This window comes from Theropithecus gelada, chromosome 7b (assembly GCF_003255815.1).
Source record: "Theropithecus gelada isolate Dixy chromosome 7b, Tgel_1.0, whole genome shotgun sequence".
NCBI lineage: Eukaryota > Metazoa > Chordata > Mammalia > Primates > Cercopithecidae > Theropithecus > Theropithecus gelada.
The window spans coordinates 56,866,433-56,997,936 of NC_037675.1; the positions used below are offsets into that span (position 1 = coordinate 56,866,433).

A 131,504-nucleotide genomic window follows, 5' to 3' on the forward strand; every position below is an offset into this window, starting at 1 on the left:
CAATGTTGTAACATGATTCAGTTCTTCATTCCTTTTTATGGCTGAATAACATTCCATTTTATGGATCTACCACATTTTGCTTATTTATCAGTCAATGGACATGGTTGTTTCCATCATTTGTCGATTATAAATAATGCTATAACAAGCATTGGTGTACAAATATTTTGTTTGAGTCCCTGCTTTCAATTCTTTTTTGTCATTTTAAAATTGATTATTTTTTAATTTTTAATTTGTGTGGGTACATAGTAGGTGTATATACTTATGGGTACTTGAGATGTTGTGATACAGGCATACCATGTGAAATAAGTGCTTTCAATTCTTTGTAGTACATACCCAGAAGTGGAATTGCTAGGTTATACGGTAATTCTATGTTTAACTTTCTGAGGAAGCACCATACTGTTTTCCGCAGCAGCTGCATCATTTTACATTCCTACCAGCAATGTACAAGGGCTTCAATTTCTCCACATCCTTGCCAACATTTTGTTTTTTGTTTGTTTGTTTTTTAGATAATAGCCATCCTAATGGGTGTGAAGCTGTATCTTATTATAGTTTTGATTTGTATTTCCCTTATGACTAACGACATTGAGAATTTTTGCATGTGCTTGGTGATCTGTGTATTATCTTTGATGAAATATCTATTTAAGCCCATTTTAAAATTGGGTTTTTGTCCTTTGTTGTTGAGTTGCAAGAGTTTTTTATTTATCTGGACACTGGACTCTTACCAACTATATGATCTGCAAATTTTTTTTCTCATTCAGTGCATTGTCTTTTCACCATCTTAATAGGGTACTTTGATGCATATGAGTTTTTAATTTTGATGGAGTCCAACTAATTTAGTTTTTCTTTTGTTGCTTGTGTTTTGGGTTCATATCTAAGAAACCATTGCCAAATTCAAAGTTATGAAGATTTACCTTTATGTTTTCTTCTAAGAGTTTTCTAGTCTTAGCTCTTATATTTAGGTCTTTGATCCATTTTTGGTTACATTTTGTATATGGTTGCTGTGGTTTGAAGTTATGTGGCCTCTTCAAAATTCATGTTGAAACTTAATCCCAAATGTGACAGTATAAGAGGTGGGGTCTTTACAAAGCTATTGGGTCATGAGGGTTCCTCCCTCATGAATGGGATTAGAGCTTTTATAAAAGATATAAAAGAGGCTTCACACAGTGTTTGGCCATTTTGCCCTTCTTTCTTCTGCCATGTGAAAATACAGTGTTAGTCCTCTCTGAAGGGGACAGCAACAAGACACCATTTTGGAAGTAGAGACACCCAGGCCCTCATCAGAAACCAAACCTGCCAGTGTCTTGATCCTGGACTACCAGGTTCCAGGACAATGAGAAATAAATTCCTACTCTTTATAAATTACCCAAACTCAGGTATTTTGTTATAGTAGTATGGTTGAACTAAGACAATGGTGAAGAGTCCAATGTCATTCTTTTATGTGTGGATATCTAGTCATTACAGCAGTATTTGTTGAAGAGACTGTTCTTTCCCCCATTTGATTGTCTTGGCACTCTTGTTGAAAATCAGTTTCCTATAGATGCATGATTTTTATTCCAGGCTCTCAGTTCTATTCCATTGATCTAGATGTCTGTCCTTACACCAGTACCACACTGTTTTGACTACTAAAGCTTTGTATGTTTCAAAATAGAAACATGTGAGTCCTCTGACTTGGTTCTTTTTTAAGATTGTTTTGACCATTAGGTTCCCTTAAAATTCCCATATGAACTTTAAGATTGGCTTTTCTTGGGGTCCTTGGGGTTTTGATAGGGATTGAATTGAACCTGTAAATCCCTCTGGGGAGAGTTGCCATCTTAACGATATTAAATTTTCCAATCTGTGAACACAGGATGTGTTTCCATTTATTTAGGTCTTTACTTTCTTTTAGCAATTTTTACAGTTTTCAGTGTACAAGTCTGATATGGTTTGTCTGTGTTCCCACACAAATGTCATCTCAAATTGTAGCTCCCGTAATTCCCACATGTTGTAGGAGGGACCCTGTGAGAGATAATTGAATCATGGGGGTGGTTTCCCCCATACTATTCTTGTGGTAGTGAATAAGTCACACGAGTTCTGATGGTTTTATAAGGGGAAACTCCTTTCACTTGGCGCTCATTCTCTCTTGTCTGCTGCTGTGTAAGACATGCCTTTTGTCTTCTGCCATGATTGTGAGCCCTCCCGGCCATGTGGAACTATAAGTCCATTAAACCTTTTTTATTTTATAAATTACCCAGTTTCGGGTATCTCTTTACTAGCAGTGTGTGAACAGACTAATACAAAGTCTTTCATCAACTTTGATAAATTTATTCCTAAGTATTTTATTCTTTTGATGCCATCATAAATAAATTTTCTTTTTGGATTGTTCATTGCTAGTGTGTAGAAATACGTCTGATTTTTGTACGTTGATTTTGCATCCTGCAAATTTACTGAATTCATTTATTATTTCTAACAATTTTTTATAGATCCCATAGGACTTTCTATATATAAGTTCATGTTACTTGTGAATTGAGATAGTTTTGCTTCCTCCTTTTCAATTTGGACTGCTGTCTTCAAGACCACTGTTAAGCTGCAGAGGGGTAGAGAGAAAGGGTAAGAAAAATGCCACCAAGCTCTTCTACCATGTTTCTGTGGCCCTTCTCCTATCTGAGCATTCCCCTTGGACTATCTTCCAGTGTTCTGATTAAAATTGATTTTGGAAGCTCTTTTGGTGTTTCTGTGGAGGGACAGGTTCTCAGAGTTTTCTACTTTTCCATTCTTGCTGAGACCATGCCAGCACAATGTCCTTGGGAATTCATCATGTTGTTTCAGAAATTCATTCTTTTTTATTGCTGACTGGTATTCTACTGTATTGATGCACTACAATGTATCTGATTGACAGTTACAGGTGTTCATTGTTTCCAAATTTTGACTATTATGAATAAAGAAGCCCTAAACATTCACCTATAGGTCTCTGTGTGGATATATCCTGTCACTTATCTTTCATTTGCCTAGCAGTGAGATTATTGGTTTTATGGTTTTATGAATTGTGTTTCCTTCAAATTCCTAGATTGAAGCCTAACCCCTAGTACCCCAAAATGTGGCTATATTTGGAGATAAGGCCTTTAAAGAGGTACTTAAGTTTAAGTGGAGTTGTTATGATGGACCCTAATTCAATATATCGGGTGTAGTTATGGGAAAAGATGAGGATCCACAGAGAGACACCAGGAGTGTGCATACACAGAGGAAAGACCATGAGCACACAGCAAGAAGAGGGCTCTCTGAAAACCACGGAAGAAACCAAACCTGTCGGTACCTTGAGATAGCCTCCAGAACTGTGAATTTTTTTTTTTTTTTTTTGAGACAGGCTAGGGTGCAGTGGTGCAATCTCAGCTCACTGTAACCTCCTCCTCCCAGGTTCAAGAGATTCTCTTGCCTCAGCCTCCTGAGTAGCCGGTACTACAGGCACACACCACCATGCCTGGCTAATTTTTGTATTTTTAGTAGAGACAGGGTTTTACCATATTGGCCAGCCTGGTCTTGAACTCTTGATTTCTCGTGCTCTGCCTGCCTGGGCCTCCCAAAGTGCTAGGATTACAGGGGTGAGCCACCATACCCAGCTATGTTAAAGGTATTTTTTAATGACAGCCCTAGCAGACTACAGGTTGAGTATCCTTTATCTAAAATACTTGGGACCAGAAGTGTTTTGGATTTTGAATTTTTTAAGAGTTTGGAGTATTTGCACTATACTTACCAGCTGAGCATCCCCTATCAGAAAATCTGAAATCTGAGCATCATGTCAGCACTCTAAAATTTTCCAATTTTGAAACATTTCAGATTTTTAATTTTCAGATTAGGGCTGCTCAACCTGTTTTATATATATGCGTGTGTATGTGTGTAAACATATATGTGTGTGTGTATATATGTATATATATAGTGTGTGTGTATTTAATTTTATAAGAAATTGTCAAGCTATTTTCTAAAGTGGCTGTGACATTTTACAGTCTCACCAGTAATACATGAGAGTTCCAGTTGCTCTGCATCCTTGTCAGCACTTGGTACTGTCGTAATTTTTAATTTTAGTCATTCCATTAGGTACAGTCATTATTCAGTGTTCACAGGGAATTGACTTCAAGACCCCCTGCAGATACCAAAATTTGCAGATGTTCAAGTCCCTTATATAAAATGATGTAGTATTTGTGTAAAACTACACACATCCTTATACTTTAAATCATCTTTAGATTACATATAGTACCTAATACAATATAAATGCTAGTAAATAGTTGTTATAATATATTGTTTTTAAATTTGTATTATTTTTATTGTCTTGTTATTTTATTTATTTTTCAAATATTTTCAATCCAAGGTTGGTTGAATCCACAGATATAGGGAGCTGATTATATGCCGTAGGATTTAATTATGTTTTAAATTTGTGTTTCCCTAATGACTTAATAACATTGAGTGTCTTGTATTCTTATTTGCCACTCAATATGGTTTTAATTTGCAATTTTCTGATGATTAGCAATACTGGACACATACTTATTGGCCATTTGTAAGGTGCCTGTTCAAGTCTTTCACCCATTTAAAAAATAAGATGTCAGTCTTTTTCTTTTGGAGTTGTAGCTGTTCTTTACATGTTCTGGATACATGTACTTTTTACAAGTACTTTGTTGTATATCTGTATTGCAAATGTCTGCTCCCAGGATTTAGCTCGCATGTCACTCTCTTAATGGTGTCTTTTGATAAAAAGAATTTTAATGAAGTATTATTTTCCATGTATAGTGTTATGCTTATTTTTTAATCTTTGTATGACAAATTTTTGTCTATATCAAGATTTTAAAGGTATTCTCCTATGTTTTCTTCTAAAACCATTATTTTATTCTTCATACTTAGGTCTATGTCCATTTCAAATTAATTTTTTGTGCATGTGTATATGAGATAGGCATCATATTCCCTTGTCCAATTGATTCACCACTATTTACTAAAAAAATGCACAAAATTTAACTATGGATAATATTTGCAGAATGGAAGGTGGTGGTATTCCAACATGAGAAAATGGAAGGCATTACCAGTGAAATTATATATTTAGGTCTGTTTAAGGTGGATGTCAATTTATCTTTTTTTTTTGTGAGACAGGGTCTTGCTCCATTGCTTAGACAGGAGTGCAATGATGCAATCACAGCTCACTGTAGCTTTGAACTCCTGTGCTCAAGCGATCTTTCTGCCTCAGCCTCTTGAGTCACTGGGACTACAAAGGTGTGCAACCATGCCCAGCTAGGATGTCAAATTTTAATATCCATACATATTATCTATTATAAATGTTGACTCCTGGATATGCCTCCATTCTTTTCTCTCCCTCCCTACCCCTGCAACATTCAGACCAAGAAGTCTGGTGTGGATCACAATTTGTCAGTTACCCTTTGAAAAATGCTGGTAAAATCAGGGTAGGTGCTGTACTCTCTTTCTTTCTCAGATCAAGCTAATATAATTACCTTAAAAACTTTGTGGACTTTTATAATCGGTTTATAATCCACCCATCATATAAAAGCCAAGCCCACAAACCTCTTGATATAAGTATTTATCTTCCTTAGACTCTCTGAAGCTGTTGTGGGACAATGACCTTATATTCCTGGAGGCCCTGCTGTTTAAACAGAGAAAGTCTGCAAGATAAACTCTTAAAATCCCCAGAAGACCTTCTTCTGTCTGTCTGCAAGGGCCTAGGAGATGCCACCTTAAATTTCCCTGACTTCTTAATAAAAGATCTCACAGCTCTATGCTAGATTTGGTTTCGCTCTGAAGCTATTTGATAATAGTTTCCTGCCTAACGTAGACTCCTACCACTGATGGGACAAGAGTAACTAAAAGATTTGTGAAAAGACACTGGGAAAAAAAACGTTTAGAAATCATTCAACCTGAAGACTTGTGTAATGCTCTGGCTGTTAATTTGCACTCCTCCTTCTAATAAAAACTTTCTTTGCAAGACACCTGTTATTTTCTTTTCTCAATAATAAATGACTTTTGACAAAACTATTTATAGAACTTAGTGGAGCATTGATGCTTGAGTCTGGTCCTTTTAGCACTCTGAACATTATATCCTCTATTGTCAGGCTAGAAGCTGAAAGGAGTTTGTTGCTGCTAATCTTGGTGCTTCTGTAATGCCGATTTCTTTTCAAACTCCTGAACCAGTGGGAATTGAGATCTCCCATAACAGTCCAAATACACTCAATCAAAGAAAATTAAGTTATAAAATAATAACTTTTAAACCCAAAGAAGGAAAAGCGTGGTAAAAAAAATTTTTCTTTAGAAATCCCCTTCTTTGCCGGCAATTTTACAGGAGGTAGACTCTGACAAACTGGAGTGAGACTCTAAGCGTAATGAATATCTTTTGGTTACAATTTAAATGGTGTCACAAATTCTGTTCTTCTTTATTGCTAACCTCAAAAAATTAGAGGACTGATTCATGAGAGCAAAATGCAAGACCAGTAGTCTATTTACCCCATTATTTGACTGAGATTAGCACCAGTGGAAGATTTGTGGGATGGCATTGTTTTATCTCAGTTGTTTCTCATATGAAATGAAATAAATCTTAATCTTGGTTTTGAGTTCTACTCTGTGGTTGGTGCTGTAAGCCGGGTCCATATGGAAGCAGATTTTTCGACAATCACGGATGTTATTACCAAGACACAATAGAAAATGGGACTTAGCAGACCAACGTCCTCATCAACAAGCTCTCATTGAGTAGTGATTTTTGATGAGATGCTAGAGAACACTGAGGTTTTGAAAGTCTGAGTTTACCATCATTATACAAGCAAAAGTAAATTACTCACTATGTCAAATGTGCAAGTGTAATTTTTGGTCAGTTGAAGAAATGAATGCCTGGTGAACATGGCAAATCATAAGCCAAAACAAAAATAATGAAGTTTTAATAATAGGGCAGTTGCAGATGAACATGAAATATTTGGGTTTGGGTTAGATGATTTATTGATCCCTTCTTGAACATAGATTTTCCATGGTGCTGGAAAAATCAGATTAATGAGAGAATTCATTTAAAAAACTAAAGATCAAGTAGTACATCATTCTGGGAGAATCTGAGTAAAGAATAAAAATGAGCTCAAGTATATGAAATGTAGGGTTTTCCCTTCAGCTTGTCAGGGAAGCACTACTCCATCCTCAAAGGCATACGAGCCACTGAGGATGATGTCTGTGGATAGAAGTAAGCCAGTGAAGGAGCAAGCCAATGCTATCTGCAAACATTTCTCCCTGGGATGCAAAATAAGTTTGCGTGTCATCAAGGATCTACTTTGGGAGGATTGGGATGGATTCTGCTTGGCATAAACAAGATCCACTGTAAAGCAAATGTATTGATTGTCTTCAATGTCCTAGTGAAGCTAGTTGGGCAACCAATTGTCCCAAGTTGCCTAGGAGTAAGGGATTTTCCAGCATGTGAGATTTTGAGTGATAAAACTGAAAAAGTCTTAGACGAACTGGTATGAGATGGTTAACGTAGTTATGAGAAAACCAAGCAGGGTCAGATCCCCTTGGTAGTACGGATCCATGATTCCAGTAAGAAGAGTATGTCCCCTCTCTATCTGTTCGGTGGCTGGAGAAACACATAAACGACCACCCGGAAGCCTCGACTTTCAGATCAAATAGGACCTATTTATCTCCTGATAGAAGTCTTCCTCCTCTGGCAACCAAGACCGCTAAATATGCAGAGATCATTAAGTATAATAATAAGAGCCGGCGGGGTGCAGTGGCTTATACCTGTAATCCCAGCACTTTGGGAGGCTGAAGTGGGCAGATCACCTGAGGTCAGGAGTTCAAAACCAACTTGGCCAACATGGCGAAACCCTGTCTCTGCTAAAAATACAAAAATTACCCAGCGTGCCGGCATGCGCCTATAATCCCAGCTACTCGGGAGGCTGAGTCAGGAGAATCACTTGAACCTGGGAGGCAGAGGTTGCAGTGAGTGGAGATTGCACCACTGCACTCCAGCCTGGGAGACAGAGTAAGACTCTGCCTCAAAAAAAAGGGGGAAAAAAATTAAGAGCCATTCTCACTTCTTCCTTTTGGTTTCTGCATCTATATATTTTGTCTACAGATTTTTAAAAAAGTCATACAGATTTTTAAAAAAGTCATACAGTTTTGTAGCTGATTTGAAGCACATATTGCATCTGGTAGAATAGCACTCTAATGCCATGGTCTCTGTCTCTCATTTGTCACCAAAGCTGTTTTTTTTGATAGCCATTCCAACCATTCTGTAATGTTAGCTGCTTCTTGTGAATTCTTTGCCCATTGCCTCACTCTGCTGTGAAATCAGTTTGTCAGAAGCAATGTTGTGTGGTGTGTCAGAAGAGCCATGTGGATGAGGTTTCCACTGAAGTCAAGGAAAGAGAAGCATTTCAAGAAGTGATCAGTGGCATCCTATGTAACAGAGAGGTTCTACCAGACGGATGAAGACTGAGATGCTTCCCTAGAGTCAGCAGCAGGAATGTCATTGGTGACTTTGGTGAAAAGTGTTTCAGAATCTAGTTCTGGGTACAGAAGCAGACTACCATAATATGAGGAGTGAATGTGAGTGAAAATACTCAGTCAAGTAAGTGACTCCTTTTTTTTTTTAGAAGAGGTCTCACTCTATTACCCAGGCTGGAGTGCAGTGGTGCAATCTCAGCTTACTGCAACCTCCATCCCCCTGGCTCAAGCAATCCTCCCACCTCAACCTCTAGAATAGCTGGGACTGCAGGCACACACCACCATGCCCAGCTAATTTTTGTATTTTTTTTGGTAGAGATGGGGTTTTACCATGTTTCCCAGGCTGGTCTCAAACTCCTGAGCTTGAGCGATCCACTCACCTCAGCTTCCCAAAGTGCCGAGATCACAGATGTGAGCCATCACACCCATCCTAAGTAAGTGACTCTTAACTAACCAATCAGCCAACCAACCAACCAACCAACCAACCAACCAAAAACCTGGCTTTGCAAGAAATGAGGTAGATGGGGTGATTTGGAGTTGCAAGTAACTTTTTTTTTCCCATTAAGTGGAGAGAGCTCTCAATGCACTAACGACTGACAGAGAGGGAGAGATTGGAAATACAGACAGAATGGGCATTGCTAATGGAGTGAGGTCCCTGAGGGGGCTGAAAAGGCTGACATCCCAAGTTCTGTGTCATGAGACTTGGCATCTAGAGAAAGTATTCTACAGCCTTCATGGAATAATGATTTGTAATGGAGTTTGGAATCTATTTACCTTTTCTCATAAATAGAAAATTTCCAAAACAATATACAGAAGTACCAAAAGGTGCCTTTAAAAAAATTGTTGACTCAGATCAAAGAAATTGGTAAGTTGGAGATGTGGTCAAAAATAAATGGAACAAAGCCTGTGAAGGTTAATCACAGAGCTGTCATACTACAGGGGGGAAAAACACTGGGTAAGGGCTGGCTGGCATACAAGTATTACCACAAAGGAGCTGAATAGGAGTCAGTAAACAGGAGCGAGGTTTAAAATGTGAGCACCACTTTGGAGCACAAAAATTTTTGAACGCGTGTTTTACATTCAAACACCTAACAGGATGCTATGCATGTTATAAATATTTGCTGACTTGATTTGATTTGTTGCTACTGATCTGCCCTTGCCTGGTCATATTAAGAGTTATTTGGACAGCAGTGGTGATGGTTTATGCTGACATATCCACATTCTCTTGCCTGATTCCTCAGGCCAGGTCCCTGCAACATAGCTGATCAGGATGAAGGTTGTGCAGGCAGTGGAAGAGAACTTTTTTGTTTTTTGTTTCTCTCTTATATGACACGTATATGGCACGTATATGGCACCCTGCTGCCCGTATGTTGACCAAATTTTTTATCTAGGCCTTGTTGAAGAGCTAATACTGATCAACTAAAACTGATCTAACCTTCCAAACAAATAAAACGTGTCAAGTGAGGACTAAAGAACTACAAAGTAACCTTCCATTACTGGGAGCATTCTTTAGGGATCTTACTAGCAAAAATGTAGCATTCACTGTTAAAGAGAGCCATGGAAAACCTTCCAGACTTCCCCAACTGCACCCCAACGCCCCAAAGGCGAGGAGAGCACTGGCAGCATAAGATGCATGGGTAATTGGATTAGAGGATGAAGGCTGCAAGGTTGATTTTTTATAAACACTTTAAAGTATTTACAGAAAAAGTAACCACCACAGAAGACACAAGAAAAGGTTGCAAACCACTGGGTTTTGCTCTTACATTTTTTTTCTGCAACTTTTCTACAATAGCCATAGTTTTGTTTTCTTCTTCTTCATCTTCTTTTTTTTTTTTTGAGACGGAGTCTCACTCTGTCCCCCAGGCTGGAGTGCAGTGGCGCGATCTCAGCTCACTGCAAGCTCCGCCTCCCGGGTTCACGCCATTCTCCTGCCTCAGCCTCCCGAATAGCTGGGACTACAGGCGCACGCCACAACGCCCGGCTAATTTTTTGTATTTTTAGTAGAGACGGGTTTCACCGTGTTAGTCAGGATGGTCTCGATCTCCTGATCTCGTCGTCCGCCCGTCTCGGCCTCCCAAAGTGCTGGGATTACAGGCGTGAGCCACCGCACCCGACCTCAATAGCCATAGTTTCCTTTTGGATTTTTCCCTCAGTATTTTATTGTGAAAATTGGGAAGCATGCAGAAATGTTGAAAACCGGTGCAATGTACACCTGCACACCTACCACTTAGATCCAACAACTGTTGACATTTTTCCATGTTATCTTTATCTATCTATCTATATATATTTACTAAATTATTTGAAATGAAAGTAAGTTACAGACATCATTTACTCCTAAGTACTTAAATGGGTGTTTCTGAAACACAAGGATATTGTACATAATTCTGTAGTATAAACACATATATAATTCCCAAGAAAATTAACAAGTCCTCTAATATTATTCAATATTCAGTCCATATTCAAACACCTCCCATTTGTACCAAAAACATTTTTCATAACTTTGTTTTTTGTATGGGGATCCAATCAAGGGTAACTTACCATGTTTCTTTATTCCGTCTGTTTTAATATATATTAAGATATATAAACAGTCTTCCCAAATTTATTTGTTAATTTTAAAGTCAGAAAGAAATAGATGTTAAAAAAAACTCCATGATATTATTTAAAAGTTTTGTGTGTATTACTTCATTTAGTATTTACTATCACAATTACAATAAAAGTATGCAGATATTTAAAAAGAAAGAAATAAAAATGTTACTCAGGGTTATCTCTAGATATAAAACTATAGGTGATTTTTCAAAACTTCTTTTTAATTTTTAATTTTTTTTTTTTCACAATGAACATGAAATTTAAAATGTTTATAAGATTGAAGCCGGGTGCGGTGGCTCAAGCCTGTAATCCCAGCAGTTTGAGAAACCGAGGAGGGTGGTTCACTTGAGGTCAGGAGTTGGAGACCAGCCTGGTCAGCATGGTAAAACCCCGTCTCTAATAAAAATACAAAAAATTAACCGGGCGCACTAGCAGGCATCTGTAATCCCAGCTACTTGGGAGGCTGAGGCAGGAGGATCGTTTGAATACGGGAGGCAGAGGTTGCAGTGAGCCGAGGTTGCGCTATTGCGTTCCAGGCTGGGTAACGAGAGCGAAAATCCGTCTCAAAAAAAAAAAAAAGTTTCTGAGATTGAGTTCAGAGTGATAGAAGAATTACATAACTGTGAAGGACATTAAACCTTTAAACACTGGGTAAGTAGCTGTTGAGAAAGAGTGTTGAATTATATGTAAAATTTTTAAAAAATAAGGGCTGGGCTGGGCATGGTGGCTCACGCCTGTAATCCCAGCCCTTTGGGAGGTTGAGGCGAATGGATAGCTTGAGCCCAGAAGCTGGAGACCATCCTGGGCAAAATGGCGAAACCCTGTCTCTACAAAAAATAAAAAAATTAACCTAGTGTGGTGGCATGTGCCTGTAGTCCCAGCTATTTGGGGGGCTGAGGTAGGCAGATTGCTTGAGCCGCAGAGGTTGAGGCTGCAGTGAGCTGAGATTGCGCCACTGCACTCCAGCCTGGGCACTGGGAGTGAGACCTTGTCTCTCTCCCCTGCCTCCCCGCCACCCCTCTAAAAAAGGATTCCCCCCTATGTGGTAAGGCTAAGAGAGGTTTGGGCTAAAAGTGAGAAGAAAGAGATCAAATCTCCCTTTTTTTCCTGCTGTTCAAGCAGGTTGTAAACTAGCCTGTTAGCATGTAGAGAATAGTTTGGTAGAGAGGAAGGAGCTTGAACTTTGGAGTTCCAGTCCCAGCTCTGCCACTTAGTAGCCATTTGACCTTACGCAGGTTATTTCATTCATTCTTTCTATTTTTTCCTCCTTTTGCACACTTCTCTGTTGTGAATTATTTCCTTTCCTAAGCCTGAGCGTAATTACATCCCATGAGGTTGTTACAATTTGTAATTATATATAGTATATGAAAAGTAGCTACTAGGGTGGTTATTATTATCAGATACATTATAGGTTAAACAATGCCTATTTATATTTAGACCCTATAATAAGGTGGACTCTGTTATATAGTTATATGCTATTTTGTAGCTTAAAAATATTTTAAAATACATTATCTCATTTATTAATAATTCTCACACTAACTCTTGGAACTAACTCTTGGCCTCCATTAATTAGTGAGGAAACTAAAGCTCTGGGAAATGAAGTAACTTGTCCAAAGTCTCATTACTAGAAAGGGGCAGAACCGGGAGGAAAATCAGGTTTTGTAGTTGCAAATTCAATACCTAAAAAGAAAAAACAAATTATTATAAGGAAGTGTATAAAAAAATCACAGAATCAAGCATCCAAGTGGCTTGGATTTTTCCTTCCAATTGCTAGGTGTACTTGGACAAAAATGTACACATTTCAATGCTACATTCTGTTAGAAAAATTTACATGAAACTGGTTGATAGCCAATATAATATTGCTGATTTAAAGTTACATATCTTATTATTTATGCAAGTGACAAAAAAGATATAATAAGCAAAAATTATGTATAAATGAAAATTCACATTTTAGTTGTTTGTGTACCTAAAGATTTACACCTTGGGAGTGAACATAGTATTGGGGCATGTACATGGGAATTGGAGTCAAACAGCTCTAGGTTCAAGTACCAGTTTGTGAGCCTTGTGTCTTTGCACTAGTTAGTTACCCGTGTGAGCCTGTTACTACAATATGGGGTTGTTTCGAGGACCACATGAGCTAAGATATGTTAAATACCTGGCACAGTGCATATGCACAACAAATACTAGTTTCTCTGTCATCATTTAATACATTAGCTTCCATTTCACTGGCAGCCTTTGAGGATGGGAGACATTAGGGTGGTTTTAATCATGTTAAGTAATGTTACATAATAGCTTTACCTCTCCACCTACTTCTGCCTAAATTTCCCTTGAAAGACTACAGGGATGTCTTGAGACTGCATGAACAAAGTAGAAATTTCCTTCTGCTTGAATAAGATTTCTTGCAGCTATTATTTTAAAAAGTGGAAGAAGGCTGTTCCATTTATCTATTACATGACAAATTATTAAAAAATTGCAAAAATTATTTTATTTGTATGGGGTCAGAATTCGGAGGGGTCAGAAACTCAGGCAGTGCTTGGTTAGGTGATATTTTTGCTCCATGTGGTATTAACTGGGGTCGCTTGGTGGCATTGAACTTGTAGCATGGATGGTCTGGAGTTCAAGAAGGCTTCATTTATATTTCTGCCATCTTGGTGGGAACAGTTGGAAGATGGTCCAGCTGAACCCCTCTCCCACCCAGTGTAGTCTCAGGGCCTCCCTACACGGTTTTTCCAGCAAGGTATATGAACTTTTTACATGGATCTAAGAGGCAGTGAGTGGAACTACCTGTCTTGTATAGCCTGGACCCAGAAGTTGGCAAAGCATCACTTCTGCCATATTCATTGGTCACAGCAGTCACGGAATCCTTCTAGATTCAAGAGGGAGGTCTATAGATCCCACCTGTCATACAATGAGTGGCAGACAATTTTCAGTCACCTTTAATCTGTTATGAAAGCACATGCTTGAAGACACAGGTCAAAGGAGCACAGTGCAGACCTTTATGAAGCACCTTTCTGTGACAGATACTTTGCTAGAATAGCTGATGACCTCAAGATATGCAGCTGAAGAAGTTTTGATGAACCTTCCCTCTCCATTACTTGGGTGAAAGTGGACCTGGAATCCTCCAGTTGCTTCCATCATACTTTCATTTCTGCCATCCCTGATCTTGTGGAGTCAAGAGATATAATCTGTTACTCACGTATTACTCAAATCTCTACACAAGTCACCACTTATGGGAAAACTACCCTAGTCAAAACAGGAATAGCCAGCTTGTCCTCCATCTGCAGGACAGGAATGTATTATTTGTCTCTAAAACTTTCCCCAAACTCAGAAGAAAACGTTGTTACATGCAAAAAATTCAGAAGACAGTCTTCAGTAAATTGCAATTTTGTTAAATTAAGAAAAAAAAGGATGTGAGCTCTTTAGGTAACAGTATTTAGACTTTATAGTTTTCAATAAAATTTAATTTATTAGTTGTTGCAACTAGAGGTACCTCAGATGCTGGGTGTGTTGCTAATCCTTTTTAACAAGTTGTTGGTTTCAGTGGCATTGGAGGGTAGTAAATAGCAGGCAAAGTTAATTATATCTTAGGTTAATTATATGTGTTAACTATAGCTAATTACATTATATTATACTACACTTCAAAACCTGGAGGGTTGGTGTTAATTCATAATAGGGCGTGCCTATTATGCATAACACTAGAGATGCATAGTATTTCTAGTGAATCTTTTTTTTTTTTTTTTTTAAGACAGTCTTGCTCTGTTGCCCAGGCTGGAGTGTGGTGGTGCCACCTCTGTTTACTGCAACCTCTGCCTCCCAGGTTCAAGCGATTCTCCTGCCTCAGTCTCCCTAGTCGCTGGGATTACAGGCGTGCACCACCATGCCCGGCTAAGTTTTGTATTTTAGTAGAGTTGGGGTTTCACCATGTTGGCCAGGGTGGTCTCGAACTCCTGACGTCGGGTGATCCGCCCAGCTCGGCCTCCCAAAGTGCTGGGATTACAGGTGTGAGCCACTGCGCCCAGCCTCTAGTAAATCTTTTTGTTTTGTGAATAAATAGAAAGCTTATAAAAAATAAAGCATTCAACCACTTCCCTTTCAATAGTCAAAGTTCAAACGCCAGAAAAGCTGAAATAGGTGATACAAAGTCATCCTTTAATAGAGGCAGCAGTATATTTTGAGAAAATCCTAAACTCCACTTACTGTCTGTCTGTCTTACAAGTGCACCGAAATATTATTGCCTGTAACTGACATTGCGGTTTTACTGGTCAGGAAAATATGATTTTTTAATTCTAATCTAAAACCTGCTTTAGTACTAACCTGAGGAAATTACATGGTTGTCTGTAAGCTAATCAAGAGCCCTTAAACTCCATTATATAAATGATACACTTCCCCTTTGTATTAAGGGACTAATGGCTTCACTTTTCAACAAAGCTGGATCTTCTGGCACACGCTCAGAAGATAGCCAGTACTTCAGAGATAGATTGCTTTGAGGGCTCTGGAGCCGCTGAGGGGCACAGTAATCCTAATGAGAAAGGAAAAAGAGGACGCCTCTGGAGTTAAAATAAGACAGAATGCATCTGTGGAGAACGGTGACTGAAGACTGGCAGAATTCTCAATATCTCAGGCCACTTATACAGCGCGCAGTTTTCATTTGTATTTTGGAGGTGCTCTAGAAAACTTAGAAATGATTAGAATAAAAAGTATAGATACTTTTAACCAGCCCATGTGCAGGAAATTCTGTTGGTGTAGAAACGGTTCTGCTGTTCATTTCTTAATTGCTTCTGTTCCGACTTTGCCAGATGTAGGGCGAGGTGGTGGTGGTGGTGAGTCCTAATTTTTTGTATCTCTATGCAGTCTGGAAGCGTTTGGATTATTTTAAACCTTCATAACATTTGCGGAGAGCTTGGAGTGTTTTGTACGTGTAGTGGGGCAGTGCCTGGCCTCCTGTGAGAGATTGATCATCTATAAACAATCCACACAAAACTCACTTGCCAGTGGACCGGGAGGATCGCTGCCATCCTTTCAGCAAAGAGCTAAACGAATAAGCAGAGATCCGGGCCCATCCATCCTCGTGCAGCAGTTTCTAAATTTTTACCTCGGCTTCATGAATGGCTACCAGCTGGCAGACACAACACTTTCATAGTATTTGCACACAATTTATTTGGGTCGCTGTCTTTTCTTTCCTTTTTTTTTTTTTTGGGAGAAACGGAGAGTCTCACTCTCTCGCCCAGGCTGGAGCGCAGAGGTGAGATCTCGGCTCACTGCAACCTCCGCCTCCTGGATTCATGCGATTCTCCTGCCTCAGCTTCCCAAGTAGCTGGGGCTACAGGCGTGCGCCACTATGCCCAGCTAATTTTTTGTATTTTTTTTTTTTTTTTTTGTAGAGACGGAGTTTCACTACATGTTGGCCAGGCTGGTCTCGAACTCCTGACCTCAGGTGATTCGCCTGCCTCGGCCTCCCAAAGTACTGGGATTACAGGCGTGAACCACCGTGCCCGACCATTATGTGGGTCGCTTTCTAATTTCTTTCTCCGTTTGTAGCTAGCGTTGCCCGAAGGAGATTTCAGAGATCCCCTGGAGAAAGGGACGGGGGATGTCGTTTTCCAGTAATTTCAGGGGGTAAATCTAGTGCCGTTTGCTTAAGTTAAAAGAAAGGCGTGGGGAGCCAGGTGGTGCCCTGGAAGGAGGGCCGCGCAAGACGAGACCAATCTCCGGGACAGGGGAGAGCGGGGCTACTGAACGCAGGAGATTCCGCGGAGCCTCCAGCTCCTGAACGTCCACCTTCGGCCCAGCTGAGGGACGCGGTCTCGGGAGGAAAACCCGGAATCCCGAGCCGGCCAGCCCCGAGCTGCGGGTACCGGAGCGTGTGGGCAGGCGCGCGAAGGCAGAGGCGGGCCGGCGTCTGTCCCTTTAAGGGGCCGGTCTCCTGGCGCCGCCGGCCCAGACGCCGGGACGTGCCGGGGCCGCCCCGCCCCGAAGCCGCCCGTTTCCTGCCGAGCGGCGCGACGGCACCTGAGCGACTGCGGCGGCGGCGGCGGCGGCGGCGCCTCGGAGCGGGCGGCCCGGGCTGTAGTGCCGGCGCCGCCGCGTCTTCCCGGTCTCCTTCCCCGGCCGCACAGGGTGAGGGAGAGCAGGCCGCACCGGGCCGGGCACCGGCGGCAGGGAGCGCGGGGGGAGGCGGCGCCGGCCGCGGGGTCCTGGGGCAGGCGGGAGGGCCGCGCCGGGCGGGGGGGCGCGGCCGCGGGGTCCGGACGCCGCCCGCTGTGTAGGCCTCGGGCATCCGGTCGCCGCCGCCGGGCTCCTGCTGGGGCCGGGACGCCGCAGGGGGCGGGCTCGGAGGGACCTCCTCGTCCTCGCGGGGCCGCCCCGGGTCCGACCCCGGCTCTGTCGCGGCGCCCGGGTCGCGGCCGAGGGATACCCCCCTTCTCCCCAAGGACGACTCTCCCGAAGGCGAGGTCGACCCAAGAGGGCCCTGGGGTGACCGAGGCACCTATTTTTAGCCAGGCCTGAGGGCCCCAGGAGGGAAGGCGGATTACCGCCTCCTCGGTCGGTGGACGGAGGCAGCGCGTCTCCGGCGGCGTCCCCGGGCCGGAGCTGGGCCACGCTTACGCCATGCTGGAATTCCAGTCTTCGCCGCTGCCTCCGACGGCCTGGGCGCTCGCCCCCTTCCCCGGCGCCCCTCCCGCTGCCCTTTGCGAGTCCCTAGGTGAGGGCGGGAGGCGGTTGGGCACGGAAAGCAGCGTTGCGGGGACTTTGGAAAAATCCGTGGACCACCCTCGACACCGGCGAAGTTATCCCTTCCTCTCCCCGAGGGGTGTGTCTTCTTAGCGATTCGGCCTGACCCCTTCAGTTTCCAACAGTGAGACTTTTGGCCTTGGGGACCTCGCCGGAAAACTACACGGGAAGTCTAGAGAAGTCGTCTGGCTCTCAGCCATACGCCTGGTGTGGGATGTGCAGCCCCGCACGCTGGCGGTGAAGGCGCTGGGTGCACTAGAAGTGGGCAGCCCCGGACGCGGGCAGCGGCGTCCCAGCCCGGCCCAGCTGCACCTTGACTAGGTTAGGTTAAAAGTAAGCTGTTCGATGTTGGCCCTTCTTTCTTCTGGGAGGAAGGGGGAATCTAAATTCAGAACTGTGTTGTCAGACGAATTCCTTAGCAGCTATTTAAGTTAGTAGTGCTTAAAGAGCTACAGTTGAAGTTAACTGTTAAGTTTTGTGTGTGTGTGTGTGTTTTGAGATGACTTTGTGGAAAGCCTTGATAAATGTAGACACCCATAGCCAGCCTAGCCGAAGATAAGCATCTTCCGGTGAACTAAACGTTCTGAATTGTATAGGAGTTAACTTAAAGTTAGAATTTTTGCTAAATGAGGTTGCATTTGTTTTCCTTAGCTTACTTACCTAGCAGGCTAATGGCAACAGTGTCTCCAGTTTGGTCCAGAGCAATTGCTGGTGAGACTGGGGATAATGTTCCCAGGAATAACACTAAATTACTCTTTGAGTATTTTGTGTAGACATGCCTTGCAGTAGACTTTCATATTTGATGTGTTGCCTGTTAAAAAAGGCTCTTTTTTTTTCTCCCCCTTTTTCCTTTTGTCTTTATTTTAGGGATCGAACCTGAAATAGCTGGGTCTGTTGATGAGTTCCCCTTCCACCTCAACATTGAGTTTCAAATGTCTCTTCTAATTTTTTAGCCTTCAGCAGACATAACAATACCTTGGCTAGTGAGCTTAGAGAATAAGGTGTTCTACTTAATTTACTTGAGGCTGATAATGAATTTGAAAATATAACAAGATATATTGAAAAATTTTCTTAATACTTGAAAATTATAAAGAATATCAAGTATTTAACTCTTAATGATTCAGGGTCAGCATTATGAAGAGACATTTACGATTTTGTTTCCAATTTAGATCTTTATATGTTCTTTTAATACCAGTAGTCTCTTCTGTTTGATATTGTGTTTTTCCCTAAAAATGCCTCACTTCAGGCTCCCTTCTAGTTTATAGGCTTTACTCTGCTTTTGGTAGGGAGATCGTTTTAATAATTATATTTTTAATATCAGTCAATATGACTTTTTAAAAGAGCCTAAAAAGTGAAAACCTTTTTGAGGCTTAACTTCTAAAGAACCCATATTAAGATTGTCGCTGTTGTTAAGTTCTTAACTTGAATTTTAAGTTATGGTTAAAAGTTCTTAATCAGCCTGTCATGGTTAAGATGACACGTAGAATACTGAATCATAATTTTTTAAATAAAAGTTGAATGTGTCTTATACATTTAATATGTGTAAGTTAAGTTCTTAACTTGAATGGAAGATGTATTTTTAATTGTGTGCTTATAATTTTTATAGCAAATGAAGTTTTAACCTAAAAGATCTCCAATGCTGTGTTAAAATATAAAATGGTTGATGAACTTAAATGGTTCTAGGAAGGTTTTGGTTCTCTTGGGAATCTGACCTACTATGTAATAAGGAAATGAGAAAAATCATGCTTTGCAAGATCATTCATATATTTGAGAATACACCTTATGACTTGCTTGTTCTCTGTACTGTTTTTAGTGACTTTGAAGGTAAATCCAGAGTATACTTAGAGGATAGAAGCAAGTAACTATTTCTCTAGAAGTGACATTGATGATCACTCATGCCCAAAGAGAATTGCATTTCATTGCTTCCTCTTTCAGTTCCTGTGAACATGACTTTGAGTGTCCCAATCAAAAAATGTAATTTATTTTCAAATCACCGGGAAAACATTGGTCTAGATGAGATTATAAACCTTTTCCCCACCTCTGTAAATAGAAAATTAATCAGTAAGGGGAAGAACGTTATGTGCTGTGAACTAAGGAGTTTAATATAACCTGTGTCTGAGGTCTAGAGAAAGAGAAATAATGACAGTTTACAACTGTGCCAAGCTGTTGTGCTTGAATGTGTTTTTGGTCTTTGACAGAGGTAGCAGTGAAAACTAGGCTATTTTTCTTTTTTAAAAAATGGTACAAGCTTTTAATTGGTTTTATGTTAAAATAGGCAAGATATACTTTTAATTCTAACAATAGTTTTGTCGATCCTCTGATAGGAAAAATAATATTCCTAGGAAATGTATAAGACATAACCTAAAAAAAGTTGTGATTTAGTATTTTACGAGTCATCCTGATGATTCTACAGGATACTACAGGATGATTAAAACTGTTCCATAACTTAAATATGGTTTCAGCAAAGTGATTTATACACTAAGTTTAATTTGTTTGTGCTCTTCTTCCAGGACATTCTGCTTTTTGGGCTGTCTCATTACTAATTGCTTTGTTAGTTCTGTCTTAACGTCTTCTACTCTTAAAGTTGACTTGCTCAGTCCTTGTTTCACTTTTCTTTTTATATTCCTCTGACAGTCTTATCCAGTGTCATGGTTTTAAATACCTATATGCTGATGGCTCCCATATTTATATTTCCAACCCAGACTTTCCACATATCCTGTTAGGCCTATCCACTTGGATGTGCAGTGATCAGCTCCAACTAAACTTCCATATTTTTCCTCAAACATGTTTGATGTTTCCATCAAACATTCAGGTAAAAAAACGTTGGAGTCATCCCTGACTTACTTCTTTCATACTTGGCATTCTGTGCTCTGTCTTATCTTGAAAATATAACCAGAATCCAGTCAGTACTTATTGCCTCCACTGCTCACCAGCCTGGTCCAAGCCATTCTTATTTCTTACCTTGATTTCTGTAATTAACCTCCTAACTGATCTCGCTGCCTCTGCACTCTCTACAGTCTTTCCAACACAACAACCGGATCATATCACTTATCTTCTCAGAATGCTACAGTGACTTTCTCTATGCAGAGTGAAAGCTGAAGTTCTTATGTCCTTAAGGCCATACAGAATCTGGACACTTCCACTCTCCCCATTCCCCTTTACCTCTAAGGTTAGCTACTATCTTCCCTCTGCTTATTTCCTCTGGCCCCATTGGCTTTCCTAGGGGCAGCTACATGTCGGACACTGCGCTAAACACTTAGGCTCCATCAATAAACAAAACAGACGAAAAGCGCTGCCCTGATAGAAGTTATGTAATAGTGTGTGTTTGAGGGCAAGGGGAAGAGATAATAAACACAATCAATGAGGAAATTATATACTGTTGACTTCTCCTGGCAAGAAGGTGACAAGTGCCATGGAGGAAACAGAGCTGTGTTTTATACTGGCTGCTGCCCCTCCTTAGATCAGTGTTTTTTCTGAAGATACATGCATGGCTTGTTGTCTCCGTCCAGTCTTTGCTTTCTAAGTGCCACTTTCTTAAAAAGATCTGCCTATTTTATTTAAAACTGCACTCCCCTAACGTCTGATTCTTGTACTTTGCTCTGTTTTCTTTATAGCATTTGTCACCTTCTGTTGTACTGTATAATTTCCTGATTGTGTTTATTGTCTCTTCCCCATAACCCCCAAACAACAGTATTACATAGCTTCTATGAGGGTAGGCTTTTTGTCTGTTTTGTTTATTGATGACTCTTTAAGAGTTCAGAGCAGTGTCTAGCATGTAGCAGGTCCTCAATAAGGATTTGTTGAACGCAGTAATTAAATCCTGGCTGGGTGTGATGACTCACATCTGTAATGCCAGCACTTTGGGAGGCCAAGGTGTGTGGATTGCTTGAGCCCAGCAGTTTGGGACCAGCCTGGGCAACGTGGCAAAACCCTATCTCTCAAAAAAAATATAAAAATAGCTCAGCATGGTGGCGTGTGCCTGTGATCCTAGCTTTTTGGGAGGCTGAGGTGGGAGGATTGCTTGAGCCAGGAAGGTAGAGGTTGCAGTGAGCTGAGATCATGCGGACTGCACTCTAGCCTGGGTGACAGAGTGAGACTTCGTCTCAAAAAAAACAAAAAATCTCGCATTCCTTCCTTTGATGGATACCTCATTATTGGATACATGTGGTTTTCAGTTTGCTCCTTTACTCTTTCAGAGATGGTCAGAGAGCGGAAGAAAGTGGCATGGAGCCTTTGGGAATGATGTTAGAGTGTGATGGAGACCGTCTTACATACCCCACATAATTAGGACCATTCGTTAGTTAATTCAAAAGTTGGTTAAAGCAAGGACTCAAAATATATGTGCACCTTAAATGTTTTCACTGAAAATATTTGATTTTAGTTTTATTTACCTTTTTATTTGTACTGATTTCTTAAAATAAAGGTTATCCTGATTTTCCTTTCATAGATTGTACTCTAAAAGCATTATCTATGATATCTAGTATTGGCTTCTTTAAAGTGCAATGAAAAGGTAGGAACTGGGAAACTCTCCAAGTACAAGATCTTTATAGATTTTTGCAGTTATTCGTCAAGGCCTTCCAAAGGATTTAATGCCGTTTTTATAGAAATAACACCTTTTGACTCTATTTTCATATTTGATACATATATAGAAATAAGTAAGTAGGAGAGTAACCGCTAGCCAGAAACAGCTTTCTGGAGACACCAGCCTATGTATTTTTACAAAGGAGTAGAATGTCAGTTAATCCAGTGAGAGATCCTTTAAGACAGCTTCCACTTTGAATAGGTTTCATAGGGGCCGTAGGGTCATACCAGCCTGTAATTACTAGAGGAGAATGTTATTTACTTGTACTTCTTTATTTTGACTCTGAGTAACATCTACAATTAGTTATCAGAACTTACGTGAATTCAAGTAAGTGTCCATCGTCTATCAGGAGACATGATGTTACACTGCATTTTCACTGGAAAATGTGGGACAATTATTATTCTTACACATGAGTCATTGAGTTGTCAAGGAAACAGTCTGGTCTGGTATAATGAGCTGGAAGTCAGTAGTTAGGAGACCTACAGGTCTTAGACCTTATTAATTCTAAGGTTTTTTGCAAGTTCTTTATTGTCCAGTTCTTTAATTACATAATGTTCTGTGGGGTAGTAGAAACAGTGTGGGCACTAGGGAGTCTGAAGACCTTGGGCTTGAATTTAGTTTTGCTAATCAGTACTGCTTACTGCATGTGTGATCTTAACATATATTAACCTGCCTAAGGCTCATTAAGGAATTATCTTACTTCAGTAGTTGCCTCATAAATGATAGCTAACATTGGAGTACATATTTGCTGTCAGACTCTTACATGCTTTATGTGCATTATCATATTTAATCCTCTCAACAGCCTTATGAGGTAGGTACTATGTGGTGAAAACTAGGGAGACAAATAATTTGTTCAAAGACACAACAAATGTCTTCTAGGAGTAGCCTTAATTTTAACTGAGGCATTCTGACTTAGAGCCCATTCTTACCCAATGAGCTGTTTTATAAGAATGCTTTCTGAAAAATAAAATGCTGTCCATGTGCAGCTGTCTACTGTTAGGCGTTACAAAGCTAAATTAAGGTTACTGTCTACTGTTAGGCGTTACAAAGCTAAATTAAGGTTACTGTCTACTGTTAGGCGTTACAAAGCTAAATTAAGGTTATAAGGATTCCGCACCCCCCCTGCCCCCCCCCACAGAAATTAGAAGATTAATTCTTAAAACTAGTGATTTAAATTTAAAGACTTGAAGTTTTTCAAGTGGAGAAAATAGTAAAAGCTACCTAAAACACGTGCTATAAAATGTTTTAGTTATATGAAAAGCAGTAGATAGAATGTCATCCTTTTAGTTTCCAAGAATTTTTTCTGTTTCATTTCCTACATATGTTCATTATGAGTTACTCTTGTGTGATCTTACAGGCATTCCTCAATGACTACCTCAAAAAAGCCAACTCTGACCCTACCTAGAAATGCATACCCTCCCTATTCTTTGTCACAGCCTTATTTTTCTTCATTGCACCATCAGTCACAACCTGATGTTATAATATGCTTATTTCTTTCTTGGTATCTGCCTCACCTACAAGAATGTAAGTGAGGCAGGGACTGTTTTGTTCATCACTGTGAACTATGTGTTTGACACTTAGGTAGTGCTCAATTTGAATGAATGGATGGTCTGATGCTCGAAAATGATTGGGACTCATTGAGTCTTTTGCTTTACTTGCCATCCTTTATTAGCATGCCTAGCTGAGTAGTATTTGGTATGCCATATAAAGTGAAACTGTAAGAATAAGGGTTTCAGGTTTACTCTTGGGAGAGTGGAATGGAAAACAGTTTGAAACACAAATTTCAGCAAAATGCTTGTGCTTAGTCTCAGTTAATCTTGTTCATCAGTAATGTAAGTGTTCTGAGTGGAATCTCTACATAAATAATTCAGTGAATGCCTGTGTTTAGATCTAATTATCTTTTGAAATAAATTTGGACAAGCTAAGCTGTGCGCTGAAAACTCCCTAGTGTTCTGAACGCTGTGTTGCAGAACATTGAAGATGTTGCCTTAAATCTGTAATATCCACACAGGTTGAATTCACTTACGTGCTGCCAACCTTTACTTGCCCACTTTGTTAGGAAGTCATGTTCATTTGAAATGTTTCTGTAATTACTTTACGTAGTTTTCATAATCTGGATCTCTTCAGGTTGGCTAAATGTCATGATTTCTGTGAAGGGAATTCCTCAAGCTTGTATTTAGTGCTTTTATTTCTGGGTACAGTTTCAGGTACTGTGCTGTATAATCTTTGTGCTTGGTACTCTATTGCTGGGGAGTCATTTCTTAAATAACTTCCAGTTTGACCTAGATGTTTACTGTAATTTTAAGTTTAAATTGAATCCTTTTGTAAAAGTGGCTTGGTTCTTTTCCTCTTTTTTTTTTCTTTTAGTCTAAATAATTAGATTTAGTTTTAACTTGAAGTATTTCTGAGCTTGAAAATTTTTTCAAGTGAAAAATACAGCTGACCTTTGGACAATGTGGGAATTCGGGGCGCTAGCCCCCTGTGGCAGTCAAAAATTTTTGTATAACTTTCGACTCTTCAGAAACTTAACTACTAGTACCCTACTGTTGACTGGAAACCTTACCAATTACATAAATAGTCAATTAACATGTATATTGTATGTTATATGTATTATATACTGTATTCTTATAAAGCTAAAGAAAAGAAAATGCTAAGAAAATCACGAGAGACTGTATTTACAATACTGTACTGTTTATTGATACAGTAAGTTTATATCATCTGTAAGATGAATCATCTGTCTGAAACAGTGAGCAACTGTAACTGCAGACCTCAATCTATAGTACATATCAAGTAATTCAACTTTTCCTTGTCATGGCTTTTCTCTGCTTCTTGGGAGCACTTCCAGCATTACTAGTGGCACTTGGCATGGGTCCCATGGTGTTATTCAGGGTTTACGGTGTTGTGCTAAAAATGATGAAAAATGTGCGAGAACTAAGATCCCTTTTTACTGTGTTACTGTTACTGGAAGGACAGAATGCTCATGTGGAGATAGAGTCATGGATGCTTCAGACACTTGAGCTCACAGTAATAGCAACAGGAGGTGGCTACAAAATTATTACAGTGATACAATATGTACTGCAGTTAATTTTATGCAGTTGTGATTTAGTACTGTATCTTTATATTTGTTTACATTTCCTTCTATTGCAAATGGCACCATGTACAGTCACCATATAGGGTCTGGTTTGTGTTTGTGTAAGTTTTGATAAATTTTAACTTTATAATTTGTGTATATTTTATGGTAGTAAATTATAAAATAGACTGGTATCTACATATATTTTATGCATTCATGACATACCTTTTTCTTAATTTTTTCAATATTTGTAGGCTATGGTTTCTCTGCGAGTTTTTTTCAAATTATTGCATTCTCCAAAAAATTTTCCAATGTAGTTACTGAAAAAAATCTACATGAAGTGGACCCACATGGTTTAAACCCATAATGTTCAAAGGTCAGTTATATATTCAAGATTAGCCTTGGAATTATATGTAAAATACAGCCCAGGCATTTACCTTGTCTGAGGTTTTGGGGAGAAAAGAAGTAATTCATAAATATAAGTTAGTTGTAAAGTGATGAAAGCTGAATTTTTGTCTGCTCGTCTAGGATTAATTACCTGGCATAAATTGGTAGTTATATTTCATATCCTTTCAGTGTTATGTAACCTTTATTTAAGCAGAAAGTCCTGACAGCATTCAAAATAACATACTACTTTTGCTATAAAGAGATTCTTTTTTTTTGAAACGGCGTCTCGCTCTGTCACCCAGGCTGGAGTGCAGTGGTGCAATCCTGGCTCACTGCAACCTCTGACTCATTGGAACCTCTGATTCACTGCAACCTCCACCTCCTGGGCTCAAGCGATTCTACTGCCTCCCAAGTAGCTGGGATTACAGGCGCCTTCCACCAAACCTGGGTAATATTTGTATTTTAGTAGAGATGGGGTTTTGTCTTGTTGGCCAGGCTGGTCTCGAACTCCTGACCTCAAGTGATCCGCCCGCCTTAGCCTCCCAAAGTGCTGAGATTACAGGCATGAGCCACCATGCTGGGCCAGAGATTCCTTAATTGTTATTCTTGGTTACTATATTTATCTGATTTCTTTCTTTTTTTTTTTTTTTTTTGAGATGGAGTCTTGCTCTGTCGCCCAGGCTGGAGTGCAGTGGCGCGATCTCGGCTCACTGCAACCTCTGCCTGCAAGTGTTTCTCCTGCCTCAGTCTCTGAGTAGCTGGGATTACAGGAATGCACCGCCACGTCCAGCTAATTTTTATATTTTTAGTAGAGACAGGGTTTCACCATGTTGGCAAGGCTGATCTTGATCTCCTGACCTTGTGATCCACCTGCCTTGGTCCGGGATATTCTTTCATCATGTTGTATGCAGCTCTAACTGATTTGGCTACTTCATGTATGAATATTTTACAACCTGTTTCCTGTTGTTGGACATTTGGGTTTCTAGGTATTTTTGTTGTTAGTATACACAGTGCTACTAGGAACACCTTGAATAGCATAGGTCTATTTATTGCACTTGTGTCTCTAGGATACTGTTTTTTTCAAACTTTTTGTTACCACTCACAGTAAGAAACACATTTTAAATTATTACTCATTATATTATCAGGTATACTATTCCATACTATTCTGTTTCATTAAAACTAAAAACACTAGTCAAGACCTAAGTTTTATGCTAATCGCTAATGAGACTAGAGTGTAGATAGTTTTAGGGCTTATAACTAGCTAGAAATAGAATTGCTGGATTGTAGGAGACATACATTTTCAACCTTACTAGTTAGTGCTAAATTGTTTTCTTTCCAATATAAATGTTCCAGTTTATTCCTGTCACCAGTGTATATGTGTGATGGCTCCACATTCTTCCCTATACATGATAATGGCAGAAACCAGTTAGCCTATTGTGTGTGAATTGATACATTGTATGTCTTTGCATTTCTTTCTTTCTTTTTTTTTTTTTTTTGAGACGGAATTTTGCTCTTGTCGTCCAGGCTGGAGTGCAATGGTGCGATCTTGGCTCATCGCAGCCTCTGCCTCCCGAGTTCAAGCAATTCTCCTCCCTCAGCTGGGATTACAGGCATGCGCCACCACGCCCAGCTAATTTTGTATTTTTAGTAGAGATGGGGTTTCTCCATGTTGGTCAGGCTGGTCTCCCGATCTCAGGTGATCTGCCTGCCTTGGCCACCCAAAGTGCTGTGATTTACAGGCGTGAGCCACTGCGCCTGGCCTTACGTTTCTGATTAATGAGACAAAACATATTTTCAGCGTTTGCTGGGCACTAGTTTCCTTTTCTCTGAAATGACTGTTCATTTTTCTGTTGGGTTTATTTTTTTGGGCAGCAAGATTTCTTCATATGTTCTGAATACTAATTCTTTGCCACTTATGTGTTATAAATGTCTTCCTACTTTGTGGCTTGTCTTCTGACTTTCCTATGGTGTCTCTATTAAAAGGTAAAAATTTTAATGTATAATTAAATTTTCCTTTTATAATTTGTACTTTGTGTCTAGTTTAAGAAATTCTTCTCTGCCTCACGGTTATGAAGATGTTCTCACATGTTGTCTTCTAAAGTTTTATGTTGTCTCACAGTTCTTTCCTTTGAATTGATTTTTGTTTCTTCCCCTTTGTGCTGTTTTCTTTTCTCCAAGGTTTCCACTGCTTACCATTTCAGTTTTTAAGGGCTAAAATGTGTTTATTTATAGATGCTTTGAAATAATACTTTGACTATGAGGTTGTTTTGAGGATTGCATCTACAACTTACTTTTAGAGTCACAAGAAAATAATTGCAAGTGGCCCTTGAACAACATAGGTTTGAACTGCATGGGTCCATTTATGCGTGGCGCAGGATGGTGAAACCTGAGTAGATGGGCTATTTGACTTGACTGTGGACAGATTTTGGTATATCTGTGTGTGTCCTGTAACTAATTTTTGATGCATACTGAGGGATGACTGTATGTTTTCAGAAAGAAACTTTGGATGGTTATTCAGTAAACTTTGAAGTCCCTCCTCCAATCCCTAGTTGACATCCAAAGTGTTTTGTAAATATTTGACAGTGATGCCAGTGTTTGCATGTGGTTTTCTTAAATTGTTTTGCACATATATTGTGAAGTAGATCTTTGTGCTTGGTATTTTGAATAAATATGGACAAACTTCTGTGTATCCAGCTGGTACTCAGAGTGTACTTACAGTATGAGGAATCAAATCCTTAATTTTGAAAAATTCTTACCTCTTTAAATATTGCTTCTTTTATTTTCACTTTTCTCACTTGTTAGACCTGTCTTGGAGTCTTAGTTTATCCCGTGTCTTTGATTGTTCTATCATTTTTTTCTCTGTGCTTCATGCTAGGTGAATTCATTACTGTCTAGCAATTTACCATTTTATTTTTCTATTTTGTCTAGAGTGTGTTGTATCTGTTGAGTCTATATGCCAGTATCTATAATTTTCATATTTTAGATTTGGAATTGCTTTTTCATAATCACCGGTTTCAATTCTCTTTTTGTTTGACAACCCTTTTGCTACTTAGAAAATCTCTATCTCTTCCTTTAACATGTTCAAATTAAAAAATCTTTGTCAGACCATTTCATAAAACATCTGATGTGAATTCATGTTTTTATATGATTGTTTTTTCTCATTAAATTTCTTGCTATGTTTTGGATTTAAAAAAAAACCTGGTTTTAACATTGGACAAACTCATTATTTTGATGACTTTTGTGTTCAAATCAAAACCCTGATATTTAATCTTGTTTTTGAGTTTACGAATTGATCAGAAATAGACACCCCCCCCCCAAAAAAAAAAAAAACTTGTTAAACACTGTGAGGGTACTGTTAACAAAATTCACACTGGGAAACTCTCTAGGACTAGCTGCCTGGTTTTTGTTTTTTTTTTCCCTCCCCAACTAAAAGTTCTAAGAATTGTAAGAAACTGAAAATGAAGAGATAGGTATAGTAGGTGAAAGGAGACAAGAAATATACCAGTCAAGGAATAACAAAATACTTACAAAGCAATTGGGGAATGTGAACGAACGCTAGCTTTGTATTAAGGAATTATTAATTTTTAATTTGCTATGACATTGGATGTTTTGTTATCTTTTTTTTTTCTCCAGGCTTGGAGCTTCTATAAAGTTATAGCTCTGGATTTGCAGTGTCATTGTTTTTCTCCCCTCTCTTGCCCTCTCCTTTTTTACCTTTTTATTTTTTTAAAACCTCTTTTTACAAGCTGTGCAAATCCTGACCCCTTGGCATCAGGCGGTGAACCTGGTTCTGTTTTATTGCTGTTACTTTTAGGAGCTGAACTATCCAGCCATCTTCCTGGTTCCTTCTTCCCTCTACTCCACTTAAGATATGGGTTGCTACTTTGAATTTTTATTGCATTTCATCCCACTATGATGTTTATCTTAGTTTTGAGTTTAGCCATATCTTTTAAATCATTTCCTTTTATATTCGTGCAAAAGGTTGGTGCAAAAGTAGTATTTCACACCATTATTAAGTTATTTGGAGTAGGAGGATCCTTATTGGAAGTCTTTATCTTCATTTCTATCTATCTTAGTCTTACTTGTTTTTTGAATCCCAGCTTGTGTATCCTGAGTAGTATTCATAGTGTATCCTGAACGCTCTAGTTCAGTGATCTTTTCCTTTCCTTTGCACAAATCTGTCTTTTAATCTTGTTGAATATTATTCAGCTCTACAGGACACATCTGATATTAGCATCACACTGATTTATGATGATATAATAATTAGTTAGAATCCTTAAGTCTTGAAATGCGATTCTTGCTTTTGCTGCTTGATCTTACTCATCTTGTGTTTATTCATTCTGTTTTGGAGTTGCTATTCCCACTCAAGCAGAGTAGTTTTTTTTTTTTTTTTTCGTTTTTTGAGTTTGGACTGGGATCCGTTGTTGTCTGAAATATTTTTGCTTGTTGTCTCCAACTTGAAAGTCACATATTCAATGTTTTGAATTTATTTTCTTGAAAACCCTGCTGGTAATTTAAAAGCTATTAAATGAAAGCATATTTCCATTAATTTTAGTAGGGAATTATGATGCAATATTTCATCCCAAACAGTTCTCACATGTAGGTAAATATTAATCTAACAATGAAGACAAGTTTATGTAGGTATAAAGTTGAAAGTAAATACACTTTATACATAAAATATAATGTAGTATATTGAAGGCTAATTGTATTTGCCAAAGGAGAAAGAAAATTTGATGGTGGATGGTAGTGTGGTTGGTAGGGTGTCACTTTTTGGAAAGTCTGTTTCTTCTGTATTGTGTTTTTTCACCAATTCACGCGTTCTGGAGTTCAGAGTTGTCTTGCATTCAGTCTGCACTTAAGTTGTCTGCGCAGAAAAGCACCACTAGGGCAATAACAGATAAACACAAGTTATTTAAAACACGGGAAATGGAACGCAAGCAGAAAAGACAGAGTTGTAGGAGCTAGAAGCTCATTGACTTTCTTGCTCTGCGTATATACACAAAGCATATCTAGGTTCATCTAGTATACTGTATGTGCAGTATAGATCTGTTGCATATGATATACGCTGACGGGAAATAATTATGTTGAATAAAACATTGAGTGTGTCTTTGCCTGAAATCATAAATGTTGAAATTTCACTCTATAGAATATTTATTTTGTGTGTGCTTAGGTAAACAGTCACTAATACCAAAAAAGGTCATTGCTTGAAAATTGGTAATTTTCAAGAGCCATTTTGATGAAAACCAGTTAAAGGAACAGCTCATTATGTGGGGTAAGTTTGTAGACTTAATAACTGATATTCCAGCTTATCTGAACTAGTTGTCAGAATTTCTGCTATTCTAACTAGGTAGCTCAAAGAGTAACACAGGATAATACAAATCTTATTTTCTGAAACCTTTCATTGGTTTGCCCTTTGTTCTCATCCACATTTGTGAACTGGCAAGATTATCTTTAAGTAATCGATTAAAATGTTAGTAAGGTTAGGCTAAGAACCGAGTTTTTTTGTACATTGTTAAGGTACTTTCTAAACATTAATTGGCAACTTTGGGATATTATTGTTTAACCTTTTAAATATTCTCCAATTTATGCCACTATTCAGCCATGTTCAGGATTTATCAATCTTGTCACCAAGGATAGCTTGTTTATTGACTGTTCTGACAAAATCAGACATTCCATAATGTGTATTGGGTTTTCCTGATTTAGTAATCCTTTTATTTAAAAAGGTACTGGAGTGATTTTTTTTTTTTAATAGTGACTGGTTTGGCGGCCAGGCATGGTGACTCACGGCTGTAATCCCAACACTTTAGGAGGCTGAGGTGGGCGGATCATGAGGTCAGGAGATCGAGACCATCCTGGCTAACATGGTGAAACCCCGTCTCTACTAAAAATACAAAAAAATTAGCCGGGTGTGGTGGCGGGCGCCTGTAGTCCCAGCTACTCGGAAGGCTGAGGCAGGAGAATGGCATGAACCTGGGAGGCTGAGCTTTCAGTGAGCTGAGATCGCGCCACTGCACTCCAGCCTGGGCAACAGAGCAAGACTCCGTCTCAAAAAACAAAAAAAATGGTTTATAGTGGATAGCTTTTGATGTGCCTGTATTTTTTAGTAACAATTGTCTGGATTTACCTAAAATAAATTCATCAATTTTAATTTGACTACTTTCTATATTTAGTACATGATATTTAATAGCTTTTACTTGTTTTCCCCTGACTCTTCAGGCATCTTCTAATAGTGAGGAAAGAAGAAGCCTTTCATTGAACTTGAAATGTAGGATCATGGCAGCTATGTCTGCTGAAGGCAACATCTATGTTTGCATGGCTGTTGAGGTGGTTGTGTTGTAAACATGGATTCTAAGGATGACTATAGGATAGGAGCCTCTACTTGTGGCTGTATTTTAGGTTCTGATAACTGATCACCTTTCAACCTCTTACTTCATATTTCTGTTGTCTGGAAGGCAGTCTTTGCGATCACAAATTTTGAAGGTTCATGGTATGCTGTGTTTTAATTATGCTAATTACATAATTTACGTACTTAAACCAACTTTCAGTTGGTGAAATCACAAGGACTATTTCTTGGAGTTAGCTTCCTATGGTTGTTCTTAGTAAGATCTGTTCTCTCACTAATTTTTTGCCTAGGTTTCTTATTATTGTGAGTGATGTCAAAAGAGTAGAACCTTTTTTTCTTTTTTAGACAAACTTTTTTTTTTTTTTTTTGCCACTGTAGACTTAAACTTTGTTAATATATGAAAGCTACACTTATTTCCAATTCAAGGTAATTATGTCTGTACTTTTTGATGTTTTTTCTGTCATAGACTCTTGGCAGCTTCAAGAATAGAGCATTATAATGAAGACCATATCATGATAAAACATCCTTGATTTTGTGTTTCAGAGTACCAGTGAACACAAATAGAATTAGTACATACTGTATATATGAAGGATTATTTTGAAAAAAAATCCAAAGGGAAGAACTCACAAGGACCACCTATATAAAGTTATTAAATATTTGACAACACTGCGTTGGACTCTGTGTTGGGCTCCCAGATAGATGGGAGAACATATATTTGAAAAGGAGAGTTACTCATTTGACTTATACTTTTTGAGTAGTATAAACTAAACTTTGTATAAGAAGTGAGTAAAAATCTTCAGTGAATGTTTTCTTAAGCCATAGTTCTTAAGGTACAATTTCAGAGAATGATAAATACATAAGATTGTGAATGTATTAAAGCAAATGCCTCTTTATTTCAGTGAATCAGAATGAGAACATTTCTTAATTTTATCGGATTCTTCGTTTGTACTTGTTTTTAGATTGTAAGATTTTGCTGTTTATTGACGATTTTGCTGTTTGTGTAGATGTTGAATCTCTTTGCTTTTTCTTAAATAGCAATGATAGGAATTTCCCCGTGGAATATGAACATTAAAATTGAAATGTAGAAGGGCCGGCATGGTGGCTCATGCCTGTAATCCCAGCACTTTGGGAGGCCGAGGTGGGCGGATCACTTGAGGGTCAGGAGATTGAGAACAGCCTGGCCAACATGGTGAAACCCTATCTCTACTAAAAATAAAAAAATTAGCCAGGCATGGTAGCGGGCACCTGTAATCCCAGCTACTTGGGAGGCTGAGGCCAGAGAATCACTTGAGCCCCGGAGGTGGAGGTTGCAGTGAGCCAAGCTCATGCCCCTGCACTCCAGTCTAGGTGACAGAGTCAGATCCTATCTCAAAAAAAAAAAAAAAAAAAAAAAAAGGAGAAATGTAGGTTGTAGAAGTGTAGAAATTAAAATGTAGACTACAGAATAGATTGTAAGGTTTAGAAAAAAATTCAGGCTTTCATCATTTAACTGGTGTACTTGACTATCTGTGAAGATTTGTCCTAATTTTATATGGCTTTGTACATGGAAGCTTGGAATCGAGGGGCCAGAGAGGGAAAACTCTTTGCTAGCACTCTTCTTTGTACATTCCTGAAGAGTTTATTAGAGAAAAGCAAAGGTCAGCTGTAATCCCTAATGAAAGAATAAGAATATTGGTTTCTCAGTCAGGCATACTCTGGTTGGAAAGAGGTACTGTTCACTAAAAAAATTACATTCTGGATTAGTAAATTTCATATAAAGTCTGAATTTTTACTATTTACTAATGTTAATCAGTTTTGTTTGTTGCATAGCTGACAGACTTATTGCTTCTGAAAACTAATAATATTCCAGTGTTCAACAGGGTCTAGAATTCTGTGGTAATTAATGGTCATTGTTTCTATAGAGATTTTATTACATTATCCTTTGGCTTCTATTGCTAAGTACTATGTAAGTCTAAATTTCTTCTTCAGTACTCTTTTCTGTGTTGCTTTCAAGACTTGTTTGAGTTACACGGTGTTACTGCAAATATGTTTAAATATCTTTTATTCTGTTCAAATTTTGTTGCCTTTCCTGAATTGGAAGATTCATAGCTTTCAGCAGTTTTTGAAAATTCTCAGCCACTTTGTTTCTTTGTTCTTTCCTCTCCTTGAATTCCCATTTGATTCATTGGACATTCTCATTGTATCCTTTATGTCTGTTAATTTTTCTTTCATATTTTCCCTTATGTATAATTTTTTGTGGTACATTGTCAGTTTTTTAATCAAGTCTGTCTTGTTTGATAATTCAGCTTTATACAGTTATCAGGCCATTTGGCTTTTAATTTCTGGGGGTGTTTGTATGTGTGTGCATATGTATGCATACACATAATTTATAAAGTTCAAGTTCTAATTTTTCTTTTTTTTAATGAGTGTTTTCTGTGTTTCTGATTTCTTTTATAACTCTAATGGCTGACATTTTTGTTTTAATAGTCTTTCACATTCTTTTATCAGTTTTTTGGGATCTACTCTCTGTATGTGCTACTCTTGTTCATTTTGACTGGAAGTTCACCTTTGACAGGAGAATATCTGCAAATACTATACTGTACAGACTAGATTGGATAGAGGTAGTTTTTTTCCAGAGAGATTTTTCCTTCCCAAGAGTTTTTCCTGAGTCACAGGGCTTTTGTGGCCGTTGATCCATTTTTTTTTTCTTTTTATTGAGATGGAGTCTAGCTCTGTCACCCAGGGCAGAGTGCAGTGGCGCAATCTTGGCTCACTGCCAACCTCTGCTGCACAGGTTCAAAGCGATTCTCATGCCTCAGCCTCCGGAGTAGCTGAGATTAACAGGCTCCCGCCACCATGCCCGGCTAATTTTTTGTATTTTTAGTAGAGATGGGGTTTCACCATGTTGGCGAGGCTGTTCTCAAACTGCTGACCTCAGGTGATCCGTGAGCCATGAAGTTAGTATTTGTGGTAGGAAGCGGCAGTAGGGGAGTGTTCTGGATTGGCAGAGACTGTAGATAATAATTTATGATTGTAAAATCTTAATGGAGACTTTTGGGTTTTGGAAAAGCAAACAAGCTTTCTCTTGTGTCTTTTTCGCATTTGTGCCAACACTACTTATTAAATCTATTTTTTTTTCAACTTACTGATTTGAAATGGCACTGTGATAATATACTGAACTTTTTGTTTGTATTTGGGCTACTTTGCCTTTAATTGGGTGTTCTTGGACAAGGTTTAAAAATTCTTGTTTTCATAAGCAAAACTTTTGGTAGAGTCATTTTTGACAGTATTTGATATTCTCATTTACATTTCATGTTTAGTTTGTGAGATGTTTTAGGTATTATGTCTTTTCTGGGGATAAGCAAGAATAAATGTTTTAGGTATTATGTCTTTTCTGGGGATAAGCAAGAATAAATTATTCTTGAATTCACATTTGATTTATTGGACATTCATCATTGTATCCTTTATGAATAAATTATTCTTGCTTATCCCCAAAAAAGACATAATACCTAAAACATCTGGTCATTTTAGTACTTCCATTGTTGAGTGACCTAAGGTGATCCACCTTAAATTTAATTTTGTTAAGTTTAAGCATCAGTTATTAAGACTACCTGGTGGTAGTGGGATTGGACAGATTTGTTAAGATTAGGGTAGAGATAGGACCACTGGGAGAAGTTACAGGGTGATGCGATTTTGGATCAAAACTAAAAAGAACTTGTCTTTCTAAAGAAATAAAGGGGGTTTATGGGAGGTGTTCATCCCTGCTTTTCAAGCATGGGCTGGCTGCCTGTTTCAGCTGGGTCTAATCTCTGAGTGACTAGTTGGATTAGATGGCCCTTTCTTACTCAGGAATCTTATGAAAGGAAAAGTAGGTCAAGATGGTAGATTTTAAGGGGAGGAAAGCTTCTGTACATGGTGTAGCTGTTTTACGGTTACATTATTGGTATGAATTTCGTGTTGTAGTGTTAATTTTTGAACAGTTTTGATGACTTATGTTCTTTTGTCTTTGAAAACTGATTTTATGTGTTGATTTGAAAGACTATTTTAAAAAGTTATTAAATTTTTTTGGTATTAAAGCTTTCAGTTTATCTAATTATAAATTAGATTTTTTTTACAGAATAAACTTTTAACCAGATTATTTCCTATGGAATTGTTTTAAAATGAGCAGTGCCTTTTCCTGAGAAAATGGGCTGGTTTGGGCATGATGAGTAAGCAAAAGTCTGAAAGATACTTTCAGCAGCTATCATCTCTGCAATTCCTTTTCAGTTTCTTGAGAAAGCTGTTCAAATGGATTGATCTATTCTCATTAAAGGGGAAAAAGTTTGATTAAAAAATAGAAGTCTCATTTGTTGTGACATGATACCTAATGGAGAAATTAAATTTCATTACTCATTTCTGGCATTAGTTGTATTCATTTCAGATTGGGGTAGCAGTACTTTAGAATGGATATTGCTGAAGTAAGGGGTGTGTTAATAAGATGTGAGTCATAGAAATAACTGCCTTGCAGTTTAAAAGGAGAAATTGTACCACAGCTTTGAAATTTTAGTGTGGTCTATAGAGTTAATCTTAGAAAAGATACTGTAAATGGGATTCCCATGCTGAGGAATTCAGTGTTTGGATTTCCTGGATTGTTTTGTCTTTTGCTTACTTCGAATGTTTTTCCTCTTATTTTAAATGATAATTGTTTAATTGTGTTGTGCACTCCGGGGCCATTATACTTTTGGTATAGTGACTGACTAGGACAATAGGAATTTAGATGAGTTTTTGCATTTTGATGGCCATTTCAGGAAATGGTTAATGCTTTGTCTATTTTTCTCATTGAGTTTTTTGTTTTTTTAAATCGATTGGTAGAATCATTTATTTTTAAAAATTCTTACTGCAAATGGAATATACTTACAAAAATTTAAACATACAGAACTATGTAAAATGAGCCTATCTATTTTCTTGCGTTTTCAAGTACTTTATATTTTTTCTTTTTTTCAGATAGATTTTTGCTCTGTCACGCAGGCTGGAATGCAGTGGTGTGACCTTGGCTTACTGCAACCCTTTGCCTCCTGGATTCGAGTGACTCTCATTGCCTCAGCCTCCTGAGTAGCTGGGATTGTAGGTGTGTGCCACCACACTCAGCTAAGTTTTGTATGTTTGGTAGAGACAGGGTTTTATCATGTTGGCCAGGCTGGTCTTAAACTCCTGCCTCAAGTGATCCACCTGCTGTGGCCTCTGAAGGTGCTGGGATTATAGGTGTGAGCCACCACGCCCAGCCCTCAAGTGCTTTATATTTTTTCTTATGTTTGAAACTTTATTTGGATGTTTTTAGTTGATTTGAATGATACAGCCTTCTACTGATTGGAAATAACTTAGAGTAAACTGAATTTTTGTATGTATTTGGGTTTGTTTTAGATTTTGAATTCAATTATTATTTTCTTATCTTTATCATACTGCAGTATGTTGCTGCCTTGCTATATTAGTTGAAACCGTTTACTGTCTCATAGAATTCTGTCCATGTGTATGTAAATAGAGAATAAGTGCTCTGGAATTTTAGGAGGAGAACTAGCTGTGGACATGGTACTTGAGCTGGAAGAGTAGAACCACATGGAGGCTCAAGTTAGGCTTTTTGCTCTGGTTAGTTTTGTAGATACTATATACTTCCTTTCTCAGTGAGATTATAAATTCATTTAAAGTCAGCACATTTATTTGTGAACACTGTTAAATACCCTGCATTCAAAAACCTAAGTGGAAAATTAAGACGAGTGCAACTTACAAAGAATGAAAACTACAACAATAATTGTAACGTGTTTTATAAGACCTTCAATACTGTTTTTTTTTTTTTTTGTATTTTTGTTTTTTGAGACAGGGTCTCCCTCTGTCACCCAGGCTAGAGCGCAGAGGTGAAATCATGACTTACTGTAGCCTTGAGCTCCTGTGCTCAAGTGATCTTTCTGCGTTCTCTTGAGCAGCTGGGACTACAGGTGCATGCCACTACGTCTAGCTAATTTTTTATTGTTTGTAGAGACAGGGTTCTGCTATGTTGCCCAGGATGGTCTTGAACTCTGGGCTCAAGCAATCCTTTCTCCTTGGCCTCCCAGCGTGCTAGAATTACAGGCGTGAGCCACCGTGCCTGGCCACCATCTTTTTTACACTTATTCTCTGCTTATGACTTTGCTTCTCATTTCATAAAGAGAATCGTAGCATTAGGAACAGAATTTTCACAAACGTCTATACCATCTACCTCCTTTCCTGTCTTGGGTCTGTGCTTTTGTATTCTTCCTTCTCTGCGTTCCTACAGATGAACTGTCTGTGGTACTATTTAAGGCCAATCACTCTTATCTACTTGTCCAAATTCTGTCCTTTCTTGCTATTTGAAAACATTGCCTCTCCCTCCTGCATCATTAGTCTTTCCCTTTTTAGTGAATTGTTTTTTTGTCAGCATATTATCATGCTGTAGTTTCTCCCATCTTTAAAAACCAAACTCTTAACCTCATATTCTCTTCCAAGTTCCATCTTATTTCTCTGCATCCTTTCACAGGAAGGCTGCTTCAAAGAGTTGTCCACACTTGCTAGAGTTCTTTTAACTTTTAAATTCGTTTCAATCAGATTTTGATCACCACTACTCTACTGCTTTGGTCAAAGTCACCAGTAACGTCTATGTTGCTAAATTCAGAAGTCAATTACTAGTTTTCATTGTGTTTTACTTACCAACCCCATTTGACAAAATTGATCCATCTCTCCTCCTTAATAGACCGTATTCATCTGGTGTCCAGGACAGCACACTCCTGGTTTTCTTTCTACCTCTCCTCTCTCCCTTGAGAGTTCTTCATCTTCCTGTTGTTGAATTTCAGTGCTTCAGTCTTGAGACCTGGTCTCTATTTATACCCATTTGTTTGGGATTTTATCCAAGTTTATGGCTTTAAGTATAGTCCATTTGCTGAATACTTCCAAATTTATATCTCTAGCCTTCACTTCTCACGTGACAACTCTTTTATCTAGCTGTCTACTGGACATCTCCACTTACCTAAAACCTAACTCCTTATCTTCAACCTTAACCATGTCCCTGCCACATTTCCCCTATCTCAGTAAAGGGCAGCTCCTTTGTTTTTGGCCTAGTCTAAAAGCTTTGGAATTGCCTTTGGCTTTGTTTATTCTCTCATACCCTATATCCAGTCCATCAGCAAATCATCTTGGCTCTACCTTTATAAAGTATCTAAATTTTGACCACCTCACTTGCTACCATCATCTGTAAATTATTTCAGTTGTCACCTAACAGCTTTCCCTGATTTCACTTTCTCCCTACACCCTTCCCTAGTCACACCCCTCCAGTAGTTTTCCCATATTACTGAGAGCGTTAGCCACAATCCTTTTCCTGTAAGAAACGACATGAATTGTTAACCACATCCCCTCTCCCTTTCAAATTCTCTTTGACCTCATCAGTTTATCCTTCTGTTCATTCTGCCTCAACCATGTTGTCCTTACTGCTCTTGCTCATATATAGCAGGTATGTTACTGTCTCATGGTCTTTGTGCTTGCTCTTCTCTCATTCACCGTATTTTGCTCTTCACTTAGATACAGATAGCAACATGGCTCTATCTTTCACTTATTTCAGGTCTTTATTGAGATGTCATTTTTTAAAAATGAAATCGTCTCTGACCATTCTACTCTAAATTTTAACCATTGGGAGTTTCAGACCAGCCTGGGCAACATGGCAAAACCCTGTCTCTAAATAATTAAAAAAAAAAATAAATAAAATTTAACCGCTGTCCACATCTTCCTGTTCTCCCTATTTCTCTTCCTTGCTTATCACTATTCTTGCTACTTATTGCCCTTGCATATACTGCATACTAATTGTTGGTCCGTCTTACCACTTAGTAGAATGTTAGCGCTGTAAGTGCAGGGTTTGTGGCCCTTTTACTGCTGTCTACTCAGAATGTCCTAGAGCAGTCCTGACATATGGTCAGTGCTAAATAACAAATGAATAATAAAGACTATTGTGGAAGAGAGTTGAAATTACATATTCATAGGTTTGATTTAAGCTGGGTTTTGAAGGTTAGGTGGAGATTTCATACAAAGGACAAGGCAAAGATTTTTAGATTTGATTGCAGGGATGAGGTGAGGTGCTTTAAATGGAACTTTAGAAAGTGGTTCCTCTGATTGCCTGATTTAGAATCCATAGTAGCCTCCTCCTGCTGATTTTTCCCACTTGGTTGACTGCTGATCTTTTCTAGCTGGTGGTCCCATATTTTCTTCAAAATCTGATCTACAACTCCCAGATAGGAACGTATTCCTGTATTCTTAATCTTGGCAAGGGGTTTTTCTCATTTATGGAAGCTTCCAAGCATGACATGTGGGAATTGTCTTACTAGAGTCCTCACTCACTTTCAAATAGTTGAGTTTTCTTGTTAGTTGTTCCACCCAAGTATTTCTGTGTTAAAATTGATTTACTGTCATCAGATCTACTTAAACTATTGAAAGTCATTTTAATTGATCTCTTTGCAACTATTTTTAACCTATCCATTTGGTTTTATTTATGTGTTTATTTTATTTATTTATTTGAGACGGAGTATTGCTCTGTCTCCCAGGCTGGAGTGCAGTTCGGGATCTAATTCTTTAGCTTGTTTCTTCTGCCTCTTGTTCATGATGGCTTGTCACATGTTCTGTTATTTTTTTGTGGGCTCATATCTGGATAGTAATTTTTAAAAACCTTAAGGAGCCTGACTTGGGGAAGGATTCCACGGAAGAGGTTATGCATTTGCTTCTACCATGGGTACTCTGGGCACCACCAACTGGGGGCCACTTGGATCTTGACATATCCAAGATCATGCAAGTAGTTTGGACCCTAAAGCCATGTGAGAAGAAACTCATGGTTAAAATTTTTAAGTAAGACTGAGTGAAGGCCGAATTGGAACTAAAAGTCAAGACTCTTGCCTTCCATTTTACTGCTTCATTATATTGCTATTCACTAATCTTAAAATAATTTACTTTTGCTCAGGATGTATCTGCAATATAACACGCATACTATATTCGAAGGTTATCAACTACATGATGCCTAATATTTAATTTTAGCAGGAGGAGTTCATTGTAGCTAAACCTTTTGCGGAATGGAAATTTAATTAAATGATACTTGGCTACCAATAGTAAACTTTTTATCACTGTAGAGAACTGAACCATAAATCATTTTTCTTAAAAAAAGATTAACGTGTCTGTTTAAAAAAACATGAGATAGTATTGTGGGTTTAAAGAAAGGTAAACATGGTATGAAGAGTGGCACGTTTGGAATGCCAAGTATTTAGATTCAGTGTGATCAGATTACAGATAGCTTTTTTTGTTGTTGTTTTTTTTTAACCTATGAACATTATTTTTACAGATAACCTATAATAATAACTTTCAGCTTAGGCCTCTCAGCTACTTCTGTCATATTTTAACTGTATTCAAATAACGAAATCAAGCTCTTATAGGCTGCTCTGGGAGCCTGTATATCTTAAGGGTGTATTTGTTTAGTTGTCCATTAATTTATACCGGAACTTTTATGGAATTTTGCATTCCTATGTTGAAAATTACCTTTCCCTCAACTTACTGCTTTTGTTTTTTTCAAATGTGTCTGCTTGCTTTGTATGTTTTTTGGTGGAAAAATACTTTCACTGTGTTCAGATTTCAGTCTTGAATTTTGATTTGTTAAGTTTTTGCTAATGGTTTTTTTGAGTCACCCTAACTGATAAAATTGTGTCAATTGAAGGACAGAAATATTGATAAAATTTTTTTTGTGTCATTTGCTTTCAATGTTTTTAATGTGAAGAAAAGGATAGCAGAAGCAAGAGCAACTGAAACCCTATAGTAAGAAAATAAAATTCAAAATTGTTGTATTACTTGAAATTTAATAGTATACTTATCAAACTGCCTCAGTTTTTTCTCATAATATGAATAATTCTTATTTTTATGTATTTAAGCTGTTGAAGTTTAGTACTGTGCATTTAGATTGGTTACTTATTGTTTTAATGTGAAATTTTAAAAGTTGAACAATTAAAACAGTAAAATGTTTGTAATAATCTCCCTTCAAAAAAATGTAATGATTCTCATTTTTTAGGTATCATCTATGAGTGTATATAATACTCAACACAAAAATTTTAATCTTTCTTCTATGTAATGTATTTTGCTGCATTACAGTCTTAATTATTTTAAATGGTCGTATGATGTTTCTTCACATGTCCCACACTGAAACAGTTTCATGGTTTTATTATATAAACAGTGTGGTCTGTCTTGTATATACATAAATATATTATCCTTTTTGGTTAAGCAGTTCTATTGAAATTCTAATAATTGCCACCAGATTTTTATATCACTTAAAATTTTAGGGCGCGGTGGCTCAAGCCTGTAATCCCAGCACTTTGGGAGGCCAAGAGGGGCGGATCACGAGGTCAGGAGATCGAGACCATACTGGCTAACAAGATGAAACCCCGTCTCTACTAAAAAAATACAAAAAACTAGCCGGGCGAGGTGGCAGGCGCCTGTAGTCCCAGCTACTCGGGAGGCTGAGGCAGGAGAATGGCGTAAACCTGGGAGGCAGAGCTTGCAGTGAGCTGAGATCCGGCCACTGCACTGCAGCCTGGGCGACAGAGCGAGACTCCGTCTCAAAAAAAAAAAAAAATTTTAGGTTTCACCTCTTTGTTTCATTAATATAAACGGGTCATTGTACCTTCTGAGAAGTTTATAGAATTTAACTCAATGATGTGTCTCAGTTTTTATATGAACAAATGTAAGTTATAGAAGGGCGAGTAAATAGAATTTTAAAACTATTTGATTAGTATTTGTAATACGTACTCTGATGAAACACAACTTACATATCATGCATGTTAACTTACAATTATTTTTGTAGTTCTTTTAAGATAGGGCAGGAATGAAAACTCTCATTGTAGAGCAGGATTTTAAACTTGGGGCCCGGGCATATTCTTCAGGGAATCCAGAAACTTCTGGAGATTATATGTAAAACTTAGTGAGTGTGGATACTTTTTTTCTTTGAGAAAGAGGGTCAGTATCTTTATCAGTTTCTTGAAAGATTTATGTCCAAGTAAAAGATAAAAGACAATGGTGTGGAATGTGGTTTTAAAATAGTTTGGACTTACTTTCCTATCATTCCATGGATATTTCTCTCCTGGTTCTCTTGACAGAGAAATCCTGTTTACCACCACTGGCTGTTTATTGCATTCAGATTGGAATCTATTATGACTTATGTGTGATGAGGTTAAAGACGTAACTAATACTACAAAGGGTTAGCCAGGCTAGGTGGTACATGCCTGTAGTGTAGTTGCAGCCACTTGGGAGGCTGAAGTGGGAAGACTTCTATAGTTTGATGCTGCAATGCACTATCATAGGGATTGTGAATAGCCAGTGTGGTCCAGCCTGAGCAGTGTATATATAGAGACCCCATTTCTTAAAATAAAAGTGTAAAAATATTACAATTTTTTTGTAGTAACTCAGGTTGTGAGTTAGCAAAAATCAGCAGTATTAATGATTTCTTCCATGTGTGAAAGAACAGCATAAGTGTCTACATGTCTCCATTTTTCAACTCAACAAACATGTATTGAATTGCATACTGTGGACTTAAAAAATTTTAATGACCTGGTTCTTATCACCCAGAGCTAAATTAACGTTTTCTCAGCCTCTTTCCTTTTATTTTTCAATTTTGCCTCACTGCTTTTAAATCTTTCTGTGTTTGTTCTTCCCTGAATTTTCCTGTTTCATTTTCAGTTCCTATTTGTCTCTTGTTTTTTCCTCCTTATGTAATTCTGATGCTCGTGGGTATAATGTGAATCTGAGGTATATTAATTGGTATGGTAGTATTTATTCAATAGACACTCATGTTTTGCCTTTTTAAAATAATATTTTAAGAGTTTCTCATAAACAAAGTTTAAAACTAGAGTATTAAGGCAAATGAGACTGTACCCATGATTTTGGCACAACTCCTTAGTTACTGAACTTGCACATATAAAATGTTTCGATCATGTAAATACATATGATTTTGACTTTTTAGCAGCATTGAATTGAAGTTTTAGGTTCATGGTTTAATACCTATACTTTGAGTTGATATTTGCTGGTTGAAAACATTCTGATGTTGAACGTTTTCTTTTTTCAGTTTTTATGTAATGTTGCCGTGAACCTTTTTTTAATTTTTTTGGAGACAGAGTCTTGCCCTGTCGCCCAGGCTGGAGTGCAGTGGCGCGATCTCGGCTCACTGTCACTGCAACCTCTCCCTCCTGGGTTCAGGTGATTCTTTTGCGTCAGCCTCCTGAGTAGCTGGGATTACAGGCGCGTACCACCACGCCTGGCTGATTTTTATACTTTTAGTAGAGATGGGGTTTCACCATGTTGATCAGGCTAGTCTCAAACTCCTGATCTCAAGTAATCCGCCCGCATTGGCCTCCCAAAGTGCTGGGATTACAGGTGTGAGCCACCGCACCTGGCCTGTGAACATCTTTCTATATGTTTTTTTTCTTGCAAATAAATTCCTAAGGATAAAGAATTGGGATTATTGGGTTAAAGGAATGCAAACATTTTCTTCTTTTTTATTCTTCTAAAAAAAAAAAGGATATATGTGGAGAACGTGCATGTTTATTACGTAGGTATATGTATGTCATGGTGGTTTGCTGCACCTATGACCCATCCTCTAAGTTCCGTCCCCTCAACCCCCACCCCCCAACAGGCCCTGGTGTGTGTTGTTCCCCTCTCTGGGTCCATATGTTCTCAGTGTTCAACTCCCACTTATGAGTGTGAACATGCATTGTTTGGTGTTCTGTTCCTGTGTTAGTCTGCTGAGGATGATGGCTTCCAGCTTCTTCCATGTCCCTGCAAAAGACATGATCTCATTCCTTTTTATGGCTGTAGCAAACATTTTCTTGATTCTTAATCTCTTTGTGTCTATGTAGGTTCCTCTAAATGCATAGTGAATCTCACGTGAGCTCAAGTGAATGTGAATTGAATTGCGTGAAGAGGGACTCCCATGAAAATCCAGAGACAGAAAGCTTGATTCCTTCAGGCCTATATATGGGACCTGGAAAAGGAAACTAGAAAATCATTAAAACGTTTGAAGAATCGGTGTTTCAGAATTCTTGTGGTCTCGTAGCCTCTCTTCTCCTTGAACATTTGCTACTTTTTCTTTCTATACAGGTGAATTTGCTGTGCTTGATCATAATTTCTGCTTTCCTAAGACCTAGGTTCGTACAGGGCTGCAGCTTATTCATTAGGCCTTTTTGACTTTTGCCCCTTTTTTCAGCTTCTGTTATTGCTGCTAAGTGCCTCAGCGCCTCTTCCTCACCAAAACAAAAATTTGAAGCATTCCAGCTCATTGTTTTGTGCTTTTTCTCCCTTGGCTTCCCAGCTTATGTTGAATAGGCTGTGTATTCTGTGGATGTTATGTTTGAAAAGAAAATTCTGGGCTCTTTAAAAGCATTCCTGGGTGACGAATCACACTTAACGCAGGCACAATAAAATATGTCTAATTTTAAAACCTGGACAGTTCATGTTAATTTGAATTATCAGGGAAACAATTCTGTATGGAGTTTCTTTTAGTATTTTGTTAGCACATGATTCCTTTTCCCCCTTAACGTGTTAAAACCTTGTCTTAGTAAATCTAGGGTTTAACTAATACTATTTAAAAATTGGTTATGGAAGTATGAAATGTTACTTCAGTCATACAGATTAATAACATGTCTGTGGAACAAACGACAGTCATTCCTTGGCATATGCGGGAGATTGGCTTCAGGACCCCTGCATATATCTAAATCTAAGCATGCTCGAAGTCTTGGAATAGTCCCTGTGGAACCCAGGTATACAAAGTTGGCCCTCCATATACTTAGATTTCATGTCCAGTGAATACCGTATTTTCAGTAACAATTGGTTAAAAAAAAAAATCCATGTGTAAGTGGACCAGTGCAGTTCAAACCCGTGTTGTTATAGTTCTGGCAAAGTCTTATATTCAATAAACTCACATTTGTCCAATTTAAAATCAGATGTTTTCTTAGGTGTAAAATAATTCTTAGAGTAAGTCCCCTGTTTAGGTAGAATTGATTTCTTTATCTAATCGTTACGTATCAAGATTCTCCAAATCAATAATTTGAAAATTTTAAACATTCTTAGATTTATTTTTACATTAAAAGTGCAGAAATTAACTTTAATTTGCTTTATCCTAAACATGTCCTGATGTTTAATTATATCTGTATTATATACCTTGTCTTTTTCTACAACACACTTGAGATGACATAAGAATACAAGTCACTTTTATGTGGCTTATGCATGTTCATAAGGAGCATCAGTATGTAGAATCTCAACATCAGAATCATTTTTACTTTGAGATTTACTTTTAGGGGAAACTACCCTTCACGTAAGTGATATAATATCTGTATTCAAGGCAGATGTTGGTAGTCAAGTTACATCTTTCCTCCCTGCCGCCGTACTTACTGAGTCAATCTAAAAGTAGGGCCTATGTCCTATTGATGAGGCAAAGCCTTTTATTTAGCAATTTAGGTAGGATGTTGATGGCAGCCTCGCTTTTGCTGTATAACTTGTTTTGTGCAGTATGGGGTGCCTTTAAAAAATTGAGATAAGTTCCTAACTTGTAATTTATTTCACTACTTTATTTTTTTGGGACAGGGCCTTGCTCTGTTGCCCAGGCGGGAGTGCAGTGGCAGAGTCACAGCTCACTGAAGCCTTGACTTCCAAGGCTCAAGTGATCCTCCCACCTCAGCCTCCAAGTAGCTGGGACTACAGGCTCGTTTTAACTATGCCCAGCTAATTTTCTTGGTGGTTTTTTTTTTGTTTTTGTTTTTTGTAGAGACAGGGTTTCACCATGTTGCCCAGGGTGGACTGGAACTCCTTAGGCTCAAGTGATCCATCCGCCTCAGCCTCCCAAAGTGGTGGGATTCAGGCGTGAGCCACTGCGCCTGGTCTGTAATTTATTTTAATGCCAAATGCCACATCCTAACATTTGGATTTTGATTATATTAGATTTTTATATCCTTGATAGATCCCACCGCATCATGAGGCTGATAGTCACTGGTGTAAAGATGCAGTTTGTGACTGGTCTTAATCTGTAAATAAACCACCTCTTTTTGTGTGTGTGTGCATTTCAGAATATGACACTTTTAATGAATGTCCATTGAGTTGGTAATAGTGCCTCTTTATTTTCACATGTAGTTATCAACACTGTACAATAAACAAAAAAAATTAACTACTAATAAAATACCAAAAGTGGATATTTGGGGAAAAGAAAGTAATGAATATTTAAAATTTTTCTCTTGGAATTAGGATATTTTCACATGATTTAGAAATGGAAGGATGTGTTCTACTCTTTCTAGTTACCACTAGTCTTATTTTTCATAGTATGTATGAATTGTTGGCAAATAAATCAAGAATGTGATTTAAAGAACTAACCTGTTTAGATTTGTAGGTCAGGTTAGATTTGAAATGCCACTTGAAAGAGCAGCAGTTTTGACTTTAATTTTTATGAGACTGACAGGTTCTTTTTTTTGTCCCTACCTTCTTCCCTATTTAGGTTTTATAGGATCACATTGACAAAAGTACCATGGAGTTTTATGAGTCAGCATATTTTATTGTTCTTATTCCTTCAATAGTTATTACAGTAATTTTCCTCTTCTTCTGGCTTTTCATGAAAGAAACATTATATGATGAAGTTCTTGCAAAACAGAAAAGAGAACAAAAGCTTATTCCTACCAAAACAGATAAAAAGAAAGCAGAAAAGAAAAAGAATAAAAAGAAAGAAATCCAGAATGGAAACCTCCATGAATCTGATTCTGAGAGTGTACCTCGAGACTTTAAATTATCAGATGCTTTGGCAGTAGAAGATGATCAAGTTGTACCTGTTCCATTGAATGTGGTTGAAACTTCAACTAGTGTTAGGGAAAGAAAAAAGAAGGAAAAGAAACAAAAGCCTGTACTTGAAGAGCAGGTCATCAAAGAAAGTGATGCATCAAAGATTCCTGGCAAAAGAGTAGAACCTGTCCCAGTTACTAAACAGCCCACCCCTCCCTCTGAAGCAGCTGCCTCAAAGAAGAAACCAGGGCAGAAGAAGTCTAAAAATGGAAGCGGTATTGTAATCTATTTAATCTATTTAATTTTATTGTATGATTTGGAGCTTGGAATTGAGATATTCTGTTAGGTACATACACAGAAGTTTAATACTGAATTTGAAACCGAGATTATTCTTTTCATTATGTGTTTGCTTCATTAACATTAATTGCTAGTAGAAGTTCGTATTGATCATAAAATAGCATTTTAAACTTCAGAGCCCGATGCAGTGGCTCATGCCTGTAATCCTAGCACATTGGGAGGCTGAAGTGGGAGGACCCCTTGAGGCCAGGTGTTTTAGACCAGCCTGGACAACAAAGAGAGACCTCATCTCTACAAGAAATTAAAAGAAAAAAACCCAACAAACCTATACATCTTATAAATATCCAACTTTGACTATTTTGCTAAAACCACTTAGGACCTGTAAATATCAGCAGTTATGAACTTCACTTTCTAAATGATGTGGTAAGAATTAAAGGTGGAAAGCTAAAATCAGATATCATTTCTCACCCTTGATTGCTTCATTTTGCTAACATTTATTATATATCTGTTATGCTAGGCATTATGCTAGGTAGTAGGGCTACGGAGATGAATAGTGCATTTTCAAGGTAGTCGTGTGTTAGCTGTAGACACAAATAGGTCATTATAAAAGATTTAGTGTAGTGGTCTAGATATGTCTAAACCAGTGTAGGAATTCTAAGGTAGACCACTTAAAGCATGTAATGCCAGAAATTTTTAAAGTTTGGGTAAGTACTAGTTAGGTTTTTTGGGTGGGTGGCGGGGGAGGGAGATTCCAGGGAAAGGGAGTTGATAGGTACAGTGGAAAAGCCTTGAGAAATGGCGTGGTGATGTGTGCAACTGTAAACAGTTTGTTTTATTTGAAAGGACTCGTATGTACCATTAAGTCATTTGGGTGTCTTAACTTGCAGGAGGTTATATTGGATTTTTTTTTTTTTTTTGAGACGGAGTCTCACGGTCTCGCCCAGGCTGGAGTGCAGTGGTGCGATCTTGGCTCAGTGTGTCCTCTGCTGCCCAAGTTCAAGTGATTCTCCTGCCTCAGCCTCCCGAGTAGCTGGAATTACAGGCGTGTGCTACCACACCCAGCTAATTTTTGCATTTTTAGTAGAGATGGGGTTTCACAAAATTGGCCAGACTGGTCTCGAACTCCTGACCTCAAATGATCCACCCGCCTTGGCCTCACAAAGTGCTGAAATTACAGGCGTGAGCCACCACGCTCGGCCTGGTTATATTGGATTTTAAATATTTGCATGTCAGCTAGGATCAAGACATAGTAAGGGTAAACACTACATGTTTTAGTTGGGAAAAAGGACATGTAAGCCAGTAAAAAAAAAAAAAAGTGATTTATGTAGGAGATGGAGAAAGTATAGAGGAAATATAGAAGCTAAAGCAACTACTGCTTATGCTGGAGGAAAGGCTTTACAGAGGTGGCAGTGCCTGAGCATTGAATCGCTTCATCAAGCAGATAGTGGAGTCTCATTCCTCATTGGCAGGATATCATGTAAAGGCACAGAGCTGCAAGAGTACAGTGTATTGTTGAACCATACAATGTGAGGTGTAGAGAGTGGTAGGGAACAGAGCTGAAAAGATGGCAGTGGCTAGATCATGATGGGTTTTGGATACCGTGCCAGGGAGCTAGGACTTCTTAGGTTAGCCATTGTTGAAGATTTTCAAGCAGTTTAGTTACATGGTCATATTTCTGTTTTAGAAAGATTTTTTGGCAGAGCTAGCAAGAACAGATTTCATGGGGCGGTATTTGATGCCAGCAGACTAGTTAAGAGGTTATTGTAGTTTTCTAAAATGAAGATGTAGGCCTGAACTATGGTAGTGACAGAAGAAACAAAGTTGAGAAGTATGCAAAGTAAGAATGACACGAATAACCTCACTATATAGAAGTGTGGCAGATAAAGGAGGAGACAGGATTAAAGCTGATCTCTCAAGTTCTGAGTTAGGTTGGGGTTGGCAGACTGCAACCTGTGAGCCACATGTAGCTCACTTCCTTTTCTTATGCCCATGAACCAAGAATAGTTTTTACATTTTAAATGGTTGGGAAATAGAATAATATTTTGAGAAATGTAAAAATGTAAAAAAAGTCAAGTCTCAGTATTCATAAAGTGTTTTTACATGCAGCTACATTCATTAACTCATTCATAATATGTTTATGACTGGCTTTCATGCTGCAGTAGCAGACTTGAATAGTTGTACCAGAGTCCATATGGCCTATAAGGCCTAAAGTTTTTACGACCTGACCCTTCGCAGAAAAAGTTTGCCAACTTGTGCTTGGCAGATGGTTGGTAGCACTAAAATGGGTAATACTGGAGAGAGACTAGATGTGAATGGAGAAGAGAACACCCCCAGTTTGTGTTTCCAGTACCTGTGGGGCCATTTACTAGAGCAACTCAGGATGCAGTAGGGTATGTAAGTGTAGAAAAGTAGATTCAGAAGCCTTAAGCATGAAGGTAGTAGAAGGCATGGGGGTAGATAGCTTATCCAAGGAAAGTATTTCAGTTGAAGCCCCAACCCTGAAAACTAGCAGCATTCAGTAGAAGCAGTTCCCAAAGGATACTGCAAAGGAATATTTCAGGTGTAAGAAGAGAATTATCATGGGAGCTGATAGGAGATAATTTATTTTATTTTTATTGTGGCAAATTACATATAGCATGAAATTTATCATTTTAACAGCTTTTAAGTGTATAGTTGTGTGGTGGTAAGTACATTCACATTCTCATATAATCATCACCACTAGCCAAGTCCAGAACTCTTCATCTTCTCTAAATGAAACTCTGTACGCATTATACTCTAATTCCCCATTCTACCTGCCTCCCCGTTTTCCCCTGTCCCTCTACCTTCCCGCATATCCTGACAATTACCCTTCTGCTTTCTGTCTTTATGAATTTGACTACTCTGGGAATGTCATATAAGTGAAATTATACAATATTTGTCTTTTTGTCACTGCCATATTTTACTGAACAAAATAGAGAGGAGAGAATTTTAAGAAAGGGGTAGAGACCAGAAGTATAAAATGCCAGAGTAGTCAAATAAGGATTAATGGGTATTTGTAGAATATGGCATTTGGGACACTGGGGGATCTGAGTTAATCCTTTCATGGAATGAAAGAGATAAAAATCAGGTTGCAATTAGTTGAGGAATGATTGGTAGAAAAGGAACTAAGAGTATTTTGTCAATATGTAAGGAAATGTATGTGGGATGCTGGGAATTATGGTGATGGGGAAGGATTTTCTCTTCCTTCCTTCCCTTCTTTTCCTTCCCTTTTCTTTTTCTTTTTCCTCTTTCTTTCCTTTCTCTTTCTTTCTTTCTTTCTTTCTTTCTTTCTTTCTTTCTTTCTTTCTTTCTTTCTTTCTTTCTTTTCTTTTCTTTTCTTTTCTTTTCTTTCTTTTTCTTTTCTTTTCTTTCTTTTCTTTCTTTTCTTTCTTTTCGACAGGGTCTTGCTCTGTTGCTTAGGCTTGAGTGAATAGTGCGATCTTGGCTTACTGCAGCTTCAGCCTCCGGGACTTAAGCTGTCCTCCCACCTCAGCCCCAGAGTAGCCAGAACTACAGGTGTGTGCCACCACACCTGGCTAATTTTTTTATTTTTTTCGTAGAGAAGGGGTTTTATAGAGATTGGGTTTCACCACGTTGCCCAGGCTCGTCTGGAACTACTGGGTTCCGATGATCTGCCTGCCTCAGCCTCCCAAAGTGCTGGGATTACAGGTGTGAGCAACTGTACCTTGCTGTTTCTTTTTTTAGATGATAGAGACTTGGTCATGCCTATTGGCTCAGTAGGGTTGAAAATAGCTGAGGAATGGGAAAGGAGGAGTAAGTACATTGAAGAGCTAGTGTAGTGGAGTAAGAAAGCTAGAATAAGTTATTAGTAAGAGTGTTATATGTCACACTTTAAATTTTTAGTGGTAAAGCATTCTGGGAATTACTCAATGATTGCATCTTTTCTGTTATGTTCATTGTTTGCTGCAATTATTTTTTTCATTTGTGTTTAATAAAGATGACCAGGATAAAAAGGTGGAAACTCTCATAGTACCATCAAAAAGGCAAGAAGCATTACCCCTCCACCAAGAGACTAAACAAGAAAGTGGATCAGGGAAGAAGAAAGCTTCATCAAAGAAACAAAAGACAGAAAATGGTGAGATGTTTAGATATGTATTTTTATAATGCTAATTCTAAAGAAGTACACCAGCACAAGGACCCTGGAAATCTCACACACTCTTTAGCTCCCAGTTTAATGTGTGCTAATGACAACTATAATACTAATGCAGGTCTAAAATTATCTTTAGCCTTATGACTTTGTAGTGCTTTGACAGATGGGCAGAGTGTACATTTGAGGTGAAAAAGTTTATATACCATTTACAAAGGGCAAAGCATTTATAAATATTCTTAACTCAGTTTTGAAAAAAATAAATAGCATACAGACCATAAAAGAAAAACATTCTTGAAATATTTGTACTTTTTAATATCATTTAAAGATTATGCTTAAGGACATTAGCTAGATCTGGCATTAGCATACATTTCTAATTAATTCCTAAACAGAACTCGCATGTGTATATAGCAGCCATCAAATGATAAGAGATGGAGCAATCTTATTTGTTCACAGTTTTCCAGGGAAAGCTTGGCTGTGAAATTTGTGAAGACTAAACAACTTAAAATTATTACATATCAATTAGGTATGAGAGAAATATTACCTGAATATATTTGTTAAAATTAAATGTTAAACAATTTTAATTTTAAATAAAAGAAGAGATATATATAAGTACAAAAGTTCTTTTTAAAAGGTAGGAATGAAAAGAAGAGATTTTCATCTGGGTTTGGAAGTTTGTATCTCTAACCAGCAGACGTTAGACTTTATGTTCAAACTCTTTAAATTCTTCCCATTACAATTAGGAACAAAATAAAGAGGCTTCCTTCTTTCACTTTTAATGTTATTTTGGAAGTTTTAGCAAGTGTACATGTGCCATAGAAATTAGAGGCATAACTATTGAGAAACGAGAAGCTGTCTGCTAGGAACAGTGTGATTTTTGCACTTAGCAAGTACAAAGAACTTGATTAAAAATTATCAACTACAATAAGTTGGTACAGTACCAACATAAATAAAAACTAATAGTTTTCCTTGAGCACTAATTAAGTGGAAATAATTCTTATATTAAAACAAAAATAAAATGAGACCTAAGGATGCGTAAAAAGTTTTTAGATACCATTAGAGGAGATACGCTATACATTTTTAGAGAACTTAAATGATTTACTATAAAATAAGGCTATTGAGCTGGTACTGCTTCATTAGAATGAGTGTTTTGACTTGTTAAATGATGAAATAGGAATTTAAAACCAATTTGAACTACTACTAGAGGTTTCAAAATAACTGCATTTATCATTAAAGTATGCTTGCATGTCATTTACTCTGTTTTGTAAATATTCTAATTACGATTTTGTTGAACTTAAATTGCAGTCTTCGTAGATGAACCCCTTATTCATGCAACTGCATATATTCCTTTGATGGATAATGCTGACTCAAGTCCTGTGGTGGATAAGAGAGAGGTTATTGATTTGCTTAAACCTGACCAAGTAGAAGGGATTCAGAAATCTGGGACTAAAAAACTGAAGACTGAAACTGACAAAGGTAATAATGTATGGGATTTAGAGTCTTCGTTGTACTATAAAAACACATTTCTGAGTTCTGATGGAGTCATATATTTCATTTTCTCATAGAAACAATGCATTGCAAAAGAATCACATCCTCGTAATAGAAGATTTATTGGTAGTCTTTTAGTCCAGCCTCCTCAGTTTTTTAGATCTGGAACTTGAATTTGACTTATTAAAGGTCCTACAGCTATTTTGCTATCTGATGATTATTTTCCAGCTACTACTGTCTCCTGTGAGGTTTCTTGGCTAATTCATAGCTGTTTTTTTTTTTAATAGACTTTTTTTTTAAGAGTAGTTTTAGGTTCACAGCAAAATTCATTGCAAAGTTCAGAGTTCCCACATATCTCCTGTTTCCACATATGTACACAACTACCTTTTAAAACTTATAATTTAGCTGAAGTATTAAAAACCCTAGGCTCCTTTGAGTCTGATGGGTGGCAGTTCTTTTTAAGAAGAGGTTGTTAATGCCTATACGAGAACCTTGGGAAAATAAGGGTGGATGGGTCAGGAGGTGCTTGATGCGTGGATTTTTAAAATGTCAGGATGGTTTGCATATATTTGATCTTCATAGAATCAGGTTTCCTTTTTATAATTATCTTAGAACTTATTTTCTCATGTGTGGAATTTGGCTTACATATCTCTCAGGATTATTTTGTTTTTCACAGTTGGTTGTCCGTGTGCAAGGATTATTAAAGTTCATTGAGATTATTGTGAATATAATAGTGCAGATATTAGCACATACTAGACACCTAAATGATTTTTTTTAAAGTGAGGGTATATTGGCATTTTAGTATTTTGCAATTTGAGCAAACTTTTAGCTAATGTAATTATTCCATATTATAGATGATAAACCCTTTTTTTTTCCTATTGACTGGAGTATTTGTTTTATTTGACCTGAAGTATATATCTGTTTTCTTTTGGTTATTGACTTTCTGGGCCATGAATTCTTCATGCCTACCTTTGCTGAAGTTACTACTTGTGTTTTTTAAATGCCAACTCTTTTTTTTTTTTTTTTCAAATTAAGAAAATGCTGAAGTGAAGTTTAAAGATTTTCTTCTGTCCTTGAAGACTATGATGTTTTCTGAAGATGAGGCTCTTTGTGTTGTAGATCTGCTAAAGGAGAAGTCTGGTGTGATACAAGATGCTTTAAAGAAGGTAAGCATTTTTTTTGATTGTGGGCATATTTGTGACCGGTCATTAGAAGTTCACCAAAGAAGACTTTAGCCAGAGCAATTAATATCTACTCCCATCCTTAACATCTCAGAACATATAGTCTGGAATGCCTTCAGAAATTACTTCATATATTGTATTAGTCCATTTTCATGCCGCTGATAAAGAGATACCTGAGACTGGGTAATTTATAAAGAAAAAGTTTAAATGACTCACAGTTCTGCGTGGCTGGGGAGGCCTCACAATCATAGTGGAAGGTGAAAGGCACGTCTTACATGGTGGCAGGGAAGAGAGAATGAGAACCAAGCGAAAGGGGTTTCCTCTTATAAAACCATCAGACCTTGTAAGGCTTATTTACTACCATGAGAACAATATGGGGGAAATCGCCCCCATGATTCAGTTATCTCCCACCAGGTCCCTCCCACAACACATGGGAATTATGGGAGCTACCATTCAGGATGAGATTTGGGTGGGGTCACAGCCAAACCATAACATTCCTCTCTGGACCCTCCCAAATCTCATGTCACATTTCAAAACCAATCATGCTCTCCTACTGGTCCCCCAAAGTGTTAATTAATTTCAGCATTAATTCAGAAGTCCACAGTCCAAAGTCTTATCCGAGACAAGGCAAGTCCCTTCCGCCTATGAGCCTGTAATATCAGAAGCAACTTAGTTAGTTACCTTCTAGATACAATGGGGTACAGGCATTGGGAAAATACAGTCACTCCAAATGGGAGAAATTGGCCAAAATAAAAGGGCGACAGGCCCCATGCAAATCTGAAATCCAGTGGGGTAGTCAAATCTTGAAGCTCGAAAATGATCTCCTTTGACTCCATGTCTCACATCCAGGTCACACTGATTCAAAAGGTGGGTTCCCATAGTCTTGGGCAACTCCGCCCCTGTTGCTTTGCAGGGTACAGCCTCCCTTCAGGTTGCTTTCATGGGCTGGCATTGAGAGTCTGTGGCTTTTCTAGGCTCACGGTACAAGCTGTCAGTGGATCTACCATTCTGGAATCTGGAGGATGGTGGCCGTCTTCTCACATCTCCACTAGGCAGTGCTTCAGTGGGGACTTCGTGTGGAGGTTTCAACCTCACATTTCCCTTCCTCACTACCCTAGCAGAGGTTCTCCATGAGGGCCCCGCCCCTGCAGCAAACTTCTGCCTGGACATCCAGGTGTTTCCATACATCCTCTGAAGTCTAGGCAGAGATTTCCCAAAACTCAAATCTTGACTTCTGTGCACCCTCAGGCTCAACACTATGTGGAAGCTGCTAAGGCTTGGGGCTTGCACCCTCTGAAGCCATGGCCCATGCTGTACTTTGGTCTCTTTTATCCATGCCTAGAGTGGCTGGGATGCAGGACACTAAGTCCCTAGGCTACATACAGCAGGGGGGCCCTGGGCCCTGCCCAGGAAACCATTTTTAATTCCTAGGTCTCCAGCCCATGATAGGAGGGCCCTGCTGCAAAGGTCTTTGACATGCCCTGGAGACATTTTCTCCATTGTTTTGATGATTTACATTTGGTTCCTCATTACTTCTGCCGCTGGCACAAATTTCTGTGCTGGCTTGAATTTCTCCTCAGAAAGTGGGTTTTTCTTTTCTATTGCATCATCAGGCTGCAAATTTTCCAAACTTTTATTCTCTTTTTCCCTCTTAAAACTGAATGCTGTTAATAGCACCCAAGTCACCTCTTGAATGCTTTGCTTCTTAGAAACTTCTTCCGCCAGAGACCTGAAATCATCTCCCTCAGGTCTCCCTCAGATCTCTAGGACAGGTGCATAATGCCACCAGTCTTTTTGCTAAAACATATCAAGAGTCATGTTTACTCCAGTTTCCAACATGTTCCTCATCTCCATCTGAAATGACCTCATCCTGGATTTCATTGCCTGTGTCATTATCAGCAAAGCTATTCAGCAAGTCTCTAGGAAGTTCAAAACTCCCACATCTTCCTGTCTTCTTCTGAGCCCTCCAAACTGTTCTAACTTCTGCCTGTTACCCAGTTCCAAAGTCACGTCCACGTTTTTGGGTATCTTTACAGCAGTTCCTCACTCCTGGTACCAATTTACTGTATTAGTCTATTTTCACGTTGCTGATAAAGACATACCTGAGACTGGTAATTTATAAAGAAAAAGAGGTTTAATGGACTCACAGTTTCATGTGGCTGGCCTCACAATCATGGCAGAAGGTGAAAGGCATGTCTTACATGGCAGCAGGGAAGAGGGAATGAGAACCAAATGAAAGGGATTTCCCCTTTTAAAACCCTCAGATCTTGTGAGACTTATTCACTACCAGGAGAACAGTATGGGGGAAACTGCCCTCATGATTCAATTATCTCCCACCAAGTCTCTCCCATAACATGTGGGAATTATGGGAGCTACAATTCAAGATGAGATTTGGGTGGGTACACAGCCAAACCATATCATATATTCACACTAATCAATTCACTTATTTAAAATGTCATCTGATGTCATCTGATCCTTTGACAGAGCCAATTGCTTAAAATAAGATGATTTATATTACTTTTTTTTTTTTTGAGACAGTCTTTCTCTGTCTCCCAGGCTGGAGTGCAGTGGTGTGATCTTGGCTCACTGCAGCCTCCGCCTCCTGGGTTCAAGCAATTCTCATGCCTCAGCCTCCAGAGTAGCTGGCATTACAGGCATGCACCACCATGCCTGGCTAATTTTTGTATTTTTAGTAGAGACGGGGTTTCACCGTGTTAGTCGGGATGGTTGTGATCTCCTGACCTCGTGATCCACCCGCCTCGGCCTCCCAAAGTGCTGGGATTACAAGCGTGAGCCACCGTGCCCGGCCAGATTTATATTACTTTTAAAGTCATTTGGCCCTTGGCTAAACTGGACTGTGCTTTGCTCTGACCAGAAGTGCTAAAGTCAAAGTCAGGTGATTTCTGGATAGCATATATGAACTGTTGTGACTGAAGATCACACCGTTCAAAGAACTTCAGGGCTGTTGTTGTGGGGGGGTGTGTATGTTGTGTTTACTTTTCTAAAAGAAATAATTTGAAAGGCATAGTCACTGCTATGGCTGATTTAAAAAAAAATTGTAAAATAAAAACCCCATGCAGTTAACATCTATATTACGGGTCATATTCACTATAATATCATATGTACTATGTTTGTAAAATAAAAACCCCATGCAGTTAACATCTATATTATGGGTCATATTCACTATAATATCATATGTACTATGTCATACTGGGAAAGGTGAAGTTTTCAAGGGTTACCTATGTAAAATAAAGTGATGTGGTGTCTGCTATTCAATATTAGCATTTAATATTAGCATTTAACTGTCATTTAAATGCTATGGTGCATTTAACTGTCTTTATTCTAAAAACACACACATGCACACCTCTTTTCCCATAACCTTTCAACTACTTTCAAACCTTCAATGGTTTGATTTTTTCTTAGACTAGTCTAGACCATTACCTCTCACCTGATTACCTGCAGTAGTCTCCAAATTGATGTTTCTGCTTTTCTTCTTAGTCCTCTAATTTTGTTTTTTTCCCCCACATAACTGTAAAGTGACCTGTGAGAGATAAATTAGGTTATATTACTGCTTTAAAAACCCTTTGGTGTTTTTCTGTTTTGCAGTTAAAACATAAATCCAGATTCCTTAACAGGTCTATGTCCTGCCTGTCTCTGCAGCCTCATCTAATGACATTTTTTCTTATTTCTTCACTAAATTTCACCCATACGGAGTCTTCTCTGATTCTTCTCTCATATCAGATTTTTTTCTTCTGTCTGTCCTGTCTCCCCTTTCCTCCCAAACCCTCCCCTCCAATTTCTTTCTATGCCCAATTCCTCCTTCAAGTCTCCACTTAAATGTCATTTTCTCATATAAGACTAACCTGAATTCACAGTCTAAATTGTTTGTCCTTCTATTCTTTCTTACAACCGTCTGGATGTTTTTGCCATAGCATTTATTGTAGCATTATAAGTCTGTCATACTTCTATTGACAGTGCATTTTACAAATCTGTGGCAATTTTACGATGTAGCATGCTTATTAGATGGTCTCCATGTGATGCCAGCAATGGCCCAGAGTAAAAAGGTAATCAGTAAATACGATAAATGTGACTTTAAATACGAAGACAGATGTTTTGTTGCAAGGAACTTTCTTGATTATTTTTATTTTTATTTTTTTGAGATGAGGTCTGGCCCTGTCACCCAGGCTGGAGTGCAGTGATGCGATCTCTGCTCGCCGCAACCTTCACCTCTTGGGCTCAAGCAATCCTCCCGTCTCACTCTCCTGAGTAGCTGGGACCACAAGCAATGCCTGGCTAGTTTTTGTATTTTTTGTAGAGATGGAGTTTCACCGTGTTGCCCATGCTGGTTTCAAGCTCCTGAGCTCAATCAGTCCTCCTGCGTTGGCCTCCCAAAGTGCTAGGATTACAGGTGTGAGCCATGGTGCTTAGCCTTGATATTGATTAAAGAATTTGTCCTTTGGTTTATTTTATTGTAATTGGGTGACTACTTTTCCCATAACCTTTCAACTACTTTCAAACCTTCAATGGTTTAATTTTTTCTTTAAAAAGTTGTTAGTTATATGTGGGGATTGAGAACAGCTCCTAGCAGGGAAGAACCTTGCTGAAGTTACTGTGTTACTATATTGCTGTTTAGAGTTAATGCTTTTTAAGATTAAAAGTAATTGCTTTAAGTGTCTCTCTTCTAATTAAAGATGTTCCTGGTAGCTTATGGGGGCAAGAGTAATCATTTTATTGTCTGAGACAGCTTTGAACTCTAGAGTCTGGGTGGTAAATCAGACTACCCTTTGTCTATTTTAGGCAGGCCTTGGAAGAAGTTGGAAACTGTTAAAGATAGCATGGAGCAAGTGTTTTGAAACTGTTGATGTTTTTCCCCTTTTCCTTGGAGCCATTTGGTTTTAAATTAAAATCTTTTTGTTTTTGGTTTCTCATGGGGCTGTTCTGTTCTCTACTGAAGGAACTCTGCCTTTGTAGGTCTCCTGTATCTGAGTAAGACTAGGTAAGTTTAATTTCTCCCTTTTCCTGCCTTAGAACTGAGTTGGTCAGACCTTTTCACAGATTGTTCAAAGTCTCAGAGGTAATTGAATCCTTGTGCCGAATAAAGACCACTTTAGAGCAAGGGAAAGATAAATACAGGGCACTGGCATAGGATAGAAGAGTTAAGGGATTTGCTGAGCAGTTGTATGTAGTGGCTAAAGAAGAGTCCATGGTGACTGCTTGTTTTCTCTCTTGAGTAACTGGATAGATTGTGGTGAGTGTGGTTTTTGTGAACACTTTGTAGAGAGTAGAGGATTGAGAAATTTCAGAAAGCTGTTTTAGGTGTCCCTTATGCCATTTAAGTGGATATAGTCATTTTACAATTAAAAATATATTTCTCTGGAGTAGAAGAAAGGCTACAATGGGAGTGATAGAGGAAGATAATCCACTATCATCAGTACATATGGTAGATGTATATTAGATCAGGGAGGATGTGAGAGGTGATAGAAGGCTCAAGAATGACCCCCGGGAAACACCAACAAGTAAAGGGCAAGGAAAATCACAAAAGATACTGAAGAGGCGTGAAGTGGGAGGAACACCAAGAGATAGTGGAATCACAGAAACTTTGAGTTTGAATGATCAGCAGTAACATGCTTTAGAGATGAGTTTGATATCCTTAGTAAAAGCAGTTTCATTGCAATACAAGATTATAAATAAGTACCAAATGAATGGGAAAAGTGACAGCGAGTGTCCGCTATGAATAAGCTTAGGTGGGAAGGGGAAAACAGAGCAGAAGCTAGAAGGGTTGGAGCAGAGATGTTATGTTGTGTGAGTGCACACGTGCCCTTGTATTCGAGTTATGAGGCACTTGAGAGTGTACTTAAGATCCTGAGCTCTGGAGTTAGACTTCCTGAATTGAAATCTGGACTCTGCCAATTGCAGCTTTGTGGCCTTAGGTAAGTTTCTTAGCTTTAATGCCTCAGTTTTCCTGTGTCTAAAATGGGAGTGATCAAGTTTTGAGAATTAAATGATAGTGCATGTTAGGTGCTTAGAGTCCCTAGCATATAATAAATGCTGAAAAATATAAAGTATTAATATAATTATTAGTAAAATGTTTAATTATTAATTTTTTAGTATTGACATTTAAATATACTTGCTTCAGTTATATTTTAAACTTTAAATTATTAACAATTTGGGCCTCATGCTGCATAGCAGGAGGAACTACTGTTATACCACTTAAATTTTTTTCCCCTAGCTGCTTTCTTCCACCCCTCTCAACTTTTGTTAATAATAGTTTTTCTGTTTGTCAGATACTTGTAATATTTAACATCTCTTCTGTGATTATAATTTTCATGTTTTAGTTTTAATTTTATAGTTTAATGGTAGGTCCAGATCTCAATATTAGTATTTTTGTCATAGCTTCTTTATTCATCTCTTGGTTAGCTGAAGTTGCTTTTCCTGGGATTTCTTCAAGAAATTTTCCAAATTTTGGCAAGTTAACATGCTTTTGTTGTATTTATACTTAAATAATAGTTTGGTAGGGTATAACATTCCAGAGTTTCATTTTCTTTCCTTGAAACATTTTATGCATTTGTTGTTTCACTGTTCTCTTTATTCATATTGCTGGGTAGAGGTCTGAAGCCAGCCTGCATTTTGCACCCTTTTCATATATTTTTGTTAAACTGCACTCTCACAATAAAACATTCTTTGAATAATCAATCACATTTTTATTATTTACTGGATTTTTTTCAGTGTCTGACCTACTCTACACACATCAAGGGATTCGGTTTCTTTGGCATTCAGTAATTGTACTATAATATGGCTTGATGTTGACTGCTCTGTTAAACTTACCTTGGATACAGTATGTCTTTTTAATCATTAGATTCAAGTCAGCTTTTATTACTGGGAAGTTATATATAATGTTCTTGAAATAAGTAAAATAATGGAGATCAGTTAAATACATGTGGACTCTCCTCTGGCTACCTTCATTATCTTTCATATCTTTAACAACAAAAAAAACCTAACACATTACCAAAGAAAACTTTATTTCTCCTTTTTATTTACTTCTCTCTACCATGTACTCTATGGCCCTTACTGTGTTTACAGCGGCATGTGCTTTTCTGTTTGCTGTTTCTAACTATAGTATATTTCTGGGATGGTGTTGCTTTTGCTTCCACTTTAGTTTTGCCAGCTCACATTTCATCTCATTTTGTGTTATCTTTTCTCTGAGCTCTTTTATTTTCCAGAGATGATTCCTATATTAGATTTTTAATCACAATTTTTATCTGCTGTTTGATAACCTTTTTCTGGTGATTTTTCTTCACTTGTTATTTGTGTTTTTCTTATTTTCATTTTTTTGATATCTAGTTTAGATCCTGTTTTATTTTATTCTATTTTATTTTATTTACTACTGTTCTTCCAATGAGGGGTGTTTTTCTTGGATCATCTTTGTGCTAAGGCTTGGTATTACTAAAGGGTCAAGGCTGACTGGTGTTCTCCTTAGGGACTGTGTATGTAAAATGAGTTTTTTTTAGCCTTCACTGCTTTTCAGATAAGAGACTTAGGGCCTCCCTATAGAGAATCTTTTGACTGCCTCACTGGCTAGTTGCTCCCTTTGAGTGGTTTTTTTCCTGCTTGAGATGTGTGATTTTATCTGTGACTTTTTTTTTTCCTTCTTGAGACCTTCTGAGAAAGTTTCAATCTTTGCACTTGTTTGTTGTTTCCCATGTCAGATTGGGGATTGCTGGTTTTACCTTTCAGGATGTGCCTGTTAATTTCAGAGAACTACACATTTATGGCACCTCTATAGCCATGGGTGTATTCTGATGGGGTCGTGGAGCATCTGATTTTGATTTTTACTGTATTTGGTGATCTTTCCTCAGATGCTTTGAGATTATAGGTTACTGTTTCATTCATAGCAGCTTACATTTTGGTTTCACATTGTCTCTTTCGATCTGGTAGGAGAGGGAGGAAATTACTGTCTTGACTCTGAGTTTAAAACTAGAATTCCCATAATTCTTTGTAAAAATCTGTTTTTTGATTGATATGTATCTAGTTGGAAATTTCAGAATATACAACTTTAAAGAGATTTTTCTGAATATTTCACTGATCAGTATTTGGCAGTTATTTTACTTTTTATGTAATACAGAACTCTGCATTGACCCAGGAACACTTCATGTTAGATACTTTATTTTCATAATTTTTTAAATCTTAGCACCTTTTATTTTTTATTTTATTTTTCTTATACTTTAAGTTCTGGGATACATGTGCAGAACGTGCAGGTTTGTTACATAGGTATACACATGCCATGGTGGTTTGCTGCACCCCTCAGCCCGTCATCTACATTAGGTGTTTCTCCTAATGCTATCCCTCCCCTATCCTCCCACCCGCCGACAGGCATGTTCCCCTTCCTGTGTCCATGTTCCCCTTTCTGTGTCCATGTGTTCCCATTGTTCAACTCCCACTTATGAGTGAGAACATGCAGTGTTTGGTTTTCTGTTCTGGTGTTCGTTTGCTGAGAATGATGGTTTCGAACTTCATCCATGTCCCTGCAAAGGACATGAACTTACCCTTTTATATGGCTGCATAGTATTCCATGGTGTATAGGTGCCACATTTCATTTTCATACTTTTTTTTTTCTTTTTGAGACGGAGTCTCGCTCTGTCGCCCAGGCTGGAGTGCAGTGGCACAATCTCGGCTCACTGCAAGCTCCGCCTCCCGGGTTCACGCCTTTCTCCTGCCTCAGCTTCCTGAGTAGCTGGGACTATAGGCGCCCGCCACCATGCCCGGCTCATTTTTTTTTTTTGTAATTTTAGTAGAGACGGGGTTTCACTGTGTTAGCCAGGATGGTCTCGATCTCCTGACCTTGTGATCCGCACGCCTCGGCCTCCCAAGGTGCTGGGATTATAGGCGTGAGCCACGGCCCCCAGCCCCATTTTCATACTTTTTATTAGCCCTTGGTAACTATTACTAATTCTGCGTTGCTTTCTCAATTGCAGTCAAGTAAGGGAGAATTGACTACGCTCATACATCAGCTTCAAGAAAAGGACAAGTTACTTGCTGCTGTGAAGGAAGATGCTGCTGCTACAAAGGATCGGTGTAAGCAGTTAACCCAGGTGAAGACATTCTTATGTACGGGGGATATACTTCGCAAATCAGAAGCAACGAAAGATTTTAGAAATTATCTATTGTCAGTAGTTTAATTATTTATAATTTATATCCAACTAACGTAACTTTCTTTTAGAGTTTTGGGAGAGTAGATAGAGCCGTCTCTCTCTTTCGTGATACTATAACCTATAGTTGAATTATTTAAAATAAGAGTACTTACAGATATCCTAACTTCAGAATAACAAAAACATTCTGTACAGAAGCATGGGAATTTGTTTTAATTGGATCTGACCTAGATCTGTTCTTTATAGAAACACAAAATTTGGTGTGATCTTGTTTAAGTCTGATTAATGGAATAAATGTGAAACTCTTAACATAAGTAATTTATTTATGGAGCTTCTTGTGATACGTATAATTTTTTGTCTAGTTCTTCAAATCTCAGAAATATTACTCTCAGAGGTTAATAGTAAAAAATACTGGAAAAGCCAATCTTTAAAACATCATGAAACTGAGAGAACAGAATTGAAACTGTAGAAAATATGGTTTCATTATTCCTGAAGTGCTTGTTTCTCTTTCTAGGGATTAAATGCAGTAGAGTACATGATGTTTATTTACTAGTCGTTCACCTAGCCACTTGATGACATTGTAAGAATGAATGACCTTGTTTGAATATAAATCCTTTATGTGAATTTGAAGTAAATAAAAAAAGTCAATGGAAAAAGTTGGCAAGATTAAAGTTGTTAATAAAATTAGAAACTTACAGTTTTATGTGACTGACTGTATTTAAAAAAATTAGGATAACTAATTTGATAATTCATTGAGCTGTGTACTTACGATGTATATACTTCTAAGTATGTCATACAGGAGTATAACAATTTGTAAAGATGAATGAACAAACTCAGGCAAACATAAATTATGTAATATCTCAAATTTTGTCGAAAAGTTGCTTTAGAGCAGGGACATGATTAGTCCTAATCATACCTGCAGCTGATTTTAAAATTGCTTGGCTTTCATGTACTTCGATAATTAATATTTGTTCTAGGAGTTCATAGTACCAGCAAAACAAAATGAAATCCCTCATTTAAGATTTGACTTAGGGGCCAGTTGCGGTGGCTCACGCCTGTAATCCCAACACTTTAGGAGGCTGAGGCGGGCAGATCACGAGGTCAGGAGATCAAGACCATCCTGGCTAACACGGTGAAACCCCGTCTCTACTGAAAATACAAAAAAAATTAGCCGGGCATGGCGGCGGGTGCCTGTAGTCTCGGCTACTTGGGAGGCTGAGGCAGGAGAATGGCGTGAACCTGGGAGCGGGAGCTTGTAGTGAGCTGAGATTGCGCCACTGCACTCCAGCCTGGGCGATGGAGCGGGACTCCGTCTCAGAAAAAAAAAAAAAAAAAAAAAAAAAAAAAGATTTGACTTAGGAAGATGATAAAACTGCTTTCTGATTTTTACTTTCCCTTGTTTGAAACTTTGACTCTACTGTAGACATCTTATCCCTATTTCTTCCCTTAGGAAAGAGACTTTTATTTCCTTCTAGGCCTTTTTTCCCTGAAAGAGAATGTACCTGGGAATGATAGAGAAGGAACTATTGTGCTTTAAAATGTTCTTTCGTGTAATCAAGTTAGAATGTAGGATTTATTTTAGGTTCATAGTCTTTAACTTATAATAAACTAGAAAATGCATTTGAATTAGTAGTAAAACAGTGGCAAAGTGATTATGAAGGGAATGGTGTGAAGAGCAGATGAGATGCAGAAGACTGTTTTTGAAATCTTTTGACCTAGCTTTTTTTAAGCAAGTACTTAATGTTTTATCATTCATGATTATTTTACTGATGTTACATAACATCATTGTTTATCATTGTTGCAGGCTTATGATACTTATTAAATAACAAGTTTTTAAATTTCTGGGATATTCTTTTAGGAAATGATGTCAGAGAAAGAAAGAAGCAATGTGGTTATAGCAAGGATGAAAGATCGGATTGGAACATTAGAAAAGGAACATAATGTATTTCAAAACAAAATACATGTCAGTTATCAAGAGACTCAACAGATGCAGATGAAGGTATATTTTCATTCTTTGAAAACAAGATGAAATGTTTGCATTCATTTAATTAGCAAACTTTTAAGTGACTAGTATGTGCAAGGCCCTTTGCTGGGCTATCAACATACAGTGGCTAGTGAAATTCACTCTCTGTCCTAAGTAAAACAACTTTTCTAGGTGGGGATGAGGTAGGGAGGCTGGATGCAGATCAATATGATGATAAAGATAAGTATTGGCTACTTTAGAGCAATGGTGATGGGAGGTAGGGAAGAGAAGGATTTGATAGGGAAGACTTTTTAGAAGTGATACGACTGTGTTCAATCTTTTAAAACAATTAGGCATTATCAAGTAAGAGAGTAAAGAAATGGGCACTGAGGATAAGAGTTACTTGGTGTGATTTCTTAGTCCATCTCTGGAGATGATAGTTCAGTGGGTATATTCTGGGACCCAGGATTGAGCTTTTTAATTAGTGCAATCCAGGTGCTACCAGTACAGATTGTCTGGAGTAACTGCTCTGTGAGAAATACAGTAAGAGTTGTGGTATTTGGGAATCAGAGCTGGAATGAAGAAGGGATATTGAGAAGTAGATAGAGGCCCCATCTTAAAAGGGCCTTGTATACCTGAAGACTGGGGAGCCAGAGAAGGAGTTTAAGCAACGCAGCAGTCGCTGGAATTACACTGCTATTTTAAATTTTTACCTTGGTAGCAGTGGGGAGAGTGGAGCAAAGGATGGTTGGAAGACTTTGCTAGAATTCAAGTCAAAGAACAAGGGCCTGAAATTAGATGTTGACAATGAGAGAATGAGTTTGAGTATACAAAGAGTGAGTTAGATAGGGCTTGGTGTTAGTGTGGAGGGGAGAGGTGATAGTGAAGAATGACTTCTAAGGTTTTGGCCTGAGTGATTTTGTCTGTTGTTACTTCCTACCGTTTCACTCATCTTCTGTCAGAAGGCTCAGTTTTTACAGTCTGTCTCTTGTATATATTTTCCATTTTCATGATCCTAGTTAGGACTAGACCAGTGAATTTTTTTTCTTGTTTTTAAAAAGATTGAAATATCTTTATTACTGCTAAAGAGGCTATTGAAGAATATGGCTTGGGTCTGCTTGCTTAGGGGTCATGTAATACTTTCCTTAATTTAACTTTCTTGACCAGTGACTTTTTGAAATTATTACTTCCATCTGCTGGCTGATCCTTCAATTTGGAAGGTCTGTCATTACCTCAGATTTAATATGTGTCTAAAACTCTCACCTATTGATCAGGTTGATTTTTTTTTTCCCCCCCAGGCCAATCATGGTTTTTATATTTTGAGGCATTGTTATCTTTATGCTTGAATCCTGTGACTTCTCTCTGCCTCGCTTAGTCTACAATTTGCTCTGAAATCTTGAAGACATTTTATTTCTGTGGCCAGGTGCCGTGGCTCATGTCTGTAATCCCAGCTGAGGTAGAGGATCACTTGAACCCAGGAATTTGAGAACAGCCTGGGCAAAATAGTGGGACTCCATTCTACAAAAAAATTAAAAAGTTAGCCAGGCATGGTGGCATGCTCATGGTCCCAATTACTCAGGAGGCTGAGGTGGGAGGCTTGAGCCTGGAAGGTTGAGGTTGCAGTGAGCCGTGATCACACATTTGCACTCCAGCCTGGGTGACAGGGTGAGACCCTGTCTCAAAAAACAAAAAACTCCAAACCACTTTATTTCTAGTTACTCTTGCATTCAATTCTTAGACGTGTCTTTAGTTTATTATTACATACTAGAATAATTACAGCTCATATTAATAGGTTTGTCATTTTCATTCTGTCTTGCATTTGGTACCAAATTTTTTTTTTTGTAAAATATTGCTTTGATAATATCGCTAGTCTGCTAAAAATTTAAAAATATTCTTCGCTGCTTTCAGAGTCCCACTATTTTCCTCTGAAATGCCACTAATAGCAAAAAAGAAGTGAATGATGCTGTTTTCGTGTTTTTGCCTTATCCACTGCTTTTAGCATTTGTTTAACCCATTCCTTCATCTTCTCATCCCCCAGCAATTTGAGTTATTGAAGAACTAATTTTCCTAGCCTCAAGTGATCTTTTCTTCTTAGTTCCTAATTCCTGTTAATTTGAAAATTAGTCAAATACTTGTAGCAGCATCTTTTGTTGAAGGTGAAAGGTATTTAAGTGATTCATCCTGTTTTACTTGATTACTTACAGAGGTCAGGATACAGATTCCATATGATAACTTCTGTGAAAAATAGAAACATATACCTTAATTTCTCTTAATAAGCAACAATTTCTTTTGAAAGAATTATTAATAAGATTATTTCATATAAAAACATGTTCTTATGAGAATGTAAGAGTCAGTGTGCTTTGTCTTTAGATTCTTTAATCCAAAATTTTAAAATTAGAAGAATAAAGTTAAGAGTGTTGGTCGCCAGGGGTTTCAGGGAAAGAAATGGGAGTTATTTGTTAAAAGGTGCAGAGTTTTGTTTTACACAATGAAGAGAGTTATGGAGATGAATGGTGGTCATGATTACACAGCATTATGGATATATTTAATACCAGTGAACTGTATACTTGAAAATGGTTAGAATGGTATGTTTTATGTTATATGTATTTTATAATGTAAAAACTTGGAAAAACAATTAGAGGTCAGAATATTTTAGCAAGCAGGTTTTTGTGTTATCTATATGATTATAGCTCAATTTGTAACTTAATATGAAGTATACCAAACATATTTTCAGTTTTTAAACTTTGGCTTACTAAAGACTTTAAGAATATTGCTAACATACAATTGACATAGGATCAGGACAAGCTTAATTCTATATGAATCTATTTGATAGGAAAGAAGTCCTAAATCATACTTAGTTCTGAAACATCATCTCTAAGCATGTTTATCTTGTATGTCAAATATGATAGCAGCTAGTATCTACTTGTATTCTTGAATGTGGTGAGAGTTTGTATTTAATTTGCAGTCATCACTAACAGTATATTTCTTTTAAATTTGTTCATGTTTATTTGAGAAGAAGGATTCAAACTTCATTCTATTGATGCTTTTTACATTCTCATTTTAATAAAGTTTATTTTGAAAGTTACCTTTGACAGTCTTTGTTTTCTAAGTTTTATATATGTAAAATTTTAGTTTCAGCAAGTTCGTGAGCAGATGGAGGCAGAGATAGCTCACTTGAAGCAGGAAAATGGCATACTGAGAGATGCTGTCAGCAACACTACAAATCAGCTGGAAAGCAAGTATGTTTCCAAATACCTTATTTTTAATTGAATGGCAGAGTATTTTCTTGAATCATCAAAATATTAATAGTGTTTGATAGTAATTGGTTAGACTTTTTTTTTTACATTTGTTTCTAAAATGAGTTACTTTTTTTTTTTTTTTTTTTTGAGACGGAGTTTCGCTCTTGATGCCCAGGCTGGAGTACAATGGCGCGATCTCTGGCTCACCGCAACCTCCACCTCCTGGGTTCAAGCAATTCTCCTGCCTCAGCCTCCCGAGCAGCTGGGATTACAGGCATGTGCCACCACACCCGGCTGATTTTTTTGTATTTTTAGTAGAGACGGGGTTTCTCCGTGCTGGTCAGGGTGGTCTTGAACTCTCAACCTCAGGTGATCTGCCTGTCTCAGCCTCCCAAAGTGCTGGGATTACAGGCATGAACCACCACACCTGGCTTAAAATGAGTTACTTTTAAAAACAATTCTCTTTTGCTTTGTGAAGAACTTCTTCAGTTACATATATGTAAACTATATATGTTATATTAATGTCATACTATTATATACTTATACAAACACATTAATATATCTCATATATTACATATTTATATAAACATGTATGTGTATATTATATATAAACTATGTAATAAATACTAGTACCACCAATGGAATGGTCTATGAAATTTATAAGTTTTAATCCATCTGTCGCCTTTCACAGTAGCTCCTAAACTTCAGTATTCTGAAGAGCACCTGGCATTCTAGTTAAAAAGTGTATTCTTGAGTCCTACCCTTAAAAGATTATGATTCACTGACTCTGAGGTAGAGCCCAGCAATCTACATATTAAGACACTTTCGGGCTGAATGTGATGGCTCACGCCTTTAATCCTAGCACTTTGGGAGGCCGAGGTGGGCAGATCACCTGAAGTCAGGAGTTCAAGACCAGCCTGGCCAACATGGTGAAACCCTGTCTCTACTAAAAATACAAAAATTAGCTGGGCGTGGTGGCGCATACCTGTAATCTCAGCTACTCGGGACACTTAGGAGAATTACTTGAGCCTGGGAGGCGGAGGTTGCAGTGAGCCCAGATTGCGCCACTGCACTCCAGCCTGGGCAACAGAACCACACTCTGTCTCAAAAAAAAAGACACTTTCCTTGTGATAGTGATTGACTCTGAAGCCATACTTTGAGAAATAGTACCTTAGAGAGATTAGTAATATGAGTACACAGTACCCTGACTGGTTGATTTTTAATACATTTTCAGAAGACCAGTTTGAAGGTGACACTGTCTATTTATGGTCATCTATTTTTCTTGATATTTTACAGTGATTTTAGAATTTGTGTAACTCGTTAGAATTACATAGGAATTACCCACCTAAACTTTATTGTTAGTAATCGCTTGTGTTCTATTTCAGTTGGGCTGTAAATAGAACTACTAGCTCAGCTCAGCGAAACTACCAAAGTATGTTTTGTTGATTTCTTATATCTATTTGTAATAATGGAAGGCTCCTAATCCAGTTACTGTTTTCAGGCAGTCTGCAGAACTAAATAAACTACGCCAGGATTATGCTAGGTTGGTGAATGAGCTGACTGAGAAAACAGGAAAGCTACAGCAAGAGGAAGTCCAAAAGAAGAATGCTGAGCAAGCAGTTACTCAGTTGAAGGTGATATATTCCCACCTTTGTCATTTCATGAATAATATAGGTGTATTCGTTCGTTTTCATAGTGGTATGAAGAACTGCCTGAGACTGGGTAAATTTTTAAGGAAAGAGGTTTAATTGACTCACAGTTCAACATGGCTGGGGAAGCCTCAGGAAACTCACAATCATGGCAGAAGGTGAAGAGGAAGCAAAGCATCTTCTTCACGAAGCAGCAGGAAGGAGAAATGCCGAGCGATGGGGAAGAGCCCCTTATAAAACCATCAGATCTTGTGAGAACTCACTCATTATCACAAGAACAGCATGGGGGTAACCATGCCTTTGATTCAATTACCTCCACGTGGTCTCTCCCTTGACACATAGAGATTATGGGGATTACAATTCAAGATGAGATTTGGGTGGGGACACAAAGCCTAACCATATCAGTAGGTATTTAATTTGATGACTTAAATGTGTATATAGATTTGAAAAATATAGTTTGACGCTTAGTGGGACCTGTAGTCTAAATGCTATGCCCTGATGAAAGAAAAAGAAGCATGTGCCCTGTTGAAAGAATTGAATATAGCCTTGAATTTGAAGTTAAAGACTGTTTGAAGATATGGTAAATGATGTTAGCTGATTGACAGGTATAAACTGTAGAAGTTTGTCTTATATATGGGGGTTAGGGTCTACATATATAGGGCAGAAATCATGTAGTTAAAAATTACCCTTAATACCACTTTATCACCCATAGCTTGGATTTTTCAGTAGGTCCAGTAGAACCTAGTTTTCTTTCAGCACTGGAATAGGTAGTTTTTCCTTTGTTTAAGCACAAGACTAAGTGGTGTTCCAGTGACTTGCACTCGACCCATGATGTACAAAAAAATCACATATTATGTTTTTAGACACCAGTGTGTCACTTGGTCCAATGAGATACTTATACTGTGAAGAGATGCATGGCTTTGCTCAGGCTGACTGAGGGAGGAGCAGATTCATTTATCTCATTTTATATGCATTCTGGAGCATATGTACATTGAATAGAATGATGAGTATAATTCTCTATTTCTCCTTTTATTGAAGAGGAGATTTGTTGAAAGTATAGTTCAATTTGTGTAAGTTAAATGCTACCTCATTATAATAGATTCCTACCTAGGTCATTGATACAGTTGTACTTTGATACCAGTTCCAGAGTAGGAGTTAAAAAGGCTTCAAGGGTAATTGAATATGGAAAATAGTGTGAGTAACCTTTGTTTTTCTTAAGTTTTCTTGGGTCTTGTTGGGAGATTAATATAAGTATCCTTTCTTTTATTTAATACTGATCTTGCTGATGGGTTTACTACTGGCATAGATATGGAAGTCTGTTTTCTGTGGATATGGATAAATAAATGACATTAAAGATTATAGTCATGATTGGAGTGTTGTGTTATAGAAATACCTCAAAATAAGAATTTTTAGCTACTTAGATTTAGCAATAAAGATACTATCCTGTCCTTTGGAAGCTTATCAGCTGAAGGAGGGTTAGTGGGAAACAGGTTATTGCTAAGTGGATCAGATATGTATATAGTAGTAGCTATCTTGATCTAAACTCAGTATAAATATTGAGTCTCTGAAATAATCTCTAAACTGTAAACCCTGTAATGTTGGAGGATAGGATGGCTGTGACTGATAAATAAATAGCTTTTAGACTGTGTTTATCTGCCTGTCTTATTGAAATGTAGGAGACTAGTTGTAATAAGCAGTTTTATGATACAACAGTAAAGGTAGAGGATGCTTTTTTTCCCTCTTTTTCAAAGTAGAAATTCTGTGTTTGTGCTAATTTATCCTTTCTCCCTTTTAAAATACCAAGGTTCAACTACAAGAAGCTGAAAGAAGGTGGGAAGAAGTTCAGAGCTACATCAGGAAGAGAACAGCGGAACATGAGGCAGCACAGCAAGGTAAGGGGAAGAGGTATTCATGTAAACTTTGTATATAATTTTGGGTAAAATTTCCTTTCTCTTCCATCTGTGAAGAAAGTATAATTTGGTATTTTGGTTATAGCTTAGTAAAAATAGCTTTTATACTTTCAGAATATCTTTCTTTCTTTGACATTTGTTAGGGTTTTAAAATAAGTTACCTACTAGTTTTGCCAGAAGCATTAAAGTTGCAGGCAAAATTGTAGTACATAATAGGGTAATGGGGTCCTGGCTGTGTGTTTCTTTTCTGTAGTTATTCTCTTTGGTTCTTCGGTTAATTCTTCATGTTATTTTTTGTTCCCAAGAAAATAGTTCTTATTTTGAAGAGAAAAACAGAGCATTACCATCCCAAGTAATTTACTTAAAACTGCCCATTTAATACATGCTAACTTTTACTCATTTACTCTTAATTTGATGAATCCATCTGGGAGATAATGGAGTACGTGTTATGTGTGTTGTTTATTTCTCTACTACTGCCTTTCTGCCATGAAAAACAAGTATAGGCTGCTACAGGAGCATGCAAGAGTGGAAGCAGGAGAGATTCAAAGGAGGTTTTCTAGAGAAGAGAATGCCTACACTAAAGATGAGTATGAGAAACTAGGCAAAGAAAGAGACCTCTGTAAAATGTAATGTTTTATTACAGATTTACAGAATAAATTTGTGGCCAAAGAAAATGAAGTACAGAGTCTGCATAGTAAGCTTACAGATACCTTGGTATCAAAACAACAGTTGGAGCAAAGACTAATGCAGTTAATGGAATCAGAGCAGAAAAGGGTGAACAAAGAAGAGTCTCTGCAAATGCAGGTTCAGGTATTTTTTCTTCTTTTTTATTAAAAAAAAATACAGGTGGTCAGTTATTAGATCTGTGTGGCTAGAAGAGAGAGTAATGTCTACTTTATTCTAATTCTGAAATGATGATGAATAATAATAACTTCGTCTTTGAGCACTTGTCACAATATGGTATGTTTGAAGATGTGCTCATCGACAGTCTTAGGCTCTTTGTATTAGATTAGGAATAGCACAGACATATCTTTAACTTCTGTCTTATAAGCTAACTCAGAATGTCTAATCATTGTTTAAAATAATGCCTTTTGGAATCTAAGAATGCCTTAAAAAAGAAAAAAAGATAAAGATAAACAGATGTACCTATAATACATTGTGTTCACATACATGGGGTTATTTATTAGCATGCTTTTTTTCTTTTTGATTGCTATTTATGAAAGGATATTTTGGAGCAGAATGAGGCTTTGAAAGCTCAGATTCAGCAGTTCCATTCCCAGATAGCAGCCCAGGTAATGACGCTTTCTTATTGCTTATGATTCAGCCATTTAAACACTCATCTGAATGCCCGTTGAGTGCCAATTACTGGATTAATAGCTGGGAGACTAGTCATTGAATCAACAAATGATGATCCTGAGTGCTAAACACTTGCTAATTATGTACGGTGCTGAGGGAAAACACTCAGAAAGAAATCCATACCAACTAATCAGATGAGGGGAAGGTTAGAGAGCTTTTATTATACAAAAATATCCCCAATCCTGTCACAAAACAAGGAGAGAGAATTGGCCGAATGCTGTCTAGAATAGTGGCTTATGTATTACAGATGTTCATTAAATATCAACTAGCTCTGGAAAATCCTAATATATCAGCAGGGGGAACAATATGGTAACCATAGATCACAGATTATATTTGCAAAAGAATCAATTGAAAATTTGTACCTCAGTCTAGTGACTCAACCTTCCAAAGTTTTCAAGTGATAGTGTAAGACCTGTTATTCTTTGACGTGACGTACACGTCTTTATAAATAATATAAAGAAAATCAAGTAAAAAGCAAGTTAAGTATTGCGAATTTTGAGCTTCAGTTTTTCAACTTGAAAATTCTGAGAGTTATTTGTAGCAAAAAGTATTGGCTTAGAAGTCTGACATTTCTGTATAAAAAGTGGTTTTTACATTAAAATTTTGTTTTTAAGATTCAGAGAAGTTCAAACTCCCAAAGCTTTGACCCTATAAACATATTTTTCCCAATTGCTTTGTCTGTAGAAATTGTAGTCTAAAATAATTGGGGAAGAATTAATGCAGGAAAGGGTGCTGGTATGGATGTGTATGTATATGTGGATTACAAACTCAAATTGAATTGTGATCTTGGGTTATCAGCTGAGAAGTGGCTCTAAAAAATTTATCAGGAGTTAAATACGTAGAGAGTGCTTGTAAGAATCTTTTAAATAGTAAACATGAACATGGGTATTTCCAAACTATATTAGTCATGGAATGGATAATTTTATTATTAAAAGTTGTTAATAAGGAGAAGAAACACAGGATGACAAATGGCCTTTCTGGCTGTTTTTCCTATTCATTTGTTGCTTGTCAATTATTTAGTTTCCAGACCTGTCAACTTGTTTTATTCTAAATGGCTTGTGATATGTAATTCCTGACTACTGGCTGTTGGTGATCAGACTTGCTCTCAGAATAGTAGTTACTCTTTATTGAACACTCACCATGGGCCAGATACTTTCTTAACAATTTATATACATTAACTTCTCTTAGAATTTAAAGCTCTGTTATGATTATTGTATAGCTTTAAAGCTTTCTCTTAAATACTTTTATGTTGACACTATTTTTCTTTCTTAGACCTCCGCTTCAGTTTTAGCAGAAGAATTACATAAAGTGTAAGCCTATCTTTTCACACTCTTATAAAATTGTGTAGTCACCACTAACTGATACTTGTTAGATGCGACACTTAAGATTAACTTTATACCTCTGACCTGTTCAGAAAATACTCTGAACTAGATTTGAGCAACTTTTGCTTTTTTTTTTTTTTTTCCTTTTTCCCATTAGTGATTTGGGTCCCTAAACATTATATATTCTGCTTTTATTTATGTTTTTATTTTAAAAAGAGTTGGGGAGACTTTCATTTGGGTGTTAGCAATTATGTGGAAGAGGTAATTGTTTAGAAAGTAGTGGAAGTAAATTAGTTTTTGTGTCTAATAAGTAGTTGTAGTTCTTCTGTGTCCGACTCTGTGGTTGTATACCCAAAACAAAGTTATGTGCTTTTTTTGTGTCGTGTAATTTTGCATGGACATTGATCACTTGAGTTCGGAAGATCTGAAACCTGGTTTTGACATTGCTAGCTTTAACAAATTAACCTCGGCCGGGCGCGGTGGCTCAAGCCTGTAATCCCAGCACTTTGGGAGGCCGAGACGGGCGGATCACGAGGTCAGGAGATCGAGACCATCCTGGCTAACACGGTGAAACCCCGTCTCTACTAAAAATACAAGAAAATTAGCCGGGCGAGGTGGTGGGCGCCTGTAGTCCCAGCTACTTGGGAGGCTGAGGCAGGAGAATGGCGTGAACCCGGGGGGGCGGAGCTTGCAGTGAGCCGAGATCGCGCCACTGCACTCCAGCCTGGGGCACAGAGCAAGACTCCGTCTCAAAAAAAAAAATAAAAAAATAAAAAATAAAAAAAACAAATTAACCTCTTTTATTTCGAGTTTTAAAATAGGGTTATGTATTTTAAGGAGTTATAGTAATGTGTATGACAGTTGTTAGTAAACTGAAAGGGGCTATAGAAATGGAAGGTATATGAGAACTACTGAAGTAAGGATGATGCTTTTTAAGGCTTTAAATCCTTTTGATTTGTGACTTCTGAATGTTTATTGAATGTACAAATGTCTTTCCTTCTAAAGGATTGCAGAAAAGGATAAGCAGATAAAACAGACTGAAGATTCTTTAGCAAATGAACGTGATCATTTAACAAGTAAAGAAGAGGAACTTAAGGTATAGTAATTTGTATAAATGGCTGCAATATTTTACAGGACTGAAATTTAAATTACTTTTATCCACATAATCAGTAAGTGTATATGAAGAATGGAAAATAGTCTAGAGTTCATTTGAAATAACTATTTTTCTAAACTACAAAATCCTCTAGCTCTCTATGAGGAAAAATTCAAAGGGCTTCTCTTGTGATATAATTTACAATAATTTACAATAGTTTGATAGGACTATGCTAAATAACAGAAATTGGTGATTTCTCTTTATTTAGGAAATTTTGTAAGTTGAGACATTTGCTTAACTCTTCTGTAGAAAAGATGCTTTACAAACTTTAAAATCAATTGTATTACATATTTTAAATGCTATTTTTCCTTGTCCTAGGATATACAGAATATGAATTTCTTATTAAAAGCTGAAGTGCAGAAATTACAGGCCCTGGCAAATGAGCAGGTAGATCTTTATTGCTTTAGAGCATTGACCTCAGAATTTCAGTTTGCGTATTTTTATTTTCACTGGTATTGTGAGTCCCAATTTGATTGTGTAAGTAAAAAATATGATAGTTTCTTATCTTTGGCTGCATGATTTGATGTTACTATTTTTATGTTGAAATAAATGTTTGATCCAATGAATTGATCACTTCAAGAGGCAGTTAAAATGATCTTACTATGCTGATTTGAGTCTTTCATTTGAGCCATTTAATTCAAAAAAGATATACCTTTTACTAGGATAAAAGTGAGAAGTAAAAAATATCAAACAGCAAAACATGTTACAGAAATGTATGGTATTGCTGTAACTTCAAATATATGGAACTATAACTTTTTAATATGTAAAAATTAGTGAAAAAATAGTTTTGAGCACTTCCTGAGAAGTGATACCATTTTCTTCTCATTCCACACACAGGCTGCTGCTGCACATGAATTGGAGAAGATGCAACAAAGGTGACTAAAGTATTGTACATCTAGTCATTCATACATTTATGTTTAAGTATAATTGTTGCAGAAAATGTTGCTACTTATAATTGATAGTTGTGCCCATAATTCCTGTAGATTTTCTGAATGTATGAGATATTTTAATTTACTTTTTTTCACCCTTATAGTGTTTATGTTAAAGATGATAAAATAAGATTGCTGGAAGAACAACTACAACATGAAATTTCAAATAAAATGGAAGAATTTAAGGTGTGTGATTAAGCTTGTAAACTCAGGTTTCTTAGAACAACCTTGCATACTTTTCAGTTGAGTGATTCCAGAAATACTACATTTTATGTGAAGTCACTCTGAAACAGTGTTTCTGTAGTTCATTAGGGGACTTATGCAAACCATGAGTTTTATCATTTTTCCTCTAGATTATCTGCTCTTTTAGTAGAGCTTAGAGATTTATTTTGCTCCCCCCCAACCTTTTCTCAGCTGATAGTTTCTATTTGGGACTGTCTTACTTGTCTCCACTATTGCTGTAGTTCTGGTTTCTGGTCATGGCCAACCAAGTGCTAGGGTGCATCTCTGTGTCCAGTGAAATTTGAATTATGTCAGTGTATAATTGACCTGTCACTTTGAGTACTGAAAGCTGAGATAAAAGTTTGATTGTTCAAAAACCCATTCAAATGATTGCTTTATTACCTTTTTTCTTAATAAAACAGTAAATTGAGATTCTTTCTTCCAGATTCTAAATGACCAAAACAAAGCATTAAAATTAGAAGTTCAGAAGCTACAGACTCTTGTTTCTGAACAGGTAAGGTTTTTCCTAAATTACAAAGTAGAAACACTTAATATATAACAAGATCTGGTTCTTCTTATTTAGGTACCAAAAGACTAATTGAGAAATTTTGCTTAAGCTTGGATATGTCTGTTACTGCCTTTCTATTCATCCTGTATCTAAATTAAGGACATTTTTTCTTCCTGAGATGAAGCTTATGCCAGTCTGCTCAAAAGCACATTCCAGAAAAACAAAAAAGTGTAATAGGATATGCATAAAAAGAATTTAAGCCATTTTGATACATTTGACTCTCAGAATAAATGTCCTGCCTTAGACTTGGAACCTCAGCTTTTTCTTTTAGGGAGCATGGTATCTTTAAAGGTTGAAACTTATTATTAGCACTTAAAAGCAGTGTGATGTTGATCAAATAGCTTAACCTTTGTGACACCTCTCATTCCAAGCCTTTCACGTGGAGATTATATTTACACTATGAGATTGTTAGATTTGAAAGGAGAAGCTTATGTATCATGCTTAGTCTAGTGCTTTGTTTATGGCAGGTATCTAAACCTTAATTCTTTTCTCTTAGAGTATTTATTTTATCCATCTCATCTCCATCCGCTGCCACCATCACTATTCATTTCATATTTATAGCAAGGCATCAAAACTATAGCAGCTTTGAATAAGCATGGTTCCATAAATTAGAGCCCAGTGGTATCTGTTCTCTGCCTATTCCTAAGTGGTGCCTTCATACTCTTCTCCTACGCAGCTCTTACAATTACAGTTTATTAATAAAACACGAACTCTTGGTGACACATTAGAAGGTTTGCATTTGTTCCTAATACTAAGTTTTTGAATTGTACTTTTATTGGAAGCTGAAATGTAAAGCTGTTGCAAATGATAGCACTTCTTTTAGCGAATCCTTGCATTCTTTCATTTATTTTAAAATTTACGTTTATGCAGATATTAAGCTGGTGTAAGTAACTGTGCCTCTGTAAGTATTAACTTGTCAAGAAATAATCTATTTTACCTCTGCATATGATATTAAGTGCATTATTAGGTAGTCTTACTATGTACTTTGTATTTGCTTTACCCTTGTAAACTAAAAGTAATAGAGGAGAAAATGCTGAAGGGATGATATTTAGTTTAAATGGCATTTAAGGCTTATTCCTTTTTTTTTTCTTGAGACAGTCTTCCTCTGTTGCCAAGGCTGGAGTTCAGTAGCACCATCTTGGCCCACTGTATCTTCCGCCTCCCAGGTTCAAGCAATTCTTATCCCTCAGTCTCCTGAGTAGCTGGGACTACAGGCACGTGCCACCATGCTCAGCTAATTTTTGTATTTTTAGCAGAGACGGGGTTTCGCAATATTAACCAGGCTGGTCTTGAACTCCTGGCCTTAAGTGATCTGCCTGCCTTGGCCTCCCAAAGTGCTGGGATTACAGATGTGAACCACTGTGCCCAGCTAAGGCTTATTCTTGTCTTATTTCCTTTTCTGGTATAGCTTACAAAAGATATGATATCAATTATAAGGTTTCTCCCCCCCCCCCATTTCTGAAATATGAATGTGTCTTGTAGTCTCTGGTTACAGTTTAGTTGTTTAATTGGCAGCATTTTAAATTTTTACTCTTAAATAGCAGTAGTGAGATATAACATTGGTGACTTGGATTAGATGTAATAGATTTTTGTGTGTGTGTTCTTACTTGGAACAGCAGAATATATAGTTTCTGTGTGTTAGTTACCAGAGGTTTTTGAAATGCTGATATCAAGTGTATGAAGTTTTAACCTTTCTAAAATTAACTTCATGGAGGTAAAACAGATGCTTAGAAACTTCTGAATCTGTCCTAGAATTCTTGTATTCTAGTAGTATCCAGGTGTTGGCGACTCTTATTTAAACAGTAAACTTTTGTTCTTTACTAAAAATGGTATTTTCCATCATTAGATAAAAGTAAAACCACCAGCCTTAAATTTTTCTTTTCCTTTAAAGTCATACAATACCTTGAGAAATGCCATTGTAATAACCTTATGTAAAATTCCCAATCATTCATGAAAGTTAATATTATTGCTATCTTATTAAGTCAGCCTTTTATTATAAGATTTCTGCGTACTTTTAGATGTTCTGTTAAAGTGACAACTTTTAGTATGAGATGTGCTTTTGATAGGAAGAATAATTAACAATTCACAGGATAAAATTTTATAGCCACATTTTTTGATTTATTTAAAAGAATTAGTTGATAAGGGGGAAACTTATTTTGTGACACCAGTTTAAGATCTGCTACCGGGTAATTCTTAAGAGTTGTTCTGATTCTGAAAGCTTTTTATTAATAGTCTAGAAAGCATATGACTGAAGTTTTGGTTATAGTTGTGACTTATTTCATTTTGGCAAAGAATCATCTTTGTGGCTTTTCCTCTAGTCGTTTTCATTGTTGCTAGTGAAAGAAGAGAAAAGATGGGTATAATCTTAATTTCTGTCGTTTCCACTTTTCTTTAACCCCTTTCTATCCCTCAGTCAGAATTCCAAGTGACAGTTGAGAGATTGAACAGTTTAGTTATGTAAAAATTTCAGTCCTTTTACCCCATGGATTTTTATTCTGGAGGAAAAGATTGAGCTTATGAAAGCAGAAACCAATAATGGTGCCAAGTTGTTATTTCTTCAGGTGTAGGAAGCAGAAAGACAGCAGGTACCAAGTAAGGTAACCTGTTGATACCCTAAAGGAGAGAAGGCTGCATTTGGATTTAGGCTTGCAGATGGTCAGATAATGCAAATAAATCATTTACTAATATTTCATTAACTCAGAATAAGACTTTTTTTACTTTTTTTTTTTTTTTTTGCTGGACGAGAGCACATCCTGACCTTTAGTGAAAGAGCAGCATGACTTATTTATTCTTACTCCAGTAGATTTTTAAGATTCAGTGGTCAAGATTATTAAGTAAAAACTGTAGGAAGTTTCTTCTTTTTGCTCTGCTGCCTTGTTAAATTGTATTGCAGAAGAATTTATTGTATATGGTATAGTTTTGGAAATCATCTAGGGTGGAAACAGTAGGATTGGATTAAACCAATAAAGTATGAAGTGAAGTAAAAATGTTGGAGGAGATGCAAACTAAGCTGGGTCAGTTTTATGCAATAGAGTATTTGATGAGCTGAAGACCAAGAATTTCTAAACTGTAACTTCATTAAAAAAAATTCAATTCATCAAATACTTATTTACTAGTTGAGTATATACTAGGTACTTATCTACATGCTGAGCCTACAGAGATGAATGAGACTTGATTCCTGCCTTCCTAATATGGAGATAGATGTGTTAAACAGAAAATTATGGTGAATGAAATTTTGGAACTCTGTGTACAGGTTTAGAGGAAGAGATAATGCATTCTATTAATATTTGAAGGAGGTAGGGAGGTAACACAGGGAACAGCTAAACCTGATTTTGAAAAATGAGCATGAATTTGCCAAAGAGCTAAGAGACAATCCAGGCTGAGGGAATACAATGTTCAAAGACATGACAGTGTGGCCAGATTGGCATATTCAGAGTGTTGGTGTATTGCAGAAGTACAAAATACAGGAAGGATGTAAGGAGTAGAGAAAGATTTGCTAAGACCTAATTATGAAGGGCTTTGTATGCTGTGTGAGGACCATGAACCTGATGTAGCATGTGGGTAAGCCACTAAAGGGTGTTGGAAGGATAAATGAGCATTTAGCCTAACATTTTAGAAAGAAGACTCTGGTAGGTAGGACTGACTAAAGGTACAATACAGTAAATGGTTAAGGTGCAGTTAACTTAGACTTAATAGTGTTATGTCTTTTTCTGAGGTGGTGTTCATTGAAAATAAATATGGACAAAAACTATCTTCATGAATGATTTAAAGGCTTAATGTATGATTTGTTTTTCATAGTATAAACCTGATTTAATGTACTTTTGACAATTCCTATTTCCCTTCTGATATTTGGATTATTTTTTCCCATTGGGAACTTTTTTCCTGTGCCTTCTACAAAACAATTCTTACGAACTAGAAGCAGGGAAAAGAATTAGGGTATTATGATATTTGAGATGAGTAAGCTGAGGGCCTAAACTTAGGCATTAAAGAGAAGGGTTTAATTTCATAAGTATGAACAGAGTGGAATTTTAGGACTTGGATAGGGCAATGGAAAAATTAATACTATTTGTGAAAAATGATTGTAATAAGATTGGGAAAAACAAAAAAAAGATTGGGAAAAAAAGAAACTAGCAAGATTGGGAAAGGGGCGCACAGAAGAGAATGTTCTAGGAGAAAGACCGTAAATCTTTTTGGTCAGGCTGCTTGGCTGTCTGAAGATATGGGAATACTGAGGGAGAAATCCTGCTTTGGATATAAGATAAATTTTAACACTGGGGACTTCTGTGTGTACCGGGGGATGCCAGGAGAAGTTTCAAAGGGGACTCACCTTACATGTCATGTTCTAATGCTTTATAGAGAATGTATTCCTGTTGCTTTTGCAGTTTACAATCAGTTTTAAAACATTTTATATCTTGATCTGGTTGGTAGTTACATAATATCTATGTAACAAAATTCACTGAGCTGTAAACAGGATTTGTGCACTTGTCTATGTAAATGTTACACCTTAGTATAGAAAAAAAAATCAAATCAATTAAAAGAGCCCGTTTGCCTGCCTTTCTCTTTTTCTTTTTTTCTTTCTTTTCCATTCTTTTTCTTTTTCTTTTCCTTTTCTTTTTCTTTCTTTGTTTTTCTTTTTTCTTTCTTTTCTCCCTTTCTCTTTTCTTTCTTTTTTTTTTTGGATTTGCAAGGTCTTAGAGTCTGTATTCTTTGAAGAATTGAATTAATGTAAAGGAAGTGAGGCAAGTTGTCTTAAGGTTATCTTTTCTAGTGATTAAGATTTTCTTCATAAGATACTAATTCATTTTGCCAGCCCATTTTATACTGCTGCTTTTTCTGTGTTTCTTGTGTAGATGTATCTCTTTGTTTTGTTTTCTGAATTCTTTAATTATCAAGTCTTCAGATAAGTTATTGTCCTAAATTTTGTATCTATTTAATAACCCTAAACAGTTTTCACAAAATTAATTTCTCATCTGGTTTTTCTTTATGCAAATTTGGTAAAGTTAAACTTTTTGGTGATTTTTATTTTAGCCTAATAAAGATGTTGTGGAACAAATGGAAAAATGGTAAGAGTTTAGTTTTCTTTTTATATTTTGATGCGTTACTTCTACCAAATTAACTACATTAATCATATTTTTAAAATTCTCTTTAAACTTTGTAATGGAAGAAAATGTGGTATACTGTTGATTTGGGATTACATTACCGTTTGTGGGTTTCATGTGTGGCAGTAATTTTACTTGTTGAGGCTAGCATGTAAGCATGAATTACTTGAGTACATTTTACTTGTAAAGAGGAAGTATCCTGAGACCATGATAAACCATCACTAGAAACCTAGAAACTTTTCTAGAATTAAGTTTATAAGAAATGATGGACAAAGGTTGATCCACTTAAAATGATTAGAAATAATACCATTAACTGGCCGGGTGCAGTGGCTCACACTTGTAATCCCAGCACTTTGGGAGGCTGAGGCGGGTGGATCACCTGAAGTCAGGGGTTCGAAACCAACCTGGCCAACATGGCAAACCCTGTCTTTACCAAATATACAAAATTAGCCAGGCATGGTGGCGCATGCCTGTAATCCCAGCTACTTGGGAGGCTGAGGCAGGAGAATCGCTTGAACCTGGGAGGCAGAGGTTGCAGTGAGCCAAAATCGCGCCATTGTACTCCAGCCTTGGCAGCAAGAGCGAAACTCTGTCTCAAAAAAAGAGAAGAAATAATATCATTAACCTTGAAAAATAGTTAATACATGTGTTATAAACTTATAATTTCAGCATTCAAGAAAAAGATGAGAAGTTAAAGACTGTAGAAGAATTACTTGAAACTGGACTTATTCAGGTGGCAACTAAAGAAGAGGAGCTGAATGTAAAGCATTTTGTAGTTTTGTTTTCCTTGTGTTTATTCAGTGACATAAAAGGATTTCACTGTAATTTGTGTAAGGTTTCCCCCATAGATCTTAAACTTAATAGTACCTCTCACATTTTATAAATTTATATAATGCTTTTTTATTAAAGATTTTTTTAGAAGTTAATGCATAATTGTAACATTGACTGCCTTAATGAGGTAGATACTATTGTTATAGTTTGTCAGTTTCCCCACTTGCACCCTTGTCCAAATTATAACCAAATGATAACTAGCAGACTTAATTCATGAAATGGTATTGGAGGCCAGAGAAGAGATTGCCATTCTATTTTGTAGTTGTCATTAGCTTTAACTAACTTGATTGGGAAAAGGTTGCTGGAAGAAGTAAGTTAAAAGATGTATTTGAATTTAGGGAGAGGAGTAACTTAACTAACAAGTGGTATACTATGTATTTTTGAGGTTGTTCAGATATAAGTAGAAATATATGTGGGTGTAATTGAATTAAAAATTCATTTGGGTAGCTATTGAAGTTACAGAATTATAGACATGGAAAAAAGTGAGAGTTTTGGGCCTTCCAGAGTGGAAAAGAAGCAGCTAAAGAAATGAGAAGCTAATGTATTTTGAAGCTAGCTATATTTTTCAGAAAATAAAAGCATGTTTTGCTTATGTGTCTTTGAAAAAGGCAATAAGAACAGAAAATTCATCTCTGACAAAAGAAGTTCAAGACTTAAAAGCTAAGCAAAATGATCAGGTAATGTAGTACATTTTTACAACTGTTCTTTGTTTCTGTGTTTTTTGTTTGTTTGTTTGTTTGTTTATTTAAATTAAAAGAAACGGGGTCTTGCTCTTTTGCCCAGGCTGGAGTGCAGTGGTACAATCATAACTCACCATAACTTCGAACTCCTGGGCTTAAGTGATAACTCCTTGCTCAGTCTTCTAAGTAGCTAGGACTATAGGCTCATGCCACAATGCTCAGCTAACTTTTATTTTATTTTTTGTAGAGTTGGGGTCTGGACATGTTGTCCAGACTGGTCACAAATTCCTGGCCTCAAGCGGTCCTGCCACATTAGCCTCCTAAAGTGTTGGGATTATAGGCATGAGGCACTGTGCCCAGCCCATTCTCTTTTAAACAGGGGGCAAACTGTTGCATAGAAACAAGTCTGTTGTTTCTCTTCCTCCAGGTTGGAATTTGTCAATTATAGTTTTAATTTATGAATGATAATCAGTAATAGAGGCTGCAATTTATATAATACTGATTGTATGCCAGGTACTATGACGAATACTCCAGATAGGGTGCCATTGCCTCTTACTAGAGTGATAAAAAGTTCTAAGTATACAAATACAAAGTAAGACTCTAGTAAAAGAGGCTGCCTGAAATTAGGCAGTTTCTTAGTTGCATTTTCTCTATGGTTGGAATTATTGATTAAATAATTTTAACATTTATCTAATGATTTTTTTCTTTTGACATATTTATAAGTGGCCTTAAAGCTACCTCTTTTCTTTTTTTTTTTTGAGACAGAGTCTCGTTCTGTCGCCCGGGCTGGAGTGCAGTGGCCGGATCTTAGCTCACTGCAAGCTCCGCCTCCCGGGTTCACGCCATTCTCCTGCCTCAGCCTCCCGAGTAGCTGGGATTACAGGCGCCCGCCAACTCACCCGGCTAGTTTTTTGTATTTTTTAGTAGAGACGGGGTTTCACCGTGTTCGCCAGGATGGTCTCGATCTCCTGACCTCGTGATCCACCTGTCTCGGCCTCCCAAAGTGCTGGGATTACAGGCTTGAGCCACCGCGCCCGGCCAAAGCTACCTCTTTTCAAAATGCTATTTATTGTCATCATGACATTAAAAAAGTCTCGAAAGAATGCCTGGGCTTTTCCTATTTGGATTTTGATTGTAGTGGAAAATCTAAGGATAATGTGCATTTCTATTTCTGACCCATTTCTATTTTGAATAAATTACTAAGTAGGATACTTTCCTATTTCCAGGTTTCTTTTGCATCTTTAGTTGAAGAACTTAAGAAAGTGTAAGTGATAACATTATTATAAACTGGTTTTTCTTCTTTGGTCCATTTTTTGTGTGTGTGTGCTCAGAAATCTAGTTTTATTGTGCAATTGAGACAGCTGATGTATGTTTAACTTTCACTCTAGAATTTTTCTTTTTTTTTTTTTGAGACGGAGTCTTGCTCTGTCACCCAGGCTGGAGTGCAGTGGCCGGATCTCAGCTCACTGCAAGCTCCGCCTCCCGGGTTTACGCCATTCTCCGGCCTCAGCCTCCCGAGTAGCTGGGACTACAGGCGCCCGCCACCTCGCCCGGCTAGTTTTTTGTATTTCTTAATAGAGACGGGGTTTCACCGTGTTAGCCAGGATGGTCTCGATCTCCTGACCTCGTGATCCGCCCGTCTCGGCCTCCCAAAGTGCTGGGATTACAGGCTTGAGCCACCGCGCCCGGCCTCTAGAATTTTTCTTAATGGAATAAGAGAACTTAGCTGTGATTTCCCAAATTCAGTATTATAATAATAATTAACACAAAACAAAACCTGTTTCCAGAGGATGGGAGTCAGTATAGTTGAATGGAACTTGATTCTCCCCTGTGTTCCTCAGGGTACAAATCTTATATTTCTGATGTACTTTTGAAGCACTTAACTGACTTCTTGTGTGCATAGGCTTCAGCTGTCTGTTAGGAGGAGCTTTATATTTGCCCTGGCCCTTCTACAAAGACATGTTGCTATTTTATTTAAAATGGGAAAGGGTTGATTTGGAGAGCCATTTCATTATTTGCTGCTATTTTTATATCTTTGATGGGTCTGGTGATTTCTAATCAAATTATACTGCATTTCTTTATTGAAGGATCCACGAGAAAGATGGAAAGATCAAGTCTGTAGAAGAGCTTCTGGAGGCAGAACTTCTCAAAGTTGCTAACAAGGAGAAAACTGTTCAGGTATTGGGAGACATAGAACTGTGTTTTATGTTTTTGTTTATCAACTTTAGTTAATATCATTTAATTTCATGTGTTTGTCTGTGCATTGCATTTTATGTCAATTTCTGTGTTTCCATTGTCCAATCTTGTCTGTTTTGTCATTGTCAAGGATTTGAAACAGGAAATAAAGGCTCTAAAAGAAGAAATAGGAAATGTCCAGCTTGAAAAGGCTCAACAGGTAAAAATCCCAGAGCCATAGCATGACAGATTTATTAGTTATGTGTTATTTACGAGCTATTTGATTTTTTTTCTTGTTACTGAGAAAACACTTTTAGTAGTATGCTGTAAGTATATTGGGTTATGTGCTTTTAATTTTATTTTTTGCCTGATTTGAGAAAGTGTTCTTGATATTTTAATCTATATATCTTAAAAATTTTAACAGTTCATAGTTATTTTCTAGAACATTTTTTGTGTTAATGTTTCATTTTAGTTTGCCAATTAAAAATGAAACATGAAACACTTAGGCAATTTTTTAAATCCTCCCCACCCCTTTTAAAAGAAAACTGCATGGACCAAAATGTTATTTGAATAAACATTGCTTGACCTCTGCCTTAGAACAAAGTACAAGTTTCATTGGGATTTCAGACGTAGATGTGATTACTGGAAATTGATGAATTTTGCTGATTTTAATCTGATAAGGCTTCCTTGAAAAAATGGTGAGATTTCATTGAAGAGATGATTCATTCATCTCATAGATTCATTCAGCAGTATTTATTGTCAAAGCAGTTCTCATCAAAGCACTGTACTCATGATTGGTGGATCACTAGCTAGTGATTGGAGATAATGTGTTGAGCGAAATAGGTAGGATGAAAAGATCATACTTTTCTAATATAGATTGAGAGTTCAGGAAAGTCTCCTCCCAAGGAACTGACATCTAAGCCAAGAATCTGAAGGGCCTGTGAGAAGAGAGTGGAGGATAAAAGGTATTATCAGACTGTGTATGACTAAGAAAAAATTTAAAAAGGACATCATAGAGTACTGTTGAGTAACAGTACTCTATGATGGCCTTGAAAACTGGGATGGAGAACATCTCTGATAATGGTAGGGAGGTGTGTGGAGAGTTAATATTTTAATTTTTCACAACTGTAGAAGTATGGCTGATCTGAGTGCAGTGGTATTTACAACTGATTGATCACAACCAGTTAGAGATTTCTTTATTCCTTCTCCATCCCACTGCTTCACTTGACTAGCCTAAAGAAAAAAAGCATCACATTAATTAGACTTACTATTCATGACTATTTTCCTTGTCCCTCCCCCTTATTTTTAGTTTATTAATTTTTGTGTTACTGGAGTCAAGAGGAGGTAAACTCAAAACACATCTCATTTTGTCATGAAAAATTTAGCTAGTTTCTTTGTAATTTGAAATGTACACATTATAAAGACTTATAAAGCTTAATAAGTTAAATCGAAAGGATTATTAATAGATTTTTCTGTCCTTTGTATTTCAGTTGTCTATCACTTCCCAAGTTCAGGAGCTTCAGAACTTGTAAGTACCATTTATCTCATTTCCTTTTACTATTTCTTTTTCATGAGTTAAATAGAAGTATAATGAAAATTATAGCGTCTTGATTTCAAGTGGTGTTTTAGAAAATACAAAAATACTAATTATCTCAAAACTCCTAAGGGCCCTAAGTTTCTTATTTGGCTTTAACCTGTAAGTTATTTTGTGGGAAGGAGGTAGGAAGTCTTTTCATGATTTATAATCTGAATATAACCTGAAATTGAGATGTTGCTCTTTGCCTATTTTAATAGCCATGTGAAATTGGTATCTTTCACATCCAGAACAATCGTAGTAAGTTTTCCAAATTTGTTTGTATAGACTTAAACAAGGTGATACAGGGTTGAGGTAGAGCTAAAATAACTTACTCATATCTGGATATTCAGTGATAGAATGATTTTCCTTAATCATCCTGTACTTCCTGATTTGATTGTCTCCAAAATCTTATATGCTTTTTTTTTTTTTGAGATGGAGTCTCGCTCTGTTGCCCAGGCTGGAGTGCAGTGGTGCGATCTTGGCTCACTGCAAGCTTCACCTCCCGGGTTCAAGTGATTGTCTTGCCTCAGCCTCCTGAGTAGCTAGGACTACAGGCATGCATCTCCATGCCCGGCTAATTTTTTGTATTTTTGGTAGAGACAGGGTTTCACCGTGTTAGCCAGGATGGTCTTGATCTCCTGACCTCATGGTCCGCCCGCTTCGGCCTTCCATGGTGTTGGGATTACAGGCGTGAGCCACCGCGCCCAGCCTTGTATACCTTTATACTTGTTAAGTTTTAGTTTATTTTAATCAGCTGGACTGTGAGTACTACCCAAAATATACTTTTTTCAGTGTCTTAAGATTTTTGCTTTTTATGGTCATGTAACATTTTCATTTAGAGTTCTGATTAATTTATTATCAGATTAAAAGGAAAAGAGGAACAGATGAATACCATGAAGGCTGTTTTAGAAGAGAAAGAGAAAGACCTAGCCAATACAGGGAAGTGGTTACAGGTGAGAAGTTAAAAACAATAAAAAATAGCCTTTTTATACTTGACTGTCAATTTAATTTACACCTATTCTTTTTAAGGATCTTCAAGAAGAAAATGAATCTTTAAAAGCACATGTTCAGGAAGTAGCACAACATAACTTGAAAGAGGTATAGTATAAACAAATTACCAGCATGTTACATAAGGAATGAGAAATCTTTGTTTAAGGTATTAGAAAGTCAAGATGTTAATATGTTCTGAGTTTCTTTGCCAGAAAAATTATGTTGTACCATGGTTCTGTTGTTGTTTAAAGTTAACTTTTATTTCTGGCGAATCATACTTAACTGCTTAATCTGTCAACCTGAGCCTACAAGCATTTCCTTATTTCTGCCTTTTCAAATAGACTCTTAGCTCATTCTTAACTATCTGTTTAAAGTATTAGTCTTTAATCTTTTAATAAATAAGTATTAAAAATTGTTTAATAAAACTCATTCTGTCCTTGCTTTATAAATGGCCCAATCTTAAATTTACTGCATGTAATTATGTTTTTTTTTTTTTTTTTTATTGGTGGGTGATTCTATATATGTGTCGTAGCACCTTTTTTTTTTTTAATGTTAGCATTAAAAATGTGATTCTGTTTCTCAGGTCTCTTCTGCATCACAGTTTGAAGAACTTGAGATTGTGTAAGTATGCTCTAAGACAGCATTTTGAAGAGAAGCAAACGTCTCATTATTTTCCAGAGTGTGTTCGAATATAATGATGGGTTTCCTGTACATGATTAACTTTATTGTTAAGTGGAAATTATAATCCAGAGGCAAATAGGCTAAGTCTCTGTTGGGTAAAATAAAGGTTATAAATGCTTTCAGATACCTGGATTCTTTATCCTTTCCAAATCCATCAAACTCATTTTTTCAATTATTCTTTCTGCAAATATAGACTGGTTTTAAGTTGTTTTTTAAAACAAAGTATGCAATTATTATAGAGATTAAACTTATTTCAAATGAAAATTAGTATTTGAAAGTGTTAGTAACATCTCTGAATTAACCAGAAGATAATTTTAGCCATAATCTTGATAATGAATTTTAAACCTTTCTGTAATTTTAATTTATTTATAGGGAAAATGGAACTTGTCATCCTGTGCTGAATAGGAAAAATACTGAATCTAGTCAGCATAAGAGGTGTCAGTTTTTGTAGATATTAATCTTAGAAAATGTTTTATTCTAGAGAATCTGTTGTCTTAAGCTACAGCAGGTTACAGTGGTGAGAAGGGGTATCTGGACCTGATCCTTTTGGCCCCCTTTAAAATTGCTCTTAACAAATTTTTCTTGGTGATACCATTACTCTTTATTGATACTTGTTTTAAAGAAGTGTCCCCTTTTAAACTGTCAAGATATTGAGTATATTTATTAGGTTATTATCTTTTTAAAAACAAGGGAGATTACTCTGTTTTTGGAAGATTGCTCGTTTGTACAATGATTGTTTGTCTTTTGGCTATTGTGTAACTGTCAAGGTGCTTATCTCTTATTTGCTTGGAAAGCTTAGGGCAGCATTTCTGGCCTATTTATAGTAGGGATATGTAGACCATTAAAGTAGGTAATTTTAGGTATATTTCTGCCTTACTTTTTTTTTTTTTGCCATTTTCTTTTTTAAATTAATAGATTTTATTTTTTGTGGGGGAGCAGTTTTTATATTTATAGGAAAAAATGAGAGAAATACAGTTTCCATATACTCTTCCCAATTCTCCCTACTGTTAACATCTTGCATTAGCGTGGTACATTTGTTACAACTGATGAGCCAGTAGCAGTATATTGTTATCGTTGTTATAGTTTCCATTAGGGTCACTCTCTGTGGGTTTTAACCAACGTATAATGGCATGTATCCATCATTACAGTATCATACAAAACAGTTTTACTGCCTTAAAAATCTCCTGTGTTTTACCTGTGCATGCCTCCCTCCCTTCCTCCATACCTCTGCAGCACCCCCCAACCAATGACCTTACTGTCTTCAGAGTTTTACCTTTTCCAGAATATCATAGTTGAAATCATACAGTATATGGCTTTTCTGGATTGACTCTTTTCTTTTCTCTTTTCTTGGAACAGAGTCTTTCTCTGTGGCCCAGGCTGGAGTGTGATCATGGCTCACTGCAGCCAGGACATCCTGGGCTCAAGTGATCCTCCCACCTCAGCCTTTTGAGTAGCTGGGACTACAGGCATATGCCACCATGCCTGGCTAATTTTTTAGAGACAGGATGTCCCTGTGTTGCCCAGGCTGGTCTTGATATCCTGGACTTGAGTGATCCTCCCACCTTGGCCTCCCAAAATGCTGGGATTACAGATGTGAGCCACCATGCTCAGCCTTGGATTGGCTTCTTTTACTTAGCAATATGTATTTAAGTTTTTCCCTTTTTATATATTTATCTCACTCTTGATGTATGCTGTTTTGTCATTTTTTCATATAGATTTATAAGCATCTTGAAATTCTAGATCAAGGTGCGGTAAAAATAAGTGTTCAGCTCAACGAATATTTGAGACTCTATTATGTGCTTTCTGGCATTGGGGATACTGAAATGGATAAGATTTCCTATCCTGAGGAAACTGTTAAACAGATCATTTTGATGGTGGTGTTATGCTATAGGTCTATTGCTTAGGATGACCAGGGCAATTGAGATTCACTTGGGCTAGATAAAGATTTATATCTGCATTGGGTAAGGGAAAAACAGATTAAATTATCCATAGCATCTCTTCAGTACAAAGGTTATACATATTTCATAATTTCCAGGGTCAACAAATTAAGACTGAGATTCTTAGGGCAAAATTCCTTGCTTTTTAAGTGGTAATTTTTGCAACAATTAGATAAAATATAGTTTTGTTCTTAGTTTTTGTTTTAGAGTTTCTTCCTAGATAAAGCCACATTTGCTTAAGAAATGTTAAGTATGACTGAGTAAGTGATCCTAGAAATATCTTTTAAAACAAACTTCTAAGTTGATATAATATGGGGGAAAAAAGCTGGTCTGTATTGTTTCTGCCATCTTTTTTATTAGGGGTGATATTGGAGTCTGGTTTTCTTTTTTTATGTACTTTAGTAAATGTAGATATTTGTAAAAAATTCTAGGTTGAAAGAAAAGGAAAATGAATTGAAGAGGGTAGAAGCCATGCTAAAAGAGAGGGAGAGTGATCTTTCTAGCAAAACAAAGCTGTTACAGGTGAATATGGTGACTTAAAATTAATTATTTTGTAAATTATTGTCTTTGTATGCTTTAAAATAATTTTTAACTGCTGCCAAAAAATAGAGTACAGAATGAATCTCCCTCCCACCCAGATACTAGGTCTCATTATTGGCATATTTTTTGAGTAAGTACCCACGCATAAAATGTGTGTATGTATGTATACTTGCTTATAAAATACTCTGTTGAACTATACTAAGTTGTGTATTTTGCTTCCTTCACAATTAACAGTGTTTTCGAGATCTTTCCATATAAAGCACATTTCTGCCCTAACTTTTAATAGTTTTATGATATTGAATGATTATATCATCATCTTCTATTTTTATTTTTGAGACAGAGTCTGCTGTGTTGCTCAGGCTGGAGTACAGTGGCGTGATCTCGGCTCACTGCAACCTCTGCCTCCTGGATTCAAGCAATTCTCCTGCCTCAGCCTCCAGAGTAGCTGGGACTATAGGCGTGCACCACTATGCCCAGCTACTTTTTGTATCTTTTGGTAGAGATGGGGTTTCAGCATGTTGGCCAGGCTGGTCTCGAACTCCTGACCTCAGGTGATCTGCCCGCCTCGGCCTCCCAAAGTGCTGGGATTATAGGTGTGAGCCGCCGTACCCAGCATATATCATTTATATAACCAATCCCGGTTGATGGATACCTAGATTATTTAGGGCTGTTTCTTTCTGCACAAACAATGCAGCAGTGAATATCCTTGCACACGTTTTGAATAGTGTATCTGTATCCTAGAAGTGAAATTCTGGATCAAGGCTTATGTCGGTTTTTTGTTTGTTGAAAGAGATAGTTAAATAGAAAATCAGTATCTTCTCACCTTCATGCAGTTAGTATTCAAATTAGTTACAGAACATTGATTTGAAGTAGTAGCAAATTTGTAGATGCCTACATTGTCTTGGATTAATCTTGCTCACATTACATGCTTCAAAGTTTGAGTCTGTCACATTCCTTCTCCCTCTCATGTAGGTTCATTTTAAATTTTGTTAGACAGTGCTAAATAGACCTCCAAAAGTGTTTTTACTAATTGACACTCTCACCAACTAAGGGCCATTTCCCCTTCTTCCGTTCCAACATTGACAAGGGTAAAAATATTTGATATTATACTTGAAAGATGGTAAGATTATTTTTAATTTGCATTTGATTTTGAGAGAAGTTAAGCGTTTTTCATATGTTCAAGCCATTTTTATGTGAATTGTCCTTTAATTTTTCCCACATTTTTTCCACTGGGTTGACTCTTTTACTAATTTGTAAGGTCTTTTTTATGTAATAAAGGAAATTAAATAACCTTTTGTTATTATACGAAGTGATTTATTTTCCCCATTTTTTTCTTCTGACTTCATTTGTGAAGGGGAAAAACCTTTTTGGGAAATTTGAAACTTTTATGTACTCAAATATAAGTAATTTCCAGAGTTTTAAGTCTTGGGAAGAAAGATGTCTCTCTACGATCATAAAAATATATTCATCAGGGTGTGGTACGTTCACACTAGTAATCCCACCCAGCACCTTGGGAGGCCATGGCAGGTGGATCTCTTGAGGTCGGGGGTTCGAGACCAAACATGGCCAATATGATGAAACCCCGACTCTACTAAAATAATATAAAAATTAGCCAGGCATGGTGGCAGGTGCCTGTAGTCCCAGCTACTCGGGAAGCTGAGACAGGAGAATCACTTGAACCCGGGAGACAGAGGCTGCAGTGAGCCATGATTACAACACTGCACTCCAGCCTGGGTGACACAGCGAGACTCCATCAAAAAAAAAAAAAATACATTTTCTTCTAATATGTTGATAATTCTTTTTGTTTGTTTAGGTTATTTCATGTAACTTAGTAAGCTGTAACAATAACATTGTAACCATTAAAAAGAGAAGGCTAGCCACATTGTTAAATAATCCATCATAACAGTAGTGATTCTGTTCCCCAGGGGACATTTGTCAATATCTGAAGACATTTTTGGGTGTTACAGCTGGGGCAGCGGGGCTGGGGCATCTAGTAGATGGGTGCCATGGATGCTTCTAAATGTCTGGCAGTGCATAGGATAAACCCCCCACAGCAAAGAAAAATATCAAGCCCAAAATGTTACTGGAGTTGAGGTTGATTTGAAATGTCACTTCATACTAAATTCTTAGAGCTATTTGGGTATATTTCTGGATTCTATTTTGTTCCATTGAGACATGCAAACTCTGCTGCTAGTACTAATATAAATCCTCTAATTTCATCATATGTTTTAATATAGAGCTTATTACACACTTTAAAATTATTGCTATTTTGGAATTTTTCTAGCTTGTATGATCTGTTTCTAGCTTGTATGATCTAAGTTTATGTGGAAAAAAATGTTTAGATACTGATGTTTAATTTTTATTTAATTAGGATGTACAAGATGAAAACAAATTGTTTAAGTCCCAAATTGAACAGCTTAAACAACAAAACTACCAACAGGTAGGTACTATTAGATGTCTTGCCTTTCACTTAGGTGGCAAAAAAATTATATAACCAGTGACATATAAGTATTTTTGCCATTTCTGCATTTTTATTGAGAATAAAGTATGTTTTATTTATGTTTATCAAATTTTATATAAAAAAGCAACTTGCTATGTCATATCCAAAGTAAAACAAATCTATAATTTATAATGTATACACAAATAATATTATTGCCTGTACTCCAGCTCTGTTTTGTATCTCTGTGTGTTTTCTGATCCTAGAATTCTTAGCAAGTCAGTTTAAATACTGTAGCGGTTGGCTTAAAGATGTGTGTACACACTCTGTCTTCCCAAATGAAACATTGGTAACTGGAGAGAAACTAACAAGTGTATCATAAGCGATAGTGTACTACTATTTAAAAGAGGTTTTCAAGTTATAATTCTGCTTGGTAAAACCCAAAATGTGTTTTTATAAAAGATGCTACCCAAAATAGCCTTTAAATTAATTTATGAATGTATATGGATAGACTTGATAGTATTTTGAGAAACAAATAAATTGGAGTCCTTGCAAACAAGAAGCTTGAGAGATTATTGTCACCAAGGAATAAATACCATATATGAAGGGCTGTGTACCTTTGCATGTTGATGTATAATTAACTTTTTGTTAAACGTGAGGAAACATAACTTATCTTAGTTTTTCTTTTGATTTCATTTGTTTTTTTTGTTTTTTTTAACTTGGAAGCTTAACATTTTTATGTAGTCAAATATGAATTGTGCGGTTTGAAAATTTAAGATATGCTTCCATACACATAGTGGGAAATTGAAAAATACTTACTAAATGAAGAGTTTAAGTATGTTGCGACAGTGAAGATTGGATTTAGCATTCAATACATTTTACAGATTTGTACATGTTTTTATTAAAATTATTTGATTAAAGTCAGGGTGACTTTTATATGAAATATATGCTATTTTTACTTTTGTTGTTTTCTTAATGTATATCTGAGAAAAGCTTCAATATTTTTAAGTCTTCTGAAAAGTTTCGTTTTGAAATAACATTTAACTCTTTTGATAGGCATCTTCTTTTCCCCCTCATGAAGAATTATTAAAAGTGTAAGTAATAAGTTTGATTCACAGTATATAAAGTAGTGACTATTTTTATGTGATAAACCGTTCTCAAATAAGCAGTTTAGTGTAACTGCAAATGGCACCTGATTTTTACAGTTCTATTTAGATATCTTGAATTATAGTTTAGAGTTGAGCGGTACCTTTGGCTAAGATGCTTTTTTTATAGTACTTGGATTTGAATATTTTGTTGAGGGAGATGTTTGTTTTTGTTTTTTTAGGCATTCAGATCAAGTTAAACTATGCTTTGCAGGGTTTTCTAAATCACCTTCTATTATCTCAGTTATCTTACTGGGTCTTCTTCTAGATGTGATTGTGAAATTGAATGATGCAAATTTTGGCTTAGCTTCATTTTTTAAAGAAATTTTAGGTTAGATGTGGTAGCTCACACCTGTAATCCCAACACTTGGGGAGACTGAGGCGGGAGGATTGCTGAGCCCAGGGGTTTGAGATCAGCGTGGGCAACATAGTCAGACCTCGTCTCTACAAAAAGTTTAGAAATTCTGGGTGTGGTGGCATGCACCTGTGGTTCCAACTACTCCAGAGGCTGAAGTGGGAGGGTCTTTTGAGCCCAGGAAGTTCACACCGTTGCACTCCAGCCTGGCACCAAGAAAAAAATATATATATGTAGTCTTTATGGTTGTGTTTCTTAAGGAGATTTTTTTTTAACTGATACATTTTTCTTGTTAGCCTGTAATTTTCTCGGTGAGGCTACATTTAAGGTCATTTCACATAAGTTAGTGTGTTTCAACATGTTAAAATGTCAACCACATTAAGTATATTAATAGATGATGTAAGTGATCTATCATCGGGAAAATTGTTAATTTTTTTTTTTTTTTTAAATAATCTAAATGTTTTTCCATCTTGGTTTACAGAGTTGCTTGTTTACTAGGTTAGAATTATTGACTGTTAAATCGAATCTTGAGTTTGACTATATAGAGCAAAGGTTGGCAAACATTTTCTGTAAAGGCCTTGATAGCATTTTAGGCCTGTGGGACACATAGGTCTGTTTTATACATGTGTATATATATGTGTATATGTGTGTACATGTATATATAAAACAACACTTTTAAAATGTAGAAACAGCTCTTAGTTCGAGGACCTACAGAAACAGACTGTGGAGTGGGCCCATAGCCTTAGTTTGCCAGCTTCTTATATAGACACTGATTCTAAGCGAAGAGCTATTTGTTATTTAACTTTCTACTCCAGCCACTCTCAACTATAACAGAATCAAATTATGAATCTTTGCCATTGCATTCTGCGTTTCTGGGAAACAGTAGCAGAAAAAAACATGAATGCTGAGATTGGTATGAAAATGGCAAGAAAACACTGAGCTCACTTTAATATTATACTTTTGTTGTGGGTTAGCCATTTAAAGTTATAACTGATTTCATTGCCCTCTGGGAAGAAAAATATTTAAGGGACTGCTTCTACATCCGTTTTAACTCCTCTGAAAATAGCTACTGTGTACTGACCCAAGTAAAAATATAAATAGCTACAACAGTTAATATATTCATAAACTGTTTCTTAGGGAATGAGATTTCTCTTTAGCACAAGCCTAAGCGTACCATATTGGGCATAAAAACTTAGAAATCATTTCTGAAATTCATAGGATGGGCTTTCTATGTTAAACAGTAGGTAGACTCTTTAATGTACTTTTCAAGGTACCATTTCTTGATATTCTTATTTTGTAGTAACAAATGTTGATAGGTAGGGATCTGAGTTGTATTACTGTTTACCTAAAATCTTGCTACACGTATTCATGTTCTGGTTTAGAATTTCAGAAAGAGAGAAAGAGATAAGTGGTCTCTGGAATGAGTTAGATTCTTTGAAGGATGCAGTTGAACACCAAAGGAAGAAAAACAATGTAAGTAAATCTTAATCAGAATGAAGCTTTTCTTTTTATTACTTTAACACTGAAATATGGTCCAGGAATTTTTTTTAATCTACTTTTACTTTAGATTTCTTAATCTTTGTGAGAAAGTACTATTTTCCGTGTGTAGTTTTTCGGGGGGTGGGGCATTATTGGAGAACAGTTTTTTTAAAATAAGTGAAAAGACGAATTCTTATTCTTATAAATATTTAAATGTTAAGTTGTAATTATTACACCTTTAGTTATTTTTAAAAACTAAAAGTGCAGTTGACTTTTTGTTGAACTTTTATTTGGAAAACATGTTTTTCAGCTTGGTATTTTAAAATCAAAGATATTTCCTCTTAGATTGGGCTGGCCTTTTTGTAAACCAAAAGTAATACCAGTATTCAAACCCAGTATACTCAGTAATGAGGTCTTTTGAAAGCCTTCTGGTTTTTTTTTTTTTTTTAAAGACAGGGTCTTCCTCTCTCGCCCAGGCTGGAAGTAGCATGAACTCGGCTCACTGCAACCTCTGCCTGCTGGGTTCAGGTGATTCTCCTGCCTTACCCTCCCAAGTAGCTGGAATTACAGGTGTGCACCACCATACCCAGCTAACTTTTTTTGTATTTTTAGTAGAGAGAGGGTTTTACCATGTTGGCCAGGCTGGTCTCGCGAACTCCTGACCTCAAGTGATCCACCTGCCTCGGCCTCCCAAAGTGCTGGGATTATAGGTGTGAGCCATGGCACCTGGCCAGAACCTCTCATTTTTAACTGAGAGGTGGTTCAAATTTTGGTAATTAAGTGTGTTAGAGGCCATAGAACCTAACTATGTTTATACTAGAAAGGGGAGGGATAGTGCTTTCAGAAATATGAATATTAATAACTTAGTAGACAAATAATGAATTTAGTAGAATTTCTTAAATTTTCTCATACCAGAGGACAACACCTATAAAGTAGAGTCCAAGCATTCTTGCTAGAGAAGAAATTTTTGTACACTGTACTGTGATTGCTAACACTTGAGCAAGGGTAAACTGTTACGGAAATCTAAGGGAGTATTGCTAGTAAATGGATGTGTGTTTTCTATTTTTCAAAGTTTGCATTAAATTGTTAATTTAACAAGTTGACATTTTCTTGTACCCCTGAGTTTGTCAAAATTAGGTACATGAATTGCCGCTTGTGTGTTGGTATAACAGTACTAACAGCATTGCTTAGCCACAAAACTTGAGGTGAACTTGCCGATATACTGCTAACATCTTAACTGTGTTTTATTATTGGGATTCTGAGATAAGGAGGGCATGGTAATGCAGCAGCAGCAGCAGCAGCAGCAGCGCTGGAGACACTGAACCCATGTGAAAAGAGCCAGGACACTGGAGGCCAGCAGATAGCAGTGTCAGTCTTTCCTTTTAGTTCTGCCACTTCATTTTCTGTGTGTACTTGGCTCAGTTTCCTAACTTACTTGAGCTGTGGTTTCCCTATCTATAGAATGAGAATAAATACCTCATGCGGTTGTTGTAACGATGAGAATTTGTGAACTGCCAAGTACAGTGGTTGGTATATATTAAGTAATAAATGGTGATTATTGACTTTTTATTTTTTGTTGTTGGTTTTTATCTGTTTAGATTTCTCATTCTGGAAAAAAGACTGAAATATAGAAGATTATATTTATATTTGTGAATGAAATGTTGTTAAAATCCAGATCTCTCAATTTTTAATAACCTCTGTCTCCTCCAAGAGAATCTATTTTATAGCCTTCCAGCCTTCCCCTTTGCTTTGATCAACTAGCTCATACAATTCATGTAAGGTTGTTTTGTGGCATGAATGTTAGGCCATGCCAAGAAAGACATAGAACACAGTGGGTTACTATGGGATTCCTAGGTAGATTTGAAACATGTTAATTGTATTAAAACATAGAGAAAAAAATGTTACACTGCAGTGGAAAGTCCTATGAGTGTTATTGAGCCTTGTTTAAACATCAGATGAAAAGCTTTTTGTAATACTTCTATATTTGCTCTGTCTTTAATCTTCTAATGTTCAATGTACCTGAAATTATGTATGTATTCTTGGTTTGTGTCTTTACTTTTGAATGCTTTCTTCTTTGTCACATGTGCATAGTAGTTATTTTAAAAGCTGGCCTATTTGGTATATATACTAAAACATGAAAAGTGGGCGTCTTTATTTTCTCATTCAAACTTCTAAACATTGCTTTTTATTTTTTTGCTAATATGCATATTTTCCCATTGAAATAATTTTGCAGTAACCAGCATTTAAATGCAGTGCAAAATACTGATGAAGTAAAAAAGCAAAAATCTTTCAATAATGGATAAACTGAAATCATTCTTTCTAAAAATGATTAGGACCTTCGGGAGAAAAACTGGGAAGCAATGGAAGCATTGGCATCAACTGAAAAAATGCTGCAGGACAAAGTGAACAAGACTTCCAAGGTTGTAATGCTAACTCCTAGAAACAATCCACTGAACAGAGAAAATCTGCAGCTTGTCTTAAAATCAGACTAAAGCATTTACTTTTACTGCAATTTAAATATAAAATCTCCTTGTCCACATTTATCATCTCTGTCATCTCTGCTTTTTTCATCTACTCCTTGAAGCTTTAATTTTGGGCATGCTGATTTGTTGTGATTACCTGATTGTTTGGGCTTTGTTGAGCACAACTTTAAGCTGAAGAGTCTCAGAAGACTGATGTTAACCTCTTGTCAGACAATATGCGCCTTTTGGGTTGGTTAAGATAACTTTCATGAAAACTTTGAACCAAAGAAATCTAGGTGAATTAACAAACACATTTGAATATGTAGGATGTGCCATAAACTAGGTGTTTTGGAGGGCACACCAAGATGTTACAGATAAGGTAGAAAAATGTTAAAAAGTCTTAAATACAGGAAAGGCATCAACTTTCGGTATGTTGCTGGGAATGATTCCTTAGAGGTGGTGGACTGAAACTTCATATATTACTGGATAGCAATGACATATATGGCATGTTTAGATGAAATATTACTGTCAAGGGATAATTCTCTTGACCAGAGTATGTGAAGTACTCTTGAAATATATAGCCCCCTTTGTCTTCAGAACAATGGAGGACATTCTCCTTGAGCTCAAGTTGTACCATTGAGTGTGAAGATTTCTAATGAATTGTCATAGAGAGGTTGTTTTTAAAGATTGAAAAAATTGAATCTGCCAGTCCAGTCAAGTATTTTGAAAATTCCTGCCAAAAATAAATGTGAAACAGGGGTATTGAATTTTGCAGATAGGTAAATGAAGGAACCTACATGATTCATTTTAGCACTGTGAAAATATTTTGTGTGCCACGGTACTCTATTGAATCTTTAATATAAGTCTTAGTGACACCTGAAGGAATTTTTAAGTATAAAATAGTTCTGTAATTTTTTTTTTTTTAGCAAGTATACGTTTATAGTTATATTTCCTATAGCTTAGTGGATTTGTGTTTAACTACATCCTTATTCATCTAGCCATAATTTTCAGTAAAGGTTAAATTCGAGATAGCTGGGAGGTATATTGGGACCACAGAGTAGGAAAATCTAGGTCAGATAGGACGTTTCATTGGGACATTTCATTATTTCATTGGGAGTGGTTGCAATTGTACAGTCATTTCTGTCAGGGTTTTAGTGTGGTTTCTGGTTGTTTCTATTACTTTGTTTTTGACGGTTAAGAGCCACCTTTTTGGTTTTATTTTGTTAGTGAGACTGGGTATCCGGGCTCATCATGCCATTCCTACAAGAAGTTACATGCTACTTGCCATAGGCATTTTTGCATTTTATGATTCTAAAAGAAAGCTAGAATTCTTGTGCATGATGCCTTCTTGCATAGCTAAAGATCTGCAGAGAATAGAATAGAAAGTCTTCTATATTTCAATGGAATTTAGACAGTCCTTAGATAGCATAGGTGAAAGAGATGTTGATTGACCCAGTGCTGTAAATTATGTTGTGATGAGAAGGAACTATGTGAAACACTTTCAGTATTTTAACTAGAAATGAGTTATGGTCAGCTTACCAAAAATGTAAAGAGGATGATATATGCCGTCTTTACAGGATTATTTTTAAAGGCTAAATACTCTTAGGAGTATTTAGGAGCTACTGAAAAAGACTTGTATACATTTCATTTAAAGATGGTATGCAAATTATAGTTCAGTTTCAATATTAGATCTTTCCCAGATGTTAAAGTGGAATGGAAATTGCTATCTATAACCAAACTACTATGTCAGATGAAAACTACTTAGATAAAATTGTTGATACCAAATAAAAGTAACTTCCCATGTTTGTGGCTCTTGGTTATGTTAGACACTTTGTTCTTTTAGTCTGTTTTTTTCCTTGGAAAGTTTTCAAAAAGCTGTTCCTCAGTGTTTCGTTTGCTAACCGGTTTTCTTTAAAGATCACTGCTTTGGTCAAATGATAAGAATTACCTCTTAATATCCTTGAAGTAGCATTAATTATTTTCCTTATTTTATGTAGTTAGGTATATTCCTGAAAATTAGTGGACTTCATTGAATTATTGAAAATACCCTATTAAAACACCTATTGTAAAAATCTGCTGATCTTTAATTAACAGCTTTTTGTGTGTATGGAAAATGGCAAAATCTGCAGCTGTTTATTTTGTAAATTTTCATATGATTAGATTTTCTAAAATTGAAGTGTGTAGACCTTAAATCAGTGATAGATTTCAAATTTCACATCTAAATGTTGGGGGAAAGATATGGTTGAGAAGTTTCTAGCTTGCTTGGCTTCCTGTCACCTGTTGAACTTTGTGACTGTTGTTTTTAGATGATTTTCTTGGCTTGGTTTAGATGTGCATTTTTATAGGGGTCTTTTTTTTTTTTTTTTTTTAATTTTGTGGGGGGTGTTTTAATTTTTGGATTTTTTTTTTTTTTTTTTTTTTTGGTGTGTGATAAGTCATTACCCTAATTTTGACAAACCATGGTTTTGAGTTATAATTGATATGCATTAGACTTGGATTTAATATCAGCAAATTTAGACTTACACATTTGTAATACTTGTAAATTTATAGCAGAGTCCATATACAAGTGTCAGAACTAGTTTTTATGATGTGTGGCATTAGTGAAGTAATATGCCATCAGTTGCTCCTTGTTCTTTTTCCCATTTATATCATCCATCAGATTTTGATGGTCCTCCTTGTTTAGCATAAATACTTCACATGGCCTTGAAGTTGGAAATAAGGAAGTTACCATTTTAATGCCATGACATTATATGGTCCATAAGTGATGCATTTTTTTTAATAGAGATATACCAGCCAATAAACCTCAGTTATGTTCCTCCAATGTGTATTTTCTGCTATCGGTAGTTTATGAAGTTTTAGCTATAAGAAGTGTTTTTTGTATGTCTATTTTTGAAGTGTTCTGGACAGGCAAATCACTTGATTTCTAAATGCCAAGGAAAATGTCCATATTGTCAGATATTGCTAAGGCATTATTTGGTATTTAGGATGCTTTAGAGATTTTGCAGATTTTTTCTTATGGGAGCATTTTAATATCTTAAAGTGGGAAATTTTAACATTTGTCAGTATTAAACTTTTTTTTTAAACTTTTTCTTCCTGTAGAATTTAAGACATCATAGTTTTTTATTTTCTGTTTTTAAAAAATTCTGTGATCTTGTGAGTTTGATTTGGTTCATCTTCTGCTTTAGGAAAGACAACAACAGGTGGAAGCTGTTGAGTTGGAGGCTAAAGAAGTTCTCAAAAAATTATTTCCAAAGGTGTCTGTCCCTTCTAATTTGGTAAGACTAATTTATTATTTTTTTTAACATGATGACATTATTCAGGAAAGGTATGAATAAGCAACATCATTTGCACTCCTCTTGGTTTCAGTAGAGTGCTGATTCCTTGATCTTTCCCATTGTTAAGCTGGTGCTTTTCGGTAAAGATTAATAACTTGATTTGAAACTGATTTTTATTTACCTGATACTTTTGTTTCTGTAACATTTTATGAAACGTTATTTAGGGGATTAAAAACATCATTTGGGAAAGAAGTGTTTTTTAATGCTAATAAAACCAATATGGTAACATTCTTAATGGCTTTATTTAAAACTTAATTTTAAGTGATTGCTTCTTAGTTTTAGCAACACTTCCTTAATGTACTTGATACTATGAACCAGGCTCTTTGCGTTTTAAAACTCAAGATTTTTGGTCATCTATTACCTTCTTCAAGCAGAAATCTTACAGATAACATAGAACAACTTGGTTTATTTGAGGTAGTACATGTTCTTGTTTGTTCAGAGAATTAACAATAATTATTTGAGGACAGAGAAAGTCAGTGAATGTGCATGTGAGTTTCCTAAAATAGAGTGTAGGGTCTTTTTTTTTTTTTTTTTTTTTTTAAATGGAAAACTGTTCAACAGTAGAGAGACAAGCATAATGAGGCCCGATGTACCCAACATCTCTCCATGGCACTTATCAGCGCATGGCATGCATATAAGCAATCATGTTTTACCTCCTACCCTGTACTCCCTAGATTATTTTGAAGGAACTCAAACATCAGAGCGTTTCATCCGTAAATATTTCAGTACACATTTCTAAAACATAAGTATTTGTCTTTAAAAAGTATCATATTACACTTCAAAACACATTCTTAATTTTGTATAGTATGCATTTCTCCAGTTGTCATATAAATTGTCTATTTTATTAATAATAACTTACTGTAGTTTGTTTTAATCAGGATCCAAATAAGGTCAGTATATAACTGGTTAGAGACATCTCTTAGATATTTTTTAATCCACGGGTTCTCCCACTCTTTCTCAGCAACACCCCACCTCCTTTAAAAAAAAAACAAAAGACTTAGTGGTTTCCTATGAAGTTTCCCACAGTTTGGATTTAGTTGACTGAATCCCTGTGGTGGTAGCATGTTCCTCTTTTCTTTATATATCTTTTATGTGTCAAATCTGTAATCAGGAATCTGATTCCTGGTCAGATTAAGGCTCAGTATTTTGGGGGTAGGGTAGAGTAGGGGCAAGACCACTTCATAGGCAGTGGTGTGCACTTTCATCAGGAGATTCGTAATGTCTGCTTGTCTTCCTTTGGCCCATTGGAACTTATTTAGGTTGGTTAACAAGTCGTTTTGACACAATGCTGCTAAACTTTGATAGCTTCTATGCTTTGTGGTATGATAAGGTGCTCCTGATTTATCATATACATTTCCTGCCCCAAACATAGAATCAACTATTTCTCCAAGGAGCTCTGTGGGTGCTAGGGGTGGGGTAAGTAAACTTAATGGCTTGTTCTATTTGTAGTCTGAGTTAAGTATAGCCTACATTTATTTCAAGTAAGGAGATAAAACTCCTTTGTTTCCATTGTAACTATCGAGGATATGTTCAGATTTGATCAGTTTCGGAGATCTCTACCGCTTTTGAGTTGAACTGATGAGATATCTAGCACCGAGTAAATGTATAGATACGCTATCAGTTCTAGTGCTGTTGTTAAATCAAACCTAAGAGAAAGGGTTATTATTAATATATTTAATTTTTTTTCTTTGTGGCATAACCCGTTTTTGTTTCTACTTTATATTTTATTTATAAAAATAATATTGGGGGATGTATTTTTTGGCAGTAGTTTATGAACCAAGAGAACTAATGATTGATAATTTCTGTCCTTCAAAGATTGTATAAGATCACCAACAGTAAAAATTTTCTTTTTTAACAGCAATACTATCCACTGTCAGTAACCAAATCTTTTTGACACTATAAATATTTATAAGTCATCATAAGATATGGATGATATTGTTTGGCTTTTGTTCATATACTTGTTAAAAGTTGAATATTTCTGCTATAGTCTACAGGAAATGTACTAAACTTTCTGTGTGCTAACATTAGACTCTGGCATTTTAGGTTTGTAAAGATATGAAGAACAATAAACTATTTACCTTATAAAATAATAAAGCAATAGGCTTCATTAACATTAGGATAAGTCAAGATAATCAGTAGATATAAAAATATATAAATTTTTTTACTGTTTTGTTTTATTGTTTTGCTGAGCAGTCAGCATAGGAGAGATCTAAATTATATGACCTAGAGGGAGATTTACAAACTTTAAGCAACGAAACTAGTTTTTTAACTTATTTTAATTTATGTTGGGTACCAATAGTTGAAACTGTTAAGTAGGATTCTGATAGTGTACATTTAGTCTTGGTTCAGATTTATATTGTAAGAAAGTTAAATAGTGTTTTAAAACTAATTTGATATTATTAAAGGTATTGTACTATGGAGTGACTCAGCATCTACTTGTTTTTTGTTATTTGATAGTTTGCAGAGAATCCTGATTCAGCTGCATATGTAACAGTTTATATTATAGCAGTTAATAAAAATTTCATGAGTTTTTTATCTTAAATTTAATGCAAAGACTTAAGGAATAAGAGGAAATTTGTTAAAGTATCTGACACACAGATACTCTTTATCAAAGTGTAAAATTCAGATAAGCATCAATAATTTAGAGTAATTTATTCTAAAATTTAGAGTAAATGCCAAAATTGTAATAGATGCATATTTACATCAGCTAACCTGTCAGCACAAATTGAGTTTTTGTTGGATTTAAATAAGTAAATGTGTGTGCATATCACTTCTCATTAGGATTTTAAAATACTTAATATTTCCTAATTTGAAATATTTTTAGAGTCCTTGGAGCATTTTCATAGAATTTGAAATCCTCCAAATGGAACATCTTCAGTTGAACTTTCACTTTATGAACTCAAAATACTTCATTTTTGAGAACCGTTTTATCTGGAAACAGTTTTGAAAAATCATTCTGGGTTTTTTGTGTTTTAAAGATTATTTGTCCTGGTGCTAGTAAGTGGTAGAGGCCAGATTTGAACCCAAGTTTTTCTACCTGCAACTGCAGAATTCAGTTGAAAATATTCTTGGTTAGGTATATAATATTTTATTTTGATGGTAGGTACGTAGGTCTGTTTTTAGTGCTTGTTTTTAAAAGTGGGTTATGTCCAACTTACATAGTAGTTACATTCCTCTTTGAAATTTGTAGCAGTGTCCTGTTTGTCTGTGTAGGTTTCTTTTATAATTATCTAATTTGATTATTTTAAATGTTTGACCTGTTTTATTTAGATTTTTGTTTTTGAAAATTAATGATTTTAACTTTTCTCATCCACAGAGTTATAGTGAATGGTTGCATGGATTTGAAAAGAAGGCAAAAGAATGTATGGCTGGAACTTCAGGGTCAGAGGAGGTTAAGGTTAGTTCAAGAAATGAACTGTTTGTAATTTAAACATAGAAAAAAGAAGCAAATAAGATTTTACCTTCTTGAGCTTGGAAAAGATAAAAGATAATCAAATAAGGCTCTTTTGAGAGAGTGTAAGAAGGTGATTTCATTTTGTTTAAATTTTAGTTGAAATACAGTAGGTCGTCTTTGCATTTGGTTTGTTTACAAAGCTAGTGTTTGCCATTCCTTTCATTCTGTATTTTAATTGTTTCTAAAATTGAATATTTATCTCTTACTATCTTTTTAGCCTAGATTTAAAAAGTAAAGATCAGTTGAGATAGGTAGAATCTCACTGGTTTGCTGAAGCATCCCCAAATACATCATTAGAGGTATTTAGAAACTGGATTGGTTTTTATCCTTGGCTACTGAAATTGGGGAGATTTTTTATTATTGTTTTCTTATATCTCAAGTGGCATGAATAAAACCCTGTTTCCCATGTGTGTAGTAGCATAGGCATTGTGACTGTACTTCACATGTGGATCTGCTTTGATCTTACCACCTGACTAAAGACTTTAGTACCAAGACTTTTTATTATAGCATTGTTTAATAAAAATGACCAAAGGGGTCATTGAATGAACTTTATTGCTACTTAGAAAGGTCGAAATGTAGTGTGTCATTGTGAAATACTTTGAAACCATTTATCATAATACAGTATTAAGTACTAAAACAAACTTGAAGCACAAAACTTTCTGGTAGAATTATGGAAGTTTTCTTTATTTCATTCTTTGCAGGTTCTAGAGCACAAGTTGAAAGAAGCTGATGAAATGCACACATTGTTACAGCTAGAGTGTGAAAAATACAAATCCGTCCTTGCAGAAACAGTAGGAAATGATTTTTAATCTACCTTTTGATTTTACTTTAAATCATTACCTTCTTCCTTCATGGCTTAAATAGTTTTTATCTTGGCATTAGAACATGAATTTTTCAAAACAACTATACTTTTGTCTGTAGGAAGGAATTTTACAGAAGCTACAGAGAAGTGTTGAGCAAGAAGAAAATAAATGGAAAGTTAAGGTCGATGAATCACACAAGACTATTAAACAGGTATTTACAAAAGAAAAGCTTAAAGAGCAGTGGTTCTCAATGTGTGGGGCTTGCCCCAGCAGCATCAGCATCACCATGCACATTCTTGGGCCCCAACCCAGCTACCAAATCCAAAACATGTATGTGGGGTGGCAGCAGTCTGTGTCTTCATGAGCCCTCCAGAACAGTCTAATGCCCACCCAAGTTTGAAAATCACTGGTTTTAAAGTATGACTAAAGGGTAATCATATAGAATGTAGAGTGCTAGTTATAGAACTATTGTGTGATAAGGTAAAGAATAGTGGGTTCAAAATCAGTTTTAAAGTATTTAACCCATAATACAGAATTCAAGAAAAAGTTAGTCATTCTTCTATTTGTGGGACCTGAATGTTATTGTGCAACCTTAATTTTTCTCCCATTTACTTCAGCGTGATAAGGAGTACCATCTGTTACTCACTTATTTTTTGGGACCAATGTACAGAATTTACAGTTGCTGATAGTACTCTACTTTAATGCACTTGCAGAATAAATACAGCTGAATATCAGTTAATAGTAATCAAAAATTAATCACTTTCAGCTGAGCTTAATATACAACTGGAGTAGGTTTTGACCACAATTTAAGTTCAGTGTGACTCTCATGTTTAAGGTCTTTTAAAATTCAGTAAGACTTTAAATGAGATTTATTTCAAAACCTTGGAAGTGTCTTTTAATTGATTCAGAATTCTACAGGATAGAAACCGCTATATCCTTGGTGGTTTACTTGGCCATATAATTGTTTCACATTTCAGATGCAGTCATCATTTACATCTTCAGAACAAGAGCTAGAGCGATTAAGAAGAGAAAATAAGGATATTGAAAATGTATGTTATTTGATTGTTTTACTTATAACCTATAGATTTGTTTTTAGCATTAATGGTTGTCTGAAGATGTATGGTTTAAGATTAGTTTATAGTTATGCTCTTAATATCTTGGGTAGTGTTTGAGTTGATACAGTTTTATATTCATAAGTGTCATAACTTTGCCTTGTGGGGAAATATTATGAAAGGAAATTTTAAGTGTGTTAACTTTTCCTTTGTTGAATTGCTAGCTGAGAAGAGAACGAGAACATTTGGAAATGGAACTAGAGAAGGCAGAGATGGAACGATCTACCTATGTTACAGAAGTCAGAGAGGTACTTACAACAGAATCTTTTCAAACTTGCTTCACAATTCAGATTAAGTTTATAACAGTGATATTTCAGTATAAGTTGTTTGTGGCAGAGCTTCCGAGTAGAATACAAAACATGGGCTATCATAAGGAGATCAATCTTAAACTCTAAACTTCATTGCAGCTGAAAGATCTGTTGACTGAATTGCAGAAAAAACTTGATGATTCATATTCTGAAGCAGTAAGACAGAATGAAGAGCTAAATTTGGTAAGATGCTTGTCCTCCACTGGGTATCAAGTAGGCACTGAAAACACTTTGTTGACATGTGGAGAAACCATCAAAGCTTTTTTTTCTTTGCTAACATCTTTAGCTTGGCCTTTTTGTAAGTCTAAGATAATCTTCATATTCCGATGATTCCTAAGATTATCTTTCATTTCTTGACTCCTAAAATGATCCTTCTTTTCTTAGCTCTTAACAATGGCATGTTTGGCTTCCAGCTCTTTTTCAAAATTTTCCATGTTTTATAAATCCTGTTTTCTCAAACAGCGGTCTTTTCTGTGAATAAAGAAATGAAATAAAGGTTGGCTGAGTTACAAAGATTTTCTTCTCGGACTATCATAGTTAATGGGGCCTTTTATTTTCTAACCTGGGAGAAGATTATATTGAAAGCCAAAGACACATATTCTTCATTCAAGGACAGTAATCCAGTTTCTAATTTTAACCTAGTCTCTCTATGTATTACAAATATTAAAAAACATTAAAGTCTTTATTATCAACATATTTCGAGCATGGTGATCCTAAACGCATAGACTTTGAGATAAAGTTAGTTAAATGTCTTAAAACATATAGTACCCTGTATTCCTATTCTTAAGTTTTCTAAAAACTGTACTGATTGTGACAGACTTAGCTATTAGACAAATATGGCTGTCTTGCTCTCTGTTTCAAACAATTGTTATGTCTTCCTTGTGAGTTAAAAATTGTTACAGCACAGGGATTAGTTTTTTTTTTAAGTACCTTAATAAACTCTCAGAAGATTACAGTAAGTTTTCTCCTTACCCAGAGTTCACCCTGCCCAGTTTGGAATTTTCTTTTTAGCATTACTCCATGTACCAAGAAAACTTTTAACTCATTCTTTTGTGGTTGGTATCCTGTTATGGCAAAAATTTATGGGAATCAATTTTTAGAGCTGTATGAAATACAGGTTGTGTATCCTTTATCTGGAATGCTTGGAACCAGCAATTTTTGGGGGGAGTTTGGATTATTTGTATTATATGCTTGCTCTGTATATGTCCCTTATCTGAAAATCCGAAATCTGAAATGCTCCAATGAACATTTCCTTTGAGTGTCATGTCAGTGCTTAAAAAGTTCAGGATTTTGGAGCATTTCAGAGTTTTTCAGATTAGGGAAGTTCATACACACACAGCCCTATACACGCAGAGCCCTACACCTCTAATTTTTAAATCTTTGTTTTATTTACCAGTGTTTTGCTTTAATTGAACTCATTCACACTGCATTGTGAGACTAGTTCTGTGCTATACATTGCACAGATTAAGACTGTGATATGTCATGACTATAAGTCCTCACCCTATAATATGTTTTTAAAAAATCATTTCTAACTAGTTGTTGGAGATTTTACTTATTAACTTTGTGCTTAGTGGCTGACTCAACAGTTACATGGTTACATCTCCACTCAGCTTAATGCTTTATTTTGATTTTTTGTCACTCTAGTTCTGTCAGGAGATTATTTTGAGTGGTTGATACTTACTTTTTTCCCCTAGTCTTGAGTTAGGAATCTTTATTTTGATGTTTGTTTGCTCAGGATAACTGCTGCTACTTTTTGTGATAAAATAGCTTTGTTTGCCTGTATGTACTTTATGTATTCTTCCACCAAAAGGTTCATTTGTCTGATGGAGAATATTAAAACTCAAAGTTATATAAAGGAGCAAAATTTATTTAGGTACTTACAGAGTTCCTCAGATAAAATTTCCAAGTGGAATTTCCCTCTGCCCCACTGCTGCCCCTTTTTAATTCTCCCTCCAATTTTAAATGTCACTGCCTTGTATTTCCACCTTTGGGCCTCCAGAACTGTTTCAAAAGTGCCCATGGGTGGGAAGCAAAAACAATTACCTTATGAGAATAAGTAGAAAGTTTTTTGGGAGCAATATAGTTCATTTTCCTTGCTCATATTTAATTGGAAAATCAGAGAAGTGGCATTATATATTTGCATTGGAGTTACAGAACTTTCTGTTTTGACAGATTGGTTATTCATAGGTGTATCGTAAGGCATTTCTTGATGGTATAATTTAGGCCAGTGTGGTCTTGTACTACCCCTTAGTGAAGCCTTAAATGATGGTCAGTATTTTGGGAGTTTTAATTTGATTGGATTTGTAGTCTTCTGTTCAATGTCTTTAAAAATATTATATAATTGACTCTTAACTGTATAGATTAAGAAAACCTTTAGAAACTAATGGGTAAAGTATCTGTTTGATTTTTAATTTGGAATAATTTCAGTGACTATAAATACCGATACCTTTAAAAGGCGCTTTACTGGAATTTGATGGTTGTGTTTTTGCATTTGTGGTTTTCTACTCTAAACTAGTTCATTTCTGTGGCTTTTCTTATGTTTAGCTTTACAGATGGAAACCTCTACTGCTTAGCCTTTCTATACATCTGGTGCAGCATATTGGCTAATCCACTGTGCATAATAACTGTTAGCAATCCCATTCATTCTTCAGTCCTATAGGTATCAGCATAATCAAAGAATGATGCAAATTAAGTTAATTGTGATGTTCCTTTATTTTTACAGTTGAAGGCACAGTTAAATGAAACACTCACAAAACTTAGAACTGAACAAAATGAAAGACAGAAGGTAGCTGGTGATTTGCATAAGGTAGGCACTGTTTGTCCTAGAGATGTAGTATCATGAGCCTATGTTGTGTGTCGAATCTTAAGTAAAGTTATGCTGCTAATTCTGGGTTTGTTGTTTTGCATCATTATATTAACCTTTTATAAATTTAAGCTGCTTGTTATTAGTTACTATTTTGGAACGAAAGTTTTTGGCTTGTTTTTCCAGGATTCTTAATTCACCTCATTATTTCATCACATTTCTATATTTAATTGCTTTATAAAGTACAGAGTAAAATTTAGTTGGAGTTATTAAAATTCGGCTGCATCCATATATTTTTTTAAATTGGGATTTGGCTGTGTATTCGTTTACAAAGTATTTTTCTCTTGGTCTTTTGGATAAAACAAAGTTATAAATTTCTGTTTTTTTTAAAGAAATTTTTCCTTCATTTATTTCTTCATACAAATATATTTTTCCTAATCTCAATGCAAATGAATGATTTTTAGGACTGCATTTCTTTGCATTGGCTTGACAGGTTATTTATAATTCTATTTTGAGATATTTTTAATGGTAGAATTCACATATGCTTATATCAAAGCTGTTTTAGAGCTATGATAGTGTTTATGGGATATATCATCATTAGCAAAACAAATGTCACTCTTTGGAATTGCAAGAACAAGAGGTACGCACATCTTAAATTTTGATAGTATAAAATGGAATCCCAGAAACCCAACAGTAATACTTTATACTGCTCCCAACATGGTATGAAGACATGTATTTCCCTATACCCTCACTAGTATTGGATATTGTCTAATGTTTAAATATTTGATATTCTAATAGATTTTAAAAGTTATCTCATTTTTAAAAATAATACTCCTTTTAAAGAGTTGAATTTTTTTTTTGATTCTATATGCTTATAGTTTATAATTGTTACGTAAAAGTCTAGAAATCCACTAGTGTTTCAGATTATTTTAGTGTAGACAGAATGTGAATTTGGGTCTGTTTTAGAGGACAAATTTTCATGCTTACTGCACTGTCATGGTTGAGCAGTCAGTTTACTTTGATACATGATTTTAATTTTTGACCTCTGGATCAAAATATAAAACATGCAATTTAGCCTAGCAATGTAGTTTCTTAGAAAGTACTTTAAAAATACTAAACAAGTGCTTAAAGTTACAGATATACCATCTTATTTACTTACATACCATCTTATGGCAATGATAGGTGACAATTAACTGTCCCATGCCTATACAGTAGAAATATTGTGCAACATTTGATTGGAAATACACATAAATATTTGACTAAAAAAAGTTAATAATGGCCGGGTGTGGTGGCTCACGCCTGTAGTCCCAGCACTTTGGGAGGCCAAGGTGGGCGTATCAACTGAGGTCAGGAGTTCAAGACCAGACTGGCCAACAGGGTGAAACCTCTCCATCTCTACTAAAAATACAAAAATTAGCCAGGAGTGGTGGTGCACACCTGCAGTCTCAGCTACTCAGGAGGCTGAGGCAGGAGAATCTCTTGAACCCAGGAGGCAGAGGTTGCAGCGAGCCGAGATTGCACCACTGCACTCTAGCCTAGGTGACAGAGCAAGACTCTGTCTTTTAAAAAAAAAAAAAAAAAAAAGGTTAATAACATACTTTTTAAAACAGGTAAGTATAAAGCAGTATGTATGTTAAAGCTCATTTATGTAATATTTTCTATAAGCACATAATATGTAGAGAGGGATCTAAACTAGGGGTGGACAAATCCCAAAGCTTTTTTAGGGTTTGTGGGTCACACGTGATCTCTTTAGAATATTTTTGTCTCTTTTTTAACATAACCCTTTATTTTATTTTTTTTGAGATGGAGTTTCGCTCTTGTTGCCCAGCCTGGAGTGCAATGGCACTATCTTGGCTCACTGCCACCTCCACCTCCCAGGTTCAATCGGTTCTCCTGCCTCAGCCTCCCTAGTAACTGGGGTTACAGGCACCCAGCTAATTTTGTATTTTTAGTAGAGATGGGATTTCTCCATGTTGGTCAGGCTGGTCTGGAACTCCCAACCTCAGGTGATCCACCCGCCTCGGCCTCCCAAAGTGCTAGGATTACAGGCATGAGCCACCGCGCCCCACAGCATAACCCTTTAAAAAGTAAAAAACGTTCTTAGCCTGTGTTCTGTACAAAAACAGGCTTTGGGCCAGATTTGGCTAACCTTTAATCTAGATTAATACTAACCTAAATATCAACTATGGTTATTTCTGTTTTTAAATTTCTTTATATAGTTTCTATATTAAGCTTTTAAAAGCAGTGAACATATGTTCTTATAATCTGGTGGGGGGTGAAGCTATTTTCATTTTGGAGGGAAAAACCTTATCGTTTGAGAGGAGCTTTTATCTTCTACAATGTGAATAAAATTATTCATTTTTTATGTATTTATCAACTGTATTATTTAGTACCTACCATATTGCTTTCCTTATAGGCTCAACAGTCACTGGAGCTTATCCAGTCAAAAATAGTAAAAGCTGCTGGAGACATTACTGTTATTGAAAATAGTGATGTTTCCCCAGAAACGGTATGTATTTTCTTCATCCCCAGATCTCTGAGCTAGTTACCTTGTGACCTGTGTGAAGACCAAAAATGTATAAGGTCCGTCTCCTAAAGTCATCTTTCTTGAAAATATCCTATCCCTAAAATGTAGTGATGTTTGATCTCATTTTTGCTTAGTGAGGTATGTTAATTTTAAGGTTTGTGTTGAGAGGTAGGGAGCAGGGGTCCCCAATCCCTGGACTGTGGACAGGTAACAGTCAGTGGCTTGTTAGGAACCAGGCCACACAGCAGGAGATGAGTGGTGGGCGAATGAGCATTACTGCCTGAGCTCTGCCTCCTGTCAGATCAGCGGCAGCATTAGGTTCTCATAGGAGTGCAAACCCTATTGTGAACTGCATGCTCCTTATGAGAATCTAATGCCTGATGATGTGAGGTAGAACAGTTTCATCCCGAAACCATCCTCCCTCACCCATCTGTGGAAAAATTGACTTTCACAAAACTGGTCCCTGGTGCCAAAAAGGTTGGGTGTCACTGGCTTAAAGTATAGACTCTGGAGCTAGACTGCCTACGTTTGAATCCTGGCTCTGCCACTTAGTAGCTATGTGAATTTGGGCAAATCTTTAGCCACTCTGTGCTTTAGTTGCCCCATCTGTAAAAGGCAATGATAATAGTACCTATCCTGTAGGGTTTTTGAAAGAAGTAAATGAGTTAATACATAAAAACACTTAAAATAGTTAGTACTTACAACAGTGCCTGGCACTTACTTAGTAAGAGCTCAGTATATATTAACTTTTTTTACTGTTTGGAGTGTGCTTTCTTTGTGGGGCAAATTTTTTCTCTGAAAGAAAAAATGGATATGTTTCTGATAGTCATAGATTCTAGATTTTTTTTTCTTTTGTGGCCAAGTGACAACATTTGTAACGCAGTTTTCTTTGGTGCCAACTAGTTTGCACCACTAGTTAGCAAACAGTATTTCTCTGTGTGTTTTTTGCTGTTGTTGATTTTCGTGTCATTGTTCAGATTTTTATGTGTTTGTATTTAAATCAGCAATATAACATTTTCTGTTGTTTGGTTGTACATTTCTTTTCCTTGTGTATGGAGTTTATCATCACTTCCATCTTCTTTTCAGGAGTCTTCTGAGAAGGAGACAATGTCTGTAAGTCTAAATCAGACTGTAACACAGTTACAGCAATTGCTTCAGGCAGTAAACCAACAGCTCACAAAGGAGAAAGAGCACTACCAGGTGTTAGGTAAGGACAACTGAAATATTGTTGTCTATGGGTAATTGACATTAGGTGTATATGTAATGTATATTTACATAAATAAAGGAAACTCACTTCACTAGAGGAAATATTTCTTCTTTATCTGTCTCAGAACTTCCAGATGATAGCCTTTAGCTTTCTTGGAGCTTTAGTTCTATTTTGTGCTTATTTTGAAGGTCTTGTAGCTTGGAGGGGTTATCTTTGCCTCCTTTGACCTTTGTATCAAACAGATTCTCTTGTAACTTGGCTGCCTGGGTTTGTGTTTGTTGCCTTAATACCTGCAACTGCTTCGGTAGTTGATTCTGTCTGTGACCTTTTCTCCCCTCTCCTTTCCTTCTTCCTTTTCTCCCTCCCAAAATAAAATGACCATAACATTTTAACTGAGGTAAGATTGCTGAACTGAAAGTAAAGTCACCACATTTTCTTAAAATTGAAAGCTGATTTTTATTTAAGTTTGCTTTTGTTAGGTAATCTAAGAAATTCATTCATTAGCTCCTGAAGTGAGATTTTTACTTGAGGATAAGTAAACCCGTAATTAACCAAGTCATGTTATGAGCTTTTATTGTCTATATTACCTTGGAAGGGTCAGGTTTGGTAGCATTTTAAAATGACTTGTATTCTAGCTGGTGAGTGCAGTTTTTGTTTTTCTGGTTTTTTTTTTCCCCCAGTTGCTACCTGGATTTTACCTGTTTTATGAATAACTGAAGTCACACTGCCTAGAGTAATTAGAGTATTCAAATATGCACTGAATGCTTCATATATTCTTCTTTTGAAGCTATTTTCTCTAAAATAATCCTGATATCCTGGAGACCCTGAGGGGCAACTCATCACTGAATTATCCCTTTCAGAACCTCTGATAATACTGTGTTGGGCTAGACAAGGCCTCAGGGAGAGCTTATGTGTCCTGGAAAAGTTGGGATGGACTTCCATTTTGATGTTACAGGAGCATTTTGTCTCACTTTAGAGTGATCATCCTCTGGCCTACCTTGACACATGCTCTCCTTCAAAATGCTAATTCAGGTCAGTTATTTCAAACATGACTTTCCATATAATAAGCCCAGCATATCAGCAAAAGTAATTAAGCTTCATCCCAAATCTTTTATCCTTGGTAAGCTGACTTCTCCAGCTTCCCAGTGTAAAAATTCTGCCACATTTCCTCACTTTTCCAAATTAGGAAATAACCTTGCTTCCTAGGGAAACTGTTCCATCTCTCCTTCCCAGGACTTCAGCCTTATTCTTTCCACTGGCTCCCTCTGTTCAGTCTTGAAAACATGCCCAGATGACTTATTTTAACCTTGTACTTCCTTCAGATTACCACCCTTATTTTTGACTTTTTTACTATTTAGTATTCTTAAGAAAATGCTCTCTTAGTATCTACTTATTTATTGTTATTGATTACTTTATCTGCTCTAGAATGGCTTTTCTTCCTGCTATTCCAATGAAATCATTTTTGCAAAAATCATTAGTGATCACTAATTGCTAGATCCAATATAGGCCCTTCTTTTGCATATGATAAGATACTGAAAGTACTTATGAAATATGTCAAAAATGCTGACGTTAGACCTTGGTGTTATAAGCGAAGGGTTTCATTTCTAGAGAACTTAAACAATGAAAAGATTGCCTATTATCCTTGCTTTTAGATCTAAGCAATATTCTCTCTTTAGCATCTCATAGGTGTTCTTTAATGTTTTCCTTTTCTTCCTAAATACATAGTCTACTCATTTTAAGTCTTAGGAACTATTTTTGGCTTGTCTGTTGCCACATTTGTTTTAATTGTATTACATTTGAGACTTATATGAGTCATTGATATTAACACTTTTTCTTCTTGATTTAGAAAATTGTAGTAATTTATTAAAATATATCTGTATACCCTCACAACACAGTTGGCAGGCAGCTCCCCTAAGTGATAGCACAACATTCTTTTGTCAGCTGATAAACATAAGTCCAGGTTTGGCAAGTGGGTGGTTGACAGTATTATATCATGAATGATAGGCTGGATTGTTATGAAAATAGAGGCCCACCAGGCACTCTTTTTTTTTTTTTTTTTGAGACTGAGTCTGGCTCTGTAGCCCAGGCTGGAGTGCAGTGGCCGGATCTCAGCTCACTGCAAGCTCCGCCTCCCGGGTCCACGCCATTCTCTTGCCTCAGCCTCCTGAGTAGCTGGGACTACAGGCGCCCGCCACCTCGCCCGGGTAGTTTTTTTTTGTATTTTTTAGTACAGATGGGGTTTCACCGTGTTAGCCAGGATGGTCTCGATCTCTTGACCTCGTGATCCGCCCATCTCGGCCTCCCAGACTGCTGGGATTACAGGCTTGAGCCACCGCGCCCGGCCGACACCAGGCACTCTTGAACTTCATTCCTTAGGCTCTACCTGGCATTGACGTTGATAATTCTTACTTATGTACTTATGTTTTGGTTCCCATAGCTCTTCTTTATACCCTTTAAATGTTTGTGTTACCCTCAGGTTTTTATCCTTAGCTATCATTTTTGCTACATATATTCTCCCTCCTGTGTACTCTATTTAAACTGACACGAGATAATTAAATTGAAAATACACATTTCTTAATCATTGGAATGTAGGTAGTAGGTTAATATATCTGATGTCAAGAAACCTTTAAAAATATACACAAGTACATATGAATTGTTTATGATAATGCTGCACATATTTCAATAAAGGGAGAGTTGTTTTTAAAAACAAATATGTAAGAGATAATATGCAGTAATATGGTTTTTCTAAATCCTGATACATAATACTTAGCGTTTCTTAGAGCTGTAGGGGTAGGTGTATTTAACTGTTATCTTTAATTTGTGAAAACTTTTCTTTTGGAAATTTTTTTTCCCATTGCCTATTTTTCCTCCCCCCCCCAATCAAAAAAAGAAAAGGCTACCATCCTCCTCTTTCCATTTGGGGGGAGTGGGAGATTGATTAAGATACCTTTTATATGAATTGACAGTATTGGCATTTTATAATATACTTTTTTGTTCCCAGATATCTACTCTTTTTGTTTCACATTTGCCTGGTTTCTAAGTATTCTAGGTGTGTTTCTAACCAAATGAGAAAACTTTATTATCCCAGGTTACCTTATCTTGGAACCAGTTTGTAGAATCCTGTTGAGGGAGGATGATAATTTAAATAGCTGATACTTCATGAGTATGTCTGTAAGCATAAACATGCTTCCAACATGTAGCAACTCGTTTAACTTCACAACCACCCTGTGCGTTAGGTAGGTAGGTATTATTATTCCCATGTTACAACAGACCCAAAGAGATTCTATAACTTGTCCATGGTCATACAGCTAATAAATGGATGAGCTGGGGTTTAAATCAAGGTAGTTTGGGCACAGGGCTTGTGTTCTTAATCAGTGCTTTTCTTCTCCCTAATTCAGGCACTGTGTTCCCTGATCCCTTTTGTCACTGTTTTCTTTTCTCCTCATTTTGTCTTTTTTTTTTTTTTTTTGGCCAGCCTCTTACAAGTTTTGTCAGTCGATTCTGACTTTTTCCTAAAGTTGATATTTGATTTATCAGTAGTGTATTGGAGAGGCTTACAGTATTATCCAGAAGAAATGGAGGTGAAGCTGTGTGTGTGCTCTCCGTACTCCCTGTAGCAAGTAGATTCTTATGTGATTCAGTCATCTGTTGTTTCTGAAAGAAAAAGTCCTTTCATAGTGCTCCTGAAATACAAGAGTTAATGCTGTGGAGAAAAACTTATCTTATTTCTACACTGAACCTTGGCTATCATATGGATCAGTTTTTCATTTTCAGTAATATGTTTACATAGCACTTTAGAGTTTAATGTCCTAGTGATCTTTTTAGACTTTCTGATCAACTGTTAATAGCCAGGGATAACTTTGCTTTTTAATTTTCCAATTGCTTCTTTCCTCTAAACTTTTTATTTTGAAAAATTTCACACATAAAGTTGAAAGAATAGTACAGCACCCGTAAATCCTCCAGCTGCTTCATCTCTTTCTATACGTCTACATATTTTGTTGTTGTTAAACTAATTGAAAGTAAGTTTTAGTCATTATGACATTTTATCTCTAAGTACTTTAGCACGCATCTCCGAAAACAAGACATTGTTTTACCAATCAGTGGTACCATTATTACATCCAAAAAGAGGAAACAGTAGTTACGTACTATCCAATATTAAACTTTTATTCACATTTTGTCAGTTGTACCCAATACAGCTTTTTAACTATTTTCCCCAAACTAGAATCCAAGGCAAAATTTAACATGTTGTGTTTGGTTAAGTCCTCTTAGTCTCTCTGATGGCTTTTGAAGTTTAATTTCTGTAATCTGACTTAGAAAACTTCGTATGACTTTAAAAAAAAAAAAAAAAGGTATGTCTGCTCTTTTAAATTATTTATTCACTGGGGTAAGATTGTATTCAACCTCTTTTCAGTGCTACTCAATCACTTTAGCTTTACATTCTCTTAGTAGGACTAATAAAAATGGATTACCAGTGTTGTTCTTTTAAATGTTTTCTAGCATAATTTGGCTCACATTTAAAAATACCTACCTAAAAGCTTGTTTCCTTTGAATCCTGAGATTTTTCTCATTTTGATTACCATTAGTGTGAATTACTTTGAGCCTGGTTCAAAGGGCCATGCTAGATCAAATGGAATATGTACTTTTGGTGTTTGACAGATGTCTTCTGATTGCCTTCTGTTGCTTTGTTTTAAAGTGAAATTCATTTTTTCTGATCTTTTACAGAGTGAAGTAATTGGGAAAGTGTTCATTTGAGGATAAAAAAGGCATTGTATTATATTTTGCCAAATTAAAGCCTTATTTATGTTTTCACCCTTTCTACTTTGTCAGAAACACTGAACAGAGTTTTGTCTTTTCTAATCCTTGTTAGACTACTGATTTAAAGAAAGAAAAAAAAAAGCCAACTCTGTAGACACCTTCAGAGTTTAGTTTTATAATAAAAACTGTTTGAATAATTAGACCTTTACATTCCTGAAGATAAACATGTAATCTTTTATCTTATTTTGCTCAATAAAATTGTTCAGAAGATCAAAGTGGTAAAGACAATGTAAAATTTAACATTTTAATACTGATGTTGTACACTGTTTTACTTAACATTTTGGGAAGTAACTGCCTCTGACTTCAACTCAAGAAAACACTTTTTTTGTTGCTAATGTAATCGGTTTTTGTAATGGCGTCGGCAAATAAAAGGATGCTTATTATTCAAACTTGACTTGTTCTAATTTTTATTGAGCTTTAACAATTTCATGGTAGTACAGATCATTATAATTTAGAATACAGCTATTAATTGCAACTATTCAACAAGGTAGGTTTATGTAGCTTCTGTAACCTTTCTAACTGGTGCTCTGGGTCCTCTTCAGTTTGGTCCAATGTAAAGTGCCCAGGAGTGCTGGGATTTCAGAAAGGACAGAGCAAGCATTTAGGATTTCAGACTTACCACCCACATTTCAGGTAGAGGAGCTCTATGTTTACCATTTCTATAATTTTTTTGAAGTAATAATAATTACCTTTTAGTTTTCTTTTTCAGGCACTGTTACACGGTTTAGATGTGTTATCTTTTTTGTTGAAAGTTTCGTCGTCGTCATTGTTTTTTGATAGAGTCTCACTCTGTTGTCTAGGCAGGAGTGTAGTGGCGTGATCTGGACTAACTGCAACCTCCACCTCCCAGATTCAAGAGATTCTCATGTAGCTGGGATTACAGGTGTGTGTCACCATGCCTGGCTAATTTTTGTAGTTTTAGTAGAGAGGGGGTTTCACCATGTTGGCCAGGCTGGTCTTGAACTGCTGACCTCAGGTGATCCACCCATCTTGGCTTCCCAAAGGGCTGGGATTACAGGTGTGAGCCACTGTGTCTGGCCGATGAAAGTTTTTTTAGTAATTGGTTAAAAACACTTCAGATGCTAAATAACTACTGATAAATACTTTGTGCCATTCAGTACTAAAGTACCCATTAGGCTGCACTGTGGTCATCTGGTTATTTTTGGGCACGTAACAGTCATGCTTCTGTCATGGGGCCTTTGCATTTACTGTTCTCTGGGCTTGGAACTCTCCTCTGGTATGTCAGCTTTGGCTTGCTCCTTCACTATGTTGAAATCTGCTTAAATGTCACCGTTCTCATTAAGTCTTTCCTGACTATCTACTATCCTTCCTGCCCTCCCTATTCTACCTTATTGTCTGTCATACTTGATATCTACTCCCCTTGCTCCCATCAGTAAGGAAGCTCCACAAGGGCAGGAAATATCTCTTTGGTTCATTGCTGTATCTGTAGCCTGAGACAGTGCCTGATACTTCATTGTGCTCAACTATTTAAATGAATGAATGGATAAAATTCATTTTTGGAGATTGAAGATTATCTAAAGTGGTGTTTCCTAACACTGCACATACAGTATTTCTAAGACATATAGAAATCAACTGAAGTGACTTCTTAGGGCCAGTGAGGACTGGTGTGGGGATTCACGTTACCTTTTGCTACCTTTGCTGCTTTCAGCAAATCATTAGGAAATTGATCTGAAGGTCAGATATCATATCAGCCTCTTAACTTTGTCCTTTGCCATTGCCTAAAGGTGCTCATGTTGCTGCCACCTGTAACAAATTCTGCCTTCCAAGTTATGGTGTCTTCTTACTACTATTTCTCTCTTCAGAGCCAAGTTCCTCAGAAGAATTGTATAATTCTATTTTTTTTCAACCTCTCTGTATGTTTTAATTTAAAAAAATAAATGTCAAAGGACTCTGGGGACACAGTCCAGTCTCCTGTCAGTTTGTATCCCTTCCCTCAACATCTCAACCTTACAGTCATTCATCTTTTGCCTCTGATGTAGCAGAAGTTCACAACATTGCCTTTTCTAACTTGACAGCTCTAATTGTTAATGGTTCTTGTATGACATTAAAAGTTGTGTCCCTGATACTTGCATCAGTCTGTCCTTTCTTACTACAGAATCACATAGGAAAAAGCTTATCACACTCTCAGTGATTGTTCAGATATGCAAAGATAATTCTGTGCTCTATGTTCATTTCCCTTACAGTTAAATATTCCCAGCTCCTTAGTTGCACTGAGTGCTTAAAGGCCAAACTAGCCTCCTTGCCTCATTAATCCCCGACCGTTCACCTTCTCCCAGTATATTACAAACCTGTCTCCAGGAGAGGAAGGGAGCATCAAAAGAGAAGGAATCCTGTACCATCAAACTTGAATAGCTCTCCTTGCCACTATCACAGTCTACTGAGGCAGAAAGCCCTAAGAAAATTACACATTGAAGAAAGCTTACAGGAAGAGAATAACGAATAGTCAGGGGCAGACTTCTTGATCCCCAAAAAGAGAAGAGAGAGATGTGGAAGGGAGGAGTGGGGATGCCTGTGAAACTGGCCATACCCTTGGGTTTGGTGTAGGAAAACTAATTCATTTCCTGGAGGTAGTGATATTGTGTAAAGCATCCAGGCTTGAGCTGTCTTGCATGTGTTTCACTCTAGCTGCAAGAGGCTATGTGGTGTATAGCTGTGGGCAATAGCTGTATTGCTTACAGAGTTACAGCTAGATTTTTCATGTGTCTTGCATCCCAGGACAGAGACTGCATATGGGAACCTGCCACTTGTGGAATCTGCCCAGGATGAGATGTAGGGAGAAGCAGTTACCACCAGAAGGAGGCCGCAGTTACACCCTCGGTTAAGACGTGTTTGTCCCTTGACCTCATTTGGGTCCCCGGAAAAGGGAGGGCAAAGGAGGAATGAAAGAAAAGATGATTCCTTGTTGACATTATTAAAGCCAGGGGGCAGATGGGAGATGGGTTATTACACTGGATTGGACTGGACTTGTATTAACCAAAGTTACAGAACAGCTGTCGGGTCTGCTTAGGATGTCCAGAAGAGGGAGACTCCGCAAAGCATGGTTGAAGACCATGGTTGGGAAAGGACACTAAGTTCTTAGGCTGTTCTGCAACCTGAGTGGTAGATTTTTTTTCTTGACAAAATTTTTGTTTTATTTTCCTAAAAAATCTGGCAATTTTATATTTGTTGGCAGAGTTCTACCAGGCAACCAACGTACTACTTGTACAACCTATCACATGCCAGACTTTTTTTAAGGAGTTACGTTAGTTCATTTAATCTTTCCTAGAGTTTAACTGGCCAGGGGATTGTGCTTTCATCATCTTTATTTTATAGATAAGGAAACTAAGGCACAGGGAGGATAATTAAATTATCCAAGGTCTCACAGCTACTAAGTAGAGGAACTAGGTTTCCAACCTCCAACCTAAGCTGTCTGGCTTGATTGCCTTATTTATACTCATTAAAAAAAATATATTTTGTATATATGTGTGTATGCATTTATAAATGTGAGTGTAACTATATATATAAATTACTAGAGTAATTTTTAAAATTAGACTATACCTAGTCTTATAATTTTAAAATTTACTCATTTGGGCCGGGCGTGGTGGCTCAAGCCTGTAATCCCAGCACTTTGGGAGGCCGAGACGGGCGGATCACGAGTTCAGGAGATCGAGATCATCCTGGCTAACACGGTGAAACCCCGTCTCTACTAAAATACAAAAAAAATTAGCTGGGCGAGGTGGCGGGCGCCTGTAGTCCCAGCTACTCGGGAGGCTGAGGCAGGAGAATGGCGTGAACCCGGGAGGCGGGGCTTGCAGTGAGCTGAGATCCGGCCACTGCACTCCAGCCTGGGCAACAGAGCCAGACTCCATCTCAAAAAAAAATAAATTAATTAAAAAAAAAAAATTTACTCATTTGTTCCTGATGTTAAGGTACCTTCTTTCATTTTGTCTTGATTCTACTTTGCAAGGGATTGCCTACCTTTGTGGTTGTCAAAAGTATGGTTTGCAGACCCCTGGGAATCTCCAAGACCCTTTCTAGGAGTTTGCAAGGGCAAACTTAATTTTCATAATAAGACATTATTTACCTTTTTCACCATACTGACATCTGTGCTGAATGGTGCCTCAGCAAGTGTTAAAGCAGTGGCTCCCAACTGTGGTGTTAGTTACTGTATTTACACCACTACTTACCCCAGTAAAAGTCCTGCTGCAATACCAAAGTCACCTGAGAATGTCGTCTGATGAGATCAGCAATGATGGTAATGAATGTGGTTTTGTGATATGTGTAATGAAATGTGTCAACATTTGGAAGATCTGTGTAACTCAGTGAACCAGTATTTTCCAAATGATCAATGCACAGTGTTACAAAGTCATGCGTGGGTGAAAGATCCCTTCAAAAAGCAAGACAGGGCTGGGCATGGTGGCAGGCACCTATAATCCCAGCTACTCGGGAGGCTGAGGTGGGAGAATCACTTGAACCTGGGAGGCGGAGGGTGTAGTGAGCCGAGATTGTGCCACCGCACTCCAGCTTGGGTGACGAGTGAAGCTCCATCTCAAAAAAAAAAAAAAAAAAAAGGCAAGACAAACCAATGGATTTTAATGTAACAGTGCAAAAAGTTCATTGATATCGTTATTGTGATTAATCTTTAATAAATTACCGCTTGAGTTTGACTGTAGCATTAAAGAATATCCACAGTTGTCTGAATGGCTGCTTTTTTTCCAAGGATATATGTCTGTGTGAGGCCAGATTTTTTTCTTTTTTTTTTTTTTTTTTGAGACGGAGTCTCGCTCTGCCGCCCAGGCTGGAGTGCAGTGGCCAGATCTCAGCTCACTGCAAGCTCCGCCTCCCGGGTTCACGCCATTCTCCTGCCTCAGCCTTCCGAGTAGCTGGGACTACAGGCGCCCGCCACCGCGCCCGGCTAGTTTTTTGTATTTTTTAGTAGAGACGGGGTTTCACCATGTTAGCCAGGATGGTCTCGATCTCCTGACCTCGTGATCCGCCCGTCTCGGCCTCCCAAAGTGCTGGGATTACAGGCTTGAGCCACCGCGCCCGGCCTGAGGCCAGATTTTTTTCATACACTTCAACCAAAACAACATATCACAACAGATTGAATTCAGAAGCAGTTGCCTTCTATTAGTCCAGGAATTAAAGAGATTTACAAGGCCAGGTGCAGTGGCTCATGACTGTCATTACAGCACTATGGAAGCCCGGAGTGGGAGGATACCTTGAGGAGGCCAGGAGTTCAAGAGCAGCCTAGGCAACATAGGGAGACCCCTTCTCTACAAAAAAGATTTGCAAATATGTAAAGCCATGTCACTTTTCTCATTTTATCTTTTGAGTTTTGGAAAATGAAGTTATAGTTCATGAAAATATGTTCATTATATTGTTATTTTAAATTAGTAAACTTCCAATTTTCTTGGTTTTAATTTCTAGTACATTGAATATTGATAGAAACAACAAAAGTTTTTAAGTCTAAAGCAGTTCTGAGATCAAAAACTTGAGTCACTGATCTGGCATGTTGGTTTATTTTTCCAACAGTTTTAAATTATACTGGACAACCTAGCACTATTTTTTATGTATTTTGTTTTATATTCATTTATGTTTTTATACTTTTTATTCTTTTTATTTTCTTTGCCAACTTACCTGTAAATTTTAATTCATTTATTTTCAGTTCCTGTTTTCTAATAATTTAGGCTATATTTTCCTCTGGACTTCTTTACCTGCATCTCAGATTTTGACACATAGGTATTGTGTTGTATTCCAGTATTGAAATACTGGAATCCATTGAAATACTCACAAATTTTTTTAATTCCTCCACCGTATTCCTCCACCTTCTGTTTGCTTGAATTTTTTAAATAAAAGAAAACATTAGCTACAGTTGAAACATCTTGTAAAACCCTCATCCCATTTCCCTCCATTTTCGGAGGTAGCCACTGCACTGAGGCTGAGATTTATCATTTAATTTCATGTTGTTATCAATTAATGGCATAGGTAGGTATCCATAACTAACAATACTATTTAGCATGTTTTCAAAATTTATATAAACCGTTCTGCCATTTGCTTTATTCATTCAATATTGACTTGAAAATTTATTCATTTTAAACTATGAATATGCCACAATTTATACATTCCTCTGCTAAGGGACATGTAAGTTGTCATCAGTTTATGCAAATTTTATGTAACTTTCAGTTGGGCTTTAAGCTTTTTTTTTTTTTTTTGGAGTGTGTTATATATTTTTCACATGCATAGATTTTTAAAGGATCCTTTTCTAATACTGCATTTGTGTCAGTGAATATGACCTATATGACACCAATTTCCTGAATTTGTGGAGACTTCAAAAAAAAATTATAAACCAAAAAAAAATTATTTAGTCTTGATTTAAAATAAGAATGTGTCAAGAAGAATGTGAAGCTTTGGCAGGAAATGATCTCATTATCTGAAAGTTTGAGTTTTCAAGTTACTATACCAGGCTGGTTATTGCCTTCTTCAGTTAAAAAATAAGAGGGAGTTGGGGAATATTTATTTTCCAGTGATCTCAGAACACAGGAAACAGAGTCAGATAGGTGGGGAAAGGTCTTATTTACATTTGCATTTCTGCGTTGTCTCTTGCTTTTGCTATGAAGAATCTAGCAGTTACGAGTTTATGAGTCAATAGCAGGTTCTTCCTGAGCTATTCAATGCAGAGTTCTTGGGATTTCATTCAGTGCCAAATACAAAGTTCCTGTTTATCTAGTGAATGCAGTATTCATTTCAAAATACATAAAATATGTCATTGTTGAGTTAATCCACAGACTGTAGTTATAGGAAATGGAAATTTGCTTACTTATGTTGATGAATTGTGTTGGTAAGTTCCATTACCACCTAAATTATGCAGGCTTATCAAACCTCTGCATCTAGTTTTTCTCCTTGCTAGCTATGTAAATAAAATAAAAACATGACCGTGTTAGTCACTTTTTTTTTTTTTTAATACTTTAAGTTCTAGGGTACATGTGCATAACGTACAGGTTTGTTACATATGTATACTTGTGGCATGTTGGTGTGCTGCACCCATCAACTCGTCAGCACCCATCAACTCGTCATTTACATCAGGTATAACTCCCAATGCAATCCCTCCCCCCGGTCCCGCTCCCCGTGATAGGCCCCGGTGTGTGATGTTCCCCTTCCCGAGTCCAAGTGATCTCATTGTTCAGTTCCCACCTATGAGTGAGAACCTGCAGTGTTTGGTTTTCTGTTCTTGTGATAGTTTGCTGAGAATGATGGTTTCCAGCTGCATCCATGTCCCTACAAAGGACACAAACTTTTTTATGGCTGCATAGTATTCCATGGTGTATATGTGCCACATTTTCTTAATCCAGTCTGTCACTGATGGACATTTGGGTTGATTCCAAGTCTTTGCTATTGTGAATAGTGCCACAATAAACATATGTGTGCATGTGTCTTTATAGCAGCATGATTTATAATCCTTTGGGTATATACCCAGTAATGGGATGGCTGGTTCATATGGTGCTTCTAGTTCTAGATCCTTGAGGAATCGCCATACTGTTTTCCATAATGGTTGAACTAGTTTACAATCCCACCAACAGTGTAAAAGTGTTCCTATTTCTCCACATCCTCTCCAGCACCTGTTGTTTCCTGACTTTTGAATGATTGCCATTCTAACTGGTGTGAGATGGTATCTCATTGTGCTTTTGGTTTGCATTTCTCTGATGGCCAGTGATGACGAGCATTTTTTCATGTGTCTGTTGGCTGTATGAATGTCCTCTTTTGAGAAATGTCTATTCATATCCTTTGCCCACTTTTTGATGGGGTTGTTTTTTTCTTGTAAATTTGTTTGAGTTCTTTGTAGGTTCTGGATATTAGCCCTTTGATGAGTAGATTGCAAAAATGTTCTCCCATTCTGTAGGTTGCCTGTTCACTCTGATGGTAGTGTCTTTTGCTGTGCAGAAGCTCTTTAGTTTAATTAGATCCCATTTGTCAATTTTGGCTTTTGTTGCCGTTGCTTTTGGTGTTTTAGACATGAAGTCCTTGCCCATGCCTATGTCCTGAATGCTATTATCTAGGTTTTCTTCTGGGGTTTTTATGGTATTAGGTCTAACATTTAAGTGTCTAATCCATCTTGAATTAATTTTCGTATAAGGAGTAAGGAAAGGATCCAGTTTCAGCTTTCTACTTATGGCTAGCCAATTATCCCAGCACCGTTTATTAAATAGGGAATCCTTTCCCCATTTCTTGTTTTTCTGAGGTTTGTCAAAGATCAGATGGCTGTAGATGTGTGGTATTATTTCTGAGGACTCTGTTCTGTTCCATTGGTCTATATCTCTGTTTTGGTACCAGTACCATGCTGTTTTGGTTAGTGTAGCCTTGTAGTATAGTTTGAAGTCAGGTAGCGTGATGCCTCCAGCTTTGTTCTTTTGACTTAGGATCGTCTTGGCAATGCGGGGTCTTTTTTGGTTCCATATGAACTTTAAAGCAGTTTTCTCCAATTCTGTGAAGAAACTCATTGGTAGCTTGATGGGGATGGCATTGAATCTATAAATGACCTTGAGCAGTATAGTATTCTCTGATGGTAGTTTGTATTTCTGTGGGGTCGGTGGTGATATCCCCTTTATCATTTTTTATTGCGTCTATTTGATTCTTCTCTCTGTTCTTCTTTATTAGTCTTGCTAGCAGTCTATCAATTTTGTTGATCTTTTCAAAAAACCAACTCCTGGATTCATTGATTTTTTTTTGGAGGGTTTTTTGTGTCTCTATCTCCTTCAGTTCTGCTCTGATCTTAGCTATTTCTTGCCTTCTGCTAGCTTTTGAATGTGTTTGCTCTTGCTTCTCTAGTTCTTTTAATTGTGCTGTTAGAGTGTCAATTTTAGATCTTTCCAGCTTTCTCTTGTGGGCATTTAGTTCTATTAATTTCCCTCTACACACTGCTTTAAATGTGTCCCAGAGATTCTGGTATGTTGTATCTTTGTTCTTATTGGTTTCAAAGAACATCTTTATTTCTGCCTTCATTTCGTTGTGTACCCGGTAGTCATTCAGGAGCAGGTTGTTCAGTTTCCATGTAGTTGAGCGATTTTGATTGAGTTTCTTAGTCCTGAGTTCTCGTTTGATTGCACTGTGGTCTGAGAGACAGTTTGTTATAATTTCTGTTCTTGTACATTTGCTGAGGAGTGCTTTACTTCCAATTATGTGGTCAATTTTGGAATAAGTGTGATGGAGTGCTGAGAAGAATGTGTATTCTGTTGATTTGGGGTGGAGAGTTCTGTAGATGTCTGTTAGGTCTGCTTGCTGCAGAGATGAGTTCAATTCCTGGATATCCTTGTTAACTTTCTGTCTCGTTGATCTGTCTAATATTGACAATGGGGTGTTGAAGTCTCCCATTATTATTGTATGGGAGTCTAAGTCTCTTTGTAAGTCTCTAAGGACTTGCTTTATGAATCTGGGTGCTCCTGTATTGGGTGCATATATATTTAGGATAGTTAGCTCTTCCTGTGGAATTGATCCCTTTACCATTATGTAATGGCCTTCTTTGTCTCTTTTGATCTTTGATGGTTTAAAGTCTGTTTTATCAGAGACTAGTATTGCAACCCCTGCTTTTTTTTGTTTTCCATTTGCTTGGTAGATCTTCCTCCATCCCTTTATTTTGAGCCTATGTATGTCTCTGCATGTGAGATGGGTCTCCTGAATACAGCAGACTGATGGGTCTTGACTCTTTATCCAGTTTGCCAGTCTGTGTCTTTTAATTGGAGCATTTAGTCCATTTACATTTAAGGTTAATATTGTTATGTGTGAACTTGATCCTGCCATTATGATATTAACTGGTTATTTTGCTTGTTAGTTGATGCAGTTTCTTCCTAGCCTCGATGGTCTTTACATTTTGGCATGTTTTTGCAATGGCTGGTACCAGTTGTTCCTTTCCATGTTGAGTGCTTCCTTCAGGGTCTCTTGTAAGGCAGGCCTGGTGGTGACAAAATCTCTCAGCATTTGCTTATCTGTAAAGGATTTTATTTCTCCTTCACTTATGAAACTTAGTTTGGCTGGATATGAAATTCTGGGTTGAAAATTCTTTTCTTTAAGAATGTTGAATATTGGCCCCCACTCTCTTCTGGCTTGTAGAGTTTCTGCCAAGAGATCTGCTGTTAGTCTGATGGGCTTCCCTTTGTGGGTAACCCGACCTTTCTCTCTGGCTGCCCTTAAGATTTTTTCCTTCATTTCAACTTTGGTGAATCTGGCAATTATGTGTCTTGGAGTTGCTCTTCTCGAGGAGTATCTTTGTGGC

The 131,504-nt window shown here is 36.8% G+C and overlaps 1 protein-coding gene across 9 annotated transcripts; it reads left to right on the top strand.

Annotated features, from left to right (window-relative positions):
• Positions 1-17,003: 17,003 nt before the first annotated feature.
• On the top strand, positions 17,004-121,630 carry KTN1 (kinectin 1). Of its 9 annotated transcripts, XR_003120429.1 has the most exons (46): positions 17,004-17,148; positions 37,108-37,231; positions 47,660-48,212; positions 52,211-52,348; positions 53,666-53,836; positions 54,884-55,014; positions 64,002-64,118; positions 66,034-66,174; positions 69,271-69,377; positions 70,879-71,011; positions 72,831-72,918; positions 73,580-73,746; positions 74,160-74,228; positions 75,565-75,602; positions 76,620-76,710; positions 77,086-77,154; positions 77,605-77,642; positions 77,801-77,882; positions 78,364-78,432; positions 83,515-83,549; positions 84,255-84,345; positions 85,025-85,093; positions 86,323-86,360; positions 87,184-87,274; positions 87,423-87,491; positions 88,762-88,799; positions 89,710-89,800; positions 89,877-89,945; positions 90,421-90,458; positions 92,887-92,977; positions 95,367-95,435; positions 96,489-96,526; positions 98,315-98,405; positions 100,745-100,831; positions 104,059-104,148; positions 107,525-107,605; positions 108,364-108,453; positions 108,584-108,676; positions 109,443-109,514; positions 109,742-109,825; positions 109,985-110,068; positions 112,608-112,691; positions 115,105-115,197; positions 116,302-116,422; positions 117,399-117,454; positions 121,145-121,630. XR_003120429.1 is itself a non-coding variant. In XM_025391250.1 (44 exons), exons 3-44 carry the CDS (start codon positions 47,690-47,692, stop codon positions 121,147-121,149), a joined length of 3,990 nt encoding a protein of 1,329 aa, XP_025247035.1. In that variant the 5' UTR covers positions 17,004-17,148; positions 37,108-37,231; positions 47,660-47,689; the 3' UTR covers positions 121,150-121,626. The 9 variants fall into 9 exon arrangements, 5 of the variants coding, with proteins under 5 accessions (XP_025247035.1, XP_025247033.1, XP_025247036.1 ...); XR_003120430.1 differs by lacking the exons at positions 87,423-87,491; positions 109,985-110,068; XR_003120431.1 differs by lacking the exons at positions 37,108-37,231; positions 117,399-117,454 and having other exon boundaries at positions 109,443-109,518; positions 121,145-121,626.
• The last annotated feature ends 9,874 nt before the right edge of the window (positions 121,631-131,504 follow it).

Bases quoted from the DNA above. Each gene is read 5' to 3' on its own strand.
- KTN1 (XM_025391248.1), top strand. From the start codon at position 47,690: ATGGAGTTTTATGAGTCAGCATATTTTATTGTTCTTATTCCTTCAATA. The intron at 72,919-73,579 runs GTAAGGGGAAGA...GTTTTATTACAG, and splicing joins ACATGAGGCAGCACAGCAAG to ATTTACAGAATAAATTTGTG. The intron at 100,832-104,058 runs GTTGTAATGCTA...CTTCTGCTTTAG, and splicing joins AAGTGAACAAGACTTCCAAG to GAAAGACAACAACAGGTGGA.